The 123551-nt window shown below is 42.6% G+C and overlaps 3 protein-coding genes across 6 annotated transcripts; 1 reads left to right on the top strand and 2 right to left on the bottom strand.

The window, feature by feature from the left end:
• Positions 1–12175: 12175 nt before the first annotated feature.
• ERH (ERH mRNA splicing and mitosis factor) lies at positions 12176–32922 on the bottom strand. Its single transcript, XM_033187610.1, has 4 exons — positions 32522–32922; positions 29122–29209; positions 20215–20335; positions 12176–12696 (listed from the first exon to the last, which is right to left on the bottom strand). The coding sequence occupies exons 1-4, from the start codon at positions 32522–32524 to the stop codon at positions 12594–12596; spliced, it is 315 nt and encodes a 104-aa protein (XP_033043501.1). The 5' UTR covers positions 32525–32922; the 3' UTR covers positions 12176–12593.
• Positions 15970–16538, bottom strand: LOC117069409 (39S ribosomal protein L36, mitochondrial). Its single transcript, XM_033187613.1, has one exon. The coding sequence runs from the start codon at positions 16502–16504 to the stop codon at positions 16193–16195; it is 312 nt and encodes a 103-aa protein (XP_033043504.1). The 5' UTR covers positions 16505–16538; the 3' UTR covers positions 15970–16192.
• On the top strand, positions 32617–99591 carry SLC39A9 (solute carrier family 39 member 9). 4 transcript variants are annotated; one of them, XM_033187609.1, is made up of 8 exons: positions 32617–32741; positions 63158–63266; positions 77554–77694; positions 77791–77988; positions 89350–89418; positions 91114–91199; positions 92009–92143; positions 95582–99591. In XM_033187609.1, exons 4-8 carry the CDS (start codon positions 77940–77942, stop codon positions 95810–95812), a joined length of 570 nt encoding a protein of 189 aa, XP_033043500.1. In that variant the 5' UTR covers positions 32617–32741; positions 63158–63266; positions 77554–77694; positions 77791–77939; the 3' UTR covers positions 95813–99591. The 4 variants fall into 4 exon arrangements, 3 of the variants coding, with proteins under 3 accessions (XP_033043500.1, XP_033043499.1, XP_033043498.1); XR_004431535.1 differs by lacking the exons at positions 32617–32741; positions 77554–77694 and adding an exon at positions 32869–33756 and having other exon boundaries at positions 95582–95947; positions 98886–99591; XM_033187608.1 differs by lacking the exon at positions 77554–77694 and having other exon boundaries at positions 32652–32741.
• The last annotated feature ends 23960 nt before the right edge of the window (positions 99592–123551 follow it).

Below are 123551 nucleotides of genomic sequence, written 5' to 3'. Positions count from 1 at the left end.
TCATGAGGTTGCAATCAGTGTGTCAAGCCAAGGCTACAGTCATCTCAAGGCTCAAGCAGGGCTAGAGAATCTGCTTCCAAGCTCACTTCCATGGGCTGTCTCCACAGGGCTGTCTCACAACATGGCAGCTGGCTACCCCTGGAGCCAACAGTCCCAGCGAGACTGAGAGAGCGCACCTAAGATGGAAGCCACAGTTCTTCTGTAACTTCATACTGGTAGTGAGATCTTCTCTCACTTCTCTGCTGTATCCTATTTTTAGGAGAGTCATTCGTAAGTTCGGCCTTCCCCTATGAGTAGGGTTTCCACGAGGGCTTGACTACCAGGAGGCGGGAATCGCTGGGGGCCATCTCAGAGGCTGCCCACCACACAGATCCCACCTTGTACTCAGGGCAGGTGACTCAACCTGGGTCAGTCCAGTCAGAACATTTCTTGGGATTTTTGAACTCGACTAGAAAGAAGGAATCTTTTTAAACTGGTAAAACTCAAAGACATTGGGCATCCCCGTGGGAAAGAAGCTGGCCTCTGGGGAGAATGACACAAACACTTAAAGGGAAGCAGGGGCCAGAAATAGCAGGCATTCCTGCTGCCCATCAGCTTCTGGTTCCATTTGATCCTAAGACTCACCTGTGCTCTGGCCATTCCTGTAATTTATTCACACAACTCAATAAATTATACCCCTCACTCTTGTTGGCTAAGCTAAGTCAAGATGGGTTTCTGAGGCCGGGCGCGGTGGCTCACGCTTGTAATCCCAGCACTTTGGGAGGCCGAGGCGGGCGGATCACGAGGTCAGGAGGTCGAGACCATCCTGGCTAACACAGTGAAACCCTGTCTCTACTAAAAATACAAAAAATTAGCCGGGCGATGTGGCGGGCGCCTATAGTCCCAGCTACTCGGGAGGCTGAGGCAGGAGAATGGCCTGAACCCGGGAGGCGGAGCTTGCAGTGAGCCGAGATCGCGCCACTGCATTCCAGGCTGGGCGACAGAGCGAGACTCCCTCTCAAAAAAAAAAAAAAAAAAAAGATGGGTTTCTGTCATTCATAATGAGAGTGATGACTGACTAACTGATTGAGACTCACCCTGAGGCAGGAAGATCAATTAGGAAACTATTGCAGATGATAACTGATGAGGGCCTGACGAAGGCACTGGGGTTGTGATTAGGGCCCAAACAGGAGAACACATAGGAATGGAAGGAGGCATCATGGGAGACTGTCTTATTCCATTATATCCCCGGATGTTAACATTGTGTCTGGCACATAGTAAATGCTCAGTAAATATTTGTGGAAATGAATAATTAAATAAATGAACAAAGGCAGAGAGACAAAGATAAAAGCAAGACTTGCTGACCAATTGGATGTGGAAAGTGAGGAAGAAAGAAATGAAAGCTTGTACCCAGATCTCAGCGTTGAAAGGATGGCTGGCTAGCAACTCCATCGAGGCAGGAAGAGCCGCTTTGAGTGGAGTCCACGAGGAGGGGTGCTGAGCTCCACTGTGAACCACTGTCATGTGTTTTTAAGGTGAGTGGCTGGTCTGAGGGAATGGAGTGGTTAACCTTTCTTCATGAGGAACATCCATGTTGTTGGCCTCCCCCAGCTCTGTCCATGTTACCTACAGAGTGACGCAACCACGTGCACTCAAAACGAGAGAAAGACCTACTTTTGCAAATAGGCAATGATCATAACCACCTCAGGGACTAGCGGCTCCTGATTAGGAACGGTCTAAAGTTAGCATGACAAAATCAGCTGTCAACTGTCAGCTTAATGAGTCTTCCGACTCCCTGAAGGAGCTCTCTAAGTTCCCCCCAGGACAGCTGACTTCCCGACCAGACCGCGGAAGATTGTAGAGATGAGTGGAGAGGCCTGAAATTGGGAATTCAGAAAACACATTTGCTCTTCTCCTTTGGAGATGCCCACACTGAGTGAGGCTGGGCACATCTGGCAGCTTTTTACAAACTGGCATTGGAAAGCTGTCAGAGGTGGGAAATGCCCCCTTTTCTATTGGCACTCTTGTGCCCAATTGGAAGCAGTCTAGGGAGGTGGTTAAGCAAGCGTTGTTAAGTTTCACCAGAATTTAGTTTGAAGTGCTGACTCTGTTTACATCCCTGGGCGAGCTCATTAGCATGTGTCAGAAATGCAGCTTCAGTGGCTGCAAACATTCCCCACTGCTCCCAGGCTTACAGAATGCCACCCTGACACAGTAGAGCCACTTCAGCTTCCTTGAAAGCTCCCCCTGCCAAGCAACCAGAAAAGTCGTCCTCAACAAAGGCTCCTTTTGTGGCCCAAACATGTCCTGCTTTGAGAATGCCTCATTCCCTCTTTTGCTCAGGCTGAGGGGAGAGGGTGGGGCAGCATATCCAGGTGGAGTGGAGCAGTGAATGTGCTCTGTGAACAGTAAAGCCCTACGGAGGAGTAAGGATCATGGATGCATTGCCAGTCTCAGAAGTGTTCCTACTGGCTTTAGCACTATAGCTATGCAGTAGCCAAAACAGGATATAACTTTGTTACCGAATTTTTTTTTTAACTTTTCATTATCGAAAGTTTCAAGCATATGAAAAAGAAGAGGTGAAAACCCACCACTCAGGTTATCAACTGATGGCTAATCTTGTTTCATCTACGCCCTTCCACTGGATTATCTGAAGCACATCTCATAGATGTCATTTTATGTGTAAATATTTCAGTATACACTCTAAAAGAGAACTTGAAAAAATAACCACAATGGCATTATCAAATCTAAAAATCACAGTAATTCCTTAATACTGCTGGAATCTTATACTGGTGGCCAAAGGAGCCTCCTGGTGCTATCTTCTTCTTTGCCCTCCATCTCCAACAGAAACAGTGCGCCAAATCAATGCAAAAGGCTAAGGATCAAGGCAAGATCCCACGTAAGCCAGGGTCATTACTGCTTTCTGAGCAGCTTTAGCAATTTAAAAATATTTCTTGAAATAGCTTAATAGATACAATATTAAAAACCTAACAAACAGTCCTTATGTTTTTATCAGATCTTTTGGCCCTTACCAAAGGGCCAAGGACAGCCTATTAGAGAATCAAAGTGCTGCAAGGATGGCCTATTAGAGAATCAAGAAGTGCGGAAGGTGAACAAGATTCCTTGCCTGAGAAGCTGGTGACTGGACTGCCCTGGGGTCCTTGGCCTCCACTAAGATACAGGGGTAACATGAATGTTTTTAGACTTCTTTCTGGTAGTATTGTATTAATAGCAATTTTTTTCCCCCGAGATGGAGTCTTACTCTGTCGCCAGGCTGGAGTACAGTGGTGCAATCTCAGCTCACTGCAACCTCCAACTCCCTGGTTCAAGCGATTCGCCTGTCTCAGCCTCCTGAGTAGCTGGGATTACAGGCATGCACCACCACACCCGGCTAATTTCTGTATTTTTTTAAGTAGAGACCGGGTTTCACCGTGTTGGCGAGGGTGGTCTTGGTCTCCTGACCTCGTGATCTGCCCGCCTCGGCCTCCCAAACTGCTGGGATTACAGGCGTGAACCACCATGCCTGGCCTAACAGCAATATTAAATATTGATGGGGAATACATTTGATTAAGTATAACGTACATATAGAAGGTGTGCAAAACTCTAAGAGTTTGTTTTATAATAATAGTTATCATTGGCCGGACGCGGTGGCTCATGCCTGTAATTCCAGAACTTTGGGAGGAGGAGGTGGGTGGATCATGAGGTCAGGAGTTCGAGACCAGCCTGTCCAAAACATGGTGAAACCCTGTCTCTACTAAAAATACAAAAATTAACTGGGCATGGTGGCGCGAGCTTGTAATCCCAGCTACTCGGGAGGCTGAGGCAGAAGAATTGCTTGAAGCTGGGAGGCAGAGGTTGCAGGGAGCCGAGATCGCACCACTGCACTCCAGCCTGGGTGACAGAGCAAGACTCTGTCTCAAATAGTAATAATAATAATAATAAATAATAATAGTTATCATTCACCTGACTCTACACTTACCCAAGAATTAAGTTAAACAGTGAAAATGAGGTGGAAACAGCATAACAGTTACTAGGACAGCCAGTCACATAAATGTGGAATTACCTTTACGGATGAGCAGGGTAAGTAGGGCATCCCTGTGCAGGAGTGGCCTGCAGCGAGGAGTTAGAGCCCAAGTAGGAAGAGGAGCTTGTCTAGGCAGAGGGTGGCTGGGGGTTGGGGTGGCTATCAAAGCTGGCGATGGGCAGGGGGAGGTGAGGCAGTTGTCCTTGTTGGGAAGCCTGAGTGATCCTCCAATCCACAGGCTCTCGGGGCAACATGCTCTCTGTTGGCTGCAAACACTGACTCACTGATAGGGGGTCTGTTGACACAGAATCTTATACAAACTGTGGAATCCCAATATCTATAATGGTCTGTTGCAGGAATACTGGGTAGTATTTAGAGATGCTCACCATTCACATATAGGTCACAAAGCTCAAATACATAATTGTCTTAGTAGTGATCATTAGCTTTTTTTTTTTTTTTTTTTTTTGTTTTGAGACGGAGTCTGGCTCTGTCATCCAGGTTGGAGTGCAGTGGCACGATCTCAGCTCACTGCAACAGCAACAACTCTGCCTCAGCCTCCCGAGTAGCTGGGATTACAGGCGCGTGCCACCATGCCTGGGATCATTAGCCTTTTATAAGAAGGAAAGAAGTAATTTCTCAATCCATGTACCTGAAAAGATTCAGAGGGCCTGGCTTAGAGAAGCAAGGGTATCAAGGATACGTTGAAGTATCAAGCAGGACTTTGGTCTCTAATCAACTTCCTTCAAATGAGCATTTGTCCTCAACAGTCTTTCAGTACCAGAACCTTCAAATCTTGTCCTAACACTCTGCAAGAAACATGAGATTTTCTTCTCTGTCATTATACCTGCAACCTCCCGCTGGGATTTGCAAAATAATTGGGATGAGCACTGTGGCAATCCTTCCTGAAGTTGCATTGTAGGTGGAAGGTGGTGACCATGCTTCTAACAGGTCTCTGAGCTCACTGACAGTGTCAAGCACAAAGTGATCTCCAGAACGGCCAGGGCCATCGCAGGGCAAGGACCCAGAAATGTTGGATACTCTTCAAACTACTCACCATGGAACAGACACTAAAAGACTCAACCATACTCTTTTTCTCGAAGGCTAGAGAGGCAATATAGTTGGCCAAGCCCAAGTGTCCTGTAACAGAGTAGGTATTCCACAACACATGCTTGTAGGTAAAGGTGGGAGTTAGTATTATCATGACAACTCCTCCAACCCTGGGCTTCCAAGAAAGAAACCCTGATCTATCCCATTTCTCTTAAATTACAGTCCACACACTTTAACTTCAGACATCTACTGACAAGAACGCAGGGCCTGTCTCAGTGAAGTGATGTCATCAGTTCTCATTAGCCTCTTCATGCTCTCTTGAAAAGCATAAAGAAAATTACCTCTGGCACAGAAGAGACTTTTAAACCAACCTTTTCACAATATATCTCAAATTGAACATCCACTTAAGTGTATAATTATGAAAAAGAAAGGGTATGCTAGATATGTTGACATAGGATCTCTAAATGTAGCTGAAGGGGTTACTATTATCTTCAAAGGCAAAACATCTTTCTTAGGCTTACGAGACAAACTATGTAGTGGAGTAGACAGGAAAGCAAATCACTAAGATATTATCTCCCTCTAAGACTTCTTTCTCTTTATTTTCTTTTTTCTTTTCTTTTTTCTTTCTTTATCTTCCTTTTCTTTCTCTTTCCTCTCCTTCCTTTTCTTTTTTCTTTTTCTCTTTCCTTCTTCTTTTCTCTCCTTCCTTCCTTCCTTCCTTCTTTCCTTCCTTCCTTCCCTCGCTCCTTCCTCCCTCCCTCCCTCTCTTCCCTCCCTCCTCTCTCTTTCTTTCTTTCTTTCTTTTTTGACAGAGTCTCAATCTGTTGTCCAGGCTGCAGTGCAGTGGCACAATCTTGGCTTGGCTCACTGCAGCTGTGACCTCCTGGGCTTAAGCAATCCTCCCACCTCAGCCTCCTACATAGCTGGGACTACAGGTATATGCCACCACACCCAGCTAATTTTTGCATTTTCTTGTAGAGATGGGGTGTTGCCACGTTGCCCAGGCTGGTCTCAGATTCCTGAGCTCAAGTGATCTGCCCATCTCGGCCTCCCAAAGTGCTGGGATTACAGGTGTGAGCCACCATGCCTGGCCCTCCTCTAAGGTTTCTATCACTGAAATTCCCCTCAGACCATCACCTAGCTTCTTTCAACTTCTCCATCTTTCAAGTGTCCTCATGATTTCAGCCTCTCAGCCCCTCCTATCTCCTAGCCTATCATTCATTTGTCTTAATGTCTAGCCTAGTGTGAGTAGTCTTTCAATATTATGCTTGTTACTTACCTATGATTCCTTGTCCACTTAACAGTCCCCTAGCATTCCCTCCCATAAAAAATGTTGTATTGCTCCATGTACTAAAGTTTATGCTCTTCTCTATCCCTACTGCCTAAGATCATTCTTGTTCAACTTTGTAGCCATTTATGTGCCTTGCACTGTTTAGTCAGATTCTATCACTATTTACCATTCACCTACTATATACCAGGCATTTTCCTAAGCTACCTCATGAAAAGCAGTATCATGTAGGATGTCTTGCTAGTCAAAGTGTGGTTACCTGGAAGTTTGTTAAAACTGTATACTGAGTCCACCACAGACCAACCAAATAAAAATCTGCGAGATATTCAGGTGTGCAACATTTTGAACAGTACTGGTATACTGCACATTAGAATGTCCTGAAGTTTTTAATTCACGTATTTTGAAGTTCTGTCATTGAGTGATGTGTTAGTCTGTTTTCTGTTGCTATAACAGAATACTTACTGGGTAATTCTTACAAACAATAGAAACTTATTTGGCTTACAATTCTGGAGCCTCGAAGTCCAAGAGCATGGCACTGGCACCTTGCAGGGGCCTTCATGTCATCCCGTGGTGGAATGCAGAAAGCAAGAAAGAGTGAGAGCAAGAAAGAGAGCAAGGGGGACTGAACTCGCTTTTATGACAAGACCACTCATGATAACTCACTCCTGTGGAAATGACATGAATCTATTCACAAGGCTCATAACCTCATGACCCAGTCACCTCTTATTAGGCCTTACCTCCAACACCGTTGAATGTGGGATTAAGTTTCCAACACATCAACTTTGGGAGACACATTCAAACCATAGCAGGTGCATATATTTCTAGGACTGTTATGTCTCTTGATGAAGTTACACTTTTATCATTACAAAGCATCCCCCTTCATCTCTGGTATTATTCCTTGTTATAAAGTCTCCTTGCCTTATATTAAGTATGGCCACTCCTGCTTCTAATGCTTAGTGTTTGCATAACATATTTTCCCCATCCTTTTCACTTTTATCCTATCTGTCTTAACATGTAAAGTGGATTTCTTATAGACTACATACAGTGGTGCCTTGCTTCATGATCCAGTCTGACAATCCTAGTCTTTTCATTGATGTGTTTAGACCATTTATATATAATGCAATTATTAATGACTGGGTCTGAATTTACCATATTGCTATTTGTTATCTATTTTCCCACCTGTTCTTTGTTCTGGGGTCCTGGCCCAGAGTAGATACTCCACAAGAAAAGCCTGTAGATGAAGGTGGGAGTTAGCATTACCTTGGCAACTCCTCCAACCCCGGGTTTCCACATTATCCTGATATCCTACCTTCTTTTGGATTTTTTTTTTAAGTGATTTCTCTAGGGTTTACAAATAGAGATTTTTATTTTATTGTGAGACAAGTTCTCACTCTGTTGCCCATGCTGGAGTGCAATCATAGCTCACTGCAGCCGTGAACTTCTGGGCCTGAGTGGTCCTCCTGTCTCAGTCTTCTGAGTAGTTAGGACTAACAGGCACATGCCACCACATCTGGCTAATTTTTAAATTTTTATTTCGTAGAGACAGGGTCTTGCTATGTTGCTGAAGTGCAGTCTAGAATTCCTGGTATCAAATGATCCTCCTGCCTTGGCCTCCCAAAGTGCTGAGATTATTGGCATTAGCCACCATGCTTGGCCCTCAAATAGACAACTTTTCAGTCTACCTTCAACGTTAAAAAACATTTCAACCATGTATTCCATTTCTCCCATTGTCCTTTACACTATTGTTGTCATACTTTTTACTTTTGAGATACCGTCTCACTCTGCTATCCAGGTTGGAGTACGGTGACATGATCACAGCTCACTGCAGCCTCCAACTCCTGGGCTCAAAGTGATTCTCCTGCCTTGGCCTCCCAAACTGCTGGGATTACAGGTGTGAGCCACCACACCTGGCCTAAGATCCATTTTTAAACTTTGCTATGGTAAGTCTATAGTAGCCTTAATTTAAGGGACCATTGGTCTTATTACAAAAGTATAACACTTTTGGAGGCTTCAGTGAATCCCTTGGTGACACAGAACTCTAGTGGTCAGATTATGTTTCCTCACCCTGTATGAGCCCTGAGAATTGTTCTGACTCCCCATTCTATGCCCAGCCTCCTTTCCTCCAAGATAGTAACTCATTTTACCCATTTAATGAGTTAAGAACATTTAACACAAACCCTTTCAACTTTCCATGTCACTTTTTCTTCTGAGGTTAATCATTCCATCAGTATCCTGTTTAGTAATACATTGCACCATTATGTTTCTTCAGGAACAGAGGCAGAAAGTTAACTCAAGGTAACCACTTAGGGGCCATGCTTCTCATAAGCAATCTGGTCTAGTAATACACTGCACCATTATGTAATACACTGACTCGTGGTCAACTTGGGTTAACATTGTAGCTCCGTTCCTGAGGAAACACAATGGTGCACTGTGTTACTAGACAAGACTGTTTATGAGAAACATGGCCCCTACGTGGTAAATTATACCTAGACTGGGAGAAACAATGAATGCCTGATGGGAAGACAGGGCCTTGTGTTTCTCTGAATACAATGACTCTTGTAAACAGGCATGTTCCTTGCAGGGACCTAGAAACTATGTCCATGAAGCTATTACAAGAGTTAGTGGCTCCTGTTGTACATGAAGCTTCTAAGTTGGAGTAGCTCTTGCATTTACCTCCTTCTTATCTCCTTCTTCTGAGCTACTGTGCGTTTCCGTGTGTTTGGGGGATACTTGGATGGCTCTGTGAACTGCCATGAGGACTTCTCCCACGGAAGAGAAACCCTTGATGATACTGGGCTGGCAAGCTGTTTTCTGTGCTTTCTTTTGATGCTGGGCTGGCAAGCTGTTTTCTTTGGATTAAATTGGTACCAAGTGTGACCTCTTCAGGTCTTGTGAATCCAAATACTTATTGAGTCTAAAAAGGTCCCTTTGACAAGAATTAGAGGTCCATTATTTAGCATAGCTATTCATATTATCAGGCTCCCCTTCAAGGTCTTTGAGGTTAAAACCTTGCCTTTTTTCATCTAGCAAAATTTTGGTATTGCTTTGTGATCTGGGTGAATCACTTAGGCAATCTTTTTTTTTTTTTTTTTTTTTTTACCATTAATATATAATTATTTCCTATCTCAAAGGGTTGCTGTGATGATAAAGATGTAGAAATATTTCCTAGGCAGTAAAATGCTAGGTCTAAGTGTCAATACTAGTATCATTATGCTAACATATAAACCAATATTTCTTCTAAAAGTATCCCTAGGTTGGGTACAGTGGTTTATGCCTGGAATCCCAACACTTTGGGAGGCCAAGGCGGGTGGATCACTTGAGTCCAGGATCTCAAGACCAGCCTGGACAACATAAGGAGACCCCATCTCTACAAAAAATAATTTAAAGAATTAGCTGGCCATGGTGGTGTGCACCTGTAATCCCAGCTACACAGGAGGTTAAGGGAGGCTAAGGTGGATCACCTGAGCCTGGGAGATTGAGGCTGCAGTGAGGCGTGATTGCACCACTGCACTACAGCCTGGGTGACAGAGTGAGACTGTCTCAAAAAATAAAAAATAAATAATAATAAAATGAACATGAACATAAAGGTATCCCTACAAATATAGTAACATTAATCAATTTATGTATTAATCTTGATTTTCATTCCAACCTTCAAATGATTATTTAAAACAATTTGATAAAGGAAGACCATCCTGATGTAAAGTTGACATCATACTAAGAAAACTACCCTGTCCTCTCTCCCCCAACCGAGCCTGGTCTGCTTTTAGGACAGTACAAAATTATTTGCTCATCCCTTAAGTCATTCTCTTGCTGAAAGTAAAACAGTTTACTACTACTTCTATCCCAACAATGGGAGGTAAGACACATAACCTGTTTGAGCATTTAGTGAGTTGCTGGAAATATTTTAAGCCAGAGAACTGGAAGGGAAATGAGATCATTGAACTCTCCTTTTTATACTCCTGGGACCTCTTAAATAAAGCACTAAAGGACAGAAATGGCCATTATCAAGAAATATTTTAGAAATTCTCAGGTATATAATTATAAATTTGGATTAGAGAATCAGAAATTATATAATCTGTCTGGTAGGTTTCACCTTTATGTAGCAGTATACAATATCACTTAATAAGCAGAAATCAAACCTGTTTTACTTGTGGTTGGGGAAGGCCAATTAACACTCTAAATCTAACACAAGGGTAGTGGTTGTACCTAGGCCAAACCACAGAAACTTTCATTGCACATTTCACCTTCACAAAAAGGTTACTTTAGGCTCTTTCTCTATATTATGGGACATAGACAAAATGTATATTTCTCTGTATTTATTTCAGTTCTATTCTTCCTTAAGCTTTTAATGATTCCAAACACTGCTCCCCTTCTTTTAGTTCTCATCACCCAACCTCTAGGACCCAGATACTTTCTCACATTCCTTTCTCATTTTCCTCTAAGCCCTCCCAACACCAGAAATGGTACTACATCTGAGAATCAAGGGATCTCATTCCCTTCAGATCTGCTCTAGAGAATTTAAAAAATAAAAATAAAAATAAATGAAGCCAAAGATCCTCTATTGTTAAAGAAATCAAACTATTTTAGCACAACAGGCCAAATGAAAAACAGGACAATCAGATTACTTTTGGAGCTATTTCTTTTTCTGTGAGATTATTTGTTTTGAGACAGAGTCTCTGTCACCCAGGCTGGAGTGCAGTGGTATGATCTCGGCTCACTCACTGCAACCTCTGCCTCCCTGGTTCAAGGGATTCTCCTGCTCAGCCTCCTAAGTAGCTGGGACAGTAGAAGCGTGTACCATCATGCCCAGCTAATTTTCGTATTTTTAGTGGAGACAGGGTTTCACCATGCTGGTCCGGCTTGTCTCAAACTCCTGACCTCAAGTGATCTGCCCACCTCAACCTCCCAAAGTGCTGGGATTATAGGTATGAGCCACTACGCCCAGCCTATTTTAGCTTTAAAATTTGGTTGGTTTCACAGTGAAACATTAACTACAACTATACTTAATTTTGTCAGGTACCCTAAAATTGTAATAACCTCTTGGTACAGTGGTAACATTTCATTAACCAGGTTATTCTATAGAAAAACTGAGCACATATGAGTATGTTCTAGGTAAAATTTTGTCTTGCATAAAACAACAACAAAATAGTTAAGGCCCTAATGTGCAAGTAGAGGTGGGAACACGGGGATATTAGACCAAGCATGAGCCTTCCAAAAAACTTTCAGTCTTATGCTGTGTCAAGATATCACTGGCTGTTGGTAAAGTGATAATGGCAGAATCAGAGAGTGCTCATATATTTGCTGATTGAAAGTACAGGATTGACATGATTGAAGTACACTCCAGCCTGGGTACGGAGTGAGACTGTCTCAAAAAAACAACAACAAAAAAAGATACAAGACTATCTTATACTTTTTTGTGGTTTTTCCCTTGCCCTTACAGCTTCCCTACAGTAGTGGGTAACTAGTATCCAACTAAAGGCTCTGAAAAGGGCACAAAGACCTCCTAGAAAGAGTACTTGATTTGATTAACACTAAGAAGTTCATATGTCTGCTGTTGCTGCAGACAAGCTATATCACCAGAAAGTCATTTATAATGTTTGCGTCAATAGTAGGTACAAACCTTGGAGCTATAATTAAGATTCATTTAATTATGCTGGAAAAGTGAGGTAAAAGTGTATTAGCTTCACATAAATCACAGCAAAATGTGTTGCACACTACTTAAACTTTCCTCAAATTCTTTGTGTAGCAGCTATTGGTTTTTAAACTTACAATGAAAAAATGCTTTGCAAGAAAATTCAATGTTCAAAGACAAAAAAAAAAAAAAAAGCACTCAGGGAGAAAATATAACTAAAGGACATTTATTTATTTTTACCAAGACTTTATCTTGAGGACATGGCTAAACTGCATTTCCACCCCCACTCCATCTTGAAGAAGGGTTAGTACATGAATGTTATAAAGTAGATATGAACAGTTGAAGGACTGGAACCAACATTAACTGACAAAGAACAACTTTCATCTAAATCATCATAAAAATGTTTAAGTAAAAAAAAAAAAAAAGAAAAGAAAAGAAAAAAAGAGGGGGTAACGGGGGTTTCCGATTGAACAAGATCCTCACATTTCATCCAATACAGTCAATCTTGGCTAGAGTATAACAAAGTGGAAACAGGATTACTATGATACAAAACTTCCACTACAGCACGCTGTACACACCTGTGTTCCAAGCCCACCCCAACCCCCCCAATGCTTCCAACACAATTATTTCCCAGCCTGTTGGGCCTGCCGACGAAGGAGCACGTAGATCTTCTCTTTAATCCAGTCTTTGTTATAAGGCTGGTATGTCTGGGTATCAGCTCGGTAACTGAGGAGAGAAAAAGAATAAGCAAAGTCACAGTGGTCAATCACTGTCAGGTGTTTAAATCCCCAAATTATAACGGCCCAATGATGGCACAGATGTGCACATTTCCAAAAATGAACTTAATGAAAAGTTGAAGGAGCTACTTCCACAGCTGTTGAATTTTAAGTGACATGAACTTTGTATCACCTAGTACAATCTTATAGTGGAAAAAGAAAATATGACTTAGAACTTTTAAGCTAAACGCCCAATATGTTACATATCTACTTCTTCACAGAGTATGACCAGAAACCATGTGTTCTGTCTCCTACATAGTTTCTATTTTTACAGTTCCTTTAGTGATTAAAAAACAACAACAAAAAAATTGGCCAGGCACAGTGGCTCATGCCTGTAATCCCAGCACTTTGGGAGGCTGAGACGGCTGGATCACTTGAGGTCAGAAGTTCAAGATCAGCCTGGCCAACACAGTAAAACCTTGTCTCTACTAAAGTACAAAAATTAGCTGGGCATGGTGGCACGCGTCTGTAGTCCTGGCTACACGGGAGGCTGAGGCAAGAGAATTGCTTCAACTGGTGGAGGTTACAGTGAGCCGAGATCATGCCATTGCACTCCCACGAGTGAGACTCCATCTCAAAAAAACAAAAACAAAAACAAACAAAAAAACAAAAAACACTAGAACTTTAGATTCACAAAGTTTATTCTGAGTTAACTAAAAAAACCTTTAAAAAACATGTACTGGCAACAAAAATTTCTTGCTGATTTCCCTCCCCCTGTAAAGCATTAAGGAAATCTTAAACCTGTATTTTAGGATTTGCTTTTTAAAATAAATAATGCTAGAGGCCTATGGAGAAGAATTATCAGAAGACATAGTAAGCTCCAAAATATCTCTAATCAGAAGGGTAAGGAGTACACAGACTGGCATTAGCAGTAAAACTCCAATGGGACTGTGAGTAGTATCTAGTAAGATGTCACAGAGTACTGGGTGTTGCTTTAAATTCTTACCTGAATTAACTCATTTTTTACAACCCTGTAAGTAGGTACAATTATCCCTGCTCCCCGCCCACCTCCTTTTTTTTGAGACAGAGTCTCACTCTGTCATGTCACTCAGTCTGGAGTGCAGTGGTGCCATCTTGGCTCACTGCAACCTCTGCCACCTGGGTTTTCATGATTCTCCTGCCTCAGCCTCCTGAGTAGGTAAGACTATAGGCGTGTGCCACCACGTCTGGCTAATTTTTTGTATTTTTGGTAGACGAGGTTTCACTATGTTGGCCAGGCTGGTCTTGAACTCCTGACCTCAAGTGATCCAGCCGCCTCGGCCTCCCAAAGTGCTAGGATTACAGACGTGAGCCACTGCACCTGGCCCCCTTTTTCATAAATGAGAAACCAAGGCTTCAAAAGTGAAGCAACTTATTTGCTAGGTAATGCTGGACTGGAGGTAGATTTTAAATACTCCTGACTCCAGAGTCCTCACTGTTAATCACTAAGTTAGAAACCTAAACTACAATTTTTGACAAATGAAATAAATTCCAAAGTAGGAATGCTTTATACAATTAACATCATATTCTTCCTCTGAACAGTATGGTCACAATCTGGTTTACTAAAAATGTATAAGATTCTCATTTTTAAAAATGCTTAACCAAATTAAAAAATTATAAAATGTAATTTTTTCTGAAAACTCTGTCCATGCTTCCTAATAAGCTCTAAGCTAGTCTATTGCAAAATGTGGCAGAAGAGACTATAATGTTTATATTAACACTGGAAAAGAACTTAAAAAGGAATAAAATTTCTCACAATTATCGTATCTGGGTGGGACAGGCTTTGTTTATACCATTCCCCCCCAACAAAAATCACTCTGGTTTGTGAACATTTAGGAATCCATCAACTTGCATGCAATTTTCCAACTCATCAAATAGTAGGCTGGATGCCAGCGACTCATGCCTGTAATCCCAGCACGTTGGGAGGCCAAAGCTGGCGGGTCACAATGTCAAGAGGTCAAGACCATCCTGGCCAACATTGTGAAACCCCGTCTCTATTAAACAAAAATACAAAAATTAGCTGGGCATGGTGGCATGCACCTGTAGTCCCAGCTATTCGGGAGGCTGAGGCAGGACAATCGCTTGAACCCGGGAGGCGGAGGTTGCAGTGAGCCGACATGGTACCACTGCACTCCAGCGAGACTCTTATCTCCAAAAAAAAAAAGTAATAATGCCTTCTTTATGGAAAGCTGTGTGGTTGATGGCTGTGAACCGGTACTGGAAAATGAGACAATTAAATGTTAAATACTTTAATAAAATGCGTAGTCATTGGTACAGATGAATCTTTTAACCTATTGTTATGGTCAATGAATGTAAGTTTATATAGGAACAGAGGCTGTGGGTCTGGGCAGTGAAATCAGCAGCGTCTTCAGTGATACCAGCTTCTCTTACTGATCAGGAATACCTCTCGTCATTATAATAACTGATGGTGAAAATGTTCTTTGTCTCTAAGCAAACAAGAAAATACTGCATCATCAAAAGGATATTATTTTCATCTTACAAAAAGCTCTTTTAAGAAACGTACAGAGGGGGGAGGAGGGAGGGATTGCATTGGGGAGTTATACATGATATAAATGATGAATTGATGGGTGCTGACGAGTTGATGGGTGCAGCACACCAACATGGCATAAATATACATATGTAACAAACCTGCACGTTATGCACATGTACCCTAGAACTTAAAGTATAATAAAAATAAAAATAAAAATAAAAAAACAAACAAAAAAAGAAACGTACAGATCAGAAAACTGAAAAATTTTGACTCTGACTTTAAGTATACGAAATACAAATTTTCCATGCCTACATTTTATTATTAATACATGGTCAGCTTGCTCTGGGTTTAGTCATGTTACAAAGTAGATTCTTATTTATTCCATTTCCACACAAACTGTTTAAAAAAAATTACTTAAAAAAAGTTCTATGTCACTGCCATGTAAATTTAATAGAAGCAATGAGCACACAACCATCTACAAACCAAAAATGGACCCAGTCTCTGGTCTGAGGAGTAACAGCCCAAATCTCAGTCCTTGATGAAACAGAGGAGAGGACGTGCTGTTACAGGATGTGCTGTGGCAGTGGGTGACCTCTTTGGAAACAATACCTGATTTCTCCTGAACATTCAAATAACAAAAGGACATAACCAAAGTCACCTGGGAAAAATAGTTTTAAGTCCTAAATTGATTCTGAAAGTTTTTCAGAGGCCAAAAAGTTTTCTTTTTTTTTTTTTTTTTTTTTTTTTTTTTTTTTTTAACAGGAAAATGTTTTTAATTGGAACGTTTTAGAAATAAGATGATGCTATGTCTTCTATAGTTATTCATTTACACTGAAAAGTGATGGGTAACTTTTAGGACGTTTGCTTCCAGTCACTCTCCCCTGACTCCTTGATGTGATAATTCCTTCCATGACATACAACCGTTCTCCCAAGTGACGCAATGATGAGTATGTGCGTGACTCTGGAGGGAAAGGGTCTACATCTGTCTCTGCTTGTGCCTCGGGTTGCTTTTACAATAGATGTACCACCGGCCCCGCCTCTTCACCAGGTAACAGTCCTGGCAGCGTTTCTTAAGAACAGCCTTGGTTTTGAAACCCAGTGCGGGCAGCAGGCGGGGCAGGAGGCCGGCTGAGAGAAGGGAGCGCACTTCTGCCCCGGATTTCACAGCCGCGGGGGCTGCACCTCGAAGGGATTCCATCAGAAACGTGGAGAGGGCTCGAGGCTTCACTGTGTGGCGACTGAGATACAGCAGAGGGTTCACCATCTTCCTTATAAAAAGATTTGCCATGTTGTGGCGAATCTGGCCGCACGCTCTCACCAAGCGCCGCAAAAGTTTTCAACATTAGAAACAAACATAAATAGTTACAGGTTTTCAAGCTATGATAATTTATGGTTTTTAACAGTCTCTCTGAAACTACTAAAAGTCATAAATTATCATTAACCTCTCTTCTATTATTTCTGGAATGACTGTAGGTGGGAAGAATTATCTAGGTAATAAAGCTTCCCCCCATTTTGCTTTAATATAGCAAATACTGTATTAAAAATCAGTTCAGTGTGCTAGATATGGTTTCTAGTTTACATTTGAAAGTCTAATGCAGCCAGGCACAGTTGTTCATGCCTGTAATCTCACCCCTTGGGGAGGCTGAGGGAGCAGGATCACTTGAGCCCAGGAGTTTGAGACCAGCCTGGGTAACATAGCAAGACCTTGTCTCTAAATTTTTCTTTTTATAAAGTCTAGTACAAAGTTAGAAAACTTATATTCTGTCATTAATGACATACTTTTATGTTATTAACATGTTACTTATAACTGTTTTACTCTGTTCAATTTTCATACTGTTGAAAAAACCTGAACACCTTTTAAATCTCACTTGAAATTTATAATTTATCTCACTTGTAGAAATTAAAATTCATATCATTCTACTCCTGGCAAATTTAAAAAACATGCTTGTAATTAAAAATAAAACTCTATCCTGACTTCTTCGATCTAGTTGAAAAGGGAGTTGCGGCATGTCTAATAATGCTGTACTCAGCAAGCACTTGATCCTCACAAGGAGTCTTGTGAACTAGATTTGTCTCAATTTCACAAATGAGCAAACTGAAGTTTAGCAATACCAAGCGGCCTTGTCAAAGGGAGCTAGCAAACGGTGGAGACAGGATTCAAACCCAGCTATGTCTAATTCTCCATTCCAGCTAGCTCTTAACCACAGCCTCCCAAGACGAGTAAAACATGATCCTTCGTTTCAAGTTTACTTCCCACTTACTGGGAGTAAGTACGACATCCCAAAAGCATCAGGATTAGATCGTGAATGTTTCAGTAAGGTTCTTTTATAAAACCATAAAGACAACCATTAATTTTTAATCAATGCAGAATATAGCTCTGTAATATAAATAAGGGAAATAGAAAATTATCAATAATTTTAGAAAGCTATGCCTCAAACATCATGAATGACATGCATTTATATAATCAATATTTACTCAGCCCTAATTATGTACCAGAGATGCAGCAGTGAACAAAAACAAAGCAACTTGTTCTTAAATTCTATCAATTAATATACACATTATTGGTAATTTCATATCCAGTGGATGATTCTGTCAACACCTAGGCCTCCCAATTCCATGAACTCTTTTCCTCTAATGATCTCATCTCCTACCCTCTCTTGGCCAGATACCTAGACCTTGTCATTACTAACAACTTCAATTTCCTAATTTCAAGCATGTCATTCTCTGACCACCACTTCCTAACACTCTAATGTGAGCAATCCTTGATCCAGTGGGACCTACAATTAACTTATCTACCTCTGTTTCCAGCACCTGCTCCTACACACCCAATTAAAGCTCATGGTCAATCAGTCCTTGCTGTTATCCTCATATATGCCCTCAACCTTTAGCAACATCTTTACTCTCTACCTACTCCTCACCTGTAACCATCCAGGTGAAAGAGACTAGGATAAAATCCCATGATCACAATGACTGATTTCACTTTAAATCATTATCAGATAGGTACGTTGGAGGACACTTAATACATCCCTGAATTAACTGCAGTTTGCTACTTCTTTCACCTTCCTAGCTTATTTCTTACTTTTCCACAAACCTGTAACAACTGTTTCAAATGGTGTCCTTACTCCCTACCTTTCTGAGATAACTGAAGCATACAGAAGATAATTCCCCCCAGCTCCCAAATTTGCCTGTCCTCCCTTTTTCATGAATCAACTGTCCAAGAGCCAATCTGAGCTATCAGTTTTTCCTTCTCTAGTAGATCATCCCATCAGCCTGCAAACTTACCATTACTTTTCCCACCTTAAAAAAACCAATTTCCTTCTCCAGCTACAACCCCATTTTTCTGTTCTTTCAAGCAAAATTCTTAAAAAAAAAAAAAAAAAGCAAGCCTGTAATAGCCACCTATAAATCCTCTCTTTTCATTCCCTTCCATACACTGAAATCTGTAAGCATTTTTACTCCTGGCACTTTACCACAACTGTTTTGGAAGTCATCAAAGACTTCCACAGTGTGAAATCCAGAGGTCAATTAAATTCTCAGTCCTTACTTATCTGACCTATCGATGACATGATACGCTTCTGCATTGGCTTCCAGGATATCATTGCTCCCTACCCCTCCAATCTCCTAAGACTCTCTCTCTCACTCATTCCTCTGCAGCCTCAAAGGCTTCCTTAATGACTTCAAACATGCCAGGCACCTGTACTTCAGGACTTCTACACAAGCTGTCCACCATCCCCTCTGTCTGGTATGTTTTTCTTATAGATGTCTGCATGGCTTAAAGCACCATGCAACATTCATTTGAATGTTCTGAGTGACCAAAGCGAAATGGCTACAACTGGAACACAATGAAGAAGTACAGAAAACAAAACTCAAACATTCCAAGGAAATGCATGTTTTGGAACTTTTGGGGAGACAGCATGGTGTAGCCACATTCCAGGACTGGCTCCAGTGGTGATCCAGGAAGTGCCTATGAGTAAGACTTGTATATTTCTCATCACTGCTCTTTCAACTTCTAGCACAGCACCTGGCATGTAATAAGTATTCAAATATCTGATGATTGAGTATTGTACCATAAGGTGCTAGTTAAATGAGCTGTATTTACACTCAATTTCTGTTCACTAATGTAAAAAAGATTAGGTAAGTCTATAGTAATACTTTACGCTACTTGTTAGCCGTTGTCAGAAGCAGATTATCAATACCAACTATAACAAATATGCTAAAAAATCTCATTATTACATACCAAAAAATATATATTTACACAGGGTAGGATTGAAATTAAATTCAATTTCAGCCCTACACATATTTAAGTTTTTGAAATGTCATGAAAAAAGATAATCTTGGCCGGGCGCGGTGGCTCAAGCCTGTAATCCCAGCACTTTGGGAGGCCGAGACGGGCGGATCACGAGGTCAGGAGATCGAGACCATCCTGGCTAACGGTGAAACCCCGTCTCTACTAAAAATACAAAAACTAGCCGGGCGACGTGGCGGGCGCTGTAGTCCCAGCTACTCGGGAGGCTGAGGCAGGAGAATGGCGTAAACCCGGGAGGCGGAGCTTGCAGTGAGCTGAGATCCGGCCACTGCACTCCAGCCTGGGCGACAGAGCGAGACTCCGCCTCAAAAAAAAAAAAAAAAAAAAAAAAAAGAAAAAAAAAAGAAAAAAAGATAATCTTAGTTTTAATCCAAAACCAATGGCTTTAGGACAAAGACTGTAAAGGAAAAAAAAATTAGGTATAAGGAACAAAGAACAGGGACATGGAACTTCTTAATTAGGATCCTTACTGGATACTAACTACATCAATTAGCAAAATTCTTTTTTTCTGTGCCTTTGGCTTTATGTTGCCAATCTCTTATTTCTGTAAGAGAAATATTAATTACTATACACTATGCAAATGCAAAGATCAGTGTCAGGCACATAGTTATCTCCCAATACCATAAATCACCTCAAAGAGACAGAAAAACAATAGAAAATACAAGATAACAGACATGTTGGCTAATACTTACACCAGGCAGCTGAGGTCTGCCAGATCATCGATGAAATCAAACAACTGACTGATGTCATATGTGATAGAGGGACTGTTGGGATTCATTCTTTTCAGATGTTCTTCATACATTTTACAAACACCTAAGAAAGGATAGGAAAAAAAGCAAAATCTTAAAATCGTATACACTTCTAGATATGAGCAGTGCTATATGTTGACATCATATTTACTTTAATAAAGTTGGGCTGGGGAAAAGACGATCGACTGATGGCTTTTGATTACTGCCACTAGCAAATACTTTTTTATTTTATAAATTCACCAGGTCAGGTGCAGCGGCCTCACAGTTTAAGACCAGCCTGCCTGGGCAACATAGGGAGACCTCATCTCTACAACAATTAAAAAATTAGCCAGGCGTGATGGCATGTGCCTGTGGTCCCAGCTACTTGGGAAGCTGAGGTGGGAGAATCACTTGGCTGCAGCGAGCCATGATTGCATCACTGCACTCCAGTCTGTGCACCCGAGAAATTCACCACAATGTTGGTGTAACTATTTTGTGTCTTCATTATAAATGATTACTTCAAACCATTGGAGCTAAGGGACTTTCAAGACTTGCCATCTGATGGCTCAAACAAGTATCACTGTGGGTCTTAACAGGTTTTCCAGTAATTCTTCCTAAAGCCACAGAGCAAAAAGATCAAAAATAAAAAAGAAATAAAAAAAAAATTAAAACTTAAAAATTGGCAACAAGGAAAGAGATTATCCTAACGTGTATTTAAGATCCTGGACTACGGATTCACACAGACTTGAGTTCCAGCTCTGCCCTTGTCAAACTGAGGACAAACAACTCCATTCCCTGAACCACACCTGTCAGAGTTAAGAGTGCCTCTTCATAGAATTGTGAGTTTATTTGAAATAATACATATAAAGCATTAGCACATGAACAAGGATGTAAGTACTGAAATATAATAAAAAAGATAATAAGCAAAATCATTAATAGCAAGCCCACATCACTAATTATAATTAGCTACAGAGTACATTATCTATTTAGTTTTTAATCAATGATACTCTCCTTTCTTTTCTTTTTTAGAGTTTTGCTCTTGTTGCCCAGGCTGGAGTGCAATGATGCGATCTTGGCTCACTGCAACCTCTGCCTCCTGGGATCAAGTGATTCTCCTGCCTCAGTCCCTCAAGTAGCTGGGATTACAGGCACCTGCCACCACACCCAGCTAATTTTTTGTATTTTTAGTAGAGATGCGGTTTCACCATGTTGGCCAGGCTAGTCTTGAACTCCTGACCTCAGGTGATCAGCCCACCTCAGCCTCCCAAGGAGCTGGGATTACAGGCGTGAGCCATCGCGCCTGGCCTGATACTCTCCTTTCTTATTCCCACAAAAGGAGAATATACCTTTTCAGTCTACTCCCACTGTCAACTATTTTAAGACTATTATGATGAATGGATAAGTGACATAAATGCTAGTTATCTAGAAAAAATATGTCCTGGCCGGGCGCGGTGGCTCAAGCCTGTAATCCCAGCACTTTGGGAGGCCGAGACGGGCGGATCACGAGGTCAGGAGATCGAGACCATCCTGGCTAACACGGTGAAACCCCGTCTCTACTAAAATATACAAAAAATTAGCCGGGCGAGATGGCGGGCGCCTGTAGTCCCAGCTACTCGGGAGGCTGAGGCGAGAGAATGGCGTAAACTCGGGAGGCGGAGCTTGCAGTGAGCTGAGATCCGGCCACTGCACTCCAGCCTGAGCGACAGAGCGAGACTCCGTCTCAAAAAAAAAAAAAAAGAAAAAATATGTCCTATACTGTATACATAAGTCTTTTATTAGCTCCAAATTAACTTTATAAATTTCCTAGTAAAAATAATATTCAACCACAGAACTACCAAACCACTATCTTAGGGTTTTTGATTGCTACTGGCATACTACATTGTGATGGCACAGAATATCACCCGAGTTACTGAACGGAAAGAAAACAAAAACTAGGAAAATAAATTCATATATCTTAAAAAGGCACTGACCCACAGTTACCATACTTTTTTTTTTGAGATGGAGTTTTCGCTCTTGTTACCCAGGCCAGAGTGCAATGAAGCAATCTTGGCTCACTGCAACCTCCGCCTCCCAGGTTCAAGCGATTCTCTTGCCTCAGCCTCAACCTCCAGAGTAGTTGGGATTACAGATACACACCACCAAGCCCAGCTAATTTTTGTATTTTTAGTAGAGATGGGGTTTCACCATGTTGGCCAGGCTGGTCTCAAACTCCTGAGCTCAGGTGATCCACCCGGGTTGGCCTCCCAAAGTGCTGGGATTACAGGCATGAGCCACCATGCCCAGCCTCCATTATACTTCATGGTAAAAGACGGGATGCTTTTCTGCTAAGATTAGGAAGAATACCAGAATATTTACTGTTGCTACTTATATTCAACATTGTACTAGAAGTTCTAGCCAGGGCAATTAGGCAAGAAAAAGAGATTACAGGCCTTCAGATTGGAAAGAAAGAAATACAGCTATCATTATTTGCAGATGACATTATCTTGTAGATAGAAAATCCTAAGGAAACAATAAAAATCTATTAGAACTAATAAATGAGTACAGCAAAGTTGCAGGATATACGATGAGTATATGAAAATAAATTCTATTTCTATGGCTTAACAACAAATCTGAAAATAACATTAAGAAAACTCCATTTATAACAGCATAAAAAAGAATAAAACTCTTAGAAATAAGCCTAACAAAAGAAGTACAAAACGTGTACACGCTACACTATAAAATGTCATGGAAAGACTTTTTTTCCCCTTGAGACAATGTCTTATTCTGTTGCCCAGGCTGGAGTGCAGTGGCCCAATTACAGCTCACTGCAGCCTTAACCTCTCAAGTTCGTGATCCTCCCAAGGATCTGGGACTACAGGTATGCACCACCATGCCAAGCTAATTTTTGGACTTTTCGGAGAGCAGGGGCTTCATCATGTTGCCCAGGCTAGTCTCAAACTCCTGGGCTCAAGCAATCCGCTCACCTTGTCCTCCCAAAGTCTTGGGATGACAGGTATGAGCCACCATGCCATGCTTAATAAGCGGAAAGACATTCCACGTTCATGAGTTGGAAGACCTGATGGCAATACTCCGCCAAATGATCTACAGATTCAATACAATTCCTGTAAAAATCCAAGCTGCTTTTGCAGAAGGCAACAATCTAATCCTAAATTTGACACAGAAATGCAGGAGACCCAAGATAGCCAAAATAATCTTGAAAAAGAACAACAATGGAGGATTCAAACTTCCCGATATCAAAACTTACTATGAAACTACTGCAATCAAGACAATATGGTATTAGCATGAGGATAGGTATCTAGATCAATGGAACAGAAATGAGAGCCCAGAAACAAACCCTCACATTTATGGTCAACCGCTTTTTGACTAGCATGCCAAAACAATTCAACACAGAACAGTCTTTTCAACAAATGACACTCAGACAAGTGGACAGTCACATGTGAAAGAATGAACTTGGACACATCCCTACAACAGACCAGAGACTTAAAAGTAGGAGCCCAAACTATAAGACCCATAGAAAAAAATAAAGGCATTAATATTTGTGACCTTGGATAAAGCAATGGTTTCTTAGATATGACACCAAAAGCACAACAAAAAGAAAAATATGTAAGTTAAAGTTTATAAAAATAAAGAACTTTTGGCTCCAAAAGACACTATTAGGAAAGTGAGAAGACACCGCAAACTGGGAGAAAACCTTTATAAAACATCTATCTGATAAAGGACTAGTGTCCAAAAATATACAAAGAACTCCTAAAACTCAACCATAATCAATGAAAAACGGGCAGAAGATGTGGATACCTCAATAAAGATGTAGACAGCAAATAAGTATATGAAAAGATGACATTATATGTCATTAGGGAATTGCAAATTAAAATAATAAGATACCTTAGAATGGCTAAAATCTAAAACACTGACAACACCAAATGCTGGTAGGGATGTGGAACAGAAACTCATTCACTGCTAGTGGGAATGCAAAAGGGTACTGCCATGTCTGAAGACAGTTTGGCAGTTTCTTACAAAGCTAAACATACTTGTACCACATAATCTAGCAATCACTCTCCTACGTATTTACCCAAATGAGCTGAAAACTAGGTCTACACAAAAACCTACACATAAATGTTTATAGCAGCTTTATTCATAATTGCCCAAAATAGAAGCAAACAAGATGTTCTTCAATAAGTGAATGGATAACCAAACTGTGGTACATTCATTCAAGGGAATATTATTCAGCAATAAAAAGAAATGAGCTATACAGCCACACACACAAAAAGTAAGAACCACAAAAGCGTATTGCTAGGTCAGCCAGGCGTGGGGGCTCAAGCCTGTGATCCCCAGACTTTGGGAGGCCAAGATGGACGGATCACTTGAGGTCAGGAGATTGAGACCAGCCTGGCCAAATAGTAAAACCCGTCTCTACTAAAAATACAAAAAAAGGCCAGGCGTGGTGGCTCAAGCCTGTAATCCCAGCACTTTGGGAGGCCAAGACGGGCGGATCATGAGGTCAGGAGATTGAGACCATCCTGGCTAACACGGTGAAACCCCGTCTCTACTAAAAAATACAAAAAACTAGCCGGGTGAGGTGGTGGGCGCCTGTAGTCCCAGCTACTCCGGAGGCTGAGGCAGGAGAATGGCGTAAACCCGGGAGGCGGAGCTTGCAGTGAGCTGAGATCTGGCCACTGCACTCCACTCCAGCCTGGGCGACAGAGCGAGACTCCGTCTCAAAAAAAACAAAAAACAAAAAACAAAAAACAAAAAACAAAAAAAGGTAGCCAGGCATGGTGGTGCAGGCCTGTAATCCCAGCTATTTGGGTGGCTGAGGCAGGAGAATCGCTTGAACCTGGGAGGCAGAGGTTGCAGTGAGCTGAGATTGCGTCACAGCACCCCAGCCTGGGTGACAGAGTTTAAAAAAAAAAAAAAAAGCATATTGCTAGGTCAAAGCAGCCAATCTGAAAAGGCTTCATACTCCACTAACTCCAACATGACATTCCAGAAAAGGCAAAACTACAGAGATGGTAAAAAGATCAGGGGTTTGGGGGTGGTGGCAAGGAAGGAGGTATAGGTAGGGCAATGGGGATTTTTGGGAGTGAAACTACTCTGTATGATACAGTAAAGGTAGATACACGTAATTATACATGTCAAAACCCACAGAATGTTCAACACATACAGTAAACCCTAACATAAACTGTGAACTTTAGTTAATAATCATCTATCAATATTAATTCATCAATCGCAACAAGTGTAATCAGACTAATAGAAAATGCACAAATAGGGGAAACTAAGAAGGGCAGGAAAGAAGGCGTATGCTGGAGCTCTATACTTTCCAAACAATTTTCCCATAAACCTAAAACTGCTCTAAAACCATGGTCTTAAATAAAGTATTTAACTGCTCTTAAAAAATAGTGAGAGGGGAGGAGAAAAAAGCTCCGATCTACAGAGGTTTTTTTCTACCAAAAAAAAAAAAAAAAAAAAAATAGAATAATAAAATTACCATTTGGCAAACACACCATGTGAGAACTTATTTAATAATTATTTTAACTTTTTTTTGTTTTAGCTTTTTAAATGGGAAATAAATCACCATTTTTAATTTTTAGAAAAAGAAAAAGAGCTACCAAGTCATGAAAAGACATGGAGGAAACTTAAATGCACACTGCTAAGTCAAAAAAGCCAGTAAGAAAAAGCCACACACGATAATGATTCCAACTATACGATATTCTGGAAAAGGCAAAACTATGGAGACAATGAGAAGAACAATGGTTCCCAGAGGTTGAGGGTGGGGTAGGAAGGGATGAATAGGTAGAGCACAAGAAATGTTTAGGGCAGGGCAGTGAAACTATTCTGAGTGATGCTGTAATGGCGGACAAACGACATTGCGCATTTGGGAAAATCCACAGAAATGTAGGATATAAAGAATGAAACCTAGTATAAACTACGAACTTTACTTAATGATAATGTATCAGTAATGAATACTGGTTCATCACTGTTACAAATGTACCATACCACAGAGATTCATTAAAAATAGGGGAAATCGTGTAGGGGTGAAGAAAGAGAGTAATATGGGAAAACTGTAGTTTCTGTTCAATTTTTCTACAACCCTGAAACTGCCCTGAGAAATAAAGTACATTAATTTTTTTTTAAGTTAGACTTTCCTAAAATCAGCAAAAGTTAATAAAGAGTATTGCAGAATCAAAGACCAAACATGGTAATACAGGTTAGGAAACAATTTGCTAAGAGAGTTTGCATACAAAATCTACATCAATAGCAGGCAGAAATGTCAGTAGAGAAATGGATCTGAAAAGAGATGAAGAAAAAATGCCATGTTCTTCTTTAAGAATTAGAGTAGACGGCCGGGAGTGGTGGCTCACGCCTGTAATCCCAACACTTTGGGAGGCTGAGGTGGGTGGATCACTTGAGGTCAGGAGTTCGGAACCAGCCTGGTCAACATGGTGAAACCCTGTCTTTACTAAAAATACAAAAATTAGCTGGGTGTGGTGGCACACACCTGTAGTCCCAGCTACTCAGGAGGCTGAGGAAGGAGAATCATTTGAACCCAGGAGGCAGAAGTTGCAATGAGCTGAGACTGCACCACTGCACTCCAGCCTGGGTGACACAATGAGACTCTGTCTCAAAAAACAAAAAGAAACAAAGATACCTTCACTCATATGTTTACTGCAGTACTATACACAACAGCAAAGTCATGGAATCACCTAAGTGTCCATCAATGGATGACTAGATAAAGGAAACGTGGTGTATGAGTATGCATACATATACATACCATGGATTACTACTCAGCTATTAAAAAAATAAAACCATGTCTTTGTAGCAACATGTATGGAACTGGAGGTCATTATCTCAAGTGAAGTAACTCAGAAAGTCAAACATATAATGTTCTCTTATTAGTGGAGGCTAAATAATGTGTGCACATGGACAGACAGAGTGGAATAACTGACACTGGAGACTACAAAAGGTGGAAGAAAGGTGAGGGATGAAAAATCACTACTGCGTACAATGTACACCAGGTGATGGTTACACTAAAAGCCCAGACTTGGTTGGACACGGTGGCTCACACTTGTAATCCCAGAACGAGAACTACTTGAGGCTAGAAGTCTGAGACCAACATGTACAACACAGTGACCCCATCTCCATAAAAAAAAAGAAACAAAAAATTAGCCAGGTGTGGCAGCAGGTGCCTATAGTCCCAGCTATCTGGGAGGCTGAGGCAGGAGGACTGCTTGAGCCCAAGAAACTGAGGCTGCAATAAGCCACGATCACCACTGCACCCCAGCCTGGGTGACAGAGCAAGACCCTGTCTCTTAAGGAAAAAAAAAAAAAAAAGGCCCAGATTTTACTCCTACGCAATATATCTATATAAGACTGCACTTGTATCCCTTAAATCTATTAAAACAACCTATTAAAAACAGACACGCAGTGGCCGGGCGTGGTGGCTCAAGCCTGTAATCCCAGCACTTTGGGAGGCTGAGACGGGCGGATCACGAGGTCAGGAGATCGAGACCATCCTGGCTAACACGGTGAAACCCCGTCTCTACTAAAAAAATACAAAAAACTAGCCGGGCGTGGTGGCGGGTGCCTGTAGTCCCAGCTACTCGGGAGGCTGAGGCGGGAGAATGGCATGAACCCGTGAGGCGGAGCTTGCAGTGAGCTGAGATCTGGCCACTGCACTCCAGGCTGGGTGACAGAGCGAGACTCCGCCTCAGCAAAATAAATAAATAAATAAATAAAAACAGACACGCAGTGGCCGGGCGTGGTGGCTCAAGCCTGTAATCCCAGCACTTTGGGAGGCTGAGACGGGCGGATCACAAGGTCAGGAGATCGAGACCATCCTGGCTAACACGGTGAAACCCCGTCTCTACTAAAAAAATACAAAAAACTAGCCGGGCGTGGTGGCGGGTGCCTGTAGTCCCAGCTACTCGGGAGGCTGAGGCGGGAGAATGGCATGAACCCGTGAGGCGGAGCTTGCAGTGAGCTGAGATCTGGCCACTGCACTCCAGGCTGGGTGACAGAGCGAGACTCCGCCTCAGCAAAATAAATAAATAAATAAATAAAAACAGACACGCAAGTCTACAGTGCTTGAGTTTAACCAGAATATATAAGGGATACCTGTAAAGTATTTCCATACTATAACAAAATAACATGTGACAAATAATAACAGAATATTTATAAAACAACAAGTGGCTCTGGAAAGTCATTCATTATATACATTAGTTTAAAAAAACAAAACAAACACCTAATACTTGCAGCAAGGAGGATAGTATATACATAATTAATGTTTAAAATGTTCAACAGGCCAAGACTGGTGGATCACTTGAGGTCAGGAGTTTGAGACCAGCCGGGCCAACATGGTGAAACCCCGTCTCTACTAAATACACAAAAAATTAGCTGGCTGTGGTGGCCCATGCCTGTAGTCCCAGCAACTAGGGAGGCTGAGGCACAAGAATCTCTTGAACCTGGGGGGCGGAGGTTGCATGAGCCGAGATCACATTACTGCACTCCAGTCTGGGTGACAGAGCAAGACTGTCTCAAATGATAAATAAACAAAAAAACAAATAAATAGGATGTTCACTAATTATGGTCCATCCTAAATATCTGCTTTCCCACCTAAAATTAGCAATTCAAGAAGTTTGGAGGGTTGGAAGTGATAAAGGTAGGGCCTGGGGTGAATGGACTATTAAAAAAAAAAAAAAAAGAAATTTGGAGGGGGAAAACCCAGTTCCTAAATGAGACATTTTTCTACCCCTTGATTAAAAGGCAGGGCCTGGGGTGGATGGATTATTAAAAAAAAAAAAAAGAAATTTGGTGGGGGAAAACCCAGTTCCTAAATGAGACATTTTTCTACTCCTTGATTAGTGTTAAACTCACCTTCCATGCATTCATTCACAGATTCGTAGTCAGCATAAGTTCTCCCTTCTGGCCTCTTAGTAGGCTGTACCAGCAAAATGGTGTGAGACTGCAGGGGGAAAACATGATTTCAATATGAGTTTCTATTTGAGAAATTCATAGTATGATTTTAAAAATCCCCATTTGTAATGCAATAATGATTGCTAGTTATTAAAATGTAATGAGAGGCCAGGCATGGCATCCCATGCCTGTAATCCTCATCCTCTGGGAGGCTGAGGGGGGAAAATCACTTGAGGCCAGAAGCCTGAGACCAGTCTGGGCAACATAGCAAGACCCTGTCTCCAAAAAAAAAAAAAAAAAAAAAAAAAAAATTTCCTGGGTGCACGCCTGTAGTCCCAGCACTTTGGAAGTCTAAGGCAGGAGGATTACTTGAGCCCAGGAGGCTGAGACTACAATGCACCATGATCACACCATTGCATCAAAGAGTGAGACCCTATCTCTAAAAAAAAAAGTAATTAGGATACTTTTCCCACAAAAATATTTATGTCTTAGTCCAAGTGTAGGATCTAGCTGGATTCACAACTCTGCTGTAAGGTCTCCCTAAGTCTCCCAGTCCTACTGTTTATTTACTGCCTACAAGTTATCAGTATAAGCTACCTTGCCTTCCTTTCTTTTGTATCTTTTCTTCCCAACTAAATTATAAACCTGCTTATGTTTTCTGTCTCTAGTGGTCACTTTCCATCTTTAATGCTCTTAAGTCATTAATAAAAACTCAGATGGGCTGATGAAAGGAAACAAAAGAGGAAATAGTATAATAATTACAAGCATGGTTTCAATTTAAGTTTTTTTTTCCAACCTTAGCATAAGAACAAAGTCATATTTTATCCAGGGGTTAGACTTAACATTAAAGCAGTAGATAAACTAGCAATATAAACACATTGTAAGAATTACCCTTAAAAATCCATTAAACTATTCACCTGGTAGATGACTTGCGTTACTGGGCTTTCTCATACCAAAACCACGTATTAGAATCACACAGAATGTTAGGTTATCACACTACGAGAAATGTGACATATGCCCGAAAAATAGCAGACTTGTCTTCCACTTCATGCTCACTGGGGAACATGTTTTTGTTAGCGTTCAGTCACTAACAAGTCAATCTCAGTGTTTCTCAACCTGGGCTCTATTACATTTTGAGCTGGCTGATTCTTTGTTACAAATGTCCCTTAGGGAGCAAAAAATCTCATCCAGCTGAGAATTCACTGGTCTGTTGTAAATATAACCCATCCAATTTTTTGCTACCCGTGTAAGGTTGATTAATTAAATGCAAGTATGATGCAACTCCACTGTAAACCCACACCCAAATCAAACTATTCACTTTTTTCCTTCTCTTCTGCTGTACTAGTATTTTTCAGCCAAAAACCAGCAAACAAAAATTTCCTAACAGGAACCCTAAACTGTTTTGGAATGAACTTAATTTTTTTCTTTTTTTGAGACAGAGTTTTGTTCTTGTTGCCCAGGTTGGAGTGCAATGGCGCGATCTGAGCTCACCACAACCTCCGCTTCCCAGGTTCAAGAGAATCTTCAGCTTCAGCCTCCCAAGTAGCTGGGATTACAGGCATTTGCCACCACGCTCGCTAATTTTGTCTTTTTAGTAGAGACGGGATTTCTCCATGTTGGTCAAGCTGGTCTCGAACTCCTGACCTCAGGTGATCTGCCCGCCTCGGCCTCCCAAAGTGCTGGGATTACAGGCGTGAGCCACTGCGCCCGGCCAAAATGATCAGAATTTTTAACCATCATATTGGAACTGAAATAGCTGAATAAACAATGGAAAAACAGTACATTTAACATGACACGCAAAACAAAGGGTTATCATACTCTTCTCTCCCCATCAAGAATTAAATCACTTTGACTAAAAGTTTGAGAAGGTGTGAGATAAAAACGGAACTTGGTGACAAGAGACGAAGGATTAACTCTCACCTATAATAACCTGAACAGTCAAAGCCTTTGTTAAATCGATTTAAAAGCCACAGAAAGCATGAGATTATTTGTTACACAGAAGTCTTTGTAAGCTAGCTACTCAAAAAGTTTCAATGAGTCGTTTGTTAAGAAAAAATAATTTTGTAGAAACCACGTACATTCTTGCAACAGAGCTTGCCCTATACACTAGCTATCTCAACTGCTACTGTTAATTGTATTCCAATTCTAATGCAAATTAAAGGACTAATTTGAAAGCCTAACAATGGAAAAAGCTATATACAGCATGCTGCTTTTTATATCTAGTCTTAAAATGAACACTGGGCAAAGTTTACTATTTTCAATACTTACTGCCCAAAAACAAGGATTAAAAACCACTAAGAACATAACATGATACATTTTTTAAAATGTGGTCATTTTTACATGGCATTGCTTTTCTGCTCAAATTCTTTACAGATTACACCACCTCTCAAGCCAGTTTTGGTCACTTTCTTCGAATTGGAGCTTACTGATCATCCCGGTTGGATTCTAATAGAGCTGGTCTCTGAGCTGAGCCTACTTTTCAGCCTCCAGCCCCAAGAGGATATAAACACAGGTAAAGAACAGGATCGAGGGCTGAGGGACGCGCCACATGCATACCTAGAGGTCTCAGAAATAGAAAAAAAAAAAAAAAATGCAGAGCACAGGAAAACGAAAGCTGAGAAAATACACTACAAAGTAAATACGACCTCTCCTGGCCCACATGCTGGGTATAGTAAGCAGGATGTGTCAGCTTCGAGAAAAGGTTACACAACCCTGGCCCATTGTTCCTACAGCCGGCTAGAGCATTTGGAGGGAAAAAGCACCATCCCCGGCCGGGCCCGGTGGCTCACGCCTGTAATCTCAGCACTTTGGGAGGCCCAGGCGGGTAGATTGCTTGAGGTCAGGAGTTCGAGACCAGCCTGGCCAACATGACATCCTGTCTCTACTAAAATACAAAAATTAGCCGGGCGAGGTGGTGGGCGCCTGTAATTCCAGCTAGGGAAGCTGAGGCAGGAGAATTGCTTGAACCCAGGAGGCGGAGGTTGTAGTGAGCCGACATCAACCACTGCACTCCAGCCTGGGCGATACAATGAGACTGTCTCAAAAAACAAACAAAAAAAAACACCATCCCTATGCCTCCCTCTACCGAGTAACAATCGGGAGAGAGCTCATCCTCAGGTCCAAGGCACGCCTGACCCGAGCGAGCAGCCAGGCGCGCGACCGCAGGGCGGACCGGGGCTTCGGGGCCTAGAGTCAGGCCTGGCGTCTCTGCGGCGGGAAGAAGGATCCATCCACCAACTGGAGTGGCGGGGAGTATCACGCCGCGCTGTACGGGGCTCGTGGGGAGAGGAAAATGTATGGGGCTGGGGTCGCTCTGGAGGCCGGGAACTCGGACTCGGGTAGCCGCGGAGGCCTTTCTCACCATCGCGCCAAACTCTCCTCGCTGCAGCAGCTGCCGACACCGCCGCCGTTACACGAGCTTAGCCACAACGCCGCTAACAGCCAATCCCCGCGAGAGGAGCCGCCGGAAGTCGCCGAAAGTGCAACGCAAAAGAGCCTTTTGGATCATAGAGGCACAGTCACTTCCGGCAGCTAGAGCAGACACTGACTCTGTTTCGGCCATCTTCGATAAAGGCAAAAAGGTAAGTAAGGGAAAGTTTCCGAGCTTTAGGAAGAAGTTTTTTCTTTCAAGACGCTGTCTTCCGTACTTTGGTTATTAAACATACGGCTCAAGTGATCACCGGTGTAGACAGTGACATCTGACATCTTTAATTAGCCCTACTCAAAAATGGCGGCAACGTAAGTATCGCGGGCCAGAGGTCGGTTGTAACCCGGAAGTGCGCTTGTAAAGGAGGAGGCGGTTAGACAATCCGGAAGTGGATGGAATGAAGAGGTGCCACTTGGCGGCCATGGCAGCTGTAGTATCGGCGACTCCGGGTCAAGGCCCGGCCGAGTGCAGTACCATGGGCAGCACCGGGTATAGGGCAGAGACAGCTTTGTGTCAACTTTGCTGCTGAACCCCTAGGACCCATCGTTAGAGACCTGCAGGACTCCTTTCCTCATCCCAGGCTCAGAGGAGAGTTTGTTGGGACTGGTGGGCTGGTTTCCTGCCCTGGGGGGCGGATCACCTTCGGGGCCGCCTCTTGGAGACAGGGGCGCCTAGGGAACGAACAGGTTCGCTTGAGTCACCCGCCGCCGCGTAAGACGTTGTGCCACCCTCATTCCGACAATCGAAGAAATCGATCATTCGCACATTTTCCCCATTGACTTTTCCCATCTCTGTTAACGCACGAGAATCTAATGACTGGCATCTCAGAACCCAGAGCCTGGGACCTTAGATTGCTGTAAGCTTTCTCTGGTGCTAATATCAGCAACAAGGGTCTGTTTCCGGGTACGTTCAAGAGGAAGGTGCCTCGTGAACACATCTGCTGGTGGGGAGGCCTGAAGAACTGGAAAGCCCACTCTCTTGGAACCACCACACCTGTTTAAAGAACCCAAGCACCTTTTAAAACCACTGGAAATTTGTTGTCTAGTGGTAGTGGGTGAATAAAGGAGGGCAGAATGGATGATTTCATCTCCATTAGCCTGCTGTCTTTGGCTATGTTGGTGGGATGTTACGTGGCCGGAATCATTCCCTTGGCTGTTAATTTCTCAGAGGTAAGAAATTCTCAATTTTCTGTCAGCTGTCAGGATGGCTGTGAGGTAGTAGTTTTAGTTGCAAAGGGAAGCTGCTTCCCTAGTTAAATCTCAAAGCTGAAGGCCTCATTAAGAAAGACTATCTTTTTAAAAAGATACGTAACACTTAATAATAGAAACAAACCTCATATTTAGCAGTGGAATTCTTAACTTGGGGTGGATAGATTTTCCACGGAAGATCCTGGAGTATTCCGTAAGCAATTCCCTAGAATCGCTTACAAAAATTTAAGGTTCTGTGCGTTTACCTGGAGAACGGCACCATAACATTTCTTTTGATTATCAGAGGTTTCATGGAATCAAGGTTCCAGATTGTTATCAACAAAATAAACGGAGGGCTGGGCGCGGTGACTCACGCCTGTAATCTCAGCACTTTGGGAGGCTGAGGTGGAAGGATCGCTTGGGCCCAGGAGTTCTAGACCAGCCTGGGCAACGTGGCAAGACCCTGTCCCTACAAAAATTTAAGAATTACCCAAGTGGTGGTGTGCTTCTGTGGTCCCAGCTACTTGGGAGGTTGAAGCAGGAGGATCTCTTGACCCCAGGTAGTTGAGGCTGCAGTGAGCCATGTTTGGGCCACTGCACTGCAGCCTGGACAGCAGAGTGAGATCCTGTCTCAAAAAAAAAAAAAAATAGAAAAAAAGATGGAGAAAGTTATTTGTCCTCATGAACTGAAATCAATATGGTAACTTCTCTTTGAGAAAGTCAAACGCACCTTTCTGAGGAAAGCTATTTTGTTTTGTTTTTTGGATGCCTGTACTAGAATGAATGTAAGAAAAAACTAAATTAGATTGTTCTTAACTCACATTTCCTTTTAAAGAAGGGAAGCCTTGGAATTGATATTCTGAAGTTGTTTCAATCTATTTGCTTAGCAATTAATTTTTGGTTAATATGTTTTGACATTTTCGTTAATTTGATTGGCATTCCTTGAACAAACATTAAGCGAGGGTCCCAGGAAGATGGGTAATGAAAGCACTGTTCAATGAACATGCCAATAGGTCCTTTAGGTAGGCATAAAGAATTCACGAAGTGCACAGTGTTCAAAGATTTTGGGGGAAAATCTACTACAAGATTTCATGAGTTTGTCCTAGAGTTCAGCAATAAAATAGGCCCCAGTTTCAATGCCATTCCTGAAAGTACTTTGAAAGGAGGCCTGAAGTAGACAGGAGAAGTATAAATGAAATATTAAGTACACCTTGAAGAAACCTGAGGAAGAGGAGATATTACAGGTGTAAATAGCCTGTGGGCGGGAAAGAAGGTGGGACAAGATATTGTCAGTTTGAGGAAAAGTAAAGCCCATAGCCAGATGGAACAGAGGCTTAAATTGTTGCTGCTCTTTTTCTGTTTCCTTTTTAATCTGTACCCCTCAGCATCTAATGATAACATTTTTAAAAATTATGTGCATTACCTAACTTCACTTAAAAAACTCAAGCTCGGTGTGTTGGCGCGCGCCTATAGTCGTAGCTACTCAAGAGGATAAGGTGGGAGGATTGTTTGAACCCAGGAGTTGGCCTGGGCAACATTGAGACTCCTTCTCTTAAAAAAAAAAAAAAAAGAAAGAAAGAAAAAAGAAAAGAAAAGAAAAATCATTGACATAGATGAGGAAACAGAGACTGGATAGGTTCATGAAGTTTATTAGAATCAGAAGAGAGGTATTTTTTCAGTCTAGCTTTTCTAACTCAGACCAGTTCATAGCCACTAAGCATTTTGGCAAAGATACAAGGTACATATACATGGTAGCCTGTGTGTGGAATGCAGCCTGCAGGCTGTTCCGTTAGCAGAAAGTTTATTATTGTTGTTCTTTACCAGTATCTCCTCAAGGCAAAGGTTGGGTCGGGCTGAGTAGCAGCTGTTAGGCACAGTCCTCCTTGCCCTTGAAGCCTGTTTCACTTATTTGGGTTACCTGCCTGCCCAGTACTTTGTGAACCTGCTGTGTTTCCTTTGACATTACCGTATTTTCTTATAATTATATTAGAATTGAATTGACATTAGTAGGGCCGACATGTGTGAGATTTGGCTGGTTTGTATATTTTTAAACTTATTGAAGTAATATTTATGAATAATTATAATTCTGATAAGCAACCAGTAGAACTTTTTATTTCTATAAAATGCTTATAACTTTACCAATTTCAGTATTTTTTCAAACTTCTTTGAATGATTATTGCAATATGTAGATATATACTATTTCCTTTTTCACTGGAAGGAAATGTTTACAGGAGTGGTGTTATTAACTGGGTCATTATAATATAATTAGTATGTCATGTCATTTGTGGCTTTCTTAAATTGACGGTCAAGTGGTCTTTTCCAGCTGTAGGTCTTAAAATGCTGTAAATCAGCATTCATAATATCTGTTTATTATTAGAGTAGATGCAATGCATTTTGAGCTATTAGAATAAAAAATGAAAGTTATGTATAACTTAAAGACATCTTAGAATTCAGCTAAGATTTCTGTCTCCTAGAAACTAAATATTTTTTCTAGGTAAAATATGCCATTATGATGGACCAATGTTATAATGAAACTAGTGAGATGGTAAATTTGTAAAAGTAAATTTCATTCATGGGGGACTGGAAAGCACAATTTCTTTTCTTAGAAAATAATTCCCCAAACTCCTACACTGGATAAACGACTTGCCTTTTTAAGGAAGTCTGGCTTTCTTAGAGACTATTATTATTATTTTACAGTTCACTTTCATTTACATCAGGGGTGTCCAATCTTTTGGCTTTCCTGGGCCACCCAGAAGAAGAATTATCTCAAACCACATACAAAATACACGAACACTAAGAGAGCTGATGAACTTAAAAAAAAAAAAATGCAAAAAACCTTCATAATGTTTTAAAAAAGTGTATGAATTGTTGTAAGGCTTCATTCAAAGCGCTGCTGGGTTGCCTGCGGCCCACGAGCCATGAGTTGGACAAGCTTGATTTACGTGAAAAGATATGCTTTTTATTCATGTTTTTAATCTTGCTGCTGCTTTCTCATTCTGTACTTTTTCTTAAGAATTTCTCAGAACAGGAATAAAAGTCAGATGATCAATTATGGCAAGATTAGTATTTAAAAACAAGTTAAAATCAGGTAGTCTGAAATTGCAGTAGTGGTGGGGTCGGTCTACCTGCCAGATGTGACCACCAAGAGGTTTATGTGACATTGATTTCTCTGTCAGTTTCTCTTCACCCCAAAACTACCTTTCTTGATACTTTTGTGGCCTTCTTCCTTGCGCTTTGACCTGGCAACTGTACCTTCATGCCTTAAAAATTTATAAAACAAAGGGAAAAAAATCTGATTCTCAAATGCAATTGTAAGTAACTATGATAATCAGGATGTTAATTTTTTCAGTATATGGGAAAGAGAAACACTTTTAACTTTTAAAGAAGGCCAGCCAGGTGCGGTAGCTCATGCCTGTAATCCCAGCACTTTGGGAGGCTGAGGCAGGCAGATCACTTGAGGTCAGGAGTTCGAGATCAGCCTGGCCAACATGGCGAAACCCCGTCTCTACTAAAAATACAAAAATTAGCTGAGTGTGGTGGCACGCGCCTGTAATCCTAGGAGGCTGAGGCAGGAGAATTGCTTGAACCCAGGAGGCGGAGGTTGTAGTGAGCCGAGATCCCGCCATTGCACTCCAGCCTGGGGAACAAGAGCGAAACTTCATCTCAGAAAAAAATAAAAAAATAAAGAATAAAAAAAAGCAAAGGAGGCCAAAGCATGCTTTATACAAATTAAGTCCTGTTTGGTAAGGGAGTGAGACACACTGGTTTACAGTTAACACTGTCTTATGTTTTTTCAATTGAATTGCTAATGAGTAGTTTTCTTTCGCTCTAAATAACAATGTTACATAAGTAGGTTGAGAGCCTATATTACCTACTATAAACTGGGTGCTGCTCCAGTTGATAAATGGAGCTGATACAAAAACAGATGGCCCAAGTGGAATTTCAGATTGCTTGTCTGAGGGTTGTTACTCACCTGAGTATGTCTCCTCTTTGTCACAGAGCTGGTAACAGAGAGCAAGCTGTTTTTGGCTCGGAGCTCTACAGCAGTATTCCTCAAACTGCCTGGTAAAGGATCAGTTTTTGTTTTTAATTTTTATTTCAATCCATACCAATACACTTATAAAAATGAAATAGTAGGAAAATGAAGTAAAAAAAGGCAGAGAATACAAGCCCAAATGTATTGTCGTTCAATTCAACAGATAAAAAATTACTACTATAATTGTAATAATCATATTGCTCTAAAAATTTCTGAAGGCTTTATCTCAGTTTCCATACTTTTCTTATTGCAGTCCAGTTTGAGTTATAATGCCACACTTTTCATGTATTAAAACAGTAAAGCAGGCCAAGCATAGTGGCTCACGCCTGTAATCCCAGCACTTTAGGAGGCCGAGGCAGGCGAATCACCTGAGATCGGGAGTTCGAGACCAGCCTGACCAACACAGAGAAACCCCGTCTCTACTGAAAATGCAAAATTAGTTGGGCATGGTGACGTATGCCTGTAATCCCAGCTACTTGGGTGGCTGAGGCAGGAGAATCATTTGAACCTGGGAGGCGGAGGTTGCAGTGAACCAAGATTGTGCCATTGCACTCCAACCTGGGCGGCAAGAGCGAAACTCCCTCTCAAAAAAACAAAAAAAACCTAGCAAAGGTGAGTGTAGTGGCACACACCAGTTAGTCCCAGCTACTCCAAATGCTGATGTGGAAGGATCACTTGAGCCCAAGAGTTCAGGGTTGCAGTGAGCTATGAGTGTGCCTGTGAATAGCCACTGGCAACATAGGGAGACCTACTCCCTAAAATAACCAACAGCATAAATCCGTAAGTTGGCAGATCAAGGTAGTGCTATTCTTAGGGTGATTTTACAGTTGAATATGATTAATAATGCGCTAATTTCAAAAGGGACTGTCTGAGAGTATCATTCAGAATCAGTGTTACTACTTGAACAAGCTATTAAAATCCAAGTCTCTTCTGTTAAATGACCTTCTAGAATTGTTGTGAGGTTGAAATAATATAAGCACAGGCTTAACACTATGTCTAGAACATAATAAAAACTTTCAAAAATGTTGAGGCAGATTCTCAATACTGATTAGAAAAACTTTTAAAGATTTTCATTTTTATAACTTTGTTCTAATTTATAATTGTTAAACCTTTTATTTGGAAACAGACTTAATAATGGTAAAGCTCCTCCCCCTCCTCCCCTTCTCAGTCATGGAAACTTCTCGGCAATTTTTTTGGAATCCGAAGGTCTTATTTTGGGGTTTGGTTTGCATTACTATTTACCATTCTATTTGGAGAGGCCAGAGCTTTTCCTCTACCCTCCCTGCTTTATAGTATTTTTCTTAGTATTTAACTTTCTTTTCTTCATTATATTTACTCTTATTTTAAGCTTTGTTTTGTTCTTTCATGTTTTAAAGTTTTGTGTCTGTATTAGTCCATTTTCGTACTGCTAATAAAGACGTACCTGAGACTGGGTAATTTATAAAGGAAAGAAGTTTAATTGACTCACAATTCAGCATAGCTGGGGAGGCCTAAGGAAACTTACAATCATGGCAGAAGAGGAGGCAAACACATCCTTCTTCATGGGGTGGCAGGATGGAGAAGTACTGAGCAAAATAGGGAAAGCCCCTTATAAAACCGTCAGCTCTCATGAGAACTCACTATCACAAGAACAGCGTGAGGGTAACCATCCCCATGATTGAATTACCTCCCACCAGGTCCCTCACATGGGAACTGCAACTCAAGATGAGATTTGGGTGGGGACCCAACCAAGCCATATCCGTGTCTGATTATAATAACTGACTCATTCATAATAAGTCTCTTTAGGGGTTTGAGTTACCCTCACATCAAAGGTTTATTGTGTCTGAAGAACAAATTTGTTCAGTATGCTTCTGCCTCTATAATAGGTTCTCTTTGATGTAGATTTAGCAAAGTTACATTTTTAAGGACTTTTGTGTTGTCTGGTACATTGCTCTTACCCTCTTATGGTAATACAAGAGATTTTATACCTGTTTGGAATTTCATTTGTAAATTCTAAGATTTGGGCCAGGCGTAGTGGCTTATACCTGTAATTCCAGTGCTTTAGGAGGCTGAAGTTGGAAAACTGCTTGAGGCCAGGAGTTTGAGACCAACCTGGGCAACAAGTGAGACCCTGTCTCAGATGAATGAACGTAAATTATAAGATTTTAAACTTTGCAATCTCAGTAAATTTATCATATCTGGAAAGAAATCATCAGCTTGTCTTTTCTCAGATTGAACTACAGATTATTGTTTCATAAGGACCTTTGATAAAACTAAGTTTGGATCAGATAAAATGCGGATACAATATGATTCAGTATTGTTTTCCTGAAAAACTTTGTTTTCTCCAGGATACTATATTGACAAACATAATTAAGACTTATCTGCATAATAATATTAATAATGTTTATTGAGCTCTTTCTGTGTACCAGGCACTGATGTACACTATCTAATTAGTCCTCAGGACAAGACTATGAGATACTGCTAAACCTCACTTTACAAATGAACAAGCTCAGGCTTGGAGAGGTCACAGACTGTGGTAGAGGTGTGATTTGGAACTAAGTCATTTTGATTCCTATTGCCAGATCAATCACTTGACTACTAAATGTTGCCTTTCCTAATGAACGCTGTGTGGAGAAGGAATGAAAATAGGATCTATCTAAATTGATGCCTTTAGCTCCCCAAATTAGGAACATCTTTCATACTTTCCACAGTATGTCTCATGCTTTCTGCCTAGTCAATGGAGTAGAACTTGAGACTCCAGAGGTAAACAATCTCCAAATACCATTGAAACCTGTAAGAAGTAAGTTAATATGTCTTAGATGCCCTTTAAATTAACACCTGACAATTTGGCATCTGAATTAGTTCCCGTTGTGAACTATCCAAGATCAGTTTCACACTTGACATCTTCACAGGTTAGTCATAAATTGTGCTGTTCAAGAAGTGACATCCTTTTCAAGAGAAGATGACCTGAAATGGATTAAGAATGTTTCTATATATGATAGTCTTAACCTCTCCTCTAATTAAAGAATTTAGTGATGAGACTTTTGTTGAATGGCAAGGTCCCCTTCAGCCCAGTCTGGAATTTCAGGTAACGAGTACTGGCTGGGCACAGTGGCTCATGCCTGTAATCCCAGCTACTTGGGAGGCTGAGGCAGGAGAATTGCTTGAACCTTGGAGGCGGAGATTGTAGTGAGCTGAGATTGTACCATGGCACTCTAGTCTGGGCAACAGAACGAGACTCTGTCCAAAAAAAAAAAAAAAAAAGTAGTAGTACTAAGTATGAGTACTGGTATTTCTTAAAACCTGTAATGAAATTATAGAAATCTCAATCGTGCTTGAATACTAATACTCAATTTTTAACTTTATTGAAATAAAATGGAGGCCGGGCGCGGTGGCTCAAGCCTGTAATCCCAGCACTTTGGAGGCCGAGACGGGCGGATCACGAGGTCAGGAGATCGAGACCATCCTGGCTAATACGGTGAAACCCTGTCTCTACTTAAAATACAAAAACTAGCCGGGCGACGAGGCGGGCGCCTGTAGTCCCAGCTACTCGGGAGGCTGAGGCAGGAGAATGGCATAAACCTGGGAGGCGGAGCTTGCAGTGAGCTGAGATCCGGCCACTGCACTCCAGCCTGGGTGGCAGAGCAAGACTCCGTCTCAAAAAAAAAAAAAAAGAAATAAAATGGAAATAAGTATTAGTTGGGCTGGAAATTCTTTTTTTTTTTTTTTTTCTTTTGAGACGGAGTCTTGCTCTGTTGCCCAGGCTGGAGTGTAGTGGCACGATTTCAGCTCACTGCAACCTCCCCCTCCCAGGTTCAAGCGATTCTCCTGCCTCAGCCTCGCCAGTAGCTAGGATTACAGGTGCGCACCACCGTAACCAGCTAATGTTTTGTATTTTTAGTAGAGATGAGGTTTCACCATGTTAGCCAGGATGATCTAGATCTCCTGATCTTGAGATCCACCTGCCTCGGGCTCCGAAAGTTCCGGGATTACAGACGTGAGCCACCACGCCCAGCCCTGAAATCCTTATATGGAAATTCATTTTTAAATGAAAAGGTTTTGATGGTAACTAATAGATAATTACATCAAACTATCTGTTGCAAACTCTGTATTTATCTAAGGTTATTCTTTTCCTTTCCCTTTTCCCTTTTCCCTTTCCCTTTCCTGTTTCGCTCTTGCTGCCCAGGCTGGAGTGCAGTGGTGCAGTCTTGGTTCACTGCAACCTCCGCCTCCCAGGTTCAAGTGATTCTCCTGCCTCAGCCTCCCGAGTAGCTGGAATTACAAGCATGCGCCGCCACGCCCCACCAATTTTGTATTTTTAGTAGAAACAGGGTTTCTCCATGTTGGTCAGGCTGGTCTCAAACTCCTGACCTCAGGTGGTCTGCCTGCCTTGGCCTCCCAAAGTGTTGAGATTACAGGCTTGAGCCACTGCGCCTGGCCAATTGTCTTTTTCTTTTTTTTTTTTTTTTTTTGAGATGGAGTCTAGCTCTGTCGCCCAGGCTGGAGTGCAGTGGCCGGATCTCGGCTCACTGCAAGCTCCGCCTCCCGGGTTTACGCCATTCTCCTGCCTCAGCCTCCCGAGTAGCTGGGACTACAGGCGCCCGCCATCTCGCCCGGCTAGTTTTTTTGTATTTTTTAGTAGAGACGGGGTTTCACCGTGTAGACCAGGATGGTCTCTATCTCCTGACCTCGTGATCCACCCGTCTTGGCCTCCCAAAGTGCTGGGATTACAGGCTTGAGCCACCATGCCTGGTCATCTTTTTCTTTTTTTTTGTTTTGAGACAGAATTTTGCTCTTGTTGCCCAGGCTGGAGTGCAATGGCACGATCTCGGCTCACTGCAACCTCCTCCTCTCATGTTCAAGAGATTCTCCTGCTTCAACCTCCCAAGTAGCTGGGTGGTGCCTGCCACCACACCCAGCTAATTTTTGTGTTTTTAGTAGAGACAGAGTTTCACCATATTGGCCAGGCTGGTCTCGAACTCCTGACCTTGGGTGATCTACCTGCCTTGGCCTCCCAGAGTGCTGGGATCACAGATGTGAGCTACCATGCCCAGCCTGAGGTTAATTTTCTATTAACCAAAACATTGTACCCTAGCTCCTGCACCTTGTTGTGTACTCCTTTCATTAATTCTTTATGCATTTGACAGAGACAAATTGGGGAAAGAAGACAGATCCTAAAAGCCAAAAACTGAACAATTACATATGTCTTGTAGAGGAGCAATTTAGCGTAGTGTTTAGGATGATATATTCTGGGCCGGGGGCAGTGGCTCACGCCTGTAATCCCAGCACTTTGGGAGGCCAAAGTGGGCGGATCATGAGGTCAGGAGATCAAGACCATCCTGGCTAACATGTTGAAACCTCGTGTTTACTAAAAATACAAAAATTAGCCAAATGTGATGGCACATGCCTGTAGTCCTAGCTACTCGGGAGGCTGAGGCAGGAGAATCACTTGAACCTGGGAGGCGGAGGTTGCAGTGAGCCATGATTGCACCACTGCACTCCAGCCTGGGCAACAGAGCGAGACTCTGTCTCAAAAAAAAAAAAAAAAGATTATATATTCTGGAGCCAGACTACATAGGTTCAGATTATGACTCTGCCATTACTGGCTGTATAAACCTGGGCAAATTGAACTTTCTATGTCTCTGTTTCCTTTAAAGTGGAGACAATAGAAGTACCTACCTCATAAGATTGTTTTGAGGATGAATGAGCTAATATATGTAAAGTGACTGTAATAGAAATGCCTGACATAGTAAGTACTTAATAAATGTTACTATAATGATGATGAAGGAGAAGAATTTTGGTAGCACCTCCCTTGTGTAGAACTTGGCCATCCAGAAGCCACATTAATCTAAAGGACCAGCAAAGTCTCTGATTAGCCAAATAGCCTGAAGAACAAGCATTTTGTTTGCTCTCTACTGTTGCTGGTTCTCATTTGGCTCCTGTGTATCTTTTTTATGTAATTCTGGTAGGCTGGTGGGCCAGTTATCAATTTATTTCCTCTCAGCTTTAAATTCAGTCTTCACTGACTCTGCAAAAACACATCTGGGCCCCGTAAATATTTTTCCTCTACCAGCTGGCACAATGTTATGCTTTGTCTGCAAGGGGTGCTGGAGAGAAATTGTAAGTGGAAGTGGTTTTCTTTCTTGGTTCTGCCACACTTGCCCGGCACCAATTCCTGTAGCACAGGCACCCTCCCCCGTGTCCAGTTCCTGCGATGCACCCAGCTTCTTCAGCACAGGTTCCTGCAACACATGTGACTGTGGCTTTCCTAGCATCTAGCCAGACTTCCCTGAGACCCAGCTCCTGCACCACCAAAGGCTTCTCCAGCCCCAGGCTCCTGCTGCACACGCAGTCCTCACGCACACAGCAGTTGGTAGTTTCCCCTGGCACTCCCCTTGGGCAGTTTTATAGTCTTGCTGGTGAGCCACTTTCCCATAAACACTTTTCCCAAAACCTCGAGTACAGATTTCCAGCAGGTTCCACCAGCACGGCACTACAGAAACTTCTCTGCCATTCGCAGAGCCCCACCCATCCCCTCTTCAGCAGAGTTTGGATCTCAGCCTTTGCGGGGCCTCTTCTTTGAGCACTCTTATCTCAGTGCTAGGATAGTAGCTGCCCCATATATCTGCTATTATATTCTTTTTTTGTGGGGGAGATGGAGTTTCGCTCTTGTTGCCCAGGCTGGAGTGCAATAGTGCGATCTTGGCTCACCGCAACTTTCGCCTCCCAGGTTCAAGCGATTCTCCTGCCTCAGCTTCCCAAGTAGCTGGGTTTACAGGTGCCTGCCACTATACCTGGCTAATTTTGTATTTTTAGTAGAGACAGGGTTTTTCCATGTTGGTCAGGCTAGTCTTGAACTCCCGACCTCAGGCGATCCATCTGCCTTGGCCTCCCAAAGTGCTGGGATTACAGGCGTGAGACACCACGCCCTGCCCTGCTATTGTATTCTGTATGGTTCTCTTTTAGTCAATTCCTCATAATTCTAGTCCCCTTTTATGCTTTCATAGGTATTCTTTTTTTCTTTCTTTCTTTCTTTCTTTTTTTGAGATGGAGTCTTGCTCTGTTGCCCAGGCTGGAGTGTGGTGGTACAATCTTGGCTCACCACGACCTCTGTCTCTGGGTTCAAGCGATTCTCCTGCCTCAGCCTCCCGAGTAGCTGAGATTACGGCTGCCCACCACCACGCCTGGCTAATTTTTGTATTGTTAGTAGAGACAGACTTTCGCCATGTTGGTCAGGCTGGTCTCAAACTCCTGACCTCAGTTGATCCACCCACCTTGGCCTCCCAAAGTGCTGGGATTACAGGTATGAGCCACTATGCCCAGGTTCCTTTTGTAGGTATTCTTTATGTTAAACTTTCTCTCTTCAAATTACTTTATGCTTTCTCTTTCATGAAAGGACCCTGACTGATACAGGTAGGTAATGGATCATAAATCAAATAAGGCTGAACAGAGAATTAAGCCAGAGTAAAAGAAGACAGCCCTGGTGTCATGATATATGGCAGCTGACCTTCACTGTCAGTGCCTGGGAGTCATTAGGGAGAAGTGAGAACTGTGGGCATCTAAAGAGCACATATCATTTGACAACACCAAGTCTTACTATTTTTCCAAAGCTGGAAATCTGGATTTTTATATTAAGTCTCCTGAATTTTACCCTTTGGCTATTTACTCAAATATTGCATCAGTGCGTGGGCCAAACAACCCATGTTTGTGAGTCGACAAGCCTCTAGACTGCCTGATTTCTAATCTCTCTGCATGTAGAAGGGGTGGGCAAGCAAGTAGAGGAAATAAGTTACAGCATGGTAGTGGGGGTGGGAGAGACTGAAAAACATTTTGAATTATTACACAACGTCAAAGGGCAGTTGTTTAGAACCACTTGCTAGAGGGGAAAACATCTATGTTCACATTAAAGACACTATATTCTTTAATTTGACTTTAGTATAATAATGACTACATGTCAACTGATATGTCAGGTTCTACGTTAATTTTAACAATAACCTTGAAAGGGAAGAATTCTTGTCCCACTTGTAGATAAGGAAAGTGGGCCTCAAGTTTAGTAAGTACAAAGCCCCTATTTATATAGCCTCTAATTAAATTAACAATTTTTTAAAAGACACTGTGGAAAATTTAGAAAATATGGTAATGTATAAAAGAAAATAAAAGTATTATTCTACTGTTCAATTAGAATCACTAATAACATTTTTGTTCCTTTTTTCTATTTGTTTGCATTTTTAACATAATTGATTGTGGTTGATATGTGTAATTTACATTCTCCCTTTTATAACCTGGTAGTATATCATAAGCATTTTCCTTTATTCTTAAAAACTTGTTCCAGGCATTTTTTGTTGTTGTTGTTGTTAAGGCAAGGTCTCACTTTGTCACCCAGACTGGAGTGCAGTGGCATGTTTGTTTTGGCTCACTGCAACCTCTACCCCCTGGGCTCAAGCCATCCTTCTACCTCAGCCTCCCTGATAGCTGGGACTCAGGCATGTGCCACCAGGCCCAGCTAATTTTTATATTTTTTGTAGAGGTGAGGGCTCACTATGTTGCCCAGGCTGGTCTCGAACTCCTGAACTCAAGGAATCAATCCTCTTGCCTTGGCCTCCCAAAGTGCTGGGATTGCAGGTAGGGGACACTGTGCCAAGCCTTGGGCATTTTTTAAAATGTCCTCATTACATTCATTTATGTACAGAAATTCTTAATATGCATTTAATTTGTTTTTACATTTTTGTCATGATAATAGTGTTGCACGAATATTTTTTGTCTCAAGCATTGACCATATTTCAGATTATTTTTTCAGGGATAGAATGATAGAGCTAAACGGCATGAATGTTCTTCAGAAGGTTCTCAATCTATATTACCAGTTTTTAAAAATGCATTTTTCCAACACATGCAAATAACACTGTATTCTCACAAACTTTATCATTATTCATTTTTAAAACTGTACTAATTTCATAGAGGAAAAGGTATATTTACTATTTTAGTCTGCTCAGTTCAGTTGAACTCCTTATGTATCAATGATATATTTATTGGCAATGCTTTTCCAGGTTATTTTTCAATGGGTTTTTATTTGTTTTGACTTTGTAGTTACATCAAACAATCGTATGGGATTTATATTTAGTTCTTTTATGTTTAGAAAGGAATTTTATGCAAAAAGAAAAGTAAATTAATTTTATTTTCCAAGATTGGAGGAAATGGCATTAATAAAATACTTGCTTGTTATTACTGCCCTAGAAGGTATTAAGTAACCTTGATGTCAGATGAGTTAGGAAGTAGGAAGCTTACATGCCCCTGGCAACATGGCAGAATTGTAGCTTTGTTCACTGGAACTTGTGTTATTCTTGCAGTGGAGGAGCTTAGAAGGTTTTTTGGCATGTTACTGTGATGTTGAAGACAAGTAATAACAACACCTACTCTGCTAAGTTGCACTAATATCCTGCTCCTACATAATAATAATATTAGTAGCAGTAGTCCCTTCTTACAGAGGAGGCCATGAAGCCCAGGAAGGTTAAAGACTTGTCCTGTGTCACACAGCTGCTACTTAGAGCCAGGAAACTTTTTGGCATCTTGTTTCAGCTGTAAGGACTTGAAGAACCAAATTAGATCTGAGTTTTCTTTATTATCTGTTACTAACACTTAGCAGCAGATAATGTAGTGGCTAAATTGATATTAGGAAATACCTCTTTCTTTTTTTTTTGAGACGGAGTCTTGCTCTGCCACCCAGGCTGGAGTGCAGTGGCCGGATCTCAGCTCACTGCAAGCTCCGCCTCCCGGGTTTACGCCATTCTCCTGCCTCAGCCCCCCGAGTAGCTGGGACTACAGGCGCCCGCCTCGTCGCCCGGCTAGTTTTTGTAGGAAATACCTCTTTCTTTTTTTTTTTTTTTTTTTTTTTTTTTTTTGAGATGGAGTCTCGCTCTGTCACCCAGGCTGGAGTGCTGTGGCCGGATCTCAGCTCACTGCAAGCTCCGCCTCCCGGGTTCACGCCATTCTCCTGTCTCAGCCTCCCGGGTAGCTGGGACTACAGGCGCCGCCACGTCGCCCGGCTAGTTTTTTGTATTTTTTAGTAGAGACGGGGTTTCACCGTGTTAGCCAGGATGGTCTCGATCTCCTGACCTCGTGATCCGCCCGTCTCGGCCTCCCAAAGTGCTGGGATTACAGGCTTGAGCCACCGCGCCCGCCGAAATACCTCTTTCTTGAAGCAGATTTGTTTGTAAGAATATGGGGGAAAACTTTGTTGCCTTAGCCAGAGTTACTTCATAGCCTGTGATATTTTATCTCTTCAGTGACTGAAACTTTGAAGGGATCATTCTTATGATAAGAGATGTACCTTTGATTTTTTTTTTTAGGAAGCTGTAGTTGACTACTAAAATGGGCATGGCACAAGGAAGATTGAGATAAAATGTTTTCCATATCAAAAGCTTTTAAAGGCTGGATGCGGTGGCTCATGCCTGTAATCCCAATACTTTGGGAGGCCAAGGCTGGTGGATCACTTGAGGTCAGGAGTTCGAGACCTGCCTGTTCAACATGGTGAAACCCTGTCTCTACTAAAAATACAAAAATTAGCTGGGCATGATGGAACACGCCTGTAATCCCAGCTATACTCAGGAGGCTGAGGCAGGAGAATAGCTTGAACTTGGGAGGCAGAGGTTGCAGTGAGCCAGATTCGCACCACTGCCTCCAGCCTGGGTCACAGAGTGAGATTCCATCTCAAAAAAAAAAAAAAGCTTTTAAAATTGTTGGCTTGTCTTTCGGTGAACCAATTTGTTGACTGTTTCTGTGAGCAGGGAAAGAAAGACCATTTAACTACGTTAGTGTCTGCCAAGAAATTAAACTGATTTCAAAGCTTATGCTGATGGTTAATGGCATAGAGTGCAAGCTGTTGTTTTAATTAATATATTTGGCAGATCCTTTGGTTCAGTCAGGCTGCAACTGTGAACTTTTAAAATGAGATAACATAAAACCAATGGCATTGCGCAGTTCATGCCTCTCCTGAGCAAATACTTCATTTCACTGACAGAAATTGTTGCTTTGGGAACTCTCTTTTCATCTTCAGTGACACTTGGAATTTGTAGTTCTCCATGTAAATAAACTTTTTAGTGATTTACTGTAAGCAAAACAGAGAACCTGTCAGCATTTTGTTAACTTTAATATAAATACAACTTGAGACTGAATCCCAAGTTGTGTGGAAGAATACAGCCATACAAATACATGAAACCACAATTCTAGTGCTTAAAATAAATCAGATTGAGTCAAAATGATCAGGTAAAGAATTTTGTTTTTTCAAATTAAAACAAAAATTGCAATTGGCAGTAATGCTTTTTTTTTTGGACTGCTGGTTCTTTTCATCAAAACTGTTGTTTCTGTAATATTGGTTGCCATGAAAAGGCTCATAGACATTTATCAAGCTGATAAAAATTTTGTAGGACAATCTTTACATTGCTTTGCTGAAGATTAAAACAAGGACTGAGACTGAGGACAGTGGCCTGTAATCCCAGCTCTTTGGGAGGCTGAGGTGGGAGGATCACTTGCGTTCAGGAATTTGAGACCAGGCTGATTTAAAAATTAGTTGGGCATGGTGGTGCACACCAGTGGCTTTGAGAAGCTAGAGTGGGAGGATCACTTGAGCCCAGGAGTTTGAGGCTGCAGTGAGCTGTGATGGTGCCACTGCACTCTAGATTGGGTGACAGAGCTGTCTCAAAAAAAAAAAAAAAAAAAAAAACAGGCTGGGTGTGGTGGCTCACACCTGTAGTCCCAGCACTTTGGGAGGCCGAGGCGGGCGGATCACGAGATCAGGAGATCGAGACCATCCAGGCTAACACAGTGAAACCGCGTCTCTACTAAAAAAAAATACAAAAAATTGGCCAGGCGTGGTGGTGGGCGCCTATAGTCCCAACTACTGGGGAGGCTGAGGCAGGAGAATGGCGTGAACCCGGGAGGCAGAGCTTGCAGTGAGCTGAGATCGCACCACTGCACTTCAGCCTGGGTGACAGAGCGAGACTCTGGCCTCAAAAACCAAAACAAAACAAAACCAAAAACAGGCTGGGTGCAGTGTCTCATCCCTATAATCCCAGCACTTCGGGAAGTCAAGGCAGGTGGATCACCTAAGGTCAGGAGTTTGAGACCAGCCTGGCCAAAATGGTGAAACCCTGTCTCTACTAAAAATACAAAAAAATTAGCCAGGCGTGGTGGTATGTACCTGTAATCTCAGCTACTCCGGAGGCTGAGGCAGGAGAATTGCTTGAACCTGGAGGTGGTAGCTGCAGTAAGCCGAGTTGTGTCTCTTCACTCCAGCCTGGGCCACAGAGCAAGACTTTGTCTCAAAGTAAATAGTAAATAAATAACTAACAAAACTCCTTTCCTAAGGAGGTTTGAGCTCCTTGGGAAAAGTATATGTCATAGAAGATGTTTGCACTGTTAAGACAAATGACAGCATTGCCTCACATTTATTATGATGAAATTCTGTTACGCTTTTTTTTTGGGGGGGGGGGCCGGAGTCTCGCTCTGTTGCCCAGGCTGGAGTGCAGTGGCGCAATCTCTGTTCACTGCAAGCTCCGCCTCCCGGGTTCACGCCATTCTTCTGCCTCAGCCTCCTGAGTAGCTGGGACTACAGGCGCCCGCCACCATGCCTTGCTAATTTTTTTGTATATTTAGTAGAGACGGTTTCACTGTGTTAACTAGGATGGTCTCGATCTCCTGACCCCGTGATCCGCCCACCTCGGCCTCCCAAAGTGCTGGGATTACAGGCATGAGCTACCGCGCCCAGCTATGGTTCTTAATTAAATGTATTTATATGAAATTGTATTATGGGCTTTTATTTTATTTTATTTCTGAGATGGAGTCTCACTCTGTCACCAGGCTGGAGTGCAGTGGCACGATCTCGGCTCATTGCAACCTCTACCTCCCGGGTCCAAGCGATTCTCCTGCCTCAGCCTCCTGAGTAGCTGGGACTACCGGCGCACGCCACCACACCCATCTCATTTTTGTATTTTTAGTAGAGACGGGGTCTCACCATGTTGGCCAGGATGGTCTCGATCTCTTGACTTCGTGATCTGCCTGCCTCAGCCTCCCATAGTGCTGGGATACAGGCATGAGCCACTGCGCCCAGCCTATGGCCCTTTATTAAATGTATTTGCATGCCCCTTGAGTGAAACTATCAATTCTGAATCAACTAATCACTGAAAATTCTTGATATAGTTATGCTTACAAGGAATATATGAGGTCTATTTCCTGGCACAAATATTCTAAAGATGTTCCACTACGTTTGTGTAATTGTTTATATCAGAGCCCAGTGGCCGGTACCAAGTCCCTAGTGCTTTGCATGGTGGTGGGCATTTAATTCCTTCTTTCAATAAATATTTAGGGGAAACTGCTATGTGCCAGATACTTCCTTATAAATTGAGAATTTAGCAGTAAATTAAAGATCTCTGCCCTGACAGAATTGATAATTTTGTGGGGAGGGGTTACAGGGACAAACAGTAAACATAGTGTTGAGTGGATGTTTAACTTCATTTGGTAAATAAATGCACTTAATTTCAAAGTGAACTGAAAACAATACAGTAGTTTTACCTCAGGCTGCCTTTCTTCGAAGGAAATACTACAAAGCTAGATGATTCATTCAGATTTACCTTGATGGTCTCTTCCTACAAACTGAAATTCTTTGTTTCTGAATGTTTGATGGTATTATAATTTCATGTTTGCACTTAGATCAGGATTTTCCAGCTTTTGGGTTTCATAGATCAGTCACATATTTAAAATTTCAAAGAATCGGCCAGGCGCGGTGGCTCACACCTGTAATCCCAGCACTTTGGGAGGCCAAGGCAGGGGGATCACGAGGTCAGGAGATTGAGACCATCCTGGCTAACACGGTGAAACCCCGTCTCTACTAAAAACACAAAAAATAAGCCGGGCGTGGTGGCGGGCACCTGTAGTCCCAACTACTCTGGAAGCTGAGGCGGGAGAATGGTGTGAACCTGGGAGGCAGAGCTTGCAGTGAGCTGAGATCTTGCCACTGCACTCTAGCCTGGGCTACGGAGTGAGACTCCGTCTCAAAAAAAAAAATTTTTTTTTTTCCAAAGAATCGATACAGGATTACCTCCTTTTAATTTTGCCGTGTAAGGACACTAAAAATAAAAAACAAAAACTGGTCACCATAATTTCTGTAAAAAAAGGACATTTTAACCAAAATTAGGTAGGACATAATCTCAGAATAAAAAATAGTTCTTTACATTGAAGAAATAAAGCTTTATGATGTGCTCACTGTATTGTCCTTACTTTATTTTGTCATGGACCATTAGAAACTGTCAGTAGAGAAGAATTATAACTATTTATAATTTTGTTTCTTCTCTTGATGTTGCTGAGGGATTTTGCTGATTCATACTATTTTGAAAGGTTGCATGAGTGTCATCTTTTTGGGAGATAAATTTTTTTACAGTGGATTGTATGTATTATGCTATGCAATGAACATTGTCATGGAGTGCAATGCTGAATCTAATCATCCCTGTAACCAGTAACTAGCTTAGTCATGTGATCTTGGGCAAATCACTTCTCATCTTTGGCCTTCGATTCTCCATCTATATACTGAGAGAAAACGATTTTTTTTTTTTTTTTGAGACAGAGTCTCACTCTGTCGCCCAAACTGGAGTGCAGTGGCCGGATCTCAGCTCACTGCGAGCTCCGCCTTTCGGGTTCACGCCATTCTCCTGCCTCAGCCTCCCAAGTAGCTGGGACTATAGGCGCCCGCCACCTCGCCCGGCTAGTTTTTTGTATTTTTTTTTTTTTTTAGTAGAGACGAGGTTTCACCGTGTTAGCCAGGATGGTCTCGATCTCCTGGCCTTGTGATCCGCCCGTCTCGGCCTCCCAAAGTGCTGGGATTACAGGCTTGAGCCACCGCGCCCAGCCGAGAAAATGATTTTTTATATTTTCTTCCAGTTCTTTAATTTGAATTGATAACTTTGGTAGCTAATATCCCTATTTTTAAAACATGGGTCTAAAGATTAATAAAAATCTTTACTGTGGCTTTCTAAAAATTTGCACCAAACTCCTGTTTATATTTCATATTCTTTTTGTTTGTTTGTTTTGAGACAGGGTATTGGTCTGTCACCCAGGCTGGAGTGCAGTGGCACAGTCTCAGCTCACTGCAACCTCCGCCTCCTGTGTTCAAGCGATTCTCCTCTCTCAGCCTCATGAGTAGCTGGGACTACAGTTGTGCACTGTCATACCCGGCTAATTTTTGTAGAGACAGCGTAGAGACAGCGTTTTGCCATGCTGGCCAGGCTGGTCTCAAACTCTTCCTGCTTTTAAAACTTATCTCAATGTAGTTTTTCATGTGACCCCAGAGTAGAATATTATGAAGCACTTGGTAAGTGCCTAGTAAATTGTGGGTTGGTCCAGAATTGTGGACACCACTGGTTTCCCCATGATGTTATTGACATAAAATTGTGGTGAATTATTTTTAAGAAATATCTGGGCCGGGCGTGGTGGCTCAAGCCTGTAATCCCAGCACTTTGGGAGGCCGAGACGGGCGGATCACGAGGTCAGGAGATCGAGACCATCCTGGCTAACCTGGTGAAACCCCGTCTCTACTAAAAAAATACAAAAAATTAGCCGGGCAAGGTGGCGGGCGCCTGTAGTCCCAGCTACTCGGGAGGCTGAGGCAGGAGAATGGCGTAAACCCGGGAGGCGGAGGTTGCAGTGAGCCGAGATCCGGCCATTGCACTCCAGCCTGGGTGACAGAGCGAGACTCCGTCTCAAAAAAAAAGAAATATCTGAAAGGCAGATGAGATTGTTTAAGGAACATTTTTGGAAGTGCCTTTTAGTGTTCGAATTAGATCTCTGACCTTGATTTCAGAGACCTGCCATGAAGAAAGAAGCCTTGTTAAAACTGAATGGTTCTAAAATGAATCCTTTCAGAAATCCTGGCTGAGTATATTACTACCCAGTTAATTTTTTTATAAATAGATAATTTTATAGAGTGAAAGGTACAGATCTTAATATAGTTTGATGAATTTTAGCAAATGTTTACAAATGTAACTCACATCCCAATCAAGATTTAGAACATATCTATTATTTTTGAAAGTAACCTGATACCACTTTCCAGTGAATCCCCACTGTGTGGCCACCCTTTCATCCCTGGTCACCAGAGGCAGTCACTGTTCTGATTTCAGTTGTTACAGATTAGTTTGGCCTGTTTTTAAACTTCATATACATTGATTCATACAGTACATATTCTTTTGTGTAAGGCTTCTTTCACACAAACATCAGGAAAATGTTTATGAGATTTATTCATTTATGTGCTATCTGTAGCCGTAGTTTATTCCTTTTTATTGCCAAGTGGTAGTCCATTGTTTAAATATACCACAATTTGTTTATCCATTCTCCTGTCAATGGACATCTCCTCCAGATTGTGGCTATTCTTGATGTAGCTTCTATGAATATTCTTGTACAAGTTTTTTGTGGACATATGTTTTCATTTCTTTTGAGTAAATTCTCAAAAGGGGAATGCTAGTTTAACTTTATAAGAGATTGCTAATCTTCCAAAGTGGTTGTACCATTTTATGCTGCCACCAGCAATGTGTGAGTTTTCCAGTTGCTGTATATCTTGTAATTATTTAGAGTTGTCAGTCTTTTCAATTTTGGGCATTTTAATGAATGTGAAAAGATATCTTGCATAGTTTTGATTTACATTTTTTCTGATGACTAAATGATGTTGAGCACTTTTTCATGGGCTTATTAGCCATTCATACATCTTTTGTGAAGTGTCTGTTCAGTGTTTTACCCATTTTTTAATTGGTTGTTTGTCTTTTATTATTGAGTTGTAGAAGTTCTTTCTACTTCAAATACAAATCCTTTGTCTGTGTCATGGAGTCTGTTCTGCCTCCCAAGCCAGTACCCCAACCACTAGAATACTCTCGGTTTACAAGTACCCAGTAGCCATTCTGAATATATAAGGGTTGACCTGGCTGTGTGCTGGGGATCAGGGGGGATTCTCCTCTTGCTATACAGCATGTATTAGTTGGTGTTGGCATTGCAGCTCTAGTTCCCCCTTTTTCAATAGATACATAGATCCCTTTCTTCCCCTCCAAACAAGGAGGGAGTAATGTTTCAACCAGCCTTTCAGCTAAAAAACTATTTTCCCATAGAGATAATATTTACAAAAGCTAGTTAGGCTCCCAGCCTCTCAGTCAGAAGTTCAGTAATATATCAGAGATAATAGAGCTACTGTTTTTGCTAACTAACCTCTTTTTTATTATTATTGTACTTTAAGTTCTAGGGTACATGTGCACAACGTGCAGGTTTGTTACATATGTATACATGTGCTATGTTGGTTTGCTGCACCCATTAACTCGTCATTTACGTTAGGTGTTTCTCCTAATGCTATCCCTCCCTTAGCCCCCACCCCATGACAGGCCCTGGTGTGTGATGTTCCCCGCCCTATGTCCAAGTGTTCTCATTGTTCAATTCCCACCTACGAGTGAGAATATGCAGTGTTTGGTTTTCTGTCCTTGCAATAGTTTGCTCAGAATGATGGTTTCCAGCTTCATCCATGTCCCTATAAAGGACATGAACTCATCCTTTTTTATGGCTGCATAGTATTCCATGGTGTATATGTGCCACATTTTCTTAATCCAGTCTGTCATTGATGGACATTTGGGTTGATTCCAAGTCTTTGCTCTTGTGAATAGTGCCGCAGCAAACAGACATGTGCATGTGTCTTCATACTCACATGATTTATAATCCTTTGGGTATATACCCAGTAATGGGATGGCTGGGTCAAATGATATTTCCAGTTCTAGATACTTGAGGAATCGCCACACTGTCTTCCACAATGGTTGAACTAGTTTACACTTCCACCAACAGTGTAAAAGCATTCCTGTTTCTCCACACCCTCTCCAGCATCTGTTGTTTCCTGACTTTCTAATGATTGCCACTCTAAATGGTGTGAGATGGTATCTCATTGTGGTTTTGATTTGCATTTCTCTGATGACCAGTGGTGATGAGCATTTTTTCATGTGTCTGTTGGCTACATAAATGTCTTCTTTTGAGAAGTGTCTGTTCATATCCTTTGCCCACTTTTTGATGGGGATGTTTCATTTTTTCTTGTACATTTGTTTAAGTTCTTTGTAGAGTCTGGATATTAACCCTTTGTCAGATGGGTAGATGCAAAAATTTTCTCCCATTCTGTAGGTTGCCTGTTCACTCTGATGTAGTTTCTTTTGCTGTGCAGAAGCTCTTTAGTTTAATTAGATCCCATTTGTCTATTTTGGCTTTTGTTGCCATTGCTTTTGGTGTTTTAGTCATGAAGTCCTTGTCTGTGCCTGTGTCCTGAATGGTGCTGCCTAGATTTTCTTCTAGGGTTTTTATGGGTTTAGGTCTAACATTTAAGTCTTTAATCCATCTTGAATTAATTTTTGTATAAAGTGTAAGGCAGGGATCCAGTTTCAGCTCTCTATGTATGGCTAGCCAGTTTTCCCAGCACCATTTATTAAATAGGGAATCCTTTCCCCATTTCTTGTTTTTGCCAGGTTTGTCAAAGATCAGATGGTTGTAGATGTGTGGTGTTATTTCTGAGGCCTCTGTTCTGTTCCATTGGTCTATCTCTCTGTTTTGGTACCAATACCATGCTGTTTTGGTTACTATAGCCTTGTAGTGTAGTTTGAAGTCAGGTAGCGTGATGCCTTCAGCTTTATTCTTTTGGTTTAGGATTGTTTTGGCAATGTGGGCTCTTTTTTGGTTCCATATGAACTTTAAAGTAGTTTTTTCCAATTCTGTGAAGAAAGTCATTGGTAGCTTGATGGAGATGGCAGTGAATCTGTAAGTTACCTTGGGCATTATGGCCATTTTCACGATATAAATTCTTCCTATCCATGAGCATGGGATGTTCTTCCATTTTTTTGTGTCCTCTTATATTTCATTGAGCAGTGGTTTGTAGTTCTCCTTGAAGAGATCCTTCACATCCCTTACAAGTTGGATTCCTGGGTATTTTATTTCTCTTTGTAGCCATTGTGAATGAGAGTTCACTCATGATTTGGCTCTCTGTTAATTGGTTTAGAGGAATGCTTGTGATTTTTGCACAGTGATTTTGTGTCCTGAGACTTTGCTGAAGTTGCTTATCAGCTTAAGGAAATTTTGGGCTGAGACGATGGGGTTTTCTAAATATACAATCATGTCATCCTCAAACAGGACAATTTGACTTCCTCTTTTCCTAATTGAATACCCTTTATTTATTTCCCTTGCCTGATTGCCCTGGCCAGAACTTCCAACACTATGTTGAATAGGAGTGGTGAGAGAGGGCATCCCTGTCTTGTGCCAGTTTTCAGAGGAAATGCTTCCAGTTTTTGCCCATTCAGTATGGTATTGGCTGTGGATTTGTCATAAATAACTTACTATTTTGAGATACATCCCATCAATACTAGTTTATTGAGAGTTTTTAGCATGAAGGGCTGTTGAATTTTGTCGAAGGTCTCTTCTGCATCTATTGAGATAATCATGTGGTTTTTGTCTTTGGTTCTGTCTCTGTGATGGATTATGTTTATTGATTTGCATATGTTAAACCAGCCTTGCATCCCAGGGATGAAGCCAACTTGATCTTGGTGGATAAGCTTTTTGATGTGCTGCTGGATTCAGTTTGCCAGTATTTTACTGAGGATTTTCGCATCACTGTTCATCAGGAATATTCTTCTAAAATTCTCTTTTTTTGTTGTTGTGTCTCTGCCAGGCTTTGGTATCAGGATGATGCTGGCCTCATAAAATGAGTTAGAGAGGATTCCCTCTTTTTCTATTGATTGGAATAGTTTCGGAAGGAATGGTACCAGCTCCTCTTTGTACCTCTGGTAGAACTCAGCTGTGAGTCTGTCTGTTCCTGGACTTTTTTTGGTTGGTAGGCTATTAATTATTGCCTCAATTCCAGAGCCTGTTATTTATCTATTCAGGGATTCAACTTGTGGTTTAGTCTTGGGAAGGTGTATGTGTCCAGGAATTTATCCATTTCTTCTAGATTTTCTAGTTTATTTGCTTAGAGTGTTTATCGTATTCTATGGTGGTAGTTTGTATTTCTGTGGGATCGGTGGTGATATCCCCTTTATCATTTTTTATTGTGTCTACTTGATTCATCTATCTTCTTTATTAATCTTGCTCTAGCAGTCTATCAATTTTGTTGATCTTTTCAAAAAACCAGCTCGTGGATTCATTGATTTTTTTGAAGGATTTTTTGCATCTCTATCTCCTTCAGTTCTGCTCTGATCTTGTTATTTCTTGCCATCTGCTAGCTTTTGAATGTGTTTGTTCTTGCTTCTGTAGTTCTTTTGCAATGTTAGGGTGTTGATTTTAGATCTTTCTTGCTTTCTCTTGTGGGCATTTAGTGCTATAAATTTCCCTCTACACACTGCTTTAAATGTGTCCAAGAGATTCTGGTACATTGTGTCTTTGTTCTCATTGGTGTCAAAGAACATCTTTATTTCTGCCTTCATTTCGTTATTTACCCAGTAGTCATTCAGGAGCAGGTTGTTCAGTTTCCATGTAGTTGAGTGATTTTGAGTGAGTTTCTTAGAGTTCTAGTTTGGTTGCACTGTGGTCTGAGAGACAGTTTGTTGTGATTTTACATTTGCTGAGGAGTGCTTTACTTCGAACTATGTGGTCAATTTTGGAAGAAGTGCAATGTGGTGCTGAGAACAATGTATATGCTGTTGATTTGGGGTGGAGAGTTCTGTAGATGTCTATTAGGTCTGCTTGGTGCAGAGTTGAGTTCAAGTCCTGGATATCCTTGTTAACTTTCTGTCTCGTTGATCTAATATTGACAGTGGAGTGTTAAAGTCTCACATTATTATTGTGTGGAAGTCTCAGTCTCTTTGTAGGTCTCTAAGGACTTGCTTTATGAATCTGGGTGCTCCTGCATTGGGTGCATATATATTTAGGAGAGTTAGCTCTTCTTGTTGAATTGATCCCTTTACTATTATGTAATGGCCTTCTTTGTCTCTTTTGATCTTTGTTGGTTTAAAGTCTGTTTTATCAGAGACTAGGATTGCAACCCCTGCTTTTTTTTTTTCTTTTTTTTCTTTCCATTTGCTTGATAGATTTTCCTCCATCCCTTTATTTTGAGCCTATATGTGTCTCTGCACATGAGATGGGTCTCCTGAATACAGCACACTGATGGGTCTTGACTCTTGATCCAATTTGCCTGTCTGTGGCTTTTAATTGGGGCATTTAGCCCATTTACATTTAAGATTAATATTCTTATGTGTGGATTTGATCCTGTCATTATGATGTTAGCTGGTTGTTTTGCCCATTAGTTGATGCAGTTTCTTCCTAGCATCAATGGTCTTTGCAATTTGGCATGTTTTTGCAGTAACTGGTACCAGTTGTTCCTTTCCATGTTTAGTGCGTCCTTCAGGAGCTCTTGTAAGGCAGGCCTGGTGGTGACAAAATCTCTCTGCATTTGCTTGTCTGTAAATGATTTTATTTCTCCTTCACTTATGAAGCTTAGTTTGGCTGGATATTAAATTCTGGATTGAAATTTCTTTTCTTTGAGAATGTTGAATATTGTCCCCCACTCTCTTCTGGCTTGTAGAGTTTCTGCTGAGAGATCTGCTGTTAGTCTGATGGGCTTCCCTTTGTGGGTAACCTGACCTTTCTCTCTGGCTGCCCTTAACATTTTTTCCTTCATTTCAGCCTTGGTGAATCTGACAATTATGTGTCTTGAGGTTGCTTTTCTCGAGGAGTGTCTTTGGGGTGCTCTCTGTATTTCCTGAATTTGAATGTTGGCCTGACTTGCTAGGTTGAGGAAGTTCTCCTGGATAATATCCCGAAGAGTGTTTTCCAACTTGGTTCCATTCTCCCCATCACTTTCAGATACACCAATCAAATGTAGATTTGGTCTTTTCACATAGTCCCATATTTCTTGGAGGCTTTGTTCATTTCTTTTTATGCCTTTTTTCTCTAAACTTCTCGCTTCATTTCATTAATTTGCTCTTCAATCACTGATACCCTTTCTTCCACTGATCAAGTCAGCTACTGAAGCTTGTGCATGTGTCATGTAGTTCTCGTGCCGTGGTTTTCAGCTCCATCAGGTCATTTAAGGTCTTCTCTACGTTGTTTATTCTCGTTAGCCATTCGTCTAATCTTTTTTCAAGGTTTTTAGCTTCCTTGCGACGGGTTCGAACATCCTCCTTTAGCTCAGAGAAGTTTGTTATTACCGGCCTTCTGAAGCTTACTTCTGTCAACTCGTCAAAGTCATTCTCCATCTAGCTTTATTCCATTGCTGGCGAGTAGCTGCAATCCTTTGGAGGAGAAGGGGAACTCTGGTTTTTAGAATTTTCAGCTTTTCTGCTCTGATTTCTCCCTATCTTTGTGGTTTTGTCTACCTTTGGTCTTTGATGATGGTCACCTACAGATGGGGTTTTGGTGTGGATGTCCTTTTTGTTGATGTTGATGCAATTCCTTTCTGTTAAAACAGTTTTCCTTCTAACAGTCAGGTCCCTCAGCTGCAGGTTTGTTGGAGTTTGCTGGAGATCCATTCCAGACCCTGTTTGCCTGGGTATCACCAGCAAAGGCTGCAGAACAGCAAATATTGCAGAACAGCAAATACTGCAGAACAGCAAATATTGCTGCCTGATCCTTCCTTTGGAAGCTTCATCTCAGAGGAGCACCTGGCTGTATGAGGTGTCAGTCGGCCCCTACTGGGAGGTATCTCCCAGTTAGGCTACATGGGGGTCAGGGAACCACTTGTGGAGGGAGTCTGAGGAGGCAGCCTGTCCGTTCTCAGAGCTCAAATACCATGCTGGGAGATCCACTCCTCTCCAGAGCTGTCAGACAGAAACGTTTAAGTCTGCAGTTTCTGCTACCTTTTGTTCAGCTATGCCCCCTGCCCCCAGAGGTGGAGTCTACAGAAGCAGGTAGGCCTCGCTGAGCTGCAGTGGGCTCCACCCAGTTCGAACTTCCTGGCCGCTTGCTTTGTTTACCTACTCCAGCCTCAGCAATGGCAGACGCCCCTCCCCCAGCCAGGCTGTCTCCTCAAAGTTCGATCTTGGGCTGCTGTGCTAGCAGTGAACAAGGCTCCATGGGCATGGGACCCGCTCTAAGCCAGGAGCGGGATATAATCTCCTGGTGTGCTGTTCGTTAAGACTGTTGGAAAAGCGCAGTATTTGGGTGGCAGTCTCCTGATTTTTCAGGTACAGTCTGTCACGGCTTCCCTTGGCTAGGAAAGGGAAATCTCCCAACCCCTTGTGCTTCCCAGGTGAAGTGATACCCCACCCTGCTTCGGCTCACCCTCCATGGGCTGCACCCACTGTCCTGCCAGTCCCAATGAGATGAACCTGGTATCTCAGTTGGAAATGCAGAAATCACCCGTCTTCTGTGTCGATTATGCTGCAAGCTGCAGACCAGAGCTGTTCCTATTTGGCCATCTTGGAACAGACCACTTGCTTGCTAACTAAGTTCTTAAACAAACAGATGAAGTACATGATGTACCATTAAATTATTGAAACTTTTTCATAAGCAACATATATAATTATTCCCTTGTGGTTTTGTTTTCAAAAATGGGGTCTCTTTATGTTGTCCAGGCTTGAGTATAATTCAGCAAGATCATAGCTCACTACAGCCTCAGCCTCCCCATATCTGGAACAACATAGTAGTGTGTACTACTATGTCCGGCTTCTTGTAGTTTTTTATTATTTTTTATTTTTTTTAAAGACAGCTCTTATTATGTTGCCCAGCCTGGAGTGCAGTGATTATAGCAGATGTGATTATAGCACACTATAGTCTTGAACTCCTGGGTTTAAATGATCCTCTGCTTCCACCACCTGAGCAGCTGAGACTACAGGTGCACACCACCATGCCTGGCTCTCCTTGCAGGTGTTTTTGTTTTGTTTTGAAATGGAGTCTTGCTCTGTCACCCAAGGTGGAGTGCAGTGGCACAATCTCTGCTTACTACGACCTTCACCTCCCGGGTTCAAATGATTCTCCAGTCTCAGACTCCCAAGTGGCTGGGATTACAGGCACACGCCACTATGCCTGGCTAATTTTTGTATTTTTGTAGAGACGAGGTTTCACCATGTTGGCCAGGCTGGTCTCTAACTCCTGACCTCAGGTGATCCACCCACCTAGTTGTAGTTTTTAAAATCATTTTTCATACTTCTGAGATCCCAGGAAGTCATATTAGGGTATACTGCTGCTTCAAGAAACTTTGAAACCTAATCTTTTTGTATGACAAGAGGGAGTCTCTCAAACTTGGGTAAAAAGACAACAATTGGGATTAAGTTGGATTAAAACCACAGAAGAATTTTAGCATTGATATCTAAATACATTTTTTTCATCGTATGAGTAATACATGTTTATTGTAGATAAATTATGTTTTATAAGTTATGTATTTATATATTGCAAATTATAAATTTTAAGTAAAAAATTGTTGATGTTTAATGTAATTTGTTCTACTTACATATATATTTTTTATAAATATGAGATTAGCAATACATACTGATTGCCATCAGCTTTTTCCTCATAGCAGCATATCATGACTTCCTATATCTATTAACATATTTATTTCTTAATTTTTAATGGCTGAGTGGTGTGGTACTCTTGATGAAATTTATAGTTTATTTAGCCAGTCTCCTTTATTGGACGTTTATTTTCAGGTTTGCATTAGTAATAAGCACAGTGGTCATTTTTGCATAATTCTTTCTTAGGGTGAATTTCTAGAAGTAAAATTTCTAGATCAAAGAGTTCACATTTTTGAGGCTTTAAATCTAAATGCCAAATTGTGGTCTCCAAAGGTTGTAGCAATTCACATTCCTGAGAGGCCTGAGATTTAAATTCACATTTAATGAGATTAAAGTGTACTCATTCTCCCTATCATGGATAGTAGACATTTTTCCAAATCATTGTTAACCTAGTCATTTAAAAAATTTCATCTCAGTCGGGCACAGTGGCTCACGCTTGTAATCCCAGCACTCTGGGAGACCAAAGCAGGCGGATCACCTGAGGTCAGGAGTTGGAGACCAGCCTGGCCGACATAGTGAAACCCCGTCTCTACTGAAAATACAAAAATTAGCTGGATGTGGTGGTGCACGCCTGTAATCCCAGCTGCTCGGGAGGCTAAGGCAGGATAATTGCTGGAACCTGGGAGGCAAAGGCTGCAGTGAGCTGAGACCGCGCCACTGTGCTCAAGCCTGGGCAAAAGAGCAAGACTCTGTCCCAAAAAAAAAAAAAATTCATCTCTTTGTTTTAATTGGCATTACTCATGAAATTGATCATTTTTTAGCTTCACTGTCTATTGTAGATGTTGGTCTCACAAATGAGCAGCTCACAGTCTTGATTACAGATACTTCAGAAACTTTTCCCCATTCATTAATCAAAGTTTGCAATGATTTGTTTTCTCTCCAGGAACGACTGAAGCTGGTGACTGTTTTGGGTGCTGGCCTTCTCTGTGGAACTGCTCTGGCGGTCATTGTGCCTGAAGGAGTACATGCCCTTTATGAAGATATTCTTGAGGGTGAGAAAGAGAAGAACCTTGTTTGAGATATGTTATTGACTTGGAGGGTTAGCAGGATGAAGCTTAGTGCTATGTTTTCTGAGCACAGTTCATGTTTACCATAGAGTTCTAACCTGAGAAGAATTGTTGAGAGATATCTTGATATCTTTGATATTGAACACATCCTTAGCAGTTTGTGAATTGAATGCCCCAAATCATGAATACCACTTAATGTCTATTTGCCATAGTGCATGAATATGAGTCATTTTAAGTTGTGACAGTTCTTTTTTAATGCTTACTCAAACACTTCCCAAATCCCATATGATAGTGGCTGCATTTTTTGCTAATTTAAAAATATATAGATATAAATATTTAAATTTAAGGACCCTTTACAGTAAACTTTATAGATAATTGGTGAGGACCCATGCAGTAAAGGATAACTGAAAAATTAAAGAGGCCTTTCCTGACCCTAATAGCAACAAGCAGAGGGAACAGTGTAGCTGTGTGAGAGTAAAGGCTTGGTGGTCAGCTTGGTTCACTCACCAGCAAAGTAATCTGGTCCTTCATACAGCTGAAAAGCATACTTGATTCACATTTGCAACTTAGCAAAATCTGATTACTACATGTCATGAAACTTCACAGTTTCCTGTGAAGGATTGACATCACAGCTGTTAAATCTGTGAGCTGAATCCTCAAGCGCCAAGTCTACCAGATGTTAAGAATAGTATAAAGAGGTAGGCACTTCCAAATTTCTTACTAGATACAATATAATAAATACTTTTTCACATATTGGTAGAGGAAAAGAACTGTGTCCTTCATCCAGAATGATGATGCTCTTAGGCCGGGGTTTGATAGACAAAGAGTTTTGGCAGATATAAATGAGGATTGCAGAAGTGTTGCAACATAGGATAGGGGCTGAGGAGTGGTCAGCTGTGTTGGGGAACAATAATAAATCAGTGGTCTCTACCTTACAGCAGTGGTCTCTACTTTTTTATGGTCACACATCCTACAGGAGGAGTGGGGAATGATTTACATGCACTATTGCACTGATTTGATGTGTACATTATAAAATACACTCCTAAAATAGGAATATTTTTGAGGCCTGAGATTTAAATATACATAGAAGAACAATATTTTCTTTCATATTCTAGTGGGTCATCTTGAATTTTTCTAGGATGTGATTCCACTATAGAAATCACTGTCCTAGTATTTGTCCTTTTATGAATGGCACTTTGTTTTCTAAAGTTATCTGATAATGAAAATTCCTTGAGGAAGAGGTACATTTTAAAAGTATAATTTCCTGACTTCCAGCCTAGATTCCTTAATCTCCGGGAAGGATCCTGGGAAGGTCTTTTTTTTTTTTTTTTTTTTTTTGAGGTGGAGTCTTGCTCTGTCAACCAGGCTTAAGACAGTGGTGCAATCTCGGCTCACTGCAAGCTCCGCCTCCTGGGTTCACGCCATTCTCCTGCCTCAGTCTCATGAGTAGCTGGGACTACAGGCGTCCGCCACCACACCTAGCTAATTATTTGGAATTTTTAGTAGAGACGGAGTTTCACCGTGTTGGCCAGGATGGTCTCGATTTCCTGACCTGGTGATCCGCCCTCCTCGGCCTCCCAAAGGTAATATCTATTTTTAACAAGTTGTCTGTGATTCTTATGAAACAAGTTTTAGAAACACTGGAGTAGAGGAAAGAAGTGCTTCAAGTATAGTTTCTTTGTGTTATTTTTAATATCAGTTTGAGATATAATTTACAAACCATGTTTCAGGTATAGTTGGGGGTTTTGTGTTTGTTTTTTTATTTGTTTGTTTTGAGACAGGGTCTCACTTTGTCGCCTAGGCTATAGTCCAGTTTTGCGATCACAGCTCAAATCTCTTGGGTTTAGGCTATCCTCCTGCCTCAGCCTCCTGAGTGGCTGGGTCTATAGACGCACACTGCTATGCCTGGCTAATGTTTTATTGTTTTTTGGAGCTATAGAGTCTCCCTCTGTTGCCTAGGCTGGTCACCAATTCCAGGACTCAAGCGGTCCTCCCACGTTGGCCTCCCAAAGTACTGGGATTACAGGTGTGAACCACCACACCCAGCCCAGGTGTAGTTTAAGACTAAAATTATCTACCATGTGTTAGGTTGTGTGTAGAGAAAAACTCTCTCTAACCATATTTTTCCTCTGCTCTCACATGACAACAATAGTAAACACAGAAGAAAACTTCTGTAACCAGATGCATGAGATATCTCCCCACTACCAGGCAGTGGACACCAGCCAGTGTCCTCCAATTTAATTTAATTCTGATGCTGTCTACCTGGAGGCAGTGTCAGATCCCACAGATTGAGGACTCAGTCCCTAAGACTGCTCCCTTCTTCATCCATCACCAATCGCAAGCCTAGGCCTCTGGAACTGACCAATTGGCTTAAAGTTAGGATTCCCACAACCCTGTCTTTGGGTTCAGTTAATTTGTGAGAGTGGGTCACAGAACTCAGAGAAACACTTACATTTACCAGTTTACTAAGAATGATATTTTAAAGGATACAGATAAACAGCCAAACAGCCAGATGAAGAAATACAAAGACTAAGGTATGGAAGGGTCCTGGGTGCTAGAGCTTCTGACCTTGTGGAGTTGGGGTGCACCACCCTCCTGGCACATGGATGAGTTCTTCACCTTTCTGTCAGCCCTGATATGTGTTCAGCTAGCTAGATGTTCCCTGAACCCTGTCCTCTTGGGTTTTTACAGAAGCTTCAAGATGTTAGCATTCCTCCCCTCAGGGTTTAGGATCGTACCCTCTCATGGGAGCTTAAGACCCCAAGTCCTGCCTTGGGGCAGGTGAAAAGAGGGCAGGAGAAGGTCGGAAGCCTGCTCTTGAGGCCTACCACACCCAACAGTATAACAAAAGACTGCAACAAGGGCTATGTAAGTTATGAACCAGGAACTGTGGACAAAAACCAATATATACGCATACATTTGTGTGTGTGTGTATGTATATGTGTGTAGTGTATATACTTATATATACTTTGTATACATGTGTTTACATATATACACATAGGTACACACACACATAAAATAACACCAAAGGTTGCATTCCCTTATTTTCAGTTTTCCTGATTTTTGACCCAAAATAATTTTTTTTTTTTTCCAGACAGGGACTCACTCTGTCTCCCACGCTGGAGTGCAGTGGTGTGATCACTGCAGCCCTGACTTCCCCAGGCTCAGGTGACCCTCCTACCTCAGCCTCCCAAGTAGCTGGGACTGTAGGCGCATGACACCACACCCAGCTAGTTTTCAGATTTTTTAATAGAGACGGGATTTCACCATATTGCCCAGGCTGGTCTCGAACTCCTGGGCTCAAGTGATCCGCCCACCTCAGCCTTCCAAAGTGCTGGGATTACAGGTGTGAGCCACTGTACCCAGCCAGAATAATTTTATGGTGTCATTTGAAAACAGATTACAAAGTGCTTTATAGGTCATTTCTGAAAATAAACATTCTCTTTAACCTTTCATCATAGATTAGTTTCCAGCCCTAAGTCATTTAAATTTTTTAAAAAATATTTTCATTTATATATTTTACATTCACTTTTTTGGTGTACACATCTACAAGTTTTGACAGATGCATAGAGAGTGATGTTATCACCACTGCAATCAAGATACAGAATAGTTTTGTCACCCCAAAAAATATGCTTGTGCTGTCCATTTGTAATAAAATCTTTTCTTCACTCCCAACCCCTGGCAACCACTGATCTCTGTCTATATAGTTTTGCCTTTTCAGAATGTCATAAATGGAATCATGTAAACTTTGGGTCTGGCTTCTTACTTAGCATAATGCATTTGAGGGTCAGTATATGAAGGGAAAATGTTTATTATGGAAAAACTATGCATGGATTTCAAAAAACTTTTTTGCATTAAAATAAGCTTGCGCTAACTCTTTATAACATGTCTGAACAGGATCTACTTAGAAGCACTAAGAAGGTTAAGACAGCAGTTTGAAAAGAGCCCATATCAGAGCAACATGAATTCTGCTCAGATTGAAACAAGAACAAACAGCAAATTTATGGGGAAGGTTGGGTGTAAGAATGGTACAATCATTGATGGTTTACAAAAAGTTTACGGGAACCGAGTGTGGTGGCTCACGCCCATAATCCCAGCATTTTGAGAGTCAAGGTGGGTGGATCATGAGGTCAAGAGATTGAGACCATCCTGGCCAATATGGTGAAACCCCATCTCTACTAGAAATACAAAAATTAGCAGGGCATGCTGGCGCATGTCTGTAATCCCAGCTACTTGGGAGGCTGAGGCAGGAGAATCGCTTGAACCCAGGAAGCGGAGGTTGCAGTGAGCCGAGATCACGTCACTGCACTGACAACAGAGCAAGATTCTGTCTCAAAAAAAAAAAGTTTATGGGGACAGTGCCCCAAAGAATTCAGCAGTTAGGCCGGGCGCGATGGCTCAAGCCTGTAATCCCAGCACTTTGGGAGGCCGAGGCGAGTGGATCAGGAGGTCAGGAGATCGAGACCCTCCTGGCTAACACGGTGAAACCCCGTCTCTACTAAAAATACAAAAAACTAGCCGGGCGCGGTGGCGGGCGCCTGTAGTCCCAGCTACTCGGAGGCTGAGGCGGGAGAATGGCGGGAACCCGGGAGGCGGAGCTTGCAGTGAGCCGAGATCGCGCCACTGCACTCCAGCCTGGGCGAAACAGCGAGACTCCATCTCAAAAAAAAAAAAAAAAAAAGAATTCAGCAGTTTACAAATGGCTAACTTGTTTTAAGAAGGGACAAGATGATGTTGAAGATGAAGCCTGCAGCAGGAGACCATCCACACCTATTTTCTTCCCTTTTTTTTTTTTTTTGAGACAGTCTCCCTCTGTCGCCCAGGCTGGAGTGCAGTGGCCAGATCTCGGCTCACTGCAAGCTCTGCCTCCCGGGTTTACGCCGTTCTCCTGCCTCAGCCTCCCGAGTAGCTGGAACTACAGGCGCCCACCACCACACCCGGCTAGTTTTTTGTATTTTTTAGTAGAGACAGGGTTTCATTGTGTTAGCCAGGATGGTCTCGATCTCTTGACCTCGTGATCCGCCCGCCTCGGCCTCCCAAAGTGCTGGAATTACAGGCGTGAGCCACCGCGCCTGGCCTACACCTATTTTCAAAGAAAAAATTAATTTTGTTCATGCCCTAACTAAAGAAGACCAACAATTAACAGCACAAAAATTAGCCAGCCCCATAGCCCTGTAAATTGGTTCAGCTTACACAATTCTGACTGAAAATTTTACATTGAACAAACTTCCCACTCAGTAGGTGCCAAAACGGTTGTGCCCAGATCAGCTGCAGACAAAAGCAGAGCTTTGAATGGAAATGGGACCCAAGTGGGATCAAGATCCTGGAGCATTTTTTTCAAAGAATTGTAACAGAAGATGAAACATGGCTTTACCAGTACGATCCTGAAGGCAAACCACATTCAAAGCAATGGCTACTGAGAAGTGGAAGTGGTCAGTCAAAGCAAAAGTGGATCGGTTAAGAGCAAAAGTCACTGGCAACAGTATTTGGGGATGTGCAAGGCATTTTACTTGTTGATTTTCTAGAGTGCCAATGAACCATAACATCGGCGTATTATAAGAGTGTTTTTAAAAAGTTAGCCAAAGTGTTAGCAGAAGAATGACCAGGAATGCTTGATCAGAGAGTCCTCCACCACGACAATTTTCCTGCTCGTTGCTCTCATCAGACAAGGGCAATTTTGTGAGATTTTTCAACAGGAAAGTTTTGGGCACCCGCTTTATAGTCCTAATTTGGCTCCTTCCGACTTCTTTTTGTTTCCTAATCTTAAAATCTATAAAGGGTACCCATTTTTCTTCAGTTAATAATGTAAAAAAGACTGCATTGACATGATTAAATTTCCAGGACCCTCAGTTATTTAGGGGTGAACTAAATAGCTGGTATCATCATTTACAAAAGTGTCTCACACTTGATAGAGCTTATGTTCAGTAATAAAGTTTATAGTTTTAAATCTTTTAATCTTTTAATTCCATTTTTCCACAAGCTTTTTGAAGTCCCCTTATATTGTTCTGTGTATCAATAGTTTGTACCTGAGTAATATTTCGTTGTTTGCATGAACCATATTTGTCTATTCTTTCACCAGTTGGAAGACATATATATGGGTGGTTCCTGGTTTGGGTGACTATGAATAAAGTAACTATTAATGTACAGGTTTTTGTATGAACATGAGTTTTTTTTTTTTTGAGACGGAGTCTCGCTCTGTCGCCCGGGCTGGAGTGCAGTGGCCTGATCTCAGCTCACTGCAACCTCCGCCTCCTGGGTTTACGCCATTCTCCTGCCTCAGTCTCCCGAGTAGCTGGGACTACAGGCGCCCGCCACCTCGCCCGGCTAGTTTTTTTTTTTTGTATTTTTTAGTAGAGACGGGGTTTCACAGTGTTAGCCAGGATGGTCTCGATCTCCTGACCTCGTGATCCGCCCGTCTCGGCCTCCCAAAGTGCTGGGATTACAGGCTTGAGCCACCGCGCCCGGCCGAACATGAGTTTTTATTCTTCTTGCATACTTACAAGCGCCAGCCTGGGCAACATAGTGAAACCCTGTCCTTACAAAAAATTACTCACACGTGGTGCTGCACACCTGTAGTCCCAGCTACTTGGGAGACTGAGGTGGGAGGATTGCATGAGGCTGGGAGGCAGAGGTTGCAGTGAGCTGAGATTGTGCCACTGCACTCCAGCCTTGGCAACAGAGCAAGACGAAAGAATACTTACAAGTAGGATTGCTGGGTCACATGACAAATATGTGTTTAATTTCATTAAAAAACTGACAAACTCTTTCTAAAATGACTGTAATATTTTGCATTCTCATCAATAATAGATGAGAGTTCCAGTTCTCCCCTTCCTTGTCAACACTTAGTGTTGTCTGTTTTGTTTTAATTTTTTATTTTAGCCATTCTAATAGCAGCGTAGTGATATCTCAATGTGGTTTTAATTTGCATTTCCCTGTGATGATGCTGAACATCTTCTCATATGCTTAATTGCCATTGTTACAGCTTCTGTGGTAATATCAAACATTTTGTTCATTTTAAAAATTGAGTTTTCTTATTATTGAGTTTTGAGAATCCTTTATATATTCTAGATACAAGTCCTTTATCAGATATATGTTCTACAAATATTTTCTCCTAGTTCATGGCTTATCTTTTCATTCTCTTAACAGTAACTTTTAGAGAGCAGTTTTTAATTCTGATGAAGTCCAGTTTATCAGTTACTTCTTTTGAGATTTTGCTTTTGGTGTCATATCTAAAACCCCTTGCTGAGCCCAGATTCACAAAGATACTATCTCTTTTGTTTTCTTGTAGAACTTTTATGATTTTCAGTTTTACATTTAATTGTATGATTTATTTTGATATAATTTTGAATGCAGGTGAAAGTTCATTTTTTGGCATATGGGTAGATGTTCAGTAGTTCTAACACCATTTGTTGAAAAAAACATCCCTCCTCTATTGAATTGTCTTTGCACTTTTGTCAAAAATCAATTAACTGTATTCGTGTTGGTCTATTTCTGGATTCTCTATTCTGTTTTATTGATCTGTATGTTTACCTTTTACTGGCACTACGTTGTCTTGATGTAGCTTTATAGCAAATCTTGAAATCAAGTAGTGGAGTCTTTCTTTGTTCTTAGTTTTCTCTTTTTTTTTTTGAGACAGGGTCTCACTCTGTCACCCAGGCTGGAGTGTGCAGTGGCGTGATCATAGCTCACTGTAACCTTGAACTCCTGTGCTCAAACAATCCTCCCATTTCAGCCTCTCCAGCAGCTAGGACTACGGGTGCATGCCACCATGTCTGGCTAATTATTTAAACTTTTTATAGAGACAGCCTCACTCTGTTGCCCAGGCTGATCTTGAACTCCTGGCCTCAAGCGACCCTCCTACCTTGGCTGGGGTTACAGGCATGAGCCACCCCACCCAGCCCACTTTGTTCTTATTTTTCAAAATTGTTTTGGCTTTCCGTAAACTTCTTTGCCTTTCGATAAACATTTTAAAATCAGCTTGTCAAATATCTATAGAATAAATCATGCTGAGATTCTAACTGAAACTGAGTTGAATCTATAAATTTGGGGGAGAAGAGACATCTTAAGAATATTGTATTTTCCAATCCATGAGCCCCATATATCTCTCTGTTTATTTAGATCTTCTTTGATTTATTTCATCAGTGTTGTAATTTTAGCATACAGATCGGCAGATAGTTAATTGATTTATGCCTAAATATTTTAGGTTTTTAGTAATTGTAAATATTACTTTTATAATGTTTTCAATGTCTAGTATTCTAGCATATAGGAAGTTCTAGTATAAGAAATTTCATTTCGTATAGGCGCTTTTTTGTAGATTCCTTGGGATTTGCTACATAAATAATCATGTCATCTGTGAATAGGGACAACTTAACCTTTTCCTTTCCTAGCTGCCTTTTTTTTTTTTTTTAACCTTCCTTATTGCATTGACTAGACTATCCATTATGAGATTGATTAGGAATGAAAATGAGCATCCTTGCCTTACTTTCATTCAGTCCTTCATTAAATATGAGGTTAGGTATAGATTTTTTATGGATTTCCTTTTTCTCTCTCTCTTTTTTTTTTAAACTTTTATTGTAGATTTAGGCAGTACATGTACAGGTTTGTTACCTGGGTCTGTTTCATGATGCTGAGGTTTGGGCTACAAATGATCCCATCACCCAGGCACTGAGCATACCAATAATTTTTCACCTTTTGCCGTCTTCCTTTCCTCCCCTTCTAGTAGTCCCCAGTTTCTATTACTGCTGTCTTTATGTCTATGAGTACCTGATGTTTAGTTCCCACTTATAAGTGAGAACATGTGGTATTTGGTTTTCTGTTCCTGCATTAATTTACTTAGGGTGATAGCCTCCAGCTTCATCCACCTTGCTGCAAAGGACATGATTTCGTTCTTCATATGGCTGAATGGTATTCCATGGTGTATATGTACCACATTTTCTTTATCCAGTCCACCATTGATGGGCAACTAGGTTGATTCCATGTCCTTGCTATCCAGAATAGTGCTGTGATGAACATAAGAGTGCATGGTGTCTTTTTGGTACAGGGATTTGTTTTCTTTTGGATAGATACACAGTAATGGGATTGCGGGGTTGAATGTTAGCTCTGTTTTATTCTTCAATAAATCTCCAGAACTGCTTTCCACAGTGACTGAGCTAATTTACATTCCCACCAACAGTGTGTAAGTGTTCCCTTTTCTCCCTAGCCTTGCCAGCATGTTGTTTTTTGACTTTTTAATGATATCCATTGTGATTGGTATAAGATGATATCTCATTGTGGTTTTGATTTGCATTTCTCTACTGCTTAGTGATTTGGAGCAGTTTTTCATGTTTGTTGGCAGCTTATATGTCTTTTTGAGAAGGGTCTATTTATGTCTGCCCATTTTTTAATGTGATTGTCTTTTACTTATTCAGTTTTTAAAGTTCCTTATAGATTGTGGATACTAAACTTTTGTCAGATGCCTAGTTTGTGAATAATTTCTCCTATTCTGTAGGTTGTCTGTTTATTCTCTTGATAGTTTGCTGTGCAGAAGCTGTTTAGTTTTATTAGGTCCTACTTGTCAATTTTTGTTTTTGTTGCAATTGCTTTTGAGGACTTAGTCATAAATTCTTTCCCAAGGCTGATGTCCAGAGTGGTTTCCTAGGTTTTCTTCTAGGATTCTTATAGTTTGAGGTCTTACATTTAAATCTTTAATTCACCTTGAGTTAGTTTTTGTATTTGGTAAAAGGTAGCGGTCCAGTTTCATTACCCTGCATATGGTTAGCAAACTATCCCAGCACCATTTATTGACTAGGGAGTCCTCCATGTTGACTTGTTGAAGATCAGATAACTGTCAGTATATGGCTTTATTTCTGGGTTCTCTATTCTGTTCCATTGGTATATGTGTCTGTTTTTGTACCAGGACCACACTGTTTTGGTTACCGTAGTCTTACAGTATAGTTTGAAATCAGGTAATGTGTTGCCTCTGGCTTTGTCCTTTTTGCTTAGGATTGTTTTGGCTATTTGTTCTGTTTTTTGGTTCCATATGAATTTTAGAATAGTTTTTTTAGTTCTGTAAAAAATGATGTTGGTAGTTTGATAGGAATAACATTGAATCTGTAGATTGCTTTGGGCAGTATGGCCACTTTAATGATATGAGGAAGTTTCATTCTCTTCCTAGTGTGCTGAGAGTGTTTATCTTGAATGGTTGTTGAATTTCATCAGATGCTTTTTTCAGTCTGTTAGTGGAGTGAATTGCAGTAATTGATTTTCAAATGTTGAACTAGACTTGCATATACTCACCTCCTAGTTATTGTATATAATTCTTTTTATATGCTGCTAGATTCAATTTACTAATATTTTATTAAGGATTTTTGTGTTTCTGTTCATGAATAATATTGGCCTGTAGTTTTCCTTTCTAACAACATCTATGTATGGTTTTATCAGGGTAATGCTGGCCTCTTAGATTTGGGAAGTGTTCCCTTCTTTTTTTTTTTTTTTTTTTTTTTGAGACGGAGTCTGGCTCTGTCGCCCAGGCTGGAGTGCAGTGGCCAGATCTCAGCTCACTGCAAGCTCCGCCTCCCAGGTTTACGCCATTCTCCTGCCTCCGCCTCCCAAGTAGCTGGGACTACAGGCGCCCGCCTCGTCGCCCGGCTAGTTTTTTGTATTCTTTAGTAGAGACGGGGTTTCACCGTATTAGCCTGGATGGTCTCGATCTCCTGACCTTGTGATCTGCCCGTCTCGGCCTCCCAAAGTGCTGGGATTACAGGCTTGAGCCATCGCGCCTGGCCGAATACTAATTAATGTAAAAAGGAACCTCTTACTCATATGTAATTATAGCTCTAAAATCACTGGAATTAGATGATTATCAGTTTTCATGTGAAAAAAAAACTCTATAGAAACAAGTTTTAAGAACTTCAAAGATTATTGGGTAATGCAGCAGTTTACTGTGGAGCCAAAATCTGAAAACATCTCAAAATTCTTTGGACTGTTAGAATTGGTGTTTTTGGGAAGGTAGACTATTGGGTCAAAGATGAAAATATAAATGTGATGTATTGTCAAAACTGCTATTGTCAGGCATGGCTCAATATAGATTATCTTACTCATTTTTTCTCTTCTGTAGGAATGCCATGTGTCAGATTCTTTATAGAGGTATGATTATCTGTGGCTTTGTCTATCACTTTACTCTACATTTAAATAAAATGTAGGGGGCCCTAGCCAGAACAATCAGGCAGATAAAAGAAGATAAAAGGCATTCAGATTGGAAAGGAAGAAGTAAAGTTGTCCTCTGTTTTCAGATGAGATGATCTTATACATAGAAATACCTAAGGACTCCATCAAAAAATTATTAGAACTAATAAACAGATGCAGTGAAGTTGCAGGATACAAAATCAGCATACAAGTATCAGTTGCATTTTTATACACTGACAATGAACTCTTTGAAAAAGAAACTATGAAAACAATTTCATTCAAAATAGCATCAGAAAATAAAATAAAATAAAATAAAATAAAATACTTGGGCATAAATTTAACCACGGAGGTAAAAGATCTATGTGCTGAAAACTATAAAACATTGATTAAAGAAATTGAAGAAGATATAAGTAAGGTATTCTGTGTTCATGAATTGGAAGAATTAACGTTGTTAAAATATCCATGCTACCCAAAGTGATCTACAGATTTAATGCAATCCCTATCATAATTCCAGTGGCATTTGCTATGGTTTGGGCATTTGTCCCCTCCACATCTCATGTTGAAATGTGATCAACACGTGTTGGAGGCGGGGCCTGGCGCGAGGTGTTTGGGTCAGGAGGGTGGATCCCTCATACACATACTGATGCTGTCCCCTTGCTAATGAGTTCTCCCTCTGTAATTTAACTGGAGAACTAGTTGTTTAAAAGAGCATGGCACCCCTCCCCTCTCTTGTCTTGTGACATGCTGACTTCTGACTTGACATGCTGACTTGTGACTCTTCCCCTTCTGCAATGATTGGAAGCTTCCTGAGATCCTCAGATTCATGCTGCTTGGACAGCCTGCAGAACTATAAGCCAGCCAAATAAACCTTAATAGAAAGAATGATCCTAAAATCCATATGCAACCACAAAAGGCCCTGAAGCCTGGGTAATTTATAAAGGTCATTAAAGAGGTTTAATTGGCTCACAGTTCAGCATGGCTGGGGAGGCCTCAGAAAACTTAAAATCCTGGCGGAAAGCGAAGGGAAAGCAAGGCACCTTCTTCACAAGGTGGTGGGAAGGAAAAGTGCTGAGTGAAGAGGGGAAGGACCCCTTAAAAACCATCAGATCTCGCAAGAACTCACCATGTAGCACACCTGTAAACCCAGCTACGCGGGAGGCTGAAGCATGAGAACCACTTGAACCCTGGAGGCACAGGATTGCAGTGAGCTGAGATCATGCCACTGCACTCCAACTTAGGTATAGAGCGAGACTCTGTCTCAAAAAGAAAAGAATAGTATCAGGCATGGTGACTTAAGCCTGTAATCCCAGCACTTTGGGAGGTCAAGGTGGGTGGATCACTTGAGCTCAGGAGTTTGAGACCAGCCTGGGCAACATGGCAAAACTCCATCTCCACAAAAACAATATAAAAATTAGCAGGATTTGGTAGCTCACGTCTGTAGTCCAGCTTCTCAGGAGACCGAAGCAGAAGAATGAATTGAGTCCAGGAAATGGAGGTTACTGTGAGCTGAGATTGCACTACTGTAGTCTAGTCTGGGTGAAAGGGCCATATGCTGTCTCAAAAAGAAAGAGAGAGAGAGAGAAAGAAAGAAACAGGAGAGTGCGTTGTAACTGTTGTAAGGTTGGATATTATTTTGTGAAACTGTTTTGTTTTGTTTGTTTTATTTTTTTGAGACAGAGTCTCGCTCTGTTGCCAGGCTAGAGGGCAGTGACACGATTTCGGCTCACTGCAACCTCCGACTCCCTGGTTCAAGCGATTCTTTTGCCTCAGCCTCCTTAGTAGTTGGGGTTATAGGCATGTGCCACCATGCCCAGCTAATTTTTGTATTTTTAATAGAGATGGGGTTTCACCATGTTGGCATTGATCTCCTGACCTCGTGATCTGCCTGCCTTGGCCTCCCAAAGTGCTGCGATTACAGGCATGAGCCATTGCACCTGGCCTGTTTTGTTTTTAAGAGAGAGGGTCTCTAGGCTGGGCATGGTGGCTCATACTTGTAATCCCACCACTTTGGGAGGTCAAGGTGGGAGGATCACCTGAGCCCCAGATTTCAAGACCAGCCTAGGCAACATAGGGAGACCCCATTTCTACAAAAAAATTTTCAAATTAGCTGGTTATGGTGGTACTTGCCTGTGGTTTCTCAGTTACTTGGGAGGCTTGAGCCCGGGAGGTGGAGGGTGCAGTGAGCCATAATTGCACCACTGTTGTACTCCAGCCTGGGTGAAAGATGAGACCTTGTCTCAATTTTTTTAAAAAGGGTTAGTTGCCGGGCGCGGTGGCTCAAGCCTGTAATCCCAGCACTTTGGGAGGCTGAGACGGGGCGATCACGAGGTCAGGAGATCGAGACCATCCTGGCTAACACGGTGAAACCCCGTCTCTACAAAAAATTACAAAAAACTAGCGGGCGAGGTGGTGGGCGCCTGTAGTCCCAGCTACTCGGAGGCTGAGGCGGGAGAATGGCGTAAACCCGGGAGGCGGAGCTTGCAGTGAGCTGAGATCCGGCCACTGCACTCCAGCCTGGGCGACAGAGCGAGACTCCGTCTCAAAAAAAAAAAACAAAAAAAAAAACAAAAAAATAAATAAATAAAAAATAAAAAGGGTTAGTTAAACTGCTTAATCTGATTATAAATTATAAATATCTAGTATGTTATTCTCTATTCATGAAATACAGCAAAGGTAGGCATTTTGGCCTTGAAGCATTTATGTTTTAAGTGACAAATATGTTACTGTAAACTGGGATTATCAACTGGCCAGGTATCATTTACTGCAGTTCAGAGTCTCCCATCCTCCATATTTCTAGAACTGAATTTAGACTGAAGGATGTGCCTCTTAAACTGCTCTGCCCTTTTGGTTTCTTGCTGGCAATTGTCTGCTGATGTTTTATAAAGCTAAAAATTTTCTACTCAATTTGTTCCTTATTTGAAATTTTTATATCAGCCTAGGTATAAACTAGATGAATTTGATTGCAATTATTTTCATTGTTACTGCTCTTCATTTGCCAATTTTTCTGGTGAGATTGGCATGAATTTCTCAGACAGAGGAATATTTGGGGATGGTGTCCCTTTGGGAATATGATTGCTTTCTTGCATGGTGATTTGCTTCCACTTCCCAGGTTTTGAGAATAATAGGCAGTCAGAAGGTCTGCATGCCAAAGGCAGAAGACATTTGGGAATTTTTTCATCATGAACTTTAAGTTGAAGGAGTTAATGATTGGCTGGATTACAATATAGAAAGTGGATGTCTTTACAGTAAAGTAAGTAGAGCTTGAAATACAAAGAATGGAAACTCCTACATGAAAATGTTTTTAGGGGAAAAACATATTTTCTCTTTATGGTTTATTCTGCTCTAGGAAAACACCACCAAGCGAGTGAAACACATGATGTGATTACATCAGACAAAGCAGCAGAAAAATCAGTTGTCCATGAACATGAGCACAGCCACGACCACACACAGCTGCATGCCTATATTGGTGTTTCCCTCGTACTGGGCTTCGTTTTCATGCTGCTGGTGGACCAGATTGGTAACTCCCATGTGCATCCTACTGACGGTGAGTGGCTCCAAGGCTTTCTGGGCAGTGCAATACATTTGCAGTTTAGAAAGTTAAAAATGATCAAATATTTCAGTCTGTATCGGTGGCCATATTTAGTGCTAAAACTCTTGTCTTCCTTGGGTTCTAGTGAACATTTAACTAAGTGGGGAGAGCTAGTGAGTTGTGGCATGTGGCACAAATAAGTGTTTATTGGTTTATTACTTTGCTTGTCTTAAAGCTGCCACATTTGGTTGAGAGTCTAGGGCAGAAGTTCTTAACTTAGTTTTTTGCTATGGAGCCCTTAGGAAGTCTAAAGACTGTGGACCTTTTATTGGAATATTGTTTTTAAATGTATAAAACATAGTACCTAGGATCACAGAGAAAACACCTATGTTGAAATACAGTTACTAAAACAACAGAACAAATTTGTGATATAGTAATGTATATCTTTATCAGTGCATTAAATAATGAGATAATACATTTAAATCCTAAACAAGTTAGAGTTGAATTTTATTTTCTAGGACATTAGTATGCTAGCTATTACATAATAATATGCTTGGCTTAAGAACATTAAATTATGAGGTAGTCTGTAACAAGGCAACATGTATGTCAAGTTAAACATCCGGTTGATTTTGAGTTTTTGTTTTGTTGGTTATTGGTGTAGAAAATCTTGGGTTTACAAAGATATTTTCTTACAAATGTACCTAAACGCATTTGTAGCTTGCTTTTTAAGGAATCATAAGCTTCTCTAAAGGACAACTAGAATTCCCCAAGACTTTTCAAATTTAACTTCAGTCATAGTAACTATTTTGTTTTAAGATCAATGAATTCATCTTTGGCTAGGTCAACATTTTTCGTGCAATTTATATTAATAAAGGATTCTGATACATGATACACTCTGATCCCATGGTGATAGAAATAAATTTGAGAGTTATAAAACTTCTCCAAGGATTGATTTGTAGACATCTTTTTTTCAGATATGTCAGCAGGGAATTTTGCAGATAGGAAATATTGGAAAGCAGCATAAATATCTTGGTCCCTGGTTGGAGAGCCCTGTGACTGTCGCTGTTTGGTGGCTGAGTGGCTGTTAGATACAGAGCTACTTGATCGTTGTCCAGCTCCGCCACATGAGCATCTGCAGACAGGAAAGCTGTAGTCATGCAGCGTGGCAGCAGTTCTCTAAGTCCTTAAAGTAGTGATGAGTGAAAACAATAATTTAAAGATAATCTACAACCGTAAAATAACCTGATCAGTCTGATTTCTACTGGACAGTAAAGATAGTGCTGATACTGCTTATGGTTTATTGTCTACATTCATAATTAAAGGAAATGCAGGGCCAGTTGCAGTGACTCACCTGTAATCCTAGCACTTTGGGAGGCCAGGACGGGCGGATCCTTTTGAGTTCAGGAGTTTGAGACCAGCCTGGGCAACATGGCAAAACCCCGTCTCTACAGAAAAATACAAAAATTAGCTGAGCATGGTGGTGCGCACCTGTAGTCCCCATTACTAGGGGGACTGAGGCGGGAGGAATGCGTAAGCCCAGGAGGTTGAGGCTACAGTGAGCCGAGGTCACGCCACTGTACTCCAGCCTAGGTGACAAAGTGAGACCCTGTCTCAAAAATAATAATGATAATAAAAGTAAAGGAAATGTGGCCAGGCGTGATGGCTCATGCCTATAATCCCAGGACTTTGAGAGGCTGAGGGGGAAGGATCACTTGAGATCAGGAGTTCAAGACCAGCCTGGGAGATGTGCTGAGACCCCATCTCTACAAAAAAAAAAAATTACCCAGGCATAATGGGGCATGCCTATAGTTGCAGCTACTCAGGAGGCTTAGGTGGTAAGATTACTTGAGCCCAGGAGGTTGAGGCTACATTGAGCCACGATCACACCAATGCATTCCAGTTCAGCCTGAGCAAGAGAACAAGATCGCATCTCAAAAAAAAAAAAAAAAAAAAGATAAAGGAAATACTAAATTTCAGAGGTTAGTGAAAATAAAAATGCATTTTTTTCAAGTTAAAGTCACAGACATCCCCTGAATTCTACCTGTACTCACCTCTATAGACCCCAGGCTAAGAATCTTTGGTCAACAGAAAAATCTGCAGAAAAGCAGGCAAAAGACATGAACAGATAATCACAATAAGATATTAAAATGGCCCTTAAACATATAAAAAGATGTTCAGTTTCACTTGAATACAAATCAAAGCTATGCTGAGATACCATTTCTTACCTGTCAGGCAAAAGTTCAGAAGCTTAACAATACACCCGACTGGCAAAGCTGTGATAGAATAGGCACTCATATATTGGGGTGCCAGTGCAAAATGGTACAATGCCCATGGAGAGGAATTTGGCAATATCTAACAAAACCACATATGTATTTACCCTTTGACCAAAAATCCCACTTCTAGGGATTTACTCAAATACAGCTCCAGTATGAAAATACGTATGCACAAGATTATTCAATGCAGCATTATTTATCATTGGAAAATACTTAAATGTTCAGTCATGGAGATTGGCTGAATGAACTATGGTATGTACCATAATGGAGTACCATGTAGCTGTAGAAAAAAATAAAGATTCAGGCGGGGCACAGAGGCTCACCCCTTTAATCCCAGCATTTTGAGAGGCTGAGGTAGGTTGATGACTTGAAACTGGAATTCAAGGCCGCAGTGAGCTATGACCGCATAACTGCACTCCAGCCTGGGTGACAGTGTGAAACCCTGTCGCTGTAAAAAAAAAATAACAAAAGAATAAAGATTCAGGTATCTGTGAACTGATAGGGAGAGATTCCCAGGAGGTATTGTTAAATGGAAAAAAAAAAAAAAAAAGCAAAAAATGTAATGATCATCTAGCATATATTATGTTTTGTGTAAGAAAGAAGGGGAAATAAGAAAAACATACAGTTGACCCTTGAACAGTATGGGTTTGAACTGTGTGAGTCCATTTATACATGGATTTTCTTTCAATAAAAGTTATACCGAGTGTGCCTGCCTCTCCTGCCTCCCCTTCCACCTCCTTCACCTCTTCTACCTCTGCCTCCCTTGAGACAGAAAGACCGACCCCTCCTCTTCCTCCTTGTCCTCCTCCTCAGCCTACTCAGTGTGAAGATGATGAGGATGAAAACCTTTATGATGACCCATTTCCACTTAATAGTAAATATATTTTCTCTTTCTTATGATTTTTAAATAACGTTTACCTAGCTTACTTTTTTGTAAAAATAGAGTATTAATACATATAACAAAATATATGTTAATCGATTTTGTTATCATTAAGACTTCTGATCATCAGTAGGCTATTAGTAGTTAAGTTTTTGGGGAATGAAAAGTTATATGTGGATTTTTGACTGTGTAGGGGGTCAGCACTCCAGCCTCCACATTGTTCGGTGCAGTGGTCAACTGTATTTACTTATCTTTACAAAAAAGAAACAGAAGAACTGGCTAGCAAACAAAAGATATTTATTAACTGCATGGGGTGGGGTGGAGGGTATGAGAGGGCAGAAGGTTTGGGGAGCACATGATATTCCCCTGAGCATGCCTTTTTGGTATAGTTCTGACTTTTGGAAACATGTTAATATTCTACATATTCAAAAAATAGACTGAAACCAATACGGATGGGAGCACTAACTCCCATACAACAGATGAATTGTATTTCAAATGAATAATACAGTCACACTGAAGAGATTTTAAAAAAACTAATTCAAGTAAATTATGAATGTAGTATTTGACTGTATATGTTTAGTCTTGGGTAGAGCTGGGAGAAAACTATAAACAAATACTGAACTCGTTGTTGTTGTTATTGTTGTTTTGTAATGGAATGGGCAGAACTGTTCTGAAGCTGCTTTAGATGTTTTATAGGATTGAGTAAATGGGTCGTGTTGATGTTGGTGGAGTCAGGGTTCTAAGTGTGGAAGAAGGAACACACAAGTATGGAGTGGAGCAAGGCAAGAAAGAACCCCTATAGGGATGGATTGGAATTGGAGGTATTGGACTCGGGATTTCTAAATGTATTTGTTTATGTGTATGTATTTGTATATACATGTGTGTGTGTGTGTGTGTGTGTATATGTCCTAGCTGTGTCTGGAGATGGGGCCTAGAACTAAAGACATCCCACTATCATGAGCATGCCAGGGCTCTTCAGAGACGAATCAGGACTGATTCTAGGACAGGGGCAGGGTAAGTACAAGTGAGCTTGGAACATCTAGTACTGAAAAAAACAGAAGGAAGGAAGAAGATGGGAGCATGTCATAGGATATAGGAACCCTCTTAAAAGGTTTCCCATTGGCCACATCTGGGATAAGTTGAGCACCAACATAATTAAAAACAGTAATAAAGTATAAACCATTCAAAAAATGGGAATCTGGCTGGGCGCGGTGGCTCACACCTGTAATCCCAGTGCTTTGGAAGGCCGAGGTGGGTGGATCACCTGAGGTTAGGAGTTCAAGACCAGCCTGACCAACATGGTGAAACCCCATCTCTACTAAAAATACAAAAATTCGCTAGGTATGGTGGCACACACCTGTAATTCTAGCTACTGGGGAAGCTGAGACAGGAGAATTGCTTGAACCTGGGAGGCGGAGGTTGCAGTGAGCCAAGATTGTGCCATTGCACTCAATCCTGGGAGACAAGAATGAAACTCCATCTCAAAAAAAAGGAAAAAAAGAAAAAAATGGGAATCCATGAGCCCATCTGATATATAATATGTATGTTATATATTATATAATATATATTATAATTAATAATATATTATAATTAACAATACCTATAATATTATATAATATGTATATAAAATATAATATATATTATATATATGGGGAAAGAGCACGTATTTGCTTATAGTAGAATGGTTAATGCCAATTGTTAAATGTGGAAAGAGTGCTGGAGTTGGAAAAATACTCACTTTTGCAACCCTCAGTAAAGGTTGACTCAGGCACACATCATCAATGAATGTTAAATGTAGGGGACAAATTTTTATTTCCTTATTGGCTTCAAGGGGAAAGAAGTAGCTAAATGAAGAAATCAGGTAATACCTTGATTGGATAGTCAAAATTAAGGTCACAAGCATTCTGCTTTTGATATGGCCAAGTAAGCTGTCAGATCAGCCTCCTTACAGGTAACTAAAAACGCTGGACAGAATTCAAAAAACCACAAGCTAAAGACAGTGGAGAGCGACCCAAAGCAAGCAAATTCTGGAGGGGAGTCAGCACTTGGAACAGGGTGCATTTCCTATTTTTACTGCTTTTAGTAGTCAGCCCCCTGTGGGACAGCTAAAGCTCTGATAGAAAACTCAATCTTTCTAGACTGAAGAACCAGAGGACAGAGTTCAGGAGTTTCAGTGGTTACAGCACTGAAAATAAGGGAGAATCCTAGAAAGAAGAGAAACTCACCCCCAAATTCTGTATATGAACTGCCTCAGTCTCTAGCTGACCCTGAACCATGCTTTCATGGGCAGACTCCAGGTAACTCAACTGAAGATAATTATGAACTAAACTGAACTGGCTGCAGTGGCTCATGCCTGTAATCCCAGGACTTTGGGAGGCCAAGGTGGGTGAATGGGTTAAGCCCAGGAGTTTGAGACCAGCCTAGTCAACATGGCAAGACGTTTTTTCTACAACAAATACAAAAATTAGCTGGGTGTGGTGACCTGCGCTTGTAGTCCCAGCTACTTAGGAGACTAAGGTGGGAGGGTAGCTTGAGCCCAGGACAGGGAGATTGCAGTGAGCCAACGAGCCAAGATTGTACCACCACACTCCAGACTGGGCAACAGAGGGAGGCCCTGTCTCAAAAACAAACAAAACACACACACACACACACACATACACACAAAATTAAACTGAAAATTGAGCAGCAACCCAAAAGACAGTTTGCAGTTTTAATCCAACCAAGTTGCTTAAAGCAAAACAAACAAAAAAGTCACTCTTTGGAGGAATATAACAAAATCTGACTATCCACGAGATAATGTTGGCAATGTCCAGGATATAATTCAAAATTAACACCACCAGTGAGCAGCAGATGTACATCCTGCACCTCTAGATGTGATACCCTGAGAAGCATCATCACCTTTATAACAGTTCATCCAGGAACCCTGAAAGGAAGAGAATATATTATCCAAAAATGGCAATATCATAAAAGTCAAAGGGAGAGGAAATGTTCCAGATGAAAAGAGACTAAATACAACGCAGTGAAATGTGTGATTCTCTACCAGAGCCTTCCTGGAAAGGAAACATGCCCTGAAGTAAGTACGTTATTGAGCAGTTGACAAAATTACAATATGCAAGAAAATTAGAAAAAGTGTCAATGTTGATTACTGTGATTATGTAAGAAAGTATCTTTTCTCTTAGAAAATACACATTGAAGTATCTGGGGATAAAGGGTTATTGATGTGTTTGTGCTACTTTTATTTTATTTTATTTTATTTTATTTTTTTTTTTTGAGACGGAGTCTCGCTCTGTTGCCCAGGCTGGAGTGCAGTGGCCAGATCTCAGCTCACTGCAAGCTCCGCCTCCCGGGTTCCTGCCATTCTCCTGCCTCAGCCTCCCGAGTAGCTGGGACTACAGGCGCCCGCCTCCTCGCCCGGCTAGTTTTTTGTATTTTTTTTTAAGTAGAGATGGGGTTTCACCGTGTTAGCCAGGATGGTCTTGATCTCCTGACCTCGTGATCCGCCCGTCTCGGCCTCCCAAAGTGCTGGGATTACAGGCTTGAGCCACCGCGCCCGGCCAACTACTTTTAAATGTTACAGAAAAAGAATGTGTGTGTGTACAGAGAGCATGAGTATAAATGATGAAGCAAATGGGGCAAAATGTTAGTCAGTAGGTCCATCTGAGAAAAGGATATATGGATTTTTTATAACTATTCTTGCAACTTTACTGAAGGTTTAAAATTATTTCCAAATTAGGGTTTAAACAAATTATGGGATTGAGCTTAAAACAAAACAAAATAATTTTGGTCTAGAAGGATTTTTAATCTCCTTGTATTTACTATGTGTTAATTTTTTTTCCCATAGAGTTATATTTTTTAATAAAATCTTATCTTGGAAAGTTGATGTAGGAATAAGTGGTTTTATTCATATGCCTTATTCCAAACAGCAAATGAGAAACACCGTTGGGTGGTATTGGACTCTGGCTGTATTACATAGTTGGCCACACTGGGCTCCAAGACATGTTTCTTGTGATTCTTGCCAGTTTCAATTTGAAGTAGGCTGGGCGTGGTGACTCACACCTGTAATCCCAAGCAATTTGGGAGGCCAAGATGGGAAGATTGCTTCAGCCCAGTAGTTTGAGACCAGCCTGGACAACAAAGCAAGACCCCGTCTCTACAAAAATCTTAAAAATTAGCTGGGCATGGTGGTGGCATGTGCCTGTAATCCCAGTTACTTGGGAGGCTGAGATGGGAGGATTGCTTGAGCCCAAGAATTCAAGACTGCAGTGAACTATGATTGTGCCACTGTACTTCAGCCTGGGTGACAGATGAAGACCCTGTGTCTTAAAAAAAGGGAGAGAAAGAGAAACAAGGATGGTCGAATTTCACACTTGTGAGCCTATAGTTGAGGGAGTTTTGTAAGTTTCTCCTACCTGACCTTATTCATGGTCAGGACAGTGTTGTGAGTTCAAGAACAGAGTAACTGCAGAAGTTAATGACCTTTTCTGTGTTTTCTGATCCTGGGAAGGGGTGAGCGTCTCTAGTTTCCCCCTGACATCCTGGTTTGTGTGTGTGTGTGTGTGTGTGTGTGTGTGTGTGTACATGTGTGAATGTTTGCTTATGCGAGAAACGAAGGAGACTTGGCGCAGCGGCTCACACCTGTAATCCCAGCACTGGGAGGCCAAGGCGGGTGGATCATGAGGTCCGGAGTTTGAGACCAGCCTGGCCAACATGGTGAAACCCTGTCTCTACTAAAAATACAAAAAAATTAGCTGGACCTGGTGACGGGTGCCTGTAATCCCAGCTACTTGGGAGGCTGAGGCAAGGAGAATCACCTGAACCTGGGAGGCAGAGGTTGCAGTGAGCCAAGATCGCGCCACTGCACTCCAGCCTGGGTGACAATGCAAGATTCCGTCTCAAAAAAAAAGAAGGAAGGAAGAAAGGAAGGAAGAGGACTGAGCTGGTGCAAAGCTAGCCTTCTCTCAGGGTATCTTTCTTCCATACCATCTGTACTTTCTCAGAATCCTTGATCTGCCAAAGAGAAATGTGGAAAATAATGAAATGGCCACTTCACTTCTATGTGTTTTGAAACATGTATGTAAATGTAAACATGTTAAATATGTAAAATAAAATTTTTCCTCCTCAGTAAGTTGAAAGAAATTTCCATTTAACAAATGATTTTTTTAAAAAAAACCTGAATCTAAAGATATATATGGTGATTGGCAGGCCAGGCACAATGGTGCAGGCCTGTAATCCCAGCACTTTGGGAAGCCAAAGTGGGAAGATGGCTTGAGGTCAGGAGTTTGAGACCAGCCTGGACAACACAGCGAGACCCATCTCTACAAAAAAGTACTTTAAAAATTAGCCAGGCGTAGTGGCACTTGCCTGTAGTCACAGCTGCTCAGGTGACTGAGATGGGAGGGAGAATCACTTCAGTTCGAGGCTGCAGTAAGCTATGATCACACCATGTCACTCCAGCCTGGGCAACAGAGCAAGACTCTGTCTCTAAAAAAGTAAAATGTGTGGGCCCGGTAGTGCCCTGTAATCCTATACAGAGAATTAAATGTAGCTTGTGTTCCTTTATCCTTCTTCCTGTTTTATCTCTGAAGTCATTGTTTTTGCTGGCTTTCATGTGTGTGATGACCTGGTTTTACCTATTTTCTGCAGAGTTTTATGTATTATAAAATGTCAATAAAAGCATATTTATTAAATTTATGCTAAATGACGGTCTTTATAGGTTTATAAAAGCTTTCTAATTTTAAAGCCTCTAATTGTTTAAGATCCTAAGTGTAACTGGACGATAAGGTTTTGTATAAAGAAAAGGCCAGAGCCAGCTTGCACACGGTGTAATTTGACTGTTCCTTCCAGTTCAGGGTAACATTGAGCTATTTGCTGGCTCAGAGTGATTAGAGTCTTTAGCTTCTCTTCTTCGCAGTGTTTTAATAAGAAAATATCATTTATTAATAAGAGGTAATATGTCACTTTACTTGTGTACTTTTTCCATTGTAAAGCCCTTCCTTCTGTGTGCTGAACTCCTAAGAAGATTAAATCCCCTGTAACTTACTTGACTGATGTTCATCTGTCATTTTGCCTGGCATTCTGATGTCTGCATCTTTTAACTTTATTTACTTACGTGTTTCCTATAATAGCAGTAACATCTTTATTTAATACACACAAATACTTTTCTCACTCTTCAGCAATGTTTTATTAAGTAACTGTTGGGTGCCTAGTGCTGTGCTACATTCTGTCAGACATGTTAAAGGAAAAGAGAGGTAGAAAATTGAATGCTTTAGCGTTTACAGTCCATCTGGGGATATAAAACATTTAAGTGAAAATGGCTTTCTATATCTGAGGTGGTAATATAGAAGAACCTTTGAAGTAGCATGTGGAGACTGCCCGCATAGATCACTAGGTCTAGGCAAGGGGAAAGTTGCTTTAAGCTGGAATCAGTTTTTTAAATTTATTTTTTATTTTTATTTTGAATTTGTCTTGAGACAAGGTCTTGCTCTGTCACCCAGTCTGGAGTCCAGTGGCATGAGCATAACATGTTGCAGCCTTAAACTCCTAGGCACAAGTGATCCTTCCGCCTTAACCTCCTAGATACCTGGGACTACAGGCATGCACCACCACACTTGGCTAAATTTTAAAAATTTTTTAGAGATAGGGTCTTGTGATTTTGCCAGGCTGGTCTCAAACTCCTGGCCTCAAGAGATCCTTCTACCTCAACTTCCCAAGCTGCTGAGATTACAGGTATGAGCCACCATGCTTAGTCTTCAATTTTTTATTCTTTCTTGAGGTTCTGTAGTTAGACTTTGAATGATGTCCAAGTTTTGGGTTAACAAGCTGGTAAGTTCAGTATGTGCCAAGAATTACAGATGAGGAGACTTGGGGAAAGGAGAATAAGAATATTTTGTTTGATGGTGTTAAGCAAACTGGTTTAACTAGACTGGACATTGAGAAATAAGTTGGAACTAGTTGATAAAGGGCTTAGGAACCTACCTAATATAGCAGTTTGCCCTGAACTTGAAAAGCAGCAGATTCTTAACTGGTAACTGACACATCAGAAAGATGGTGGGTTTTTTTTTGTTTGTTTGTTTTTGAGACAGAGTTTCACTCTTGTTGCCCAGGCTGGAGGGCAATGGCATGATCTCGGCTCACTGCAACCTCTGCCTCCTGGGTTCAAGCAATTCTCCTGCCTCAGCCTCCCAAGTAGCTGAGATTACAGGCTCCTGCCACCACACTCAGCTAATTTTTGTATTTTTTAGTAGAACCAACATGGGATTTCACCATGTTGGTCAGGCTGGTCTCAAACTCCTGACCTCAGGTGATCCACCTGCCTCAGCCTCCTCAAGTGCTGGGATTACAGGTGTGAGCCACTGCGCCCGGCCAAGGGTGGTGTTTTCAAAAGATGAGTCTGACACAGATGTGTAGGATGAATTATATTAGGGAAAAATGAGAGTAGAGAACCTGTTGCTAATTTAGGTTTGAGTGATGAAAATTTAGGTTAGGGTGATGGCAATACAAATGTGACAGATGTTAGAAAGTTGCAGGATGCCAGGGAAGAGATAAACAATGACAGATAGGTCTGGAAAGAAATGATCAGAGGCCATAGAACACTTTCCTTGGAATAGTAGAGGAAGAGGATTAAGGAATAGGAGGAAGTTGGGGCTGTTGGGGGGTTACACATTTCAGTGATTTTTCTGTTAAGGCTGAGTCAGATGAAGAGTTCCCTTTTAGCCACCTCTTCAGGACAGGGAAATCTAAGGGTTTGAAGCAGAAAGAAAAAAGATAGTGGCTCGGTGCGGTGGCTCACGCCTATAATCTCAACACTTTGGGAGGGTGAGGCGGGCAGATCATTGGAGGTCAGGAGTTCGAGACCAGCCTGGCCAACGTTAGTGAAACCCTGTCTCTACTAAAAATACAAAAAATTAGCTGGGCGTGGTGGTGCCTGCCTGTAATCCCAGCTACTGGGGAGGCTGAGGCAGGAGAATCACTGGAGATGATTCAGGAGGTGGAGGTTGCAGTGAGCTGTGATCAAACCACTGTACTCCATCCAGCCTGGGTGACAGAGTGAGACTCCATCTTAAAAAAAAAAAAGTTAGAAAAAAGATAGCAGTGAGGAAAATAGTAATCTACTTTAAGAGCTTTCACTTTCTGTTCTGGAGGTGAAATTCTTTCACCTCCAGACCAATGTTTGAGCAGTTTCTGTCTCACATAGCTTAACGCTCTTTCTCATTTTCACTTTAGATCCAGAAGCAGCAAGATCTAGCAATTCCAAAATCACCACCACGCTGGGTCTGGTCGTCCATGCTGCAGGTAGGGTTGGATTGCAGTGGAACTTCTTTGTTTTCTAAACACTAAGGTCACACAGGGGAGACCTTAGTGTTTATATTTCAGGGACTGTCCTCATTGCTCTTGGACTGGCCTTTGAGGAAAGCATTTCTTAATGAAGTCCTGTGACACAAGCACAAGCCTGGTGTGCTCGGTGTCACGGCTTTTCACGCTAAGAATGGTGTCTATACTTTTTAATGGTTTAAAAAAAAAAAAGAGGAACATACTGTAGCACTTGAGAATTATATAATTCAAATTAAGGAAGTTTTATTGGAACACAGCCTTGCCCATGTTATTTGTGTATTGTCTGTGACAATGAATTCGATTAGGGAAAAATGAGAGTAGGGAACCTATTGCTAATTTAGTTTTGTTTCAGTGATGAAAATTTAGATTAGGGTGATGGCAGTAAAAAATGGAGAAAGGCAAATGTGACTGATGTTAGAATGAAGATAAAGTTGCAGGAAGCCGAGGAAGAGATAGACAATGACAATTATCCATCCCTTTGTTTTTGTGCAACAGTGGCAGAATTGAACAGTTGCAAGAGACCAAATAACTGCAAAGCCTGAAATATATACTGTCTAGCTCTTAAGAAAAAGTTTGTTCTTTTCATTCTTGGCTCTAGAATGTCATCTGTAAAAGAGCCGTGGCACTTTTGCCCTGAACAGCTCTGTTACCTGTTTATACACCAAGCACTGTTTAAGCAGAAGTGGTATGCGGTGGAATGCAGAGGTCTCAGCATGGCTGACAGGGTACACCTTAGAATCATAACCCAAACCTAGTCCTAGTAATAGAATTCTGTCAGTGGCAAAGTAATAGAATTCTGTCACTGTTAGAAAGAATTCTTTTCTAACAAATTTCATTCATTCAACCAGCGTTTACTCATTGTGTAGTAATCATCTATATAGAGTTCTAATATCTTTATTTTCTTTGTTTCTTTGTTTCTTTTTCTTTCGTTCTTCCTTTCTTTCCTTTCTTCCTTTTCCTTTTCCTTTCCTTTCCCGTCCCGTCCCTTCCCTTCCCTTCTCCTTCCCTTTTCTCCTTTCCTTCTCCTTCTTTTCTTTTCTCCTTCCCTCCCTCCCTCCCTCCCTCCCTCCCTCCCTTCCTTCCTTCCTTCCTTCCTTCCTTCCTTCGTCTTTCTGTCTTTCTGTCTTTCTGTCTTTCTTGTCTGTCTCACTCTGTCGCCCAGGAATGCGGTGGCGCGATCTCGGCTCACTGCAAGCTCCACCTCCTGGGTTTCAGCAATCCTCCTGCCTCAGCCTGCCTTGTAGCTGGGACTATTGTCTTGCTTTACCTATAAGATTAAGAGTTGCTTCCTTTGAAATTCTTTGGTATTTCCCTTGTTACAATTTGATTAACTGATCAATGGATTTTTGATTAGTTGGAAAATTGAATGTCAGTTTTTCAATAACAACAACAACAACTGAAATAACTAACACTGAATATACTCTGGGCCAGATGCTAAGCTGTTTACCTAAGTTATCTCATTTAATCCTCATGAAAACCCTAAGAAATACATACTTTATTGAACACATTATTTAAAGATAAGGCTGGCGTTTAGAAAGGTTAAGTAACCTTACTAGATGCAGCTGGACCTGACTATAAAGCTCACACACTCAACCACTACACTGTTATTGTTGTTGTTGTTTATAGTATTTTATGTTTCCTTGTTTCCAAATACAGCTGATGGTGTTGCTTTGGGAGCAGCAGCGTCTACTTCACAGACTAGTGTCCAGTTAATTGTGTTTGTGGCAATCATGCTACATAAGGTGAGCAAAATTTTGGTGTAAGGTTTGGTACTGAGTGTATTCATAATTAAAATTTCTCATGGTGGTTGTGTTTTTTCTGGAATGGGAACATTTTCTTCATTTCATAATTGCTATTCATTTTGGAGAATTGAATAAATCTGTTCATAGCTTCTTGTTCCCATTTTCTTAAGCATTTACTTGAGGGTTTTTTTTGTGTAGTCATATACACAAACTGTCAAATTCTCCTCAGACTTTTATATTTCATAATAATAATTTCTGTTCAAAAGTCTTTTTCTTTTCTTGACTGTTTCTCTTTTTTACTATCCAAGAAACACACAAATAGGATCTTTTGTTGGCTTAGAACATTAATTCCTAAGAGGCATAGCTCAGCGTTGGTACTCTGCCTGGTTTTGTTTTTTGGTTTTTTTTGTGGGTTTTTTGTTTTTTGTTTTTGCGATGGAGTTTTGCTCTTGTCGCCCAGGCTGGAGTGCAATGGCATGATCTCGGCTCACTGCATCCTCTGCCTCTTGGGTTCAAGTGATTCTCCTGTCTTAGCCTTCCAAGTAGCTGGGATTACAGGTGTCCACCACCACACATTTTGGTATTTTTAGTAGAAACGGGGTTTCACCATGTTGGCCAGGCTGGTCTCGAACTCCTGACCTTAGGTGATCCGCCCACCTCGACCTCCCAAGGTGCTAGGATTACAGGCGTGAGCCACTGTGCCTGGCCTTTTGTGAGTTTTTCTTTGTATGTCAAATGGCATATACTTCTTGATATAGAAGCAATCCATACTTCTAGAGTGATAATAAGAGATGATTTTTTATTTCCAGGCACCAGCTGCTTTTGGACTGGTTTCCTTCTTGATGCATGCTGGCTTAGAGCGGAATCGAATCAGAAAGCACTTGCTGGTCTTTTCACTGGCCGCACCAGTTATGTCCATGGTGACATACTTAGGACTGAGTAAGGTAAGCTAATCTATTCCCAGCTATCTAAACAAGTGTCTTGTGATATCTTAGAACTTATGGTTTCTTAGATTGAATTTTTCCAATACATTACTCTCTCAAACTAAAGATACAATTAGGAGTAAAAACTGTACAGGGTAAATATCTTAATTCCAATTTGTTCTCTTTGTAAATTTAGCATTTTCTTATTCATTTGGTTTGAAAACTTCTTCCCTGTTAATCAATTCCAAGAATATTTGCATAAATATGATAGTCCTTCAATATTTAAAATAGTGTAACTTAACCAGCCATGCTAGTTTCATTTGACAGATATCTAATAAGTCAAATCTGTCCATATTTAATGTGAGGTAGACACATGAAACATGAGTAACAGGCCGGGCGCGGTGGCTCAAGCCTGTAATCCCAGCACTTTGGGAGGCCGAGACGGGCGAATCACGAGGTCAGGAGATCGAGACCATCCTGGCTAACACGGTGAAACCCCGTCTCTACTAAAAATACAAAAACTAGCCGGGCGAGGTGGCGGGCGCCTGTAGTCCCAGCTACTCGGGAAGCTGAGGCAGGAGAATGGCGTAAACCCGGGAGGCAGAGCTTGCAGTGAGCTGAGATCTGGCCACTGCACTCCAGTCCGGGCGATAGAGCGAGACTCCGCCTCAAAAAAAAAAAAAAAAAAAAGAAACATGAGTAACAAGCAATGTAGCAGCTTTGAGAAGAGCAGCAGCTGGGCAGAGATTGCTGTCAAAAGTTTAAAAAACTGACATTGATTACTGAAGTGATAGAGTAATCTGTTAAAGGGAACAACATACTGCTCACTGAAAGAAGAAAAGGCTCTTCAGGTAAATGGAAAGGGTTTTTATAATACACGGTTAGCAACCAAGATCAACAAACCCTTGTTTAACAGGAACTTGGCCGGGCGCGGTGGCTCAAGCCTGTAATCCCAGCACTTTGGGAGGCCGAGACGGGTGGATCACGAGGTCAGGAGATCGAGACCATCCTGGCTAACACGGTGAAACCCCGTCTCTACTAAAAAAATACAAAAACTAGCCGGGCGAGGTGGCGGGCGCCTGTAGTCCCAGCTACTCGGGAGGCTGAGGCAGGAGAATGGCGTAAACCCGGGAGGCGGAGCTTGCAGTGAGCTGATATCCGGCCACTGCACTCCAGCCTGGGCGGCAGAGCAAGACTCCGTCTCAAAAAAAAAAAAAAAAAAACAGGAACTTAGCCATTCTTGGTCTCATTTTTCACATGTTCCTCTTCTCCCAGCTCTCATGTCCCCATATAGCAACTGTGCAGTACTTTCTATTGAATACTTTGTACTGAACATAGCTTCAGACCTGAGGGAACATGTGCTCTTCCATCTCCAAACTGGACCTTTCCATGCTTTATAATCCTGTCTGGGCTGTAGTTCTTAGCAACAACCCTCCACATTTTACCCAAATGTCAACTGGCAGGCAACTGGAGGAAAATCTTAGAAACAAGCTGACTCAGGGCTAGTTGATGGGAACTGCTTTCCCCAACGCCCTCTCTAAAGGTCGTTGATTCTTCTGAATGTCAGTCAATTCAGTATTTGGCAGTAAAACCCATATTAATAGGAACATGTGAAAAATGAGATAAAAAATGGCTAAGTTCCTGTTAAGCAAGGGTTTGTTGATCTTAGTTGCTAACAGTGTGTTATAAAAACCCTTTCCACCGGGCGCAGTGGCCCATGCCTGTAATCCCGGCGCTTTGGGAGGCCGAGGTGGGTGGATCACGAGGTCAGGAGATCGAGACCATCCTGGCTAACACAGTGAAACCCCGTCTCTACTAAAAATACAAAAAATGAGCCCGGCGTGGTGGCGGGCACCTATAGTCCCAGCTACTTGGGAGGCTGAGGCAGGAGAGTGGCATGAACCCGGGAGGCAGAGCTTGCAGTGAGCCGAGATCGCGCCACTGCACTCCAGCCTGGGCGACAGAGCAAGACTCCGTCTCAAAAACAACAACAACAACAAACCTTTCCATTTACCTGAAGAGCCTTCTCTTCTTTCAGTGAGAGTATGTTGTTCCCTTTAACAGATTACTCAATTACTTCAATAATCAATGTCAGTTTTTTTAACTTTTGACAGGAAGATACTGATAATTCTAGAGACATGGAGTTACTTGCTGCATCTATGGCGTGTCCTTTTCTTAAAATTTTAATTAATTGTCTTAGTTTATAAGTCTACTTTTTTAATAGAAAAGGTTGAAATTAGTTTTATAAAGATTAGTTTATGAGATATACATATATATGTGTGTGTGTGTGTGTGTGTGTGTGTGTATTGTTTTTTTTTTTTGAGATGGAGTCATGCCCTGTCACGCAGGTTGGAGTGCAGTGGCGCAATCTTGGCTCACTGCAAACTCAGCCTCCCAAGTTCAGATGATTCTCCTGCCCCGGTTTCCCGAGTAGCTGGGATTACAGGTGCCTGCCACCACACCCAGCTAATTTTTGTATTTTTAGTAGAGACAGGGTTTCACCATGTTGTCCAGGCTGGCCTCGAACTCCTGACTTCATGATCTGCCCACCTTGGCCTCCCAAAGTGCTGGGATTACAGGCATGAGCCACTGTGCCCGGCCACTTATGAGATATTTCTAAGCTCTATGACGGCAACTACTGCATCTTGATTACCACTGTATCTCAAGCACCTGGTGCAAAGCCTGGTACATAGATGATGCTTGTTAAATATTAGTAGAATAAATACATTCATGTCTGAAATTTAATATCTGCAATAATATGTTGTCGATTCTATCTCAAGAATAATACAAGCCAAACCTGTTGAACCAGCACTTAAAGTTCGTTTTATAAAGCAATCGTGAGCCAGAAGCAGTGGCACACATCTGTAGTCTGACCTACTTGGGAAGCTGAGACAGGAGGATTGCTTGAGCCTGGGAGCTCCAGGCTGTAATGTGTTATGATTGTGCCTGTGAATAGCCACTCAACTCCAGCCTGGGCAACATAATGAGACCTCATCTCTAAAGACAGATACAGTCGATGATGGATGGACAGAATGATGGAACTGTGGTGAATATAGTTAATAATAGTGTGTGGTACATTTCAAAATTGCTAAGAGTAAATTTCAGATGTTCTCACCACAAAAAATGATAAATATTTGAGATGACAGATGTTAGTTTTATTTAATTATTCCACATTTTATTCATGAATCATAATGTCACTTTATACCTTATAAATACATATAATTATGAATGTTGATTTACAATACATTTTTTTAAAAATCAATGTGTACGTCACTGATATTCTTAAACACTTATTTGGAAGCTTCCCATGAAGAGCTTAAAATTGCTCTGTTCTCTAGATGTCCCCAGTGTCCTAGACAGCACCAGTTAAGAATAGTGAGTGCTTTTTAATTGGGACTTCTTCCTGACCCTGAATTTTACTTGACTTAGTTTTTCCTCTTTCTCTCTTCTAATTCACAGAGCAGTAAAGAAGCCCTTTCCGAGGTGAACGCCACGGGAATGGCCATGCTTTTCTCTGCCGGGACATTTCTTTACGTTGCCACAGTACATGTCCTCCCTGAGGTGGGCGGAATAGGGCACAGCCACAAACCTGATGCCACGGGAGGGAGAGGCCTCAGCCGCCTGGAGGTGGCAGCCCTGGTTCTGGGTTGCCTCATCCCCCTCATCCTGTCAGTAGGACACCAGCATTAAATGTTCAAGGTCCAGCCTCGGTCCAGGGCCGTTTGCCATCCAGTGAGAACAGCCGGCACGTGACAGCTACTCACTTCCTCAGTCTCTTGTCTCGCCTTGCGCATCTCCACATGTATTCCTAGAGTCCAGAGGGAGGTGAGGTTAAAACCTGAGTAATGGAAAAGCTTTTGGAGTAGAAACACATTGCAGTTAGCTATAGACATCCCATTGTGTTATCTTTTAAAAGGCCCCTAACATTTTGAGTTTTAGTGTTTCTCTTAACCCTATTCTCAGGGAAGATGGAATTTAGTTTTAAAGAAAAGAGGAGAACTTCATACTCACAATGAAACAGTAATTATGAAAGTACAGTGTTCTGTAATTTAGCTATGTCTCTGTCTTCTTAGTTTAGAGGCTCTGCCACTTTATTCATTGATTTTTAACATGGTTCCCACCATGTAAGACTGGTGCTTTAGCATCTATGCCACATGCCTTGATGGAATGTCATAGCACCCACTCACTTAGATGCTAAAGGTGATTATAGTTAATTTGGGATTAGGGTCAGGAAAATTATAGCAAGATACATTGAAAACTCACTTTATACTCAAAAGAGATATCAATTGAAAGGGGATGTCTAGAGGGACTTAAACAGCTCCTTTGGCACGTGCCTCTCTGAATCCAGCCTGCCATTCCATCAAATGGAGCCGGAGAGGTGGAAGTAGCTTCTAAAGAGGTGACTGGTATTTTGTAGCATTCCTTTTCAAGTTCTCCTTTGCAGAATACCTGTCTTCACATTCTTAGAGAGGAGCCAAGTTTTAGTAGCTTTAGTTCTAGGCTTTCCTTCAGGAACAGTCAGATCACAAAGTATCTTTGGAAATTAAGGGATATTAAATTTTAAGTGATTTTTGGATGGTTATTGATATCTTTGTAGTAGCCTTTTTTAAAAGACTACCAAAATGTATGTTTGTCCTTTTTTTTTTTTTTTTGGTATTACTCTTAGCAGATCAGCAGTCCCTCTAGGGATCTAAATACTAGTTCAGGTTAGGGGACACTGCGTCTTCTCACATAACCACCTGTAGTAAGATGGATCATAAATGAGAAGTGTTTGCCTATTGATTTAAAGCTCGTTGGAATCATGTCTCTTGTCTCTTCGTCTTTTCCATGCTTTTCTCCTAACTTTTCCCTCTAGCCTTTCCTCCCCACAATTTGCTGCTTACTGCTGGTGTTAATATTTGTGTGAGGACAACCACTTCTCGAACTGTTATAATGAAGATAATAATATCTTTATTCTTTATCCCCTTCAAATAAGTTACCTTTGTGTCAAATGCCGCTTTGTTAAGCCCTTCAAGTACCACCTCCTCATGTGTGAATTGACACAATCGCTAATATTCTGGTAATTTAAACAATTGAGATAGCAAAAGTGTTTAACAAACTAGGATAATTTTTTTTCATATTTGCCAAAATTTGTGTAAACCCTGTCTTGTTAAATAAGTGTATGATATTATATTATTAATTTATTTTTACTTTCTGTACCATTTCAAAACACATTACACTAAGGGGGAACCAAGACTAGTTTCTTCAGGGCAGTGGACGTAGTAGTTTGTAAAAACGTTTTCTATGACGCATAATCCAGCATGCCTATGATTTATTTCCTTCGTGAATTTGTCCCTGGATCAGCAGCTGTGGAAATAAAGCTTGTGAGCCCTCTGCTGGCCACAGTGAGGAAAGTAGCACAAATAGGATACAGTTATATGTAGTCACTGGCAACAATTGCATACAATTTTACCACGAAGAGAAGGTATAGTATGGAAAGTCCAAATGACTTCCTTGATTGGATGTTAACAGATGACTTGTGAGAGACTTGAGGTTTCATCTGGTCCTTCAGAACTATGTGGTTGCCTAGATTCTCTCTGGAAACTGACTTTGTCAAATAAATAGCAGATTGTAGTGTCTGGTTTGGTTTGGACAGTAGTGCTTTCTATCATATTGTTGTGTGCAATGGTCAGTAATTTGTTCTACTGGCCAAAGCCTCTTTCAGCAGTGCCTTGCCATCATGCTTAAAAGTTTGGCTAGTATATCTTGCTGGATAGAGCCTTGAACTCTGGCAAGGATTGAACCATCTGACTTCCAAATTTGCCTTCCCCTCTGGACCTCACTATTAACAAGCAAACCTTTCAGGGTCCTCTTAGCTCTCAGAAGCTATGTATGGGCTTTCCCAGATTTTAAAGCTGCTGCCTCGAGAACTACTCATTTCTCTCCTGGTCAGCAGGCAGAAATAGCCATACTAATCTCATAGGGCTCAAATGCATCTTCAGGCAGCAGGGAACCAAGCAGCATGGCACAGGCCTTCTTCACTGGAGGAAGAGCTTGCTGATGTGGTGGGCAGTGTTCCAGGAGACGCCGTGTCCATGTTCACTTCTTGGCACATTTCAGTTCCATTTTCCTCTTGTTTAAAACTGCCTCTTTAGATGTGGATGCCTTAATGCTGTAACACATTTGAAAACATTGGCAATACTTAAGTTGCTGCTGTGATTACAGATGGAATTATTGGCTACCAAAGAGATGCAATTGATGATGAAAAGCATGATTCTTCCTTTCATATAACCAAAGTTAATCTTAATTGCAATTTGACTCCCTTTCCTTGGTAGGGATAGACTTTCTTCAGATTCCAAGTACTCTTAAATGGCAAATTAAGTTAAAGAATACTACTGCTCCATTCCCCTCACTTATTCTCCAGTTAATTGCTTGTCAGTTCTCATTTCACGAAAGCAGTGATGTTCCAGGTTTGATTCAGTTTTCCTGTGCGCACTGTTGCCAAAATTTTTTTTTTTTAGCAAAGATTCTGCACTGGAACGTAGATAGTTGGAAACAGTACTACCTACAGAGGCTATGTGTTTTCTCTTTCTGCCCCCTTTCACCTCTTTCTTTCCCAGTTCAGAACAGCCGAGTGAGCCCTGTTGGTATTTTGAATCTTTAGAGAAAAGAAAGGGAGTGGCTGTTTTGAGTTGTCCTTTCTTTGCAGAAAGGAGAAAATGTGATTGTGTTTTTTTACCAGCCTACTTCTAAGTGTCACTGCCTGGTTTTTCTCTTTTTCAAGGATTAGAAGTAAGAGGACACACCAGCATCGGAGTGTATTAAGCCCCTGAAACACATGGTAGCTAGGGACTGAACACGGGAACTGTATGACAGCAGCACAGACCCCCAAAGAACCTTCCTGCCTTGTGGGCCTCTGAGCCCCTTGGGAGACTGAGAATAATGACCAGATTCATCCAGAACTGCTGCAATGTTAAGTGAAAATCCTCTGTAGCTGTTCAACAGAGGAACCTTCCTTGCATTAGAAAATTTCAATACAGAATGGTCCACATCACCCAAAGTGCGCTGTTGGAGATGCTGTGAAATTAAAACCAGTGATATAACCTCTTTGTACCTGAGACATCTAGATTCACCTCAGGAGACCTGAAGGAAATGTGTGACTTGTGGGAAAGAACTAGACAACCATTTAGGAATTCTCTAGATATACTCAGCCTAACCCAGTGGCTTAACACAAGGAGACTGGCTTTGATCTTTTTTTCTTGTGGCATCTTCCAGCAAGTTAGAAGTCTCATGGGATAAGACTTCAGTTCCCCAGGTTCAGTAGCTGGAACAGCGATTTTAAATGTCCCTTTTTCTGGATCCCTTGTAAACATGAAATCATTCCATGGATGGCTGCCTTATAATTTTGTCTCCTTCCACTTTAATTGTGAATGGTTAAAAAAAAAAAATGCTGTTTTCTGATATTAAATTTTTATTAGTGCATACCTTAATCTGAGTGGCTCATTACTTATCCTGTTGGCAGTTTGTCTGATGACCAGAATTGACCTATATTTGAACATCAGAAAAGGGAATGAAAGGTTGTGATGGGCGGTAGAAAGATGTGCCTACCACAGGCATATGCTTTAGGGAAGGGAGGGAGAAAGGAGAGAGGGGAAATTGAGGACTTGATAGACCAGTCTGCCCTGAAAGACACAAATGCATTGATAATTTTTCTTGCCTTGCTGTTGTTAGCAAATATTATTTATGAAGGTAGCTCTCTCTACTCTCAGAAAAGAGAAACAGGCAACAGATCCAAACCACAGTGGATTCATTTCAAAGGGCAGAGTTGTTATATGAGTAGGTAGATGCTATGAACAGCGGACCCTGGAAATCAAAGAGATTTGATTAGAAGTGTGACTTGTGAATTTGATGAATGTTTTTCTCCCTCTGTGGACTTATGTTTAGTCATTAGATTTCATTAAATACTGGTCCACTTTGTGCTGGTTTCCTGTATGTATCACCTATATAGCTAGTTACCAAGATTGTGCTCAGGGCGGGTGTGGTGGCTCACGCCTGTAATCCCACCACTTTGGGAGGCCGAAGTGGGCAGATCACCTGAAGTCAGGAGTTTGAGACCACCCTGACCAGCATGGTGAAACCCCATCTCTACTAAAAATACAGAAATTAGCCAGGTGTGGTAGGGGGTACCTGTAAATCCCAGCTACTCGGGAGGCTTCCCTGAGATCAAAATACACACGCACCTGCAATACACACCTGGGCTTAGCCAAAATAGCCACAAATCCTTTTCTGTTTAGTGTCATTTTTCTTTTATTTTTTTCCTGCTCACATTATCTGTTTTTTAATCTGGGTGCTGGTTACAGGGTTATAGCAGGTGAAAAAGTAGTGCACATGATTTGTGCTTTTTACCTTATGTAATAGCTCAATAAAAAGTCTTTAAAAATCAATGTCACCAGTTGTGATGGTTCACGCCTGTAATCCCAGCACTTTGAGCGGCTGAGGTGGGAGGATTGCTTGAGCCCAGGAGTTTGCGACCAGCCTGGGCAACATAGTGAGACCCCTATCTCTACAAAAAAAATTTTTTTAATTAGCTGGTTGTGGTGATGCGCACCTGTGGTCCCAACTACTTGGGAAGCTGAGGTGGGAGGATTACTGGACCCCAGGAAGTCGAGGCTGTAATGAACTGTGATCGCACCACTGCACTCTAGCTTGGGCAACAGAAGTAAGCAAGACTCTGTCTCAAAAAAAAAAAAAAGTCACTAATATTAAAATAAAAAAAAAAAAAAGAACGGGTGCAGGTGGCTCAAGCCTGTAATCCCAGCACTTTGGGAGGCCGAGACAGGCAGATCACGAGGTCAGCAGATCGAGACCATCCTGGCTAACATGATGAAACCCCGTCTCTACTAAAAAATACAAAAAACTAGCCGGGCGAGGTGGTGGGCGCCTGTAGTCCCAGCTACTCGGGAGGCTGAGGCAGGAGAATGGCCTAAACCCGGGAGGCGGGGCTTGCAGTGAGCTGAGATCCGGCCACTGCACTCCAGCCTGGGCGACAGAGCAAGACTCCGTCTCAAAAAAAAAAAAAAATTATGTTCTAAATTAAGAGAGTCTAAAGAGATGAAGTAATCAAATCCAGTGCATGAACCTGGATTGGAGGTTCCTTTTTGATTGAACCAGATCAGAAATTTGAAAGTTCAAAAAACATGTTGGGGATGACAGCTGCACAGTTCTGTCAACCCACCATGCCTAGAAATGTTTTTTTTTTTTTTTTTTTTGAGACGGAGTCTCGCTCTGTCGCCCAGGCTGGAGTGCAGTGGCTGGATCTCAGCTCACTGCAAGCTCCGCCTCCCGGGTTTAGGCCATTCTCCTGCCTCAGCCTCCCGAGTAGCTGGGACTACAGGCGCCCGCCACCTCGCCCAGCTAGTTTTTTGTATTTTTTTAGTAGAGACAGGGTTTCACCGTGTTAGCCAGGATGGTCTCCATCTCCTGACCTCGTGATCCGCCCGTCTTGGCCTCCCAAAGTGCTGGGATTACAGGCTTGAGCCACCGCGCCCAGCCGGGAAATGTATTTTTAATAGCATAAAATTGGAATTAGCCTAAATATACAATCATATATCTCATTGAGATTATGCCAGCAGAGGAAAAAATGTGATGTAATCTTCTGTGACTGAAAGCTGTTTATAGTTAGAAATATTGACCTGTGTTAAAATATTCTAGTAAAAATACATAAATTGAGTGACAAGGACTTTCAGTTATGAGTAACTTATTTTCTTGTTACTAAATGGCATATAATTGTGATTAAGCCGCTTTGTAACTTTTTTTTTTTTTTAGAGACAGGGTCGCCCAGGCTGGGTTGCAGTGGTAGGATCACAGCTCACTGGAACCTCGAACTCCTGGGCTCCAGCAACCCTCTCGCGCCTCAGCCTCGGCCTGTAGTCAGGACTCCAGGCGCACACCACCACGCTCGGCTAATCATTTTGTTTTATTTTTCGTATGCAGAGATGAGGTCTCGCTATGTTGCCTGGGCTAGTCTCGAACCCCTTGGCTCGAGCAGTTCTGCTCTGGCCTCCAAAAGTGCTGGGATTACAGGCATGAGCCATGCTACCATGTCCCATATTTTTTATTCATACAATTTTTTCATATCTCAGAGAAGGAAATCTTTCTACTTAAGCCCTCATTAAACCGAGTTCATCCCACTCTACTGAAACTTAAGATTCCTGTTTCCAACTCAAAAGGTCTTTTCTAGGCGTCGTTTCCCTCTAACTTTCTGGCCCCTGGACATTGTTAATTACCCTCTTTGAGAGCAAGGCAGTAACTCCTCAGGGAAAGCAGGATTTCTCATGCAAAGCCTCCTCCTAACATGGTTCTATCCCCCAGCACCAAAATGTCACTTCACTTCCTATCACCCAGGGCTGTTTCACGATATACCAATATATTACTCATAAATGACAGACATACAAACTCCTCCAGGAGGAAATGAAAGACTTGGTTTAAGGGTTCAAACACTGCCCCTTAGAGCAATCACTGCACAGCCAGAAATGTAGGTGGGATAGTCAATCTGGTGAAAGGGGAAGATAAGGCCCTGTGTGGTGGCTCATGCTTGTAATCCCAGCATTTTGGGAGGCTGAGGCAAGAAGACCACTTGAAGTTAGGAGGTGGAGACCTGCCTGGGCAACACAGCGAGACTCTGTTAAGAAGGAAAGAAAGAAAAAAGAAGGAAGAAAGAAAGGGGAGGGGAGGGGAGGGAAGAGAAGGGAAGGGAAGGGCACTGTGGCTCATGCCTGTAATCCCAGCACTTTGGGAGGCCGAGGTGGGTGGATCACGAGACCGGCCTGGCCAAGATGGTGAAACCCCGTCTGTACTAAAAATACAAAAAAATTAGCCGGGCGTGGTGGCGGGCACCTGTAATCCCAGCTACTCCGGAGGCTGAGGCAGAGAATTGCTTAAACCTGGAGGGGCAGAGGTTGCAGTGAGCTGAGATCACGCCACTGCACTCCAGCCTGGGCGACAGAGCGAGACTCTGCCTCAAAAAAAAAAAAAAAAAAGAAAGAAAAAGAAAGGAAAGGAAGGGAAGAAAAGAAAGACAAGAAAAGAAAGGAAAGAAAGGAAGGAAAGAAAAAAAGAAAAGAAAGGAAGGAAAGGGAAGGAAAGAAAGGAGAGAAAAGAAAGAAAGCCAGGCACGGGGGCACGTGCCTGTAGTCCCAGCTACTCAGGAGGCTGAGTTGGGAAGACGGCTTCAGGAGGCAGAGTTTGCAGTGAGCTGAGATTGTGCCACTGCACTCCAGCCTGAGTGACAGAGCCAGACTCTGTCTCAAAAAGAGGTGGGGGTTGGGGGAGGTGGAGTTTCAGGTGAGGGTCGGTAGAGCTGCTTATTATCAGCCCTCAAATCTCAACTATTTGTGAACAGGAGGCACCTCAGAAGCTCCTTGGAATTTCACCACTAATAAATGATTTCTGAACAGGAGTTACATCTTCAACCATGGTGGAACTATGTCTGTCCAGTGAGCCAAATTCCTGTAGTTCTCCAATATCTCATCTTGATACATAGCCTTCTATGCTGGTTTCGATCAACCCCACTCCTTACAGAAATAAAGGCCACATTCTTGAATGTCAGTAGGCCAAGAAATAAACACAGTTATTCACGAAGAGGTCAGGCATTCACACGTTCTGGGAGGACTTGTGGAGTTAGTTAAGACAAGGGAGATAGTTCATGGATAGGACCATGGTTTTATCCAGTGTTCAGAGCCCTGAGTTAAACAATACCAGATTGATTAAATTATGGAAAAGCAATACAATGGAATACTATGTAATCAAAAATGTAATTACAAATATGTTCATGATTAATTTCAGGTATGAAAAGCAGTTTACCAGACTGCATGTGGCAGATACTCCTTTCAAAAAGTGTAATATAAGGATAGTGAAAAAGAAGGGCAAAGATAAATGAATACAACTAGTTCAGAAAATTAGACCCTCAAATTTCAACTGTAATTATCTCTGGATTGTGGGATTGTGAATAATGTTTGATTTATTCTTTTTATTATAAGTACTTGCACATTTGCCGACAATCACCATGTATTTCCTTTTTTCTTTCTTTCTTTTTTTTTTTGAGATGGAGTCTCACTCTGTCACTGCCCAGGCTGGAGTGCAGTGGTGCGATCTCAGCTCACTGCAAGCTCTGCCTCCTGGGTTGACGCCATTATCCTGCCTCAGCCTCCCGAGTAGCTGGGACTACAAGCGCCCACCACCACACCTGGCTAATTTTTTTTGTATTTTTGGTAGAGACGGGGTTTCTCGTTGTTAGCCAGGATGGTCTCGATCTCCTGACCTCGTGATCTGCCCACCTCGGCCTCCCAGACTGCTGGGATTACAGTTGTCAGCCACTGCACCTGGCCTCCTTCTTTCTTTATTTTCTTTCTGGTTCTTGCTTTGTCACCCAGGCTGGAGGAGCAGTGGTGCAATCATAAGCCCATAGCTCACTGCAGCCTCAAACTCCTGGGCTCAAGCGATCCTCCCACCTCATCCTTCTTAGCAGCCAGGACTACAGGCACATGCCACCATGCCCGGCTAAGTTTTTATTTTTTGTAGCGATGGAGTCTCACTATATTGCCCAGGTTGGTCTCAAACTCCTCACCTCAAGCCATCCTCCTGCCTCGGCTTCCCAAAGTGCTCAGATTACAGGCATGAGCCATTGTGCCCCACCTGACAATTACCATTTATTTCTATAGAATTAGGGTTTTTTTTTTTTAAAGTAATTTGTTTTTTTTTTTTTTTTTTTTTTTTTTTGAGACGGAGTCTTGCTCTTTCGCCCGGCTGGAGTGCAGTGGCCGGATCTCAGCTCACTGCAAGCTCCGCCTCCCGGGTTTTACGCCATTCTCCTGCCTCAGCTTCCGAGTAGCTGGGACTACAGGCGCCCGCCACCTCGCCCGGCTAGTTTTTTGTATTTTTAGTAGAGACGGGGTTTCACCCTGTTAGCCAGGATGGTCTCGATCTCCTGACCTCGTGATCCGCCCGTCTCGGCCTCCCAAAGTGCTGGGATTACAGGCTTGAGCCACCGCGCCCGGCCAAGTAATTTGTTAAATGGAATTTTTTTCCAATTTAGGAAGAGAACTTTTATTTTACATTCAAAATGTGTATGTTTGCATTCAAAACATAGAAGTGAAATGACCATTTCATCATATTCCAAATTTCTCTTTGGCTGAGGAAGTAGAGATGGTATGGAAGAAAGATACCCTGAGAGAAGGCTGGCTTTGCACCAGCTCCATCCTCTTCCTTCCTTTCTTACATAAGCAAAGTGTACTCACACATGTACACACACAGAGAGAGAGAGGGGGATGTTAGAGGGAAACTAGAGTCCCTCACCCCTTCCCAGGATCAAAGAACACAGAAAAGATCATTATTTTTGCCAGCTATTCTCTATTCTTGAACTCACAACACTGTCCTGACCATGAGTAAGGTCAGGTTGGATACATTTACAACTGTCTCCTTGAACTCACAGGCTCACAAGCTAAACATTCAACCATTCTTGCTTAAGTTGTTTCTCACTCTCTTTTTTTTTGAGACGGAGTCTCGCTCTGTTGCCCAGGCTGGAGTGCAGTGGCCGAATCTCAGCTCACTGCAAGCTCTGCTTCCCAGGTTCACTCCATTCTCCTGCCTCAGCCTCCCGAGTAGCTGGGACTACAGGCGCCCGCCACCGCGCCCGGCTAGTTTTTTGTATTTTTTTTTTTTAGTAGAGACGGGGTTTCACCGTGTTAGCCAGGATGGTCTCAGTATCCTGACCTCGTGATCTGCCCGTCTCGGCCTCCCAAAGTGCTGGGATTACAGTCATGAGCCACTGCGCCCCGTCTTTTTTTTTTTTTTTTTTAAGAGACAGAGTCTCTCTCACTCTATTGCCCAGGCTGGAGTGAAGTGGCAAGATTAATAATGTAGCTCACTGCAGCCTTGAACTCTTGGGCTCCGGTGATCCTCTTGTCTCAGACTTCTGAGTAGCTGGGACCACAGGTGCACGCCAGCATGCCTGAATAATTTTTAAATTTTTATTTTGTGTAGACAGGGTCTCACTCTGTTGCCTAGGCAACATAGAATTATTGGCCATAAGCAATCCTCCCACCTCACCCTTCCAAAGCGCTGAGATGACTGGTGTGAATCACCACTCCCAGCCTTAAGTTACCTTTTTTTTTTTTTTGAGATGGAGTCTCACTCTGTTGCCCAGGCTGGAGCACAGTGGCATGATCTCGGCTCACTGCAACCTCCGCCTCCCAGGTTCTCCTGCCTCAGCCCCACTAGCGGCTGGGATTACAGGTGCCCGCCTCCATGCCTGTATTTTTAGTAGAGATGGAGTTTAATCATGTTGGCCAGGCTAGTCTCGAACTCCTGACCCCAGGTAATCCACCTTCCTCGGCCTCCCAAAGTGCTAGGATTACAGGCATGAGCCACCATGCCCTGCCAAGTTGTCTCTTAATATCAGTAATCAGTAACTAAGGTCTGAGGTTTGCTTTAATTACAGTTTTTCATTTGATCCTCAGCACCAAGCTGCAAGCCCAGTATTAACATTTTTTTTTTTTAAATGAACAAAGTAAACTAAGACAGGCATTAAGAAACTACTAAATGGCCGGGCACAGTGGTTCACGCCTGTAATCTCAACACTTTGGGAGGTGGAGGCGGGCAGATCACTTGAGGTCAGGAGTTCAAGACCAACCTGGGCAACATGGTGAAACCCCATCTCTACTAAAACTACAAAAATTAGCCGGGCGTAGTGGTACACACCTGTAGTCCCAGCTACTCAGGAGACTGAGGCATGAGAATTGCTTAAACCTGGGAGGCAGAGGTTGCGGTGAGCTGAGATTGCACCACTGCACTCCAGCCTGGGTGAAAGAGCAAGGCTCTGTCTCAAAACAGAAAAAAAGAAAAAGAAAAAGAAAAAGAAACTAGTAAATGGCTGAGTTGGTGTTTGAATCCACGTCTGTCTGACTCTAAACTGTGTGCAATCCTACAACATCACTGTGTCTACAAGGGAAATGCTGCCTCTGCCCTCACCTGAAGAATGTAGATAGAAAGAGGCAATGTGGTAGATTTCATGGAAAAAGCATCTTTGAAGAAAGAAAGCATTAACTTCTTGCACATGATCATCCTTATCAGAAGCAGCAGTAGTAGCATTATTTTATATTTAGTCCTGCCCAGTAACTCAATGAGCTGTGTGCTATAATTCTCTTTCTTCTTTCTTGTCTTTTTTTTTTTTTTTTTTTTGAGACAGGGTCTTGCTCTGTTGCCCAGGCTGGGAATGCAATGGTGTGATCATGGCTCACGGCAGCCTCTAGTCTGGGCTCAAGCAATCTTCCCACCTCAGCCTCCTGAGTAGCTGGGACCACAGGCACATGCCACCACTCCCGACTAATTTTAAAATTTTTATTTTGTGTAGACAGGGTCTCACTCTGTTGCCTAGGCAACATAGAATTATTGGCCATAAGCAATCCTCCCACCTCACCCTTCCAAAGCGCTGAGATGACTGGTGTGAATCACCACTCCCAGCCTTAAGTTACCTTTTTTTTTTTTTTGAGATGGAGTCTCACTCTGTTGCCCAGGCTGGAGCACAGTGGCATGATCTCGGCTCACTGCAACCTCCGCCTCCCAGGTTCTCCTGCCTCAGCCCCACTAGCGGCTGGGATTACAGGTGCCCGCCTCCATGCCTGTATTTTTAGTAGAGATGGAGTTTAATCATGTTGGCCAGGCTAGTCTCGAACTCCTGACCCCAGGTAATCCACCTTCCTCGGCCTCCCAAAGTGCTAGGATTACAGGCATGAGCCACCATGCCCTGCCAAGTTGTCTCTTAATATCAGTAATCAGTAACTAAGGTCTGAGGTTTGCTTTAATTACAGTTTTTCATTTGATCCTCAGCACCAAGCTGCAAGCCCAGTATTAACATTTTTTTTTTTAAATGAACAAAGTAAACTAAGACAGGCATTAAGAAACTACTAAATGGCCGGGCACAGTGGTTCACGCCTGTAATCTCAACACTTTGGGAGGTGGAGGCGGCAGATCACTTGAGGTCAGGAGTTCAAGACCAACCTGGGCAACATGGTGAAACCCCATCTCTACTAAAACTACAAAAATTAGCCGGGCGTAGTGGTACACACCTGTAGTCCCAGCTACTCAGGAGACTGAGGCATGAGAATTGCTTAAACCTGGGAGGCAGAGGTTGCGGTGAGCTGAGATTGCACCACTGCACTCCAGCCTGGGTGAAAGAGCAAGGCTCTGTCTCAAAACAGAAAAAAAGAAAAAGAAAAAGAAACTAGTAAATGGCTGAGTTGGTGTTTGAATCCACGTCTGTCTGACTCTAAACTGTGTGCAATCCTACAACATCACTGTGTCTACAAGGGAAATGCTGCCTCTGCCCTCACCTGAAGAATGTAGATAGAAAGAGGCAATGTGGTAGATTTCATGGAAAAAGCATCTTTGAAGAAAGAAAGCATTAACTTCTTGCACATGATCATCCTTATCAGAAGCAGCAGTAGTAGCATTATTTTATATTTAGTCCTGCCCAGTAACTCAATGAGCTGTGTGCTATAATTCTCTTTCTTCTTTCTTGTCTTTTTTTTTTGAGACAGGGTCTTGCTCTGTTGCCCAGGCTGGGAATGCAATGGTGTGATCATGGCTCACGGCAGCCTCTAGTCTGGGCTCAAGCAATCTTCCCACCTCAGCCTCCTGAGTAGCTGGGACCACAGGCACATGCCACCACTCCCGACTAATTTTAAAATTTTTATTTTTGTAGAGATAGGGTCTCCCTATGTTGCCTAGGCTGATCTCAAACTCCTGAGCTCAAGGGATCCTCCCATCTTGGCCTCCCAAAGAGCTGGGATCACAGGCATGAGCCACCATGCCTGGCTCATCCCCACTTTCAAATGTGGAAACCAAGGCACATCTCTGAAGCTGGAGCTCAGGCATTCTGGCTCCTGAGTCCACACTCTTAACTACACTATAGAGGTCACAAGGTAATCTAGACCTGGCCCAAGGACAAACTGTACCACCTTGAATAGGGACGGTTTTCTCATTCAGGACTGGGCATCGCAGGGGCTGACCAGCATCCAGGACCTTGGAGTCCCAGTCATTCAGAATCACGCTGCCTCAGGATGTTTCAAGTCCTGGACTTCCCACACTTTCCCACGCCAAAGGTGCCTAAAAGCAAAGGAGAATGAACCACCACCCGTGGTGGTCTAGTATTTGGCCGAGAGATGTCAACCCATACACCAGAAGCTCCTTGACATCTCACTTTTGCTGACTTTGTCTTCTCCTTCATAATCCACATTTATTTTACCACAGATATAATGTTTAAAATTAATTACCAGATAAACTCTTAGGCTTCCAAACCTTAATGTTCCTTCCAAACCTGATAAAATGGTTGCTCCACGGAAACGGTGAGAAAATGTTTCACACACTTTTACACAGTCACAGACAAGTGTGTATCCGCTTCTAAATGGTCCCAGCCACACACTCAACGACCCACACTGAGTCAGAACCCAACACCACACACCATCACAACAATCACCACACACAGCGATGGTCACTTGCCCACTCGGTCACTCACCCACAGCCAGAGAGAGCCACATACAGGCGGCACACCCAACACCACAGCCCTTCAAGCGGCAACCCAGGAAATCAAACACCCACCTCCCACCAGCCTACACATGTGTGTATGTCTGTTTTTAATTCTTCAAAGCTAGAGCTGCATCCTCCAGTAAACTGTTTATCACGTAAGAAGTAAGCAACCTTGAGTCTTTGTCCTTGTGTCTGGAATGCTCTTCCCCTTCCTTCAACTCTGGATGCAATGTCTCCTTCCATTAGGCTTACCAGGACCACATGAGTTAAAACTGTAATCTGTCCCCACCCCCATGTTCCGTTCGCTGCTCTATTTCTTTTTCTGTAACGCTGATCACAGTGTAATGTGCTTTATAAAGCAGCCATGCACCACAGAGCAATGTTTCGGCCACTGACGGACCACATTTATAACGGTGGTCCTATAAGATTATAATCCTGTATTTTTACTCTACCTTTTTCTATGATTAGACACACAAATACTTACCATTGCATTGCAATTGGCTACAATGTTCAGAACAGTAATGTGCTGCATAGGTTTGTAGCCTAAGAGCAAAAGGCTGTACCATATAGCCTAGGTGTGCAGTAGGCTATGCTGTCTAGGTTTGTGTAAGTGCACTCTATGGCGGGGGTCCCCAACCCCGGGCCACAGACCAGTACTGGTCCTTGGCCTGTTAGGAACTGGGCCACACAGCAGGAGGTGAGCGGCAGGTGAAGAAGCATCACTGCCTGAGTTCTGCCTCCAGTCAGATCAGCGGCAGCATTAGATTCTCATAGGAGCATGAACCCTACTGTGAACCGCACACACGAGGGATCTAGGTTGTGCACTCCTTATGAGAATCTAATGTCTGATGATCCATCACTGTCACCCATCACCCCTAGATGAGACTGTTTAGTTGCAGGAAAACAAGCTCAGGGCTCCCACTGATTCTACATTACGGTAAGTTGTATAATTATTTCATTATATATTACAACGTAATAATAGAAATAAAGTGCACAATAAATGTATTGCACTTAAATCAATCATCCTGAAACCATCTCCCCCTGAACCCCTGTGTGTGATAAAAATTGTCTTCCATGAAACTGGTTCCCGGTGCCAAAAAAGTTGGGGATCACTGCTCTGTGGTATCCAAACAAGGACAAAATTGCCTAAGGACATGTTTCTCAGAACGTATCCCCACCCCACCCTCCCACCAGCCCTCCCTTCCCGCGCCCCAGCTGCAGCCCTGATCCCTGGCAGGACCAGCCGCTGACTCTGTGTGTGGGTAGCTCCACCTCTGCCTCACACTTGGTGAGGGTTGCTTGGGAGTTAGCAGTGTCAGAAAGGGCACGGAACTGAGTGTACAGGTGGGAAATTAACTGGGTTCAGGTTACTAACTCAGTACTGACTAACCACAGCAAGGAGCTGATTTAGGAATCAGAAAACCCAGATCCTATTACTGGCTCAGCCACTGATTTTTGTTACGATGTTAGCCACTGCCCAATTTTGTAATATTTGGATAGGAATGTGAGTAAAAGTTTGTGTCCCACTCTAGTTGCCACCAGAACGGAGGGATCCTGACAAATTCAGGAGCCATCAGAGGAGGGAGCCTAGTGGAGAAGGGGATCGAGAGGGAGATTGGGGCCTTCGAGGAAGCTAGAAGGAACTGGATTGCTTGCCTATGTCTGGAATGCTCTTGAGGGCAGAATTTGATAACCATCTTCAGATACTTCAACTACTGTCTCACCGAAGCTTCCACTCCTGACCTCTTGTTTCCTTCCAGCCTTCCAGCCCCCATCTGAATTGAGTGTTCACTAGGCTAGGGGCAGAGGGTAGGAACAACAGTAGAACCTATGTTGTATTTTCCTCTGTCCCTGTCTTCGCCCTGCTCAGTACCTGAGAAACTGAGAGGAGCAGGGACTTCTCTTAGGAGCCGGCCAGGCACCCTCCCCACCCATTCAGCATGGAAATAAAGGAAAATCCGAGTTATTTCAAGGGAAATTCCAGGCACCTAGCTAGCCCTGAGAAGTAGGTGAGCAACTTCATAAGAAAGAAGGCAAAAGTAGCCTAAAACAATAACCAAGGAAGTTACAGTCTCAGAAAGTTTGGTTCCCTTTAGAAACTAAAGAGAATACCTTACCGTAATTTCCTGAGTTGCTTTTCTTTTTTTTTTTTTTTGAGATGGAGTCTCGCTCTGTCACCCAGGCTGGAGTGCTGTGGCCCGATCTCAGCTCACTGCAAGCTCCGCCTCCCGGGTTCACGCCATTCTCCTGTCTCAGCCTCCCGGGTAGCTGGGACTACAGGCGCCGCCACGTCGCCCGGCTAGTTTTTTTTTTTTTTTATTTTTTAGTAGAGACGGGGTTTCACCGTGTTAGCCAGGATGGTCTCGATCTCCTGACCTCATGATCCGCCTGTCTCGGCCTCCCAAAGTGCTGGGATTACAGGCTTGAGCCACCGCGCCCGGCCAAATACCAAATTTTTAGACAAAGTTTTGCCTCCTTTGCCAAATGAAAATCAGAAAATCTTTGTGAATTCACCTGTGACCTGTGCCCCATCCACCTTGAGATGTCCACCTTTTTAGGTCAAACCAATGTATAGCCTCCATGGATTAATTTATGGTTTATGACTTTGCTTGTAACCTCTGCCATTAGAAAGTCTTGCCTGTAAGCTGTCTGGAAGTTCTGTTCTGAAGCATGAGCTGCCAGATTCTCCTTCCTTGGCACCCTGCAATAAATGCCTCACTTTCTCTGACTGCAATCCCCATGGCAGTGTTTGGCTTTGCTCCGCTGGGTGTGCGGACACAAATTCAGTTTAGTAACAAAGCCAGAAAAGAACATGCTATTGAATCTGGAAAAACAATTCCAAGAAAATATGATGCAGAGAGTTAGATGTCCTGGCCACTCCCTTCTTCTTTAAAAAAGAGATTGGAGATCTCATTCTGTCATCCAGGCTGGAGTGTGGTGGTGTAATCACAGCTCAATGCAACCTCGAGTTCCTGGGCTCAGTTGAACCTCCCGCCTCAGCCTCCTAAAGCTCTGGGATTACAGGTGTGAGCCACTGTGCCTGGTTAGCTCCCTTTTGATATATGAAGACAAGAGTGTTTTAAAGTAACTTGCCCAAAGTCTTCTCATTGAGTAAAGATGGAGTTAACGCCAGTGACCAGACTCTGGCACCCAGTCCAGTGAATTGCTAATTCTGTTCTAGATGAAGGGCCGGCACCTTGGCTCTCCCTTAGATGTTCTGGGAGAGTGTGTGAGATCATAGCAATAAATGGCTATGGGCTTACTGGCCAGACTCAGCATATCTGCCTCTTACCGTTCCCAAAATATACTTACTCTTAGAAGCCAAATTAATCTAATCCATGCATCACCCACAAGAGGGAGCACTGAATACCTTCGGGATGTCTGCTGAGTGTGCTGCCCACAGTGATGCCAGTGGGTACTAACAGCCAATGTTAGTGCTGTAGAGTAGCTGGCAGGCTGACAGGGTGGCATGGTTTTCCAGCCACTCCCAAAAACACTTCTGCATTGGCAACATTGGGAGTGAGTGATTACTGGGCAGTGAGACGGTGGGGAGGGTAGAAGCCTAGCAAGAGGCTGGCCCTGCTGTTGAGAACAGAGCCCATCTAGTCTAGTGCCAGGGAGCTCAAGTGAAGAGAGACTTTGAAGTGGGGGCCTTCTTATGTGGCTTCAGGCTGTGCTTCCCCACAGGCAGGCGAGACTTCCCACAGGGGCCCCGGGGGACCCTGCTCCCCAGCACACCCAGAGAGGGGTCAACTAGTCTTCTGTGCCCATACGCCCTCGTGGCTCTCCCTCCCCCATAGTCCTTTGGCCTACTGGCTTCACACCTTCATGTGGTGCCTTGTACTCCACACAACTCTCTCCTGGGTTGCCCTGGGGGAAACATAGCCCTGCATAGGTAGAGGAGCCTAAGGCCCATTGTGGCCTTAGGAAACACAATCAAAGCAGGAATATAATTCAACCAAAGGGAGGAGGAAGTGGCATCAGAAAAGATATCACCGCTGAGTGCAGTGGCTCACGCCTATAATCCCAGCATTTTGGGGGGCCAAGGCAGGCGGATCACTTGAGGTCAGGAGTTCAAGACCAGCCTAGCCAACATGGCGAAATCCTGTCTCTACTAAAAATACAAAAATTAGCTGCGTGTGATGGTGTATGCCTATAATCCCAACTACTCCGGAGGCTGAGGCATGAGAATCACCTGAACCCAGGAGGTAGAAGTTGCGGTGAGCCGATATCCAGCCACTGTACTCCAGCCTGGGTGACAGAGTGAGACTCTGTCTCAAAAAAAAAAAAAAAAGGCATCACTGCTGGGTGTAGTGGATCATGCCTGTAATCCCAGCAACAGGAGGATCTTTTGAGCCCAGTAGTACAAGGCCAGCATGGCCAACATAGCAAGATCCCTAGGCCCTATTTCTAAAATAAAAAAAAATTATTAGTCAGATTTTTTGGCATGTGCCTGTAATCTCAGGTACTTGGGAGGCCAAAGAGAGAGGATTGCTTGAGCTCAGGAGTTCGAGGCTCAGTGAGCTAAGATGGCATCACTGCACTCCAGCCTGAGCAACCCTATGTCTTCAAATAATAATAATAATAATGTTTTAAAAGAAAAATAAAAGACATCACTAAAGAAGTCTTTGGGCTGAATGTTGAAGAGGGGCTTGGGGAATAAGAGAAGCATTCTAGACTGAGGAGACGGCAAGTGAGAAGATGTGAAGAGCATGGTGCCTTCCCAGGCTAGCAGAACCCGCATGGCTGGAGCAGAGGGCCAGGGGAATGACCGTGGGTGAGCACAGACAGGGGCCAGGGACTAGACTGTGAAGGGTGTTTGTATTAGTCTGTTTTCACACTGCTAATAAAGACATACCTGAGACTGGGAAATATACAAAAGAAAGAGGTTTATTGGGCTTACAGTTCCACGTGGCTGGGGAGGCCTCACAGTCATGGCAGAAGGTGAAAGGCACGTCTCATATGGCAGCAGACAAGAGAAGAGGGCTTGTGCAGGGAAACTCCCCTTTATTTTATTTATTTATTTATTATTTATTTATTTATTTATTTATTATTTATTTATTTATTTAGAGACAGTGTCTCCCTCTGCTGTCACCCAGGCTGGAGTGCAGTGGCACGGTCTAAGCTCACTGCAACCTCTGCCTCCCGGGTTCAAGCAATTCTCCCGCCTCAGCCTACTGAGTAGCTGGGATTATAGGCACGTGCCACCACAGCCCGGCTAATTTTTGTATTTTTAGTAGAGATGGGGTTTCACCATATTGGTCAGGTTGGCCCTTTTTAAATCATCAGATCTTATGAGACTTATTCACTATCACAAGAATAGCACAGGAAAGAACCACTCCCATGATTCAACCACCTCCCACTGGGTCCCTCCCACAACACATGGGAATTCAAGACAAGATTTGGGTGGGGACACAGCCAAACCATATCATTCTGTACCTGCCCCCTCCCAAATCTCTGTACTCACATTTCAAAACCAAACATGCCTTCCCAACAGTCCCCCAAGTCTTAACTCATTTCAGCATTAACTCAGTAGTCCACAGTCCAAAATCTCATCTGAGACAAGGCAAGTCCCTTCCACTTATGAGCCTGTAAAATCAAAAGCAGGTTAGTTATTTCCTAGATACAATGGGGATACAGGCATTGGGTAAATACAGCCATTTCAAATGGGAGAAATTGGCCAAAACAAAGGGGCTACAGGCCCCATGCAAGTCTGAAATCCAGCAGTGCAGTCAAATATTAGAGCTCCAAAATGATCTCCTTTGATTCCATGTCTTGCATCCAGGTCATGCTGATGCAAGAGGTAGGTTCCCATAGTCTTAGGCAGCTCCACCCCTGTGGCTCTGCAGGGTACAGTACCCCTCCTGGCTGCCTTCACTTGCTGGCATTGAGCATCTGCGGCTTTTCCTGGTGCATGGTGCAAGCTGTCAGTGGATCTACCATTCTGGGGTCTGACCCTCTTCTCACAGCTCTGCTAGGCAATGTCCCAGTAGGGACTTTATGTGGGGGCTCCCACCCCACATTCCCCTTCTACACTGCCCTAGCAGAAGTTCTCCATGAGGACCCTGCCCCTGCAGCAAACTTCTGCCTGGGTATCCAGGTGTTTCCATACATCTTCTGAAATGTAGGCAGAGGTTCCCAAACTTCAGTTCTTGACTTCTCTGCACTTGCAGGCTCAACACCACCTGGAAGTTGCCAAGGACTGAGATTGTGCCCTCTGAAACTATGGCCCAAGCTCTACGTTGTCCCCTTTCAGTCCCAGCTGGAGTGGCTGAGATGCAGGGCACCAAGTCCCTAGGCTATACACAGCATGGAGACCCTGGGCCCAGCCCATGAAACCACTTTTTCCTCCTAGGCCTCTGGGCCTGTGGTGAGAGGGGCTGCCGTAAAGACCTCTGACATGCCCTGGAGACATTTTCCCCATTGTCTTGGGGATTAACATTTGGCTCCTCATTACTTATGCAAATCTCCATAGCTAGCTTGGATTTTCTTTTCTATCACATTATCAGGCTGCAAATTTTCTGAACTTTTATGCTCTGATTCCCTTATAGAACTGAATGTCTTTAACAGCACCCAAGTCACCTCTTGAATGCTTTGCTACTTAGAGATTTCTTCCACCAGATACCCTAAATCATCTCTTTCAAGTTCAAAGTTCCACACATCTCTAGGGCAGGGGCAAAATGCTATCAGTTTCTTTGTTAAAACATAACAAGAGTCACCTTTGCTCCAGTTCCCAACAAGTTCCTCATCTCCATCTGAGACCACCTCAGCCTGGACCTTATTGTTCATATCACTATCAGCATTTTCGCCAAAGTCATTCAGCAAGTTTCTAGGAACTTCCAAACTTTCCCACATTTTCCTGTCTTCTTCTGAGCCCTCCAAACTGTTCCAACCTCTGTTACCCAGTTCCAAAGTCACTTCCACATTTTTGGGTAACTTCAGTGGTGCCCCACTCTACTGGTACCAACTTTTGAGTGTGGACAGGGGCCAGGGTCTAGACTGTGAAGGGTGCTTGTATTAGCCTGTTTTCATGCTGCTGATAAAGACATACCTGAGACTGGGAAATTTACAAAAGAAAGAGGTTTATTGGACTTACAGTTCCATGTGACTGGGGAGGCCTAACAATCAGGGTAGAAGGTGAAAGGCATGTATCATGTGGTAACAGATGAGAGAAGAGAGCTTGTGCAGGGAAACTCCCCTTTTTAAAACCATCAGATCTTGTGAGACTTATTCACTATCACAAGAACAGCACTGGAAAGACCTTCCTCCACGATTCAACTACCTCCCACCAGTTCCCTCCCACAACACATGGGAATTCAATATAATATTTGGGTGGGGACACAGCCAAACCATATCAGCGTTAGAGCCAAAGTCAGGAGCTAGGAAGCTGGGATTAAGGGAATGGGACCCAGCAGAAGGCTTTACACAAGAGACTTGCAGGATCAGCTTGGGGCCTTGAAAAGGGCACACATGATGGTGGGGAGCTATATTCTTTAGGGAGTCAGCTGTTGGTGGGGAGAGTCACCAGAAAATGCTATTGCACAGTCCTAGTGAGAAAGGTGAATATGAGTCAGGCATGGTGGTGTGGACCCGTGGTCCCAGCTCCTCAGGAGGCCAGAGCAGGAGGATCACTTGAGCCTAAGAGTTAGAGGCCAGCCTGGGCAACACAGGAAGGCCCCATCTCTAAAAAAAATAATAATAACAACAAAAGTTAGACATGAAGCAAGTTGAGAGTAGAAGGAGGAGAGGAAGGAGGAGTTCCTTCAGAACATGAAAGCCCAGAGAAGCCCAGTGATTGTCTTTAGTTCATACAGCTGGTGGCAGAGCCTGGACTTAAACTTACATTAACACTAGAATCAGGTGACCAATCTGCCATCTAGAGACTGCTTTCACATACATTCCCAACCCCCTCACCACACACACACACGGACTGTTTTATAGAGGAGGGGAAGCTGAGGACCAGAGAGGTCAGTCTCCATTTGGTTGGCAAATTGAAACAGAAAATGGCAGCAGTCGAACAGAGGCTAAGTGAGGACAAATCGGTTCAGTAAGCATTTGCTGAGCACCCACCACATGCCGTGAACTATGTCTTCAAGGACCTCCGAGTTTGAAAGGGAAGCAAACATATACAGAAAAACTCCAAACACGGCAGACAGACGTGTGTTAGAATGGGCGATGGACAAGGATCGCTTGAGCCTAGGAGTTAGAGGCCAGCCTGGGCAACACAGGAAGACCCCATCTCTAAAAAAGGAAGCCAGAGGAGGGGATGGTTTCAGATGAAATTCCACAGGCTTGTGGAATCTAGGGCAGGAGGCTGAATGGTGGAATGAGGCTTGGAGGAGGGAAAGGGGTTCCATGGACAACACTTGATTTTGCAGCAGGGCCTGGCCTGGAGCTCAGGTCTTTCTGCCTCTTCTGCTTCTTGGCCCCTCAGGGATACTTGGGCTGGGCCCAGCTGACAGACAGATGCTGGTGCTGAAGACAGAGTCTCAGCATTCCTGGGTCCTTCACTTGGCACAAGCCTGGGAACAAGTAGACATGGTGTGACCTGCCTGAGGGTGGGGTCAGGGACAGAGGGACAGGGAGCTGAGGAGGTGGCACTATGGGAAGAGCCACTTTTGTCCAGGTTACTGGGAGCTTCTGTGTCTCATGGTAGTCCAATGATGTGACTCCAGGTGACTTTTGTCACCGTTTTCTATTAGGCCATGTTTCCTGCCCATTGCTGGTTTTAGTGGGCTAAGTAATAACGCTTGTGTATAAGATTTTTTTTTTTTTTTTTTTTTTTTTTTTGTGACAGAGTCTCACTCTTGTCTCCCAGGCTGGAGTGCAATGGCACAATCTTGGCTCACCGCAACCTCTACCTCTCAGGCTCAAGCGATTCTCCTGCCTCAGCCTCCTGAGTAGCTGAGACTACAGGCATGCGCCACTATGCCTGGCTAATTTCTGTATTTTCAGTAAAGATGGGATTTCACCATGTTGGCCAGGCTGGTCTCAAACTCCCGACCTGAAGTGATCCACCCATCTCGGCCTCCCAAAGTGCTGGAATTACAGGCTTGGGCCACTGTGCCCAGCCTGAAGTATAAGATTGAAGAGATGGATTCCCCACAGTATTCACACATTTCCTTACCATGGGCTAGTCACTTAAAATGGCCATGCTAATACTTGTTTTATGGAACAGTGGTGACTGTCACATCTGCCTGCAAGCTATGGATAAAAGCAACATTATAAAAATGTATGTTCAAGCCTGGGCAAGACAGTGAGACCTTATCTCTTAAAATAAATAAATAATAGCAAAATGTGGCTGGGCACGGTGGCTCACGCTTGTAATCCCAGCACTTTGGGAGGCTGAGGCAGGTGGATCACGAGGTCAGGAGATTGAGACCATCCTGGCTAACATGGTGAAACCCCTTCTCTACTAAAAATACAAAAAATTAGCTGGGCGTGGTGGCAGGCACCTGTAGTCCCAGCTACTGGGGAGGCTAAGGCAGGAGAATGGCATGAACCTGGGAGGCAGAGCTTGCAGTGAGTCAAGATGGCGCCACTGCACTCCAGCCTGGGCGACAGAGCAAGACTCCGTCTCAAAAAAAAAAAAAAAAAAAAAAAAAAAAAATAGCAGGATGTGGTGGCATGCATCTGTAGTCCCAGCTACTCAGGGGGCTGAGATAGGAGGATCACTTGAGCTCAGGAGGTTGAGGCTGCAGCAAGCTGTGGTCACACCACTGTGCTCCAGCCTGGGTGAGGGTGATACCCTGTCTCTAACAAAAATGTATGTTCATTATTAGGAGTCTATCCCTGAGCACAGCTAAAATTTTGTAGCACTCGTAGAATTGCATCATCAGTTCTACAGAAGTTGAGCCCTAGGTGAGTTGGCAATTGAGAAAAATTCCTGAAAAGAGAGGAAAGACCGAAAGTGGTCTAGTATTTCCTAGACTGCACTTTACTTCACATGACAGTGTGCTGCAGGGTGAAGGGGAAGGGCTAAGGACTCAGATCAAACTTCAGCCTGTCACTTTCCCTCATTCAACACATATTTAGGACCTGTATCATGTTCTAGGAATCTACTAGCTATGTGACTTAGGTAGACAGCTCCTTTGAAATTTATTTTTCTCATCTGGAAAACTAAAAATAGTATGTATATACCTCATGGGTCTATTGTAAAAATTAAATGAAATGTGTCTGTTGTAAATAATGTATTAGAACATCAGCTCTGTGTCTGAGCAGTGTAGGGCACTTAGGGATCCTGAGTTTTCACCCCTGACTGGTCTCACTTACTTCCTGGCAAGACTGGGCAGTCCTGACCCACTTGGTCTAGGGCACTGGATTGGCACCTGGCTTGTTCTGTCTTCTGCAGAACTCATCCAGGCATTCAGCACTCCTACCAGCTGGGGTAGAGAACCCAATGGAAGCAGAAACAGCTTCTCCCAAAGCTGACCTGGTGCAGTCTGCGCTGGTTAGTCAAGGGGAACAGAAGCCACTCAAGTATCTAGTGGTTGATCAAACTCCTGCTGTTTGCCTCAGAGCCTTCCTTCCACCCAGCCTTAACTGCTATTATCTAAGGTCTGTTCATATGTCCTGTGTGCAGAGCGGAACAGGTGAAGATTGGTTGCTCTTTGTCATTGAAGAAACCAATGCTGCACTTCTCCTGTTGAAGGAATCAGCCTTCCCCAGTATTATCTGGGCTCACTGGGCCCTTCTGTGCAGGACTTCTTTTGAATGATTACAGGTATTCTGCCTTTCTCTGGCCCATGGCTCACAAGCTCACCACTAGTCCTCATCACCAGCAGCCAAAACTGCAACTGACCTGATTCAACAGAAAAGAAATGAATGTATTAAAAGGATATTGGGAGAACCGGGAAGCCACGCCTGAGGCAAAGCTTCCAGGAACTCGTACCTAAGGCGAACTGCAGAAGCTGTTGGATGAGAATGCTGCAGCTGCCCCGAGTTCTTACTGCTGCTGTTTGTGCACTGCTAGGAGCCCACCTCCCGGTGACTGCTGCAGCACCCACCCCACATGCTGCTGTAGCACCCACCCCACATGCTGCTGCAGCACCCACCCCACATGCTGCTGCAGCACCCACCCCACATGCTGCTGCAGCACCCACCGCAAATGCTGCTGCAGCACCCACCCCACATGCTGCTGCAGCACCACCGCACATGCTGCTGCAGCACCCCCCCACATGCTGCTGCAGCACCCACCCCACATGCTGCTGCAGCACCCACCCCACATGCTGCTGCAGCACCCACCCCACATGCTGCTGCAGCACCCACCGCAAATGCTGCTGCAGCACCCACCGCAAATGCTGCTGCAGCACCCACCCCACATGCTGCTGCAGCACCCACCCCACATGCTGCTGCAGCACCCACCCCACATGCTGCTGCAGCACCCACCGCACATGCTGCTGCAGCACCCACCGCACATGCTGCTGCAGCCCCCACCCCACATGCTGCTGCAGCCCCCACCCCACATGCTGCTGCAGCCCCCACCCCACATGCTGCTGCAGCACCCCCCCACATGCTGCTGCAGCACCCACCCCACATGCTGCTGCTGCAGCCCCCACCCCACATGCTGCTGCAGCCCCCACCCCACATGCTGCTGCAGCACCCACCCCACATGCTGCTGCAGCACCCACCCCACATGCTGCTGCAGCACCCACCACACATGCTGCTACAGCCCCAGGAGAACACAGCTGTCACACAAAGCATGTCAGATGCATGTGCTGCCATGTTCCCTTGAAAAGTGCATGCCTGTATATGCTTTTTCCTCATGTTTGTTACCTGCAACTCAAAGTCAGGTGCACCTAACTGGTGAACTCCAGACCACAGGCTTCTAATACAAGTTTTCTAGCTTTCATCTTAGAAAAGCAGGACACCTGTAATCCCAGCATTTTTGGAGGCCGAGGTGGGAGGATCACTTGTGGCCAGTTCAAGACCAACCTGGGCAACATGGCGAGACCCCCATCTCTCTAAAAAAAAAAAAAAAAAAAAAGGGCCGGGCACGGTGGCTCATGCCTGTAATCCCAGCACTTCAGGAGGCCGAGGCGGGCAGATCATGATGTCAGGAGATTGAGACCATCCTGGCTAACACAGTGAAACCTGGTCTCTACTAAAACTACAAAAAATTAGCTGGACGTGGTGGTGGGCGCCTGTAGTCCTAGCTACTCAGGAGGCTGAGGCAGGAGAATGGCGTGAACCCGGGAGGCGGAGCTTGCAGTGAGCAGAGATTGTGCCACTGGACTCCAGTCGGGGTGTGTGTGTGTGAGAGAGAGAGAGACAGACGGGAGGGAGGGAAGAAGGAAGGAAGGAAGGAAGGAGGAAGGAAGGAAGGAAGGAAGGAAGGAAGGAAGGAAGGAAGGAAGGAAGGAGGAAGGAAGGAAGGAAGAGGAAGGAAGGAAGGAAGGAAGGAAGGAAGAAGGAAGGAAGGAAGGAAGGAAGGAAAAGAAAAGAAAAAGAAAAAAGAAAGAAAAGAAAAGCAGGGCTCCTAAAGTGGGAAGATTTGCAAGCATTAGACCATGTGTCAGAAATAGAAAAAAATTATACAGAAAATGTCCACTTTGTACTCTGGCTCAGGCTCTCATCATCTTCCCAGTCCCATCTCCTCCCACCTGATGGACCCAGGCCCAGGGCCCTGTGTTAAGGCTTGGCCTGAGATGTTCTGCATGGGGGACTGAGCCATAAGAGAAGTGCAAGGAATTCAGATGGGCACCTCAGGACAGTGAGCAACAAGAGAGTGCTGCCTGGGCTTGGGAACCCCAGAGGGGGTTAAGGGAAGAGTAGCAGGGTGATGATTAGCTACAGTCATAAAATGGGAGATCTAGGATGGCCTTGGGGAACATCTAGTGGGCTTCAGGTATCCAAATGCCTGCAGAGAGGGGCCAGGCAGGTCAGACAATAGGGGATGATGGGGCCTGTGGGGCTGCCCCTTTAGGCATTACATTCAAAAACTTACTTCTACTGTGCAGAGGTGATAGGAATGATACAAGTGGTTGTTGTTGGGGGGCTGATGGGCTACAAAAGGGCATGAAGAAACTTTCTGCAGGTGATGGAAGTGTTCTGTATGTTGCTTTGGGTGGGGTTACATCGTATATACCTTCATCAAATAAATAACTTAGATTTGTGCTTTGCAGGGGCCATTGAAAATAATATGCTAAGAGTAGATAAGGCTCAAGGACAGTGTCTCTAGCTAGTTGCACTGTCAATGAACTCCAGTAGTCAAGGACAGTATCTCTAGTTAAACTTTTAATGAACTCTAGTAGGCGCCAAGAAGACAGACAAAATAAGAAAGAACTTAGAGACAAAGAACTAAGCAGAAGGTTATATCTGGGTGCAGAAAGTTTGTTTTACATTATGTTATTTTTGCTGAGGTGGGATTTATGGAATATAAATAAAGTGAGGCGGAGGCTCTGGGTGCGGCCGCCGTATTCTCTGTTTGTCTTTGTCTCTTGTGTCTGTTCATTCTCCACCACCCCCGGCACGGGCCCCAATATGCTTTTTACCATGAAGTATACCTCAATTTTAAAACTTGGGGCAAATTCATAAAGCTTGTCTGTAAACTGATCTGGCTCTAGGGCTAGCCATTTGCAAACTTCTGTTGCAATCCGACTTCCAGAGGCGGCCTTGGTTCCTCGTACAGGAAAAGCGCGACTGCGGCGTGGTCTGGCTGGCAGCCGCTCACTGCGCGGTCTCCACGCCTGGCAGGTGGCGCGGGGCAGGCAGCTGTGCCAGCCTAGCATTTCCACCCGCCGGGAGGAGGCGATCCCCTGGGGCCGGCCGGCGTCTCCCTGGCTTGAAAATGAGCGGGTCACCCCAAACGCCAACTCCGAAAGGAGCGGAAGCGGATGGAACAGCGGGCCCCAGGGAGGCGGGCCAG

Source organism: Trachypithecus francoisi, unplaced genomic scaffold (assembly GCF_009764315.1).
Source record: "Trachypithecus francoisi isolate TF-2019V2 unplaced genomic scaffold, Tfra_2.0 Lachesis_group3, whole genome shotgun sequence".
NCBI lineage: Eukaryota > Metazoa > Chordata > Mammalia > Primates > Cercopithecidae > Trachypithecus > Trachypithecus francoisi.
The sequence above is the reverse complement of the archived record's forward strand: the minus strand, read 5'-3'. Positions and strand labels throughout refer to the sequence as shown.

Coding starts and splice junctions, on each gene's coding strand:
- LOC117069409 (XM_033187613.1), bottom strand. CDS start 16,504: ATGGCAAATCTTTTTATAAGGAAGATGGTGAACCCTCTGCTGTATCTC.
- ERH (XM_033187610.1), bottom strand. Junction 20,336..29,121: donor TGTGAATGAATGCATGGAAG/GTGAGTTTAACA, acceptor ATCCTTTCTTAG/GTGTTTGTAAAATGTATGAA. Junction 12,697..20,214: donor GCAGACCTCAGCTGCCTGGT/GTAAGTATTAGC, acceptor TTCTCTCCTCAG/TTACCGAGCTGATACCCAGA.
- SLC39A9 (XM_033187607.1), top strand. CDS start 33,661: ATGGATGATTTCATCTCCATTAGCCTGCTGTCTTTGGCTATGTTGGTG. Junction 63,267..77,790: donor TTATGAAGATATTCTTGAGG/GTGAGAAAGAGA, acceptor ATTCTGCTCTAG/GAAAACACCACCAAGCGAGT. Junction 91,200..92,008: donor TGGCAATCATGCTACATAAG/GTGAGCAAAATT, acceptor TTTTATTTCCAG/GCACCAGCTGCTTTTGGACT.